A 144179-nucleotide genomic window follows, 5' to 3' on the forward strand; every position below is an offset into this window, starting at 1 on the left:
AGAAACATTCACCTGGGTGTGACCTGACATTAATCTGGATGTGAATTGAGTCAACCTGGCCAACAAGGCCTTCTGGGCTGAACTCACATACATATAGGTGATAGCCATTTTGGCTGGTTTCCCTATAAATATATATATTATATATAAAACCAAAAACATAGTAATCAACCTGAAGGTCGGTTTAGTAGGTGATGGTAGAGATCACCTAGTACTAAGCCCTATACAGCGTGTGAAAATTCACACATCAGGGTAGGGGGGCCAGTTCCTTTCCCTGTGCCGGTTATGGTTTCCCAGGAAGACCTGGTACCTGAAAAATCACTTTAGCTTGGGTGGAGCTGCAGGTGCCCAGAGTGCCTTGCCCAGGAATCGAACCCGGGACGTGAATCCGATCAGCAGTCCAACGCTCTACCCACTGGACTACCGCGACCCACTATATTATACATATTATTATATAATATATAAATACAAACACTCTCAAGGGAGTGAATACTAAGGATTCATTTCATTTTTTGACACTTAGGTTTGCTGTAAATTGGACAAAATTTGCAGGTGCAGCAAATTGAATAAAAACCGGCTGGTGTGTAGGCAGCTTGCTTGATTTTCTAGGTACAAAACTTTGTGAGGAATCATATGTGGCACAGAAAAGGAATAGCATGTGTTTCCTTGTTAAGTTCAGTCTCGCCACATTCCAGTCATATGTGTGGCTTGGGCACCCCACTGGCCTTAGTATGAGTGAGCTCCACCTCTACATTCCAAATTAATCTTTAGGTTGATTATACTGGCTCTGTTAATAAATTAAATTGCTGCAAAAACCATCCGATTTGTAGTAACTTCATATTTATGCTTTTAGATAAAACAATTTTGCTAATATATTCTACTGTTTCAGGCTTCACTTGTTGGAAGTATTTAATATCCATACAAAAAAGATTTTTACTTTTCCACTAATTTTTATAAAAGGTACAACGCGTTTCACCGATTTGCGACTTCATCAGGTACAAATTTACTTAAAAAACAGTGCGAAAATATATAAGCTCAGGACAGAGTGGGGGAGGGGAAGAAGGGCCTGAGAGGTGTGGGGGCAATCAGGTGCGCTGAAGGGTTGGTTTGACCAATTCCAGGTAGGTTCTTGGAAAGGAGTGGGAAGGGGGATGGGAAAAATTGCGGTATTATAAGGTACAACGCGTTGTACCTTATAATAAAAATCTATGGAAAAGTACAAAGTCTTTTTAGTTCGGAAAAACAATATTATCCTATCAGCCTTGTACTCTGGTTTCTTCTACCCTTTTTTACTTATTTTTGAAACGAAAGGTTTTTGTTTTTTAGATTAAGACCATTCTGAGAAGTCTTTAACTTCTTTTACGTGTTTTCATTGCTTCTAATGTCAATAATTGTTTTAATACTTATAAACTGTAGACGATTTGCAAAACAGTTGAAAAATATACTACATTTAAACATGTTAGAATATTATGGCATTTTTAGCATTTGCTAGCTTAAAATGTAGCATTGTAAGATAATATTAACAATTGTAAGGTTTCTATAAATTCTCGATTTGTACCTATTGTATTGGCATAATTCGTAGAATTTGATGTCGTATTTGTATTTCCCTCTAGGTCCATAGGATTCACCGAAAACGATGTATCGAAATAATCGATATCCAGAGGAATCACACCAAAGCGGGCAGAAGTTTGAAACATTATAGTTTTTGTCTATTTTCAGCATTTTGTCGCCCGAAATCTCAAAGTCTTTTATTTTGAGAAAAGAAAAGGACGGAATGATACTTCTTAATTCACTTCTATTTCGTGTTTTGGAAATACCCCGTGAAGTTCTGGTGATTAAATTTGCCGTATACAGGGTGGCCGACTTAAATATAGAATCCGAAGGACGAACGTCTGTGATACTCCATTTCTCCGCGGTGGTTTCACTGAAGATGTTAAAAACTACTGGGATTGACTGAGTAACTTCCGTGTGCATTTCTCAGTGGTGCGAAAAATGAATAAGACGTTATGGCATCTTATGCCGCGAGAATTTGTTTGCAGGCTTAATGTGTGTGAGAATTTGCTCATCTCTTTGCGTACAAAGTTGATAATTTGTTGAAAGTCGTATACGCTAAAAATAATTTCCCGTACAGAGAAGCATCTTAAATAAATCGTGCTTCATTTGTATTTGAGATATTTCGGCTTTCGGTAATTCCCAGTCAAGCGTGTTTAGTCCCAAATATATAATAATTGTTAATTGAGAGGCACTATTATGCAGTCGGCGTCGTGGAAAGTGGACGACAATAGCGAAGGTTCACCCTTATGGGAAATTAGCTGTCAAATATCATCAGAGCTAAGTTGCACATTGAAATGGCTAATTATCCGTTTATTCATTTTAGAGTCATTCATTGACGCAGATAGACCATTGGAAGATGATCGCGAGTACAGCTACTGGTCTTTTCTACCTGACCTCATTCTGGAGAAAATTTTCTCATATTTGACAATGAGGGAAAGATACTACGCGTCTATGGTCTGTCATCGATGGAACTCTGCTTTTTATTTGCCGTACGTGTGGTCCAGATTTGTTTTCGAAGAAAATACCCTTACTCGACGGAAATTTAACTATTATATGGGTTGGCAGGTATAGCTACATCATAATTTGTCACTTTCATTTCTACTAACAAAGTAATTTTTATGAAAAGTCCACATTTTTAGCTCATGTGATAATTACTCGCCTCAAGTCTGGAAGTTAAAACTTTTTAATTAATTAATGGAGAGATAAATTCCCTTTGGCATTTATTAACCTCAAAATAAAATCAGGTTACAGTACTAATATTCCTGGGATTTGTGCTTATTAATATATAACATAAGGGAAATAATTTTACACATTGGCATCGGTGAGATTTTATATCCGTTTGAAGTAGCTGATGTGAGAATTAGGGTTAATTATCAACCTGCCATAACGAGATAAATAATATTTGGAAAATACAATTTTGGAGAGCATTATGGGCTCATGGAAAAGGTAAATGTATATCAGTTTGAGGCTGAAAAACCTCATTAACCTCCATCGGAGATTCAGGCTTATTGCAGACCACATCATTTGGGACAATTGCTTATGATGCACCCCAATCCTGCATTGAAGACAAACCATGGTGCATATAGGCATGAATTGAGCCTGTAATCTCCCAATTAGTAGGCTTAGGCGTTACTTCACTTCCACCTATCCGAATATGAAATAAATTTTAAAAAATATTTTTTCGTATTCCTCAAGATTTGGTGTGGGATTTTTTCCTTTGCCTGTCATTAAATATCTCCATGTTGGGGTTATCTTTAAAATGGTGGAAAGCTCTAAAAAAAATGTGATGTGGTGACTGAGGAGTTGAAAAAATGAGAAAAAGAGAGGGATGCGTATATATTCTTTAATAAGGCCATGAAACACTGGAGAGAGATAAATCAATTGCATTAGGGTGCCCCTATGTGGTATGTGTTCAAGAATTGTTATTTCCCTTATGTGTACATTGATCTGTCATAATGAACTTTCTCTTTATGACTGTAGATGAGCCTTACTGATGCAATGAAATGCCTGATCAAGGCCATGCAGTATTTGATGGACTTATGAAAGCTAGAATGTGGTAGATGTGAAATTAACAGAAGGGCCTACAGATTGTGGGTTTTCATAGTGATTCAGTGACACAGAGGTGGTGGCTCTCATGATAGGCTGCACATGTAAAGCATTCTTGGGCTTAATGCTTCTTGTGCCACAGTGAGAATCTTCAGGAACAAAGTCTTGCCATGAGCATCTTTGCTCATGAAGAAAAATTGAGCCATAGAATACTCCGCACGGAGTCCATCCTGAGAGCCGCCTTAACTAGGTATTAATTCTAAATGACTAGTCAATGCAAATTAGAAGGATATGTTAGGCTTTTATACAAAGTTTATAAGGTATACACAATTTGAAAAAATTATAAATACTGTGATATCATTGTACAGGACATTTTGGTGAATATATCAATGTTGCTTGTGTCAAGAGGGATGTATTTTACATCCTATTGCTTCACATTTCTGCATGCCATTATGATAATGTCAAAGATACGAGATCTCTCACCTAATGTGAAGTTTCAGGCCCACCTACTGGTCAGAATGTCAAAGCCACATAACCAACCTTTGAGTTGTATGGTCTAGGGTTGAAACTTTACCATGGAAAATATTCTTCCTCTGTTCAAGCCAAGGCTTTTGTTTTTGTCTTTGTACTTCATGAAACCTGACATCTATACATTTAAGACAAAAAAGTGATTTCCCTTCTGGATTGTTTTTTAAGTCTGTGTTTAAAAAATCAGTTGGATCACTTCAAGGCCTGGGCTGCAAAGTGATTATTAATCTGTTCTGCCTTTAATTAGCCATATAACTCTCTTTAGACCAAGCCATCATCTTTCTCTAGTGAAAAAGCTAAAAAGTTGACTGTAGTATTAACTGAGCAAGTTGGAAAAAGAGCGTACTGAAAAATTTTAAGTAATTATTCTCTTTAAAACTTTTGGGCAGTAATACATACCCCATGTAAGTCTTTGCATCATGCTGTGTCACTGCACTGAATATGCCTTCTAGTGGTGATGTTGGGGTTTATGTAGACTGGCTATCAAAGTAACTCATGCAGAAGGGACACCAGCTGTTTCAAATTGCAAAAGTGAGCCAGAGTTATCACTAGGTTTTGGTTTAGCTAGCAGTGTGCGGGTATAAATATTACCAAACGGACTAATTGAGTGCCAATGAGTTGCAAGGAATGCTTACGTGCAGTGAGGACTGCAAAGGCTGGTAACCATGTGTTCTTTCAATACTCAAAATGACAAAAAGCCTCAGACAACTGAAGCCACTATGGGCGGCATAGGTAATATGAAATTGGCCAATCGAGAATTGGGCATGGCAGCATTGTAAGTTCTATTACTGTGGAACATGAGAGTTTTAGGTTATTCTTCATTGTGTATGCTAATAGTTACATTGGTAATCTTGTTTTCATTTCTGATTTTATTTAGACTTTGCTCTTAGGTCAAATGAATGCAGGCTTTATTGCTACTTCTGCTCTGTCTGCCAATTTCAACTATGATTCCCTCATGGGAAAATTACTGTAATTCAAATTCTTGACCATGGAACTATTTCTGGTTGTTGTCTTCTGAGTGAGGAATAAAACAGCCTGGAATATTTGACAAATGTTATGCATAAGGGTGATTTTGCATCGCGATGTGTATCATTTATGTAATTTATTTTTTTAATGAAATCAAAATAAGCAAGAATTAATGGAAGTTTTTGATATCCTTAATGACAAGGAATGAAGTGATTTGCCACATTTTTATTTCGTAGTGACATGACACACTTACTACACTCTAGGTCACTCCTGCCCTCTATCATTCTTCACACTTTTGGGTGCTAGAGCCAGTAAAATATGTCAATGAATTGTGTCAAATTGCCAAATTCTTTCTAATTATTGATGCCTTCCCTTAGTATCTCTCTCTTCCAATCCATCATCACTTGGGATTACTGTAGTAAGAAAGTTTTAAATATGGTTGGTTACCAGTTAATTGTTTAATTTCAAACTGCACACTTTCAGTGTAAATACTCAAAATGTCTCTTCCCTTCTGAATAGCATTTTTCTTTGCAGCATGTGCTTGATCATCTTCGAACACAGCTCTGTTTTGCAAGAGTTGGACGGCACATTCACTCGCTGGTGTTTGAGCCAATGTACAACTTCCACAACCTCTATGAATTCATGAACATGGCCTCGTACTTCATAGAGAACAGAGGGACATCACGTGGCATGGGATTTGGAGAGCGCATTCACTCACTGAGCTTCACCTTCTCATGTGACATGAGTGAGGGCACTGGGAGCCAGTGGGGCACGGGGCCCGGGGGGCATGAAGTGTCGGATGCAATCATGCATATGTCAGTTCCTGAGGAAGGTGCTGAGGTTGCACAATGTCCAATGAAAGAGGAGACAAAAGCTCTAACACCAAAGGAGAAAGCTGCGCAGAGGCGAGCATCAAGGTCTGGAAATGAAGAGAGTTGATGATAATCACAATTACCTTTCCTGTCTCCATCATTTTCCCCTTGCCTAATTGCTTTGAGCCTTTACTTCTATAAACCTTTTCACTAAATAGATAGCTTTCCTTTGTATTTTGTTAAGGGATGCATGGGAAAGACTCTTAAAGATTAGAGATGAAGCAAATAAAAAATTTTCTTGAAACTTTCTGGGCTGGGTTTGCTAAAGGAACAACTTCATCTCACTTTTTCATGGAATATATTTTACATACAAATAGTTTGATTTGCTGTTTCATTATATTATCAATAATAACCCAAGCATTAACTGAAGGGTAATTTGCACTAACGCAGTAAAAAAACCAAAATAGAAAGTTTTTATTTGAAATATTTCAAAGCATATGGCATATAGATAGATAGATAGAGGTCTTTATTTGGGTGAAATTGAGACCAAATGGTCCCTTCTTCCATTTAACCCATCGTCGTTTACATATTATATTAGGTATTAAACTTATAGTTACATTCATGTGTACACATAAATACATATAGACAGACATAAATTCATTTAGCACAGATTTGCACATCGAAAAGAAAAAAGTATATATATATATATATATACACACACACACATACATACAGGTACACACACATACATACAGGTACACACACATACATACAGGTACACACACATACATATATGCATACGTGACTCATATATATATGTAGTGACTCAGTGATGAAGTTTAAAATATTGAAAAACATATTCACATAAAATGGAAGAGAAATTGAATCATGAAATATGATATTATTTAAAATTTACTGACTCAAAATTGTTTCTAACTCTGAAAATAAGCTTCTAATTGTAATTAATTATTATTTTTAGGTAATAAACAAGTTCTTCTAAAGTTAGTGAGCTAGCTTCTCTCTTAAACTGGTATTAATATCACCAGCAGATGAGAAAACATGCATGCTCAGTGTCAACTATTCCCAGGTATGTACCGGCATACCATATGGTCCATTTCAGGGAAGTGTCATGCATGTTGTCCTACCACAAAGCACGACAATCCTCAGCCCAGGGTATTGTAGGCCAAGTACGGTACTTGTCAATTGTTGTTTCCAAATTACTATTTTGGGCCTGGTTTTAACTCCTAACAAATTTATCCAATTCGGTACTGAGGCTAGATTAAGAGAGCAAGAGGTTCAGTCTTTAACCTCCAAAAATATTTTCTGATGCTTACAAATGCAAGACCAGTCTAACTTTCTGTCAGGTTTCTTGTGCCATAAGACATAAATTGAAAAAAGTTCATCCAAATAGTAAGGGATATAAGGGAGGCATTTTATCGGGATTCATTAAATTAACTAATTATGATATTCCACCATATCACACCTGAAACGTCTCTTTTTATTATATCTGGAAGTCCACAGGTCTGAAGTAAATGCAATTGAAGTCATTTTGGGAATTCTTGGTGTGTCCAATGCCTTAGAACTTATCGTGGACTCGCAGAAAGAGATATTAGGAATGACTTTCAGTTGAAATGGTACCCTGCTAGAATACTGTTAAGAGGTTGGGCTGTTTTGAATACTTTCACTAATAATGGTTCCTCAAAAAATCTGAAAGCATGAAGCCCTCCTGCAATACTTGTACATTCCTCTACTGTAGGTTAATTCTTCACCCTTCTTTTATGTGCTACTCCACTTTTTGCCTAAGGTCAATTTCATTTGTTTCAAGGATTAACTCTGATGCTACCCTCACTTTAGTTGCTACCTTATCTTTGAACTCTGAGCTCAAATGTGAATATATGCCTTGTGAAGCCTGATGTAGACACTTGAATGATCAAGTTTTCAATGTTGCTATGCATTTAAAGCAATGACTACTCAAGTTGTCAGTAAATGTGAAGTATGTAATTCCAAATGAGGTAAGGCCATGATGATTCACCCAAAACACCTGGATTACCATGTCAGAGAATTCCACCATCACTCCTCTTCACCAGTGCCATATCACTTTCACAAATGTAAATGAACCACGAGTTATTTCTGGACTTTTAGCAAGTGGACCAAGTTGCCAATAAAAGAAGCAAATCAAGTAGTATGTACTTGAGAATCACTATGATAGCTATTCAGTACTTCTTGAAGAGTTGATCCATGTTTCACAGTGGCAGATCTGCTCTCCAGTTAGATGTAGTCTATTTAAAGGCTGAAATCGGTAAAAGAAAAACACAATATAATTTCTCAAAGCCATTTTCAGGGAATCTTTTTCTCATCCAGACTTTCAGGAAGGCCTATAGAGTAAGGAGTTTCTGAGTTCCTGAGATCCCACCTATCTCTAATTTTAATTTGGCCATTTATCTGTCCAAAGTCCTGCATGGCATAAGGATATTCAAGATCATGTCCCAAACAGTTCAAATGAATGCCTACTCTTAATTCTTTACTACTGATTTATTTTATTAACCTGATTTTTTTAGACTGCCCTACAAATATTTTAAATTCAAGAAATGTCATTGTACATTACGTTTTTTAAGTTTATTACCTCAGCCACATTAAGGTAAATTATGTTAATTACAATTCGTTATGCCTAGAAGTGTTTAGACATGAAGTAGTGAAGTCGTGAAGTAGTGAATTTTGTAGGACGATTTTAATTTCATCTTGGATGCCGCTGGCTTGCTATATTGGGTAAATACCTCAGATTGGATTTTGTGGGCTTTCAAAATATGATAAAATTTCAAATGTAGCAGTGAGTGTGCATACTAACAATTGGAAGTCAGTAAGTATGTCACAAACTTTCAAGATGGCTGAAAATAGGACTAAGTGGTTTATAAATGAAATGGAAGGACAGTGCAGCTTGATGATATTCAGACATGTAGAGGTGACAGTGATGCTTTGGACTGTAAATTGAAGTATAAATCTAGGCCTACTGAGTAAGGGAGATGGGAGCTCTATTGTGGTGATACCAAACTCAATGTAGTCAAATTAATCCAGGAAATAATTGATGTATTGTGGTAAAAACGTTTTCAGTCACCACCCTAAGAGAATCCCCATGAATCAGCCAAAAGCAACACTCACCTGGTAGGTCCACCAAAAACATTGAATATGAAGTGTAAATGTGGCTGAGAGAATAACCCTTGTTTATACTTTTGTACAGTTGATTTAGGGGTGCAGGTTAAGTGATGGGATAAATACTATCGGAGATTGCATTGCCTGGTACAATTGGAATTCAGGTAAATACTGAGTACCTTTTTTAACAGCCATCTGTGGTATTATTATCTTGATCTCATGCACCATACCCACCAAGCCTCCATGGGAATATTTGGCAGATCATGATTTTAACCTTAAATACTATAAAAATAAGGAATTCTATTAAAATATTTTAAGTTTTCAACTTTGGTTTTCATTTGATGGTCAATTTTGTTAGGGAAGGGCATGTTCAGTCATACCTTAATTGTACTTTCATCCCAGCTCTTACATTAGGAGGAAATGTCCATCCAATGGCTAATAGCTCATTGGAGTAATTTTTAGGGTTGCTAATTACAGTCAAAGTGGTTTAAATACCTATATTGAGCCATTAGTGTACTGATTAAATAATTACTTCTGTCATGTAGAGAGTTATGAGAGATTTTTTCTGACTAAAAATATCTATATATTTTTTGATGGGTATCAGAAAGACATTAGTTAAAAATGAGAAAGAGAGCAATTAATGTGTGCACTAGAATTCCAAGCAGACTTATATTAAATTCAGAACTCATTGAAATTTTGCCGACCGATCGATGTATTTAAAAAGTTTTAATTTAATCAAAACTTTTATTAGCTACATGGCACTGTTTCACTATTCTTTACTCTTGTTCTAATGATTTTGCTTACCAGACTAATTTAAAGTAGCGGAGGTGTTTCTTGATGTTAACCTCTTTTTAGGGTTGCAGCATTTGAAGCACGTCAGCGCAGTTCTTTAGCAAGAAGGCGGGCAGGTGGAGGACTTGAAGTCTTTGGCACTGGGGGGAAGCTCTTAGAGGCTCTTAAACGCCTATTAATGGATGTGGCTCATGAACTTCGTGTTTTAGAGCTACAGGACTTGATGCTTGAAGAGTCTGAGGCACAGAGGTTGCTCGATGACACCTGCGCCCTTGCTACAATCACATTACGCCGTCTTACCTTGATTAACATCACCAGACATCATAGTGAACTCCTGCACCCTGGAGTTTTTGTTAATCTACAGGTACAGTCTGCTTAGATCAAGCAATTAATTGTATTGCATCTGCTCCATGTGGCATTGTTTCATTCCTTTTGAATTTTCATTTTATCTATATTTTCTTTTCTGTCCATTCTGCCTCAATCGTTTGATAGAGTAGCTCTTTTCATTATTTTACTCACTCTTAACAGCCAATATTTCAAGCATTTCAGGAGTGGTTAGAAACTGTCACAGGATAAATAGAAAATCATGAATTGTAAGTTCTTAAATCAAAGTATTCAAAATCTGATGTTTTCACATGAAATAACTGGGCCTAGAATTAAAATACTAACTTTCATTTTTTTCCATTTCAATTTTCAAATTTAGATTTAATCTAATCCTGTGGAGAAGAATCAATGCTGCAGTACATGCCTGTTCCACTGAGATCTTTAATGTAACTAGCTAAAAAAATAACCAAATAAATTATAAATGTACTTTTAAAGCTTGCACATTTAATTAATCTCAAATGTGGTGCTGCTGCAAAACTTAATACACTTTGGGCTAGTCGTCCCTCTGCTAATGTACACGTATGTATATTGTATCTCTCCCTATAAACTCAGGGTCAGTAGGCATTCAATCTTTAATGGTATGACACTGTAATAAGGCATAGAAAATGGTTGCTTTTAAGGTGAATTGCAATAATATTAAAATAACAACAGAAAACAAGCATCATAGAATGTTTTAACCTTATGTGATCTTAAGAGAGAATATTGCCATATAGCATTGCATTTAAGTGTTAATTTGTGGAATACAATTCAGAACACAAAGACAAGGTAGCTATATGGCATTTTGGGCCAGTGATAACAAATTGCTGAGATCCTACAATGAAAAAACATTGATATGCATGTACCTCCTAATTTATAAATGTAGCAGTTCAGTTTCTTTGTATTAAGCGTTAAAATGAAAATACTTTGATCTTTTCTGTCTGTAAAACAAATTTTTTGTTAATTCTGACCTGAAAATATCATGGTGCGTCTAATGGTAGAGGAAATATGGTATGTGTTCTTATCATTAATGATCAATTTAATTGAGAGTGCGAATAGGATCTCATATTATGACCAAATGAGAATAAGACAAGGGAAGGGTTGTCGATAGCTCATTATTGTGATTTGAAAGGAGTGATGAGGAGGAGGGAGGGATTACAAAGGGGAAAGTGATAACATCATCAAGTTTGCTGCTGTAGCCAGAATCTCCAGTTGGTAATCAAGCCCTGTGGGCTGCCATTTCCCCTTTAAATTCTTACCTTTCCCTCATCCCTCTCCTCCCAATTCAAAATCATAGTCCATTTACTACCTGTTTACATAGTTTTATTGAGGCATAAAGTTTGTATATTACATTGAGAATCTTGCAGAATGTATCAATATTACTGGAAACTTGAAAAAAATACCCATGCATTAATTTGCTGTGTTGGTCTTGAAAGTCATGAAAAAGTCAAGAAATATTGTCAGATTCATCAGCCACTCTTTAATGCTAGTGCATATAGCTTCTACAGCTTGACTAGATTATGGTAGTACTAGTGTTACTCATCTCCCAATCACAGCTTTGGAGTACTAAATTTGGCAATGCATACAAGCAATTGACTGAAATGAAACACCTTAAGTGATTTTTATTCGTAAAATTTGAAGTTTTTGCATGGAACTTATGGGATTATTCATAAAATCAGAATTGTACTAAATGCGAAGTAGGCATTTAGTACTATTAGTACTGCTACTAATGAATAATTTATTGGTTTTTCATTACTTGATAACATTTTTTATCACATTAGTATTCCAGTGGTTAAAGAAATAAGGCAAGGATCAGACAGTCAGTTAAAAGTCAGAAATAAGACATTGACAAGCAGTTACATTATGAGGGCAAAAAGAAACTTAAAACTTCCAAAGTAAAGATTTTATATTTCACGACCATGGTTTCGATGATGTGCAGCATGGAAACCATGAGGGTGAAATATAAAATCTTTATTGTGGTAGTGTAAAGTTTCTTTTTCCCCTCATAATGAAGGCATTCCACAAAGTTAAACCTGAAATTGTTATGTTTAAACAGTTACATGCTTAATTCAAGGTAATGCCTCTGGACAGCTCAGCTTAACTCAGGCTGCAGAATTTTCTTAGTAGCCATAGTTGTCAGAGGGAAGTGAACTGGCCCCCTTAAGTGCTTTTCAAAATATGAATGTGAATCTTACATTCTCATGTGGTTTAAAAAGAGACCAGTTCCTTCCCTTCCCTGAGCGCAGTGAGTGAGGGATGTAATCTATTTGCGTTGTGCACAATGTTATTTATATTTCATTTTTGAACAGGTATTGGTGATCAGTCCACAGAATATAGGTCCAGATGTAGTGCTTCTTCTTGGGAAGACGAAACTGGTCCACTTGCACCTGGTGCAAAACCATTATTATGCTCCTGGCTCTGCCCACGCTGTCCCATATCGTGTGTGGCGCCTCTGTCGAAAGGACAACCCCATGCTGAAGGTGCACCTTCACCTAGAGGAGGGTGTTCATAAATGGCGGAGTCAGAGGGGGGCAAGGGCGGGCCTGGAGGCAGAGACAGATGCTGCCACCACAAGACGGGAGCTGCTGTGGCAGGAAGGGGCTCCTGTGCACAGCATTGTGTACGAGTCTCCGTATGCTCAAGTGAGTCTCCTGCAACTTAAGGCCAATAAAAGATCTGTGGCCCAGTCCCCAAAGTCACAAGTCCATTTATACATCAGTGTAATTTACGCCTCCAAAGTCCGCTGATGGTAATAAATGCTGCTGCACTTGTTACTTACCTAAATGCCAAAGTGTTCGAATTTCAAAGTGCTCCATCAGTGGCAGTCAGGTGCTCCTATTCACCTAGCATTACTAGAAGGGAACCATTTTTGGCATGATATAATTCCGACTATGCCTAATTGAATTCACTCAGAAATGTGGACCATACCTCAATGCCTCTCAAGTATTATACTGATATTCACAATATTGGCTTTCATTTCAGCTAACTATTACATATTAACTGATTATTGTTTTGTGGTGAGGGAAGGAGTGAGTGGGCTCTTGAATCTTCCCAGCCACAATACATGCAACCAAGAGTCACGGATGCTCTGTCCACAGTCTCTGTTGAGGTTTTTTACATACTTGTTTTTCTAATTTTAAATTCTCTCTCTAATCAGCATTGTATTGAAATGCTCTTCTCTTGTGATTACTCTAGTGCTGGCGAAGTCTACATTGTGGTCACTGCTGCATACTCCATGACCACTGACCTGGTGTCCTTAGCAAATGGCCCTCTCATGTTCCTTTTTTCTGTCCTTTATTGTACCACCCCTCTCCTTAAAGTGCGTTTTATCACTGTGTCATCATTTGGTGTCTCGCTCTCTCTCTCTCCTTTTAGTTTACCCCTGACCTTTGAACCAAATTTGATATACATGCTTGTCCTTAATTTGATTTTCTCTCTTGAATATTGTATATACAGGGTGTGGCGCTTAAATCCAGAAAAGCACGCAATCCCTTAAATGAGATTTCCTCGCCGGGTTAGCAAAACCTTCCACAGACTTTTCTGAAGCATTATACTTAGCCACAATATCGTAAACAGTTTATTTGGGGTACCAGAAGAATTGAACTATTTTGAAATATAATTCCAGGCATGAACACTTCGGCAATAGTGGCTCTTCGGTTGTGCTCTGCACTTGACATCTCAACCATTTTGAGGTTTACTAGATGTTTACTAGATGTCCATATATTTCAAGAACGCCAATCACGACCTCCTGTGGAACTATGATATGGCGGTAAATTCAAATTGAAATTTGTCCGGATTTAAGCACTGCACCCTGTGTATATAATATTTTTAATCATTCTGTTCTATCTGTCATCCCCTCAATTTATGGAAAAATGCTCTTTTTGCATTAGATATCCATTCTTCAAGAGAAGGCCAAGGTAAATTTTTGAGTTTATCTTTTTTGGTTTTGTTTATTTATATATTTGGTAGCCCATGTCCTTTAAGATGTTGTTTGCTTTCCTTAATTCTTCAACTCTTCTGGCTCGTAATCCTTCTCGTTTAGAGCCAAACAGCAGTGGATCATTGTCTTCATGGTACTGAGTATCTTTCCTGGGTGATAGTGTGATCTTGCATGCAGGTACCTGATTGTGTTCATTGGTGTCTGGTAAACCATGTGCCCCAATGTTACTTTGTTTTTCTAATAATTTGTGAAACTAATAAATTTTTCATAATATAGAATATTTTACAGGCAAATATATAGTGGGCAGTGGGAGGAAAAATTACTTATTTGAATTTAACGTAAATGACTAATGAGGTGTTTTTTTAAACTAGTGGCCTTTAACATTTCATTTATTCTGTGAGAAGGTAAAGTATAGTTAATCAAAAGAGCATCTGTGCCGTAAATCGAGCCAGCTAAATAAGAAGCAAAGAAATATCAACTGCCTACCTATCACTGCACTACAACTGTGTGGTAGTCATTTGGAATAACTGAATTATTTGAGTGAGAATAAAAGATAAATACTGCATAAAATAATTAATCAATAAATAATGGTTTTTTCACTATCACTGGGTGCTTACTAATAATCTCATCTCTTATCATTTGTATTTGTATTTCTTAATTTTAGAAGAAAAAAGCAAAAAGGTTTCATGGCATGATTCACATTCATCTGGGTACTTGAAAAAGTCAAAAACTCCAAAACTAGGGCCCCAAAATTACAAGTCTCTCTAGCAGGACTTTTTTCAAGGTGACTCATCAACTTTTTAAAACTATATTTATGCATTCCTTATCCATCCATGAATCCCTGTTCTACAGGGGAAATGTTGCAATATTTGTGTGCGTAATTTTAGCTGTGGTCATCGGATTAAATCAGAGATTTGAGATGGTAAAAACGGTAGCGCAAAACCTTTAAAATAAATTTTTATCATTTAAAACCAGGAATCAGAAACTATTTCATTACTGGCCATCCTGAATGAGTGGTCACCTGCATGTAGTAGATATTACAAATTGCTATCATTAACTTCCTTCTTATTTAGGGTTTGCTGTTAGAAATTTTGTGAAAGAAGTAAGAACTTCCATATGCTCTGCTTTTGTTGCAGCTTCATACTTTTAAAGTGCTCCTTTCCAGATGTACCTCATATCTCCTCAATTTCTGATGATGATCCTGTGATGTCAGACTTTTGGGTCTGTGATCTCTGGAAATAAAGGGACAACATCCTCTCATTTTCCATTTCCTGCTCCACTAGTGAAAATGTTAATTTTGGAATTGGTCCCAGGCATGTTATTGATTGCATGTTCATGTTCTGTACAAACATTCTGAATAATTTGCTAAATGCATTAATTATGTTGTAATGATGAAGTTTTGATGAAGGTATTTGAACAGTTATTTCTTTCATGATGTTTAATTTAATGGTTCTTCCAAAAAAATTTTTTATGTGTGCTTAAAGAAAATATTCTAGAAAACCCATTTAAAATTAGCATTTTTCCATGTTTTTTCCAAGGGTGCTTAGTCCAAATATAAAATGTTTGGACTAGGTCCACATGAGAAAGTACAGACCAACAGGCACATTTGAAGGAATCTATGCCTAATCTAATATTTTTTAGGTCCTGCTTGATAACTCAATATTGAAAAATTAATTTTAGTGTGCATGATGCAAAATTCATGTTATCTTTTTCAATTCAATGTGAATGCTTTTACCTATGCATACATGTTAGTTGGTAAATGATCCATATTCCTGTTGCAGGTGTCTATTTTGTCTGTTTTGACGCTGGTTGAACTCTACTGCTTGGATTTGGAAGTATTTGGTCATCGAGGTCTTCCCCACTTCTGGCAATCGAGGTCCTTCCATGAGAGAGCTGATTCGATGCTCCTCCACATCTGCAAACGTTGTCCCTCACTGCACACCCTGGTGCGTGACACTGACACTTCAGGGCAGAGACTCAAAATGAGGACCTTCTATAGAACCCTACCTCAAATTTCTGCTCTCTGCATGTTTCATGTCTCTCCATTCACCAGTTGACTTAATTCCTAATTATTAAAAGTTTTAAATAATCGGTAGTGTTCCTTAAAAATCTTTTTGTTTCAGCATATTTTTATTTTAACTATTCCATCTCTGAAATTTCCTAATTACATTTTAATGCTTTCATGCATGTCATTTCTTCATAAATTTGCTATATAATGCTTGGGAATAAACTCTAATTGTGCTGTTTTATTGTAATGAAAATTATACCAATATGAAATTAAATTGAACAGTAAAATTTCAAGTAAGTCTTAAAAGCTTTGATCATTGTCTAGATTGTGTCAATTTGGGTTAGTTTTTATGTTTTTTTCCCTCTTCATATGCTTGAGGCTAGAATAGTTAAGCACCTTACCCTGATATATGTGGTTGGGTGGAATGAAGAATAATTCTGAACTTCCCAAGTGTTTAAGTTATCCTTTTAGTAACGAATTGGTTGTTGGATTATTTATTCCATACTAGTGGCCCTAATTTCAGTCTCTTCTCTTTGAAATTTGTACAGCTTTTATATACTTAGATTAGGTATGATATTGCTGTTATACTTTTGTTATCTGCTATTATTCTAATGTTATCAGCGATGCAGGGCTGCCTTAACCCTTGAGGGGGGCTTCGAGCAAATATAATCAGGTCTCCAATCACGGCTACATCTCCATTGGGATTCAGGATCATTTAGGTCAGACGTAATACCCAAAGTGAGGACAAGATTCTTAGATTTTAAAGTGGGGACAGTTAGGTATATAGAGTTCAATGTATGGAGTGGAAATGGAAATAACAAAGGTGGTTGAAGAATTTTTTTGTGTGTGAAGTCAAATCTAGTTGTTATGAAATTTAAGGAATCTGTAATTATGCAACTCGTAATTATCAGGGATCAATCATAATTTTCAACAAGACATTTGGGAGTCCAAATTTGTGATTTTGATGGGCTTGAGCCCATACTTCCATGAGTAATGAAAATTAATGTCGGTGATAAAGAATCATCATAAAGTGGTGGCCTTTTGTTCACTGACTGCCGTTTATCAAGTAAGTCTTGTGGAGAAACTGTTGAGTCATTGCCTTTCCCACTGGTGGATCCATCATGTTGAGTCTTCTAATTTCAAGGATCTTACATTATCATGTTTCTTATTATCATTCATGAGAAAAATGACTGTTTTGGTTTTCCATTGTCATCATAAATGGTGTTTCATATGTTATGCCATCACAAAAATAGACGGGAGAATGTATTGCTATGGTTCAGTTGCCTTTGTAGTCACCTCACCTAGGAACTAATACTATTTGGTCCATGTTTTGTCTGACACCTTCCTTTGATCTATGTAATGTGACCCTATCATCAGGTTTTTTACTATTTAAAAACTGCCAGAACTCTATTCTAGAAACTTGGAACTTTTATTGGTAAATTTGCATGTCATGAAAAAATGTTTCTTCTCTCATAATATAGAATTATATTTGTGCTGCACTTCTTTAAATGCTAAAAGATAAAGGACTTTCTATAAGTAAGAGTTAATTATTAATTACCAAGTTTATACATAACTACGTTTTTTCATGCTTCAATGAGTTTCAAGACAAATTTCGAAACCTTCAAATTCTTATATATTATGCTTCAACTTTTTCTAATATGTTGGTATATTTTTCTTATCATATATTTTTATAGAATGAATGTTTTTTATGAGTTCTATTCAATCTATGTCAAACTGAAAAGTTCTATTTTATGCTTTTAACAAGCAAAGTAAAAATCATTTACATTATTTGTGCTTCTTTAGTAGGCAGTTCCTAAAAATTGGACTACTCTAATTATTGTATCATATGAATGATTTCATATGTTTGCATGGGGTTTTTACAATTTTCACTTCTAACCCTTGGCTGAAATGAAAAGTCTTACTCACCATTAGATGTGAATATTATAATTTTCAAAATGTAATCTGATTATGTGAGAACCATTCAACTTTCTTTAATTTAATTGTCTACTTAGGTTATTCGTGAGTGTATTTCTACAGCAACCGTGATGCTGTTGGCCCAGACTGCCTCCAACTTGCAAAATCTAGTGATTCGGCGTAATGCTGTCCTCTTACGGTGTGATTGGCCATCGGCCACCATGCATAATGAAGAGGAGTATGCCCTGCTGAAGAGTAGGGCCAGGTCTTACGAGGCCACAGAGCAGGCAGTGTCACAGTGTCTTGGGAAGCCATGGAGGCTTCTCACTGATCGGCAGTTTAAGCTCTTCTCTCTGGATTTGCATCATCTGCCAACGTCCAAATGAGTGCGCTTCCAACATTTGTTCACTTTTTGAACTATTGCCATGGAATGGATTTTTTTGAACTTAAGGTATTTCACTGTGAAATGATTCCTTGTGATAACTTTACAGAAATGTATGCATTTCTGTGTATATTTTTTCCTAGATATAAGTTATGGATGTTACTGGGTTGCTATAATTCACTTGGCACTAGAGTGCCATGCGTCTGATTTCTTAAATCAATTGCTTTAAATAAAAATGTATAAGTGAACATAGTACATTTATAAAAATGTTATCTGGCTCACCGTACTATGATTTTTCTACATGAAAAGTTTGCTGTTGGTGATCTTAGCTTATGAACTTGGGTATTTGCCTCATTATTTTCTTATGCTGAGTGGCAAGTTGCATAGATATTTCATAATAAGCACATAACTCCATGCTCTATCTGGAAAAATTTATTATCATCTATTGATTGGCATTAAAAATGACTCTGTACATTAGGTTGAAGAATTGATTTATTATATAATTTTAATCTACCTTTTTTTTTGAAATTTTAGTGCTGATCATTTATTTTTTGCATAATTAAATATACATGTCAGGTCCCATTTTCTTTTTATTGTGTTCTTATTAGGTAGATTTCATTCTATCTCAGTTATCCCATTTATCCACTTGTCGTCATTCATCTGCAGGACTGCATTTCAATAACTATCATAATTCTCATTTCCGTTGCTAATCCTGATTCCAGGCATCTCACACCTTAGGAAAAACTTGCTGCATATTCATGTTTTAATAAAGATGAATGTTGAGTGTAACTAACTGGTATGCCTAGGAGTACAGTGCCCTTTAAACAGTGGTGGTATATCACTGCCTACATCTTTTCCCACCTTTTTCTCCGATGCAAACTTGACATGGCATGCAGAAGGTCGTGATTTCTGTGGCCCAAATATTTGTGTGGGCTACCTTCACTCCCTCCCCACCCTCCATCTGGACATGGAGGAGTTGAAAAGGTTCTCAACGGCCATGCTGGGACATCTCATCAGACACAACAGTGAAAAATCTAAAAGTTTTCCCATTATGAGCATAATGAGTAAGTTGGTGTTCATTGCCATTTGAAGTGTCATTGTGAATTGAGAGAATGAAAAGAATTGCAATTGAGTAATATGGGCATTTGTACACTGGATAGGTATCAAACTCATTTTGTCTTCAGAAACCAGGTCTGGAGTGTGATTGGAGGGAAAAGTTATGGCCCTGGCAACAGTATTTGCTATGCCGCAAATGATCGCATGATTTGGGGAAGTTGCTTTTGAAGGGCAGTGTTGCATATATGTAACAGGATTTCTTCTCTTCCATATTTTATTATTATTCCTGAAATAATTTCATTAACTATTAACTCATTTTCATAATACTCATTGATTCCTGTATTGTTATGTTTTTCATTTTGGATACAGTAACCACAACCCATAAGCTATAATGCAGGAAACTTGGGTCACTCATTATGGTTGTCACCCTCACCGCTGCCTCACTCGCCATTTCCAGTCAGAGAATATGATATCGCAGCTGCCACTCCAAAAGTTTCACCCTTCAGACTATTATATTCCTTTGGCTTTCCAAAATATCAAATCCCAATTTTTACATTCTAACTTTATTTGGATTCATGGTGACTAAGTTTTTGGTAGTTTGTGTTGCTTAATATAAATTTATTTCCATGTATTTTGTTAAGGTGACCTAAATTTCCAGGCCCCAATCCTAAATTCTTCACCTTGTTTGAGTGATGTAATCCTTTAGGTAACCTCTGCCTGGAGCTCTCAATATTTCTACTACATAATATTTTATTCAGAAGCATTGCATTGCGCCTATTACAAAATTGATACAAGAAAGAAATGTTGTTTAGTTTCTGGGACAATAATTATGTAATAGTTTCTTCTGCTCTTGGCCTTTTCTTCAGGATAGGTAACAATATGTTTGAGGTCCACTTTGTCTACACATACAGTTATTGAAGTCAGTTGGTTTTTCTGTTTCTTCTCTCTGATGAGTCAGAGAGAAATAACGGCCATATTTGCTTTCACCTTTACTTATTCCATTTTTCGATCTTATTTCCATTACCTATTTCCATCTGAATTTTGTCCTCAATCAGTTACTATCCCATGTACTTCTCCTTTTTCCAGTGTCTTATTATTGTCATAATCTTTTATGCATTAATTTTAAATTTAAATTACTTCAAAGACTTTGATCATTGTGTAATTATGTGAAAGTTTTCACAGCTATCTGATATTTTCTATTTTTGCATTAGGTCAATTGAATTCTATTTTCAGTCCTGTAAATCTGCTGTTATTAATCCTCCCATATAAATATCATGTGCAGCATTTTAGTCCTGAATTGAAGTTGTAATTCCTAAATTTTTTATTAGTTCCAAAGGTAAAGTCTACATTAATCCCTGATACCTTTAAATCCTTCCCTGCAGCATGTAATTCTTAAGGGCTGGTAAAAGGCTGAAGTATCTCCCTCATCATCATCGAAGACATCTTCTTTTGTAAGTGTTCAGAATTTTCTTTTGATATTAATCCATTATTCTTTTGTTATTTTTTCATTATGTGTGTGCAAGTTTATTTTGTGATGAACGTGTTTTTTTTACAAAGCTATTGCAATCAAATTACTTGCACTATAGCCTTACTTGTGAGGAAAAATACGACAGAGATTTTTATTAAAAGATTAAATATTAATCTTGATTTGAACTAAAGTGGTAATGTTAAATGGAAATAATGAAATTTGGATGCTGACTCCACAGAAGGCTCCCTCCTGATGGTTATAATGAAAGGGAATTTCACCTCATCTCAAGAAGTAGAAGCAAGAGGATCAACTTGGGTCATTTCAATGGAAAGGAGAATTGCAGTAGAAAAACCTGGGTGAAAAAAGATCCCATTTCAGTATCTGCTTAAAAAAATACAATTATACTGCTCTCAAGGGCTTGCACCAGTTGATGGAAGTCCACAGTTTGCTGATCTACACCGGGATATTGTCATTCATTTCCATATTTTAAAACACTTGACTTCTTGCAGCAGCAAGTGGTACTTAACAAAAAAGCAAAAAAAAAAAAAATTTCAAAATACCCTGGTCAATTTGTGCAGTGTTTTATTGGAATGATGAAATGGCTCTGTGGTTTTACTGGCCAAATATATAAATGTGAGAATTTTAAGAAATTAATTAATTTTTATTCCAAATATGTATTTCAAACCTTGTTTCAATTTTGAAACAATTAGGTTTCACTGTAACTTCCACATCCACCAAAATTGCCAGATATTCCCAGTCCCAAATTGATCAACACGTTTGATATATTCCCATTAATATTCTCCACTCGGAAATGTGAATGGGGGACTATTTATTCTTTTGAATAAAATTCAAGTTTCAATTTGTGTCATGAATGTTGTGATGGACCCTGCGAATGAAAAACTGAACCTTTCAGTGATATAATATATTCAATTACACTATGCACAGTTTAGTGTGCACAATAATGTCTTTTTAGTAATTGCAATGTTAACATAATGAATTCACTCAATGAGTTTGGGCTAAAATATAAAAATATCTCATTCTTATTTAATCAATTTTATCTCCTAATCTTGCAATCTCAAACAGATTTAATTCGAGCATGAACATGCTGGACACTTTGTTATTAGTCCAGATGCATGGTTTGCTTAAAAAGTAATGGGAAAAGCCTAGGGAAAATAGATTTACATATATGCAAGAGGCTCATGGACTCCATTTGATATCGTGCCATGGTGATAATTCTTTGAGGATTAAAACAAATCTAATATATGCATGTACTGCTCCTCTTACTGTGTGTAGATTGCACAATGTTTCTCTCCAGTAGGTGGCTTTAAAACAAGCCTTAGTTTCTCTTGCCTAAAATAATAATATTCAATATTTAAGTAATAGGTGTGCCAATTTTGTAAGGGAATGAATTAATAATAATTGTCTAAAATATAAAAGATATCTCTTTCAATCATCACATTTTAATGCTATTGGTTAACTTAATGCAAACAAATAGAACTGAAAAATGAGTGAATTCTTCCTGTACTTGCATCCACAGGGAAGGAATCTCCAAATTGGCCAAGCACATGTCAGTCTATCAACTTGGGAGTTGTTTTCTTCTAATATATAATCCGGATGGTCTAATCTGTTGATACAGGCATTGGAGTCTTGAAATACTAATATTCAATATTAAAATAATGCATGTTTTCACAAGTAGTAAAGGCTGCTCACACATGAAGCTGTGCACCAAGGGATACAGCCGCAGGCTGAGCAAATTAGTTTGGAGATTCCTTTCCCGTGGATGCATATACTCGTACAGAAACAATTCACTCATTTTTTAGTTCAATTTATTTGTATTAAGTTAACAAATAGCATGAAAATACAATGATTCAAATGGACATCCTTTAAATTTTAGACAATTATAATGAATGAGTGTGGATGGTATCCCTAAGAGAAAGGGCATTCTGCCGCTGGTCAATCTTTCTATCATTTCAATTAAAATGCCAATATTTCAAAGTGAAATGTAAGGTGAAAATTTTAAACTGAAAACCAAATATTAATTTAAGATAATCTTGGATTTGAATTCAAATTTCAGATAATGCCTCACAAATCTAATGTGGTCATTGATGAAGAGGTTCCACAAAGAAAGAAGAATTTATTAAAATTCTTTAACATGTAAAGTGTCAAGGAACTTTTCATCATGCAGAATAGAGGTAAATAGAATTCCCCAATTCCTCTTGAAATATTTTTGTGGGGTGAAGCCATGCTCCCATTAGAATGCAAGCAAAATGCGGTAATCAAGGTGGAAATTCAGTGGTGACCAAAGACGGCATCCAAATGATAAGATCCCATTAATTTCCACATGGAAATTTCATTTCATAGCTGTGCTGGTGTCTGTGAAGAACTCTTTAGTCTCTTGAGATAGGCTGGAAGAAAAGTGCCCCAGCTACTCATAAAAAGTAGTTATTGCCAACAGAGGAGACTTTCTTGCATAAGAAAATTTCCACTTACTGTTTTGACTCAAATAATCGATGGGGATATCACAGAAATATCCACCAACACCAATAATTACCCATACCCTTTGAAGTGAATGTCACGTCACATTAGGAATATATACATGTCCATCCAGGTAGAGTGAAAGAATAGCCAACTGGAATAATCTCAATTTTTAAGACTATCGATTTATTCAAGTTGAAAACAAAGCAGGTCTAATAGTAACAATTATGGAATACGTTCACCATGTTTCACTACACTCCTTGTGGTAACTATTCATTTTCTATGAGAGGCTGTATCTACAACCGTACTGTGTATTAGAAGGAATATAGGTGGGTGATCTCAAGTATAAGGTCTCCAATTTGTTTGTAAATAGAAAGAAGCGTTTATTTTCAATCATTAATACGTGACTCATTTTAAAGCTAATACATTCCTCTACTTTTTTACGTAATCGCTATTTTGTAGTGAAGACTTATGCACAAAGTGTACATTATGCATGGAATAAATATCTCGAAAAACTTAATCACACAATGGAATCAGTAAAGAGGAAAACGGATGCGAAACTGTTGGTGCATGCTCGTAGTGCTCCCTGTCAATCGTCTAGATCCCAGGGCACTGAACTGCAGCAGAGACTGAAGGCCGCTTTCTTTACGGGCCCGGCGCCCCTTCAGCGGCGGATACCGTCATTCGATCGGCCGCCCGTATCATTTTATTCTTTCGCTTACGTGGGAGAGAGAGACTCATTTCGGGTGCTGTGCCTGACGCTGCGTCTCGTCGTAGAACGGAAACGCGATGACTTTTTTACGCTTACTTTTGTTTCTAGTCTTTCGGTGAGTAAACGAATTCGCGTGCGGAGCATGGGTGGGGCCATTAGCGGGGCGTGCGCGATCGGGAGCCTATTGAGGGGGAGCCTTTTCACCGTAAAACATCTAGTATTTGGAAGGGGTAGGTTGAGGGTCATCTCTTCACTCGCCTGCCTCGTGACCCACACTCGATCGCGCGGCAATACTTCCTGTTGTTTGATAATGGTAAAAAAGAAAATTGCTCTTAATATGTATTAATATGAGCATTAAAATAATGAGTAAGTAACAATATTCCTTACTTTGAGAGTTAATATTAATTAATCATCCAATAAGCAAGACAAATTTTATTTCCAATATAAAGGATGCGTCTTGGTGCGAAATATTTTTACCTTAACACTTGCTCATTTGCTATTACTTAAATATTTGTATATTAAAGTTTGGAAAATGTGAGAGTCATTTTTATTGAGACCCCCCATGTCCACCAGAGCAACGTTCGCCACACCGCTCCGAGGAATACATATGCCCACACGCTGAAGAGAAGAATCAGCAAAAACTCTCCAAAATTGTACAAATGGGAAAACACCCCCGATTTTCACGCTTCGACCAAATGAAAAAAAAATTAATACCTCGTGAACAGATTGACTTGCGCTGACGCACAAACATCTTTTGGCGGCGAAATCAATGAGTAACGTCACGAAAAAAGGAAGTTTGGAAAAATATGTGATTAAAAATATTTCATTAAGCTACATTCACTTCGTAATACCGCGATGCCGAGCCTGTCGCACAAATGCGAGAGAAGGAAGGAAAGCTGGAGAGGAGAAGGATTCACAGAGGCCAAGAAATACTCGTGGGTTAGTTCGAAGGGGCGCACTGGAATATCAGCGGGGAAGCCGAACGCTCGCTCAACTTGCCGCCTTATGACATTCCACGTCAAATTTGCGGCTTCGACACTGGGTGGTGGACCCCCGAATCGCATTTATTTTACATTACGCACCGATAGGGCGACGGCGAGACTAGGGATGTCCTCCCCTCACCCCCCCTCCCCTCCCTCCGACGGGAATAAGTGCATCGGAAATCAATTTTGAGTTGAACAAAAACACGCTCGTGTCGGATGATGAGGCTCCCTCCTTTCTACCCCTCCCTGTCCCCCTCCGCTCTGGGTGTTGAAAGCACACCACGTTCCCCGACACGTGACCCGCCCCACCTCCTCCGTCTCCGTTCACGCGTGGAATTCACGTGTCGGAGTCAAACGTCGAGCGGCCCCGGCGAGAGGCGCCCCTCTACGTCACCGAGACGCCCCCTCTCTCGTTCCCCTTCCCCTCACTTCCTGTGTTGCCTCTCATTTCTCCCCTCCGCTCGGTGTGCGTCTCCTTCCCCTCCCTGGCCCCTCTGCCCTCCCTCCCTCACCCCCCGGGACACCCACAACAACAGAGACAGCCCGGGACTCACGTGCCGCGAGGCGTGCTTCTTCCTCCGCCGCCGCATAGAAGCGCCCCCTCCTTCGCCCTCGCCTGCATACGTCCCCCTACTACGCCCGCCCCGCCAGGTATTCCCTCCTCTGGTTTTTTTATATAATCTGTTAGCATCCCCCACCTCCCCTGACGCGCACCTCGTCCACGGGAGACAATCTCTCTTCCGCCCTATACATTTACTCCTCGTCCCTTTTGTCATCGCGGGTACTTAAATAGTCTTTCCCAGAGGGATTCTAACATCCGAATCACGAATAATGCGGCTCGCTGAAAAAGAGGGGCTTCGCCTCTCTTTACTTCCTCCCATCCTCCTCTTCCCACGGGCGTTAATCTCACCCGCAGGCACCGCGACGCAATTGATATACTAACTAAGTCAGTTCGTCGGGGTCAATTTCCCGTCATAATACATAAGTGATGATGATGATGATAAAGGGGGGATTGACAACGTGACCGAGCTTAGTTTGTTAAAAAAATAAAGAAATAATCGTTTGAAAACTTTAATGACCTAGGGATCGGTAAGTTGCGTTGTCCTCAGATGTATCTCGATGTTGTCGAGGAGTTGCACGCTTATTTACTCATTACTGTAGTCCTGGAATTCGTAGCGTTTCTCCAGTTTTTTGTTTTTAATTCGTATGATGATTTACTCCTAAGTTATCCCAATCAACCTTGATATTAGCGTGATGTGATTGAGGTTATTTTGTAGAAGGTACCCAAATGGCTAAATCCTTTTCCCCGACTCCTCCCAGTTTTTACGATTTTTACTCTCTGAATATATCAGTTTTTAGAGTAAATACCTTAACTCAACACATAACCGAGGTATTTGTGATTTATTATTCCGTTTAAAATTAAATAAATACTTCATTTTCCTCAAAATATTTCTGGAAATGTCGGTATCCAACACGAGCAAAGCCCGAATAGCTTTTTCACTTTTCGAAACTCTTTGCTAAGTCGTAGGCATAGGGCGGGTATAGGATTTTTGCGAGGGGAAGGAACTACACAAAAGTATGTGTGGTCAATACATTTTTCGATCATATATTTAAACTAAATATTTTTCCTGTGTCAATATCATAAATGAAAGTCTCACTTAGAGATTAAAAAATTAAGTTGGGAGTAAAGAAAAGAGGAAATATCTCTTGAGCACAGTTACTTAAACATTAGCTAGAAAATTTATCATTTTTATCGATCGAAATTTTGCCCGCGGCATTTGAAATATTTTGTATCTCTTCAAATATTTAATCAAAATTTTCACCCTTCCTTACTTCAGGGGGGTACTCCCTCCCGCTCTCCCCGTCTGTATCCGCTCCTGATCTTGGGCTCTAAACTCACTAAAGACGATGAAATGAAAGATGGTGACTCCACAAATTTTTTAATATTATTTATCTTTTCAATCAAACGAGCGTGCGTGCAATCGGCTGCCTCGTCGTGCGTAGTACTGTCAGGAATTAGAGCGCTTCAAGTGCATCAGCGCTGGGATATCTATCGTCCATACATCTCCGATGGCCTCGGTCCGATCCCGCAGATGCCCGTGGCACACATTTTACCCCGGGAGCATATTAATGGGAGGGAGCACCGTTCTCACTTCTTCTGTCGATCATTGTTAGTTGCCGCGCGAGCATGCTGTGCGGTTGGGTTGACAATCGCCTCGTGCCTGAGACCCCGCCGCACGCGTGCCCAAGGTTGCTGACCCCCCCCCGTGGGGGTGGAACCCCCGCCGGCCGAGGGGCATGGGGGCCTGCAAGTTCCCCCGAACCAAACGGGTACGGGGCGAGCGTTAAAAGTCGAATTACGTGGGTATTTATATTATGACTTCCGTTTGAAAAAGGATATGTCACTTGAAATAGGCGTCCGTATGTTGGTTGCTTTTTTTCAACCTTGTTCTGAATTTGTCAACTTTTTATGCGACATCGATTCACCCGATTCATTCAACACCATTCATCCATTGCCATCAAAATTTGCGATTAACGACTGTATCTATAATATTGGTCGAAATGTTCCCGCTTAAGACTTTTTTTTAATACACCCTTTACGATTTTTTTACTTAATGTGAGCTGGTGGCTGGAGTCTTAAATGTGATCGTGATTTTTGCGAATCTCTTCATAGGATTTCCGTTTGAGTTTTGATGCTCTTCGCGCATATTTGTAAATCACAACTATGGTAAAATAATGTCAAACTAGAGCCACTTCACGGTATTTTTATCAATTCGTCCACAAAAATCCTATTAGGTCAATGTTTGAAAACCTATCTCAACCCGTAGATTACCGATAGTAATAATAATTTTGTACTATCATCGAGAAGTAGAAGTAAGAATTAGCAAATGGCTATTTTTCTACTTTCAGCTGTTGGAAATTTGACTTCAATACGAGAACAGTCACCTGGCATTGAAAGAGATGACTTTGTCGGATATATCCTAGTCACGTGAAAGGTGCAAGTATCGCTAACCACACTCCTCCTTGGAAAGCAAGTGTTTTATTTCTCAAACCCTCCATAGATTTCCTTCGGCTCCGCTTCGGAAAGGTGAGTGCCAATTGTCGAGTCGCATAGTGTGTGACCATATTGGAGATGGACTCCTCTCGCCCGCCACGCCCATTATTCGTTGGAGTCGCCCCTCCCCGAGGAGATCCCCGGAAACGGGAAGCCGAACGGGCGTGTCTCTCACCCCTTCCTCCTGCCGCTTCGAACCCTGCCTCCCTCAGGACCCCCGCCGCATGGCCGTGAGCATCATGATTTCATTTCGGTGTGCCCATCAGTCGTGACGAGCCTCCTTTCCCTCCCCCCCCCCACGGTGTGTCGTCACGAATGCCACACTTAAACGAGGGGGTCTGGTACGTAGAGGCGGCGGAGGTTACGAAATGACGGCCCGGGAGAAGCGCCGCCTCCGGTAAGACGATTCACCGTCTTGCGAAGGGTTTCGCTCGCAGCACGTGTCTTCCTTTGCCAAGATTAGGAAGAAGCTGATTATGCCTCGCGGAATGGGGAAGACACTCCGGTGTGTCACCCACGGTTATCGCACACGAGAGTCGCCTTTGGATGGAAATGTTGCGATCGGAATGAATTTTCTCCCTACCCACCTTTCTCCTCTGTTTGATAAAAACTATGACCATTTTGAAGAAATGACCGTTACCCTCGCCAGGATTAATTAAATGATATCTACCATATTTTATATTGCGTATTTTAAAGTGCCGTTTCGGGAAATTTCATAACCGAATCTTTTAAAGTCAATGCTTCATAGTCACACTTGAGCGTTAAAAAAATCTGCATGCGCCGGAGGATAATGTTTTATGAGTTTTAATTGTTCCGATGATAAAAAAGTACGGAGTGAAAAAGGTGTGATAGCAATACAAACTATGGCGATATCTGTCTGATAACGCCATAGCGTCTGATGCTCTGCGGAGAATTGGCTTTTATGAATAATTACTCGGATAATTGATTGAAACAATCTGGCGCGTTTCTTTAGTAGGGTGTGACATTTGTTTCGATGTAATTTTCGCAATCGGCAATGGTTATTATAGTTCCAAGCATGATAAAGTATAGGAGTTAATGCTAAACTTGGAAACATCGCCGGGCGCATGTCAAGGGAAGGGCGTGCGTGGAGTGAGTCGAATGATGAGGGGATCCGATGGAATAGGGGTCGCTGCGATAACAAGGGCTGGAATGTATGGAGGCAGGGGAGAGACCGATGCTTGGGATGTGCGAGGGGTGGCGGCCGCTTCTTATCACGTGGATGAGCGCAAGGGAATTTATGGCACACCGGGTAGGGAGGGTGAGAGAGTTAGGGAAAGGTTTCGCCTAGGGACGAGTGCCCCGGAGAAACAATGCAGCGATGGGCCAAGAGCCAGGCGAGGAAGCAGCCTCATTGAAATGAAATAAAATTATTAACTTTGTAATTCCACGTACTTTATTTAAAAACTCGACCCAGGTTTCGACGTTGAACGACATCATCAGGTGGTCCTCATAGAAGCAAACTTGGTATATATACCTTTTGATCGAGGGAGGGGGGTTAGTCAGAGCGAGAGGGTAAGGGAGGGTGGAGGGGTAAAAAGATTAAAATGTACGCATAGCTGGGAGGAAAAGAGAATTGCATATTTCGGTGCCAATCGTTGACTAGGAACAGTGATAGGAGTGGGGAGTGGGAGGGATACAAAATTTCATCCTTGCAACGGACGCATTTCAAAATTTTCAGCCGCTCCAAAGCATTGAGCCGTTGACCTTTATTTTCAAAATGAAGAATTTTAGTCAAAAAGTCACTTTTGTGGTTATTTTTGATGAGTTGCTTCGGAAAGAGAAATGTTATGTTCTCGTTCTTTACACATGCTTGATGTTCTTTTATCCTTCGGAATTGGATCGCGTGCAGCGCAGAGGGTCTAGATTTTTAAAACGTTGTTATAATAAACTTAGTAGCTTATCCATAATATTAGAGCAGCTAGGCTGAGAATCACTCAAGGAGCGAAGGTTAAATTACAGATTTGAAGCTTTTGTATAAATTGGAAGGAGGTCTGTTTAGCAGTGATGTTGAAATTATATTATCACCCCCATCGCACTACGGTAGGAGAAATCATGCTAGTAAAATTAGAGAGATTAAGTGTAGAACAGATAGATTTAAGACATCATTTTGTCCACGAACGATAGGGGATCATAATAACATTGTTCGACCGCGGTAGGGTCATGTTTGGTTAAAATTATTCTGGTGTGCATTCACCCCCTGCCACACACCCTGGCGGTGGCTTGCAGGGTATATATAAATAAATAAACAAGTACAGTTTCCTTTTAGGCTTCTTATTTCGGACCCCATGCAGCGAAAACTTAGCTTTCACTGCCCTGTGGTCACTAATTCCTTTTACAGTTTATATAGCTTAGACTTTTTCGGAAATATTCTTTGCTAAAAAATCCAGAATATTATCGCCCCTAGTTGGTGAAGTGGCAAGTTGAGTCGATGACTTACAGTACAAGAATTCAATAGCGATTAGAATATATCTTTGTCTTTACCGCCCGTTTTAAAACTACACTCGTATGTGCTCCAGAAAATAGATGGGGCATTGATATCTCCACCGATTATAACGTAACGATCATTATGTTGGGGATAAAAAACCTTTGATTTGCTGATCTAATTCTAGTGTTGAATTACCTTTGTCAACTGGCGGTCTGTAAAATGCGCATGCGTATATTCTTTTGGATTGAAGACTTTTAATTGATTATCAAACGCTTTCTAAACCATCACCCGGAATTACCTCAGCCCCGCTGACACAAGAATTTTTAACTGAAATGAAGAGACCGGCCCCGATTCTATATGTTCAGTCATTTCCGTAAATGGAAAAGGCTTTTGGGAAAATCTCACATTCGACAATATCAGGGGATAACCAGCTTTCTGTCCCAATAATTAATTCTGCGCCTGTGATTTAAAGAAGGTGATGGCATTCTACGACTTTGTTTTTTAAACTTCGACAATTTACTACCAATACAGATAATATTCCCTTGACATAACGGTTTTTTGAATTTTAAACGAGGATCGTCTTCATATTGCTATTGAATTCCTTACAAAATTTTACGTCCGATGCTATCTGATGGATGTTAAATGAACTACTGTTAGCACTGATCCTCACTTCCTTTAAAGCTACATAATTTGGCAAAGAAGACTTAAGAGACCCACTAATTGACCCACACTCTGACCTACACTTTAATCTAAAAAAAGTCTGCAATGCTCGAATATCCTACCCGCTACACACCTGGCGGCCTCAGACGTGTAGTGAACGCCAGAAAGGTTCAGGGGGTTCCAACACGATTGGATCGTCGGATGAAGGTCGACGAAGGACGCCCCGATATCCCTGCAGAAGGCACACAACCTCTGATTGATGCCTTCCACTCGGCTCCAAACCAGTGGTCCAGAATCAATCCTCGGGACAAGGCTGCAGATCGAGAGCGTATCATCAACCCTCTCGACACCACCCACCCGCTTCACTCCGAGTTCAATTCCCTGAGGGAATTCAGAATCTCCTCAAATCCACGGTCGACGGCATCGTTGACGCCAAAATGAGCCATGACCCGCAGCCTAGAACACTTCGTGCCCGCAGCCGCCGCCCCAATCGCCTTCGTCACGTGGTGAACGCCGCCAATAGGAATGCACCATGCAGTAAAGCGCTGCCTCACACCCTAATGGTCTGCCCTCTCCCGCAATGGGACCATCACACGCCTGACGTTACTGCTGCCTATCACTAGAATCCCACCCTTTCCACTCTGACGGTTCCTTCTGAGGGGTGATCTCACAGGGGCAGATATAGGGGTTGCAGATACCGCAGTACTATCCTCCGATAGCACATGATGCCGGTTGGGGACGGAGATGAGATTTTCCTTCGCATCTCCCATCCCTCGCCGCAGCGTTTACTTTCCTCGGCGCTATTGCGCGAGACAACCTTCCAATCCCCCGGCTTCCGGGACGGCACCTCTCCCCCATCAAACGATCGGACTCCGGGCGGCCTCTCGATCGCTCCGCCATATGTTGCATTCGGACGAATCCGTGCGGCCCTATTGGCGTGGCGAGTTTTCGCAACTCCACCCAGAGTCAGGCCCTTCTGCGGAAGAGCAACCTTCCCGTCAACCTTAGACCGAAGCTCAGCCACGATACCCTCCAACGCAGCGATACGGGCCCATAGAGCCACTCATCGGCTCAGGCATGCATCGCGACAGAAGACCCAGTGTAAGCCATCCTAATTCTATTGAAAATGCCAAATTCAAATGGGCTGGGTTAAAGCAATAAAAGTTCCAAATTTAATAAATAAAAAAACTCCTTAGGCTCAACGAAGGCTATTTTATTGTGCAAATTGATGTTACTGGCCTGCTTAACTAACAAAAAAAATCCACTAGCCATTTAAGATAATGGATGAAAACACAAAATTTGAGACCGATTACAATGCATGTAGACGGCGCGCGATTGAGAGCGATTACAGTTAAGCGCGGGCGACGCTCGGTGCAGCGAGACTCCCACAATCGACACACTTGAATACAAAGTTACACACAAAGTAAACTCTCCTCGCCGCAAACCAGCAAATATTTCGCACACACGAATAATAAACGTATTGTTATGCACTTTTCTCTGTAAAATAATGGTATATTAATACAATAAAATATAAAATATTTATCGCTACAGCTACAGAACAGCCATTAGTCGGTCTACTACACAATTGGATAAATGGCAAAGGGCAGGGGGAAGATTCAAGCCAGAGCTCGCTCAGGCACGTCTGTTACAAGGATGAACTGGCCAACGAAATGTTTTGGTCCCTCCCACTCCTAGACCGACCACTCATCCAAGTCAACGATTGGCACCGAAAGATGTAATTTTCTTTCCCTCCCTGCTACGTGTATATTTTAACCTTTTTACCCCTCCACCCTCCCTCTCTGACCAACCCCCTCCCTCGATCAGAATGTTACATGCCAAGTTTGCTTCTACGAGGATCACCTGATGATGACGACGTTCAACGTCGAAACCTGGGTCGTGCCTTTGAGTAAAGTGTGTGGAATTACAAAGTCAATAATTTCATTTCAATATGTTATGCAAATGCCATAAAGCTACGCCGGAGACAACACATTTTTGAGGAAGCAGCCGTTTCGAGTGGCGTTTCAGCGAAGCGATGGATCGTCATTTATTCGGTCGAAGAGAGTAGTGAGCATGGTTGAAAATATACTAGGAGTGACGATTAATCACCCTCTACTTTTCCTCTAATCGCAGTATTGGGGCAGGGTTACGTATTTTCCCTCGTCCAAGAAAAGAATGCTCTTACGAAGAAAAATATGTCTCACCATGTTGATGCTCTTTAAGGAGGAAGCTGTACGCCCAAGGAATAGGGACTCGGCGTCTTCAGACCCGGTGCTTTTACTTGAAAATGCATTGGGGACGGACTTTCTTCGAAGAAGCTGAAATGACAAGGCGGGAGTGTGGACAGATGGTTGGAGTGAAAGAAGGAAAGTGTTGGGAACGAAATTAGCAAATGAATAGCCAGTCATCGAAGGCTGCCAATACCAATGCGATGTTAGTATTCCTTTGGAACCGGGTTCCACTGGGCCCATGGAGTCATCTCGCCTCTATAAGGAATCGAAATTGGCGGACATGATATAGCGAAGGGAACCTGCGCGCTGTTTAGATTAAAGTCGACGACGCGCCATTCGAATTCATCGTTGATGATTTTGATGGGCCTTCGGTGATGGAGAAGGGAGAGGACTGTGTTGCAACTTACACACGCTGCCACCTTTCAGATCGGCTCACGATGGCCCTCCTCAGTGGGGCAGCCAGAAGGGATCTTTCGGGGTGAGGCCGCGGGGCGAAGGGGGGAAGGGAGCCCACGTGCCAGCTCTGTCCGGGAAAACCCCGCTGAGGGAGGCCCGCAGAGCTCTGTCCTGTCACCACTACTCTTCTCTGTCTACGTAAACGACGTGCCACGAAACCCCGGCACTGAACTCTACTTATACGCCAACGATACCACGATCACGGTACAAGCCGCTTACGCGCCATGGGCCGCTGATAGACTACAGTGTCACAGCTAGATACCCTGAATGAGTGGCTGATTGACTGAAACTTACAAGCAAACGGAAAGAAAAGCGTGCACATGACTTTTTTCAGGAGGCCATGTCATGAGTTGGGCCCTCCCTCTTTCTGGGTAACGAATGCATCCCAAGGAAAGAAAAGGTAAAATACCTAGGAGTCGTCATCGATAAAGACCTCAGGTGGAGCCACTACATCTAACACGCCATTGGGAAAGCAACAGCGGCAGTGCTACACCCCATCCTGCAACCAAGAGCTCAGCTCAACCTCAAAAGAAAAACAACCATCTACACGGCAATGATCCGCCCCCTGCTAAGCTATGCTGCCTCGGTCTGGCTTCAAGCCGCCAAAACCCAACTACAGAAAATACAAACAACGGAGAATAAAATTATAAGGAGATTCGCCGGAGCCCCATGGTACGTACGAAATAGAGAGCTAAGAAAGGACCTCATTCTAACAATAATTCTGACCATCGCAAAAGAAATGGCCTTGAACATGGAAGCATCACTACGAAGCACCAAAACACCCCTGCTGCGAAAGCGTCCGACCAATCAGACGTGACCTGACCTCCTGACCAAACTATATAAGGCGGCCAAATACCTGAGTAACGACATGCCCTGAAGACGATGGACGACTCGGCCATCGAAACGTCGGCAAACCTACGAACGTGGACCCGGTGGGAGACCCGAATAATCTTGGAAAACATTATTCGCCGGGAAAGTACCAGATCATTCAGACCAGTTCGTGTTTGGCGCAGGCCAAGCCTTGGCGCAACACGATAACAGCTATAGAATCGATCATGGTACGCTATGGTTTCAGGACCAGTGGTTAGTATATTAGCTTGCAGTTGAATCACTGATATGCGCGTGATGATGAGTGATTCACAATTTGAACCCGATCAGATGACGAACACTTGGAAGAGCCAGGGATCACCATTTGTGCGGGTCTGTGCTTCAAGCCAATAGAAATGATTCCAATTCAGTGGGTAAGGTGGCACACGATAACCCCTGTGTGAAGCGCTCGACCCATGAGACAGGATGCGATACAACATTGAGCGTTGCATGTTATAATAAGTAGTAGGTAGGTCAGTGGATAGCGCAAAGTGAGGTCTTCATTTATCCGTAATCTAACCTTTATTGTTTTAATCTATAAGTCTAAATTTAAGAGGAAGGTTTTTTTCTTGGAATAGAGGGACAGAAAAAATGGCAAAAAAGCCATTGTCACACATCAGTTTTAAAAAATGTTTTAATCATTTGGAATGACCGCATTGAAGGATAACTATCTGCTGATTATAAAATAAGTGGTTTTCGCGAAATCTACTGCCAAAATGCTATCTACTCACTTAAGGATTAAAATATAGTAAAAAGACGTAAGACTTGGAGTACATTTTTCCGAGAATATTTTGAAAATAATTTTTCTTCTTGCCTATTTTTTGACAAATATTTCCCTTCCTTTCTTCATGGGAGGAGGTGACCCCCCCCCCGTTCTGACCCTACCACAATACCCAGAACAAGAACGCTGGGGCCCGCGCTGAAATGATCGACTCAAGTGCACCAAAATTCGAACGGGTAGCAATCGTAACAAGTGACCCCTCAGCTACCCGGTTGATCCCGCTGGGGATTATTTCGATCATTCTTGACCTTCACCCTCGTTTCACCCGCTGGTTGAGGACAAGAGTTACATTTGAGTGTATTCCAGGAAGGAATGATTTCTCCCACAGTCGGATTGCAAATTATAGAAAAAAGTTGCTCATCTGGTCATTCCTCGCGGAGAAGAGTCTTACACAGCTTCTGAAAATTTCATATGTACTTGTACATTACATGTATGACATTCGTTGACGCAAATTTTGGGTTGAATATTTTAACTATACAAAGGGACCGTAATTTAATCAATTCTTCCACAAAAGATCAAATTGCTCGCAAAATCTGTATCGGAGCTCTCACTTTATCACGATAATTTTGTCACGAGGCTTCACATACTCGCATGAAAACATTTTTGGTAAATTACTGAACCAAACGTCGAATAAAAGGGTATTTCACCTTTTTTTCGGTCCCTTTGCCTTGTCCCGGTGTCAGCGGGGTAACACCCTCGCTTGCCAACTCAGAAGTCGTGGGCTCGATTCCCGCCTAGGTGGGCTTCCCTCCACCTACGGCTTGGGTGCTTTCAGTGGTCTAGACGCGTATGTATGTATAGGGGTTAGACGGAAGAAGGGACTATCTATCAATTTCTGTCTGCATCTATGTATATTCGATTATAGCAATATCTATTCGATAAAGTCTCAATATCTTCACAATAAAAAAGTCGTTAAATAAATCGATTAAAGGAGCCAATCTCGGTAGGAACCAGTAGAGGGCGAACGTAAAGTGCGTCTCTCGATTGTTCCGCTGCAATTGCCGAGTATTCTTGTTTATTCTATGTAGTGCCTGCGTGACGTCACTCGATGCCCCAAGATGCAGCCGGGCCACGTGCGCCCCGATCGCGCCCTCCTCCCCGTATCCCCCGCCCTTCCCCCCCCTCCCACACCCCCTACGTCGCTCTCTCCGGAGCCCGCGCGGTGTACTCGTTTAGAGATTCATTCTGAAATGCTCCCCTCCACTACTCCCACCCCTCCCCTCTTTCGCCCCTACCCCCCACGTTGTGCACTCGAGGAGGATACAACACCTCTCCCCCTCCCAGGGCTGCCCCACCCCGCCCTCCGACGACACCCCCCCCCCCCCCCGCTCTCCGCTCGTCTTGCCCGCGGTTCAACGTCGCCGTCAGTGAGAGTTCGCACCCAGCGCCGGTCGTATCGCTGTTTACCCTCGTCGTCTCACAGAGTCGCCGTCACACGAAGTCTACCGCGAGAGCGTACCCACCGCGGAGAGGGAGAGGCCGCACGAGCAGCCAGCCACCTGTTCCCGAGTGCACGTCCTTGGCGCCCCGAAGGTCGCTAGAGCTTCCCGCCGTTTCCCGTCCTCCTCTGCCGTCTCGGCGAGAGGCGCCCCCATGGAGAACGCCGCTTGGGGGGAAGAAGAAGACAGGAGCAGCAACCAGAGGTGAGAGTGCGGACAGGCGACCTTCCCGGGCACCGATGCCGGTTTGGGGCAGGGAAGGTGCGGAGACAAGTGTGTGTCTTTCGTGAAGGGGACGACCCACGTGCATTGCGGGAAGATCCCGTTTCGAACCTCCTCTCTCTCAGCACGGCCCCGGTGCCGAATCGAATCGTGGGGGGGGCGGATTGGGATCGGGTGTGTTTTGGTTTCTCGTATTGTGTGCCGACCGTTCTCACGTCCCGGGTCGACGAGAGAAGAGGGAGGGAGGGAGGGGTTCGTCCTCGAGTCACGAGGCGGGACGCCGAAGGACGTTTGCCGAGCGCGGCGGCAGGATGCCTTTCCGGACAACGGCGAGTGTGCCCCTCCTTCCCCGCGAGCTCTCTCTCCTCCCTCATCGGGCTCGAGCGGATCGAGGACGACGTCCGTCGTAGTAGTCTAACACTGTAGTCACCCATCCACGTGACCTCAAAGGGCGTCTCTTGCGGAGACCTCTTCTCATCTGCACAACCCCAGTGTGTGAAGACGCCTTCGTAGTCAAAATTTCGCGCCCTTTTGACTTTGGGGGCAGATGGAGGTGGGATGGTGTTCATTAATCCTATGCAAATCAATTCGAAGACATAAGGGAGGCACGATATTCATTTATGACAAGTTGTTCTACGCGCAGCCGCTAATTGTGTTTACATTAAATACGGTATTACTATCGTTAATGGCCACCCAAGTCAGTCGGCAGTGTTTCGTGTGTCTGGGTGTGTGTGAAATATAAGAGTGCTGTCGCGTAGTCAAACGCACGTGACTTGGTCGCTGTCTTGCTACGAATGCGTTTGATCGGCGGGAGAAATTCGATTTACTTACTGCGCCTTTATGGGTCGACTGCAGTGCATGCCGTCAAGTCAAACAAACAGATCGTAGCTTGCAATACCCGGCATAGAAGTTTTACCCCACTTCCCTATTTCTGGCCATGTGATCCGGATTAAAAGAGGGTGTGACTCAACGAATGAACTATCAAATGAATCAATCCGCTCGCTATAACGGCATCATCATTATTTCTCAAAACATCAGCTCGACGAATGATTGATGTCACCTTCGAAAGCAAGGCAGCCCTACCGTCCGAAATGTATTTGGATTTTATAGTTAATACCTTCAGTCGCAAACGTTTGTGAACTGGGAAACGTGCCTCGTCTCTATCGGGTCGAGGTTCGACGATTGGTTTTGTCGGGCAGGTGTGGTTCGCGGAGAACCCAGAATTTGGCTTCCTCCCAGTGTCCTCGGGTGTCGCGGGACACGATGGCTCTGCGCCCGTCACACCAAAGGACAAGCCGAGGAGGGTTAAGGGGCCAAAAACCCTCGAGAACGCATGCCTTTTTTCCGCGGTCGAGTCACGCGGTCAGGAACGCCTCAGTCGCTTCCCTTGCAACTACGTACGTGTATCGAAATCGTGAGCCGTTCCCCGTGTTCGCCCCACGTGATTCCTCACTTGGGAATGGAGATTATCAATTAGCTCTCGGGGGGGGGGGGGGCACTCGAGCCGAAACTCCCCCCCGCCCCCATTCCCCGGGTGCAGGTGATGTAAACCCGTGGCAGCGATCAGCGTCGGATCCTCTCCCTTTTGTCTTTTGGGGATGTCCTCGTGACTCCCCCTTCCCCGCGGTTCCTGCATCTGTCGTCGCGCAGGGCGGCGACGGAGGGAAACGTGCGCCCCCACGCAGCTCTCTCCGTCACCCCCCCCCCACCCTCCACATCCACCCCTACCCCCTCCACATCCACCCCCCACACCCCACCCCTCCTGGAATCTTTTTCTGTCTCCCTGGTAGCGAAGGAAAATCGGCGATTGGGATTTTTTTAATTTCTGCACTCCGTGTGTCCATACAATTTCCATCCCGCCTTCTCGAACCCCTACCTTGTCATCTTCATTAGTTTTCCAAATTCCAGAAATCCCTAATGCCGCATTGGTCGCCGCGTGGAGGGCTGTGAGCATTCGAAATATCCGGTCACCCCTCGCCATTTATCTCCAAATTTGACGGACCAATGATTCAAATTAATCAATTTTATAAAATGAAAACAAATAATAATTAATGTTAAAAAAGTAATTTTACTGAACGAAAACGTTTTATTTAAATTTATAAATTAATTTAAACATTCAATTATCTCAATCATTTTGTAATGATATTTTTCGGTATATATTTTACAAGATGGCGTATTCATTTGAAATATTGGCAAATTTGTTCATTTTTTCTTGTCTAATTGAAGATCAATGAATAATTTCAGCACTTATATCGTCGAAAAGGTTTGTGATCCTGAGAAACACGTACCAACTCAGTATTATTTTGATCAGTTGTCGTGAGACCCCAAGAAGTCGTGGGCCCATAGGCCTAATCTGCGTAATTGGATATCCGACAATGGACATCCCCCACCCCCCTTTCCTGCGCGACCACTGACCACTTTGACCCGTTTTTAATAGACGAATGTTGTATGCCCTTAGTTATTTTCCATTGCGCGACGGGGGTGTCACGTTTTTTTCAACTCAAGCTCTCGATGGGAGGAGGTTTTCGCAACCGTGTTTTCCACCGCCACTTCCCATAGGCCGTAGAATCTGAGCCCTCGCCTCTAGAATATTGAGGAGCGTAATAGGACGCGGAAATTCATGAATAATTGGTTCCGGGAAGGATTATAGAGAGGGCTCGACGGAATTCGCAGTTGGGAGGAGGAATGAAGGGGTGTGACTCGTGCCTTAATAAATCTCTTAACGAGTCATTCAACGTGACCGACATGAGCATAAAAGCTAGGCGAGATCATGTAAATAAAATTAGAGGGATTAAATGCACGAGCGTCTGTTCTGTCCGTACGAATCTATCTGTTCTCGTAGAACAGATAGATTGTAATATGTCATTTTTGCCACGAACGATGAGGGATCTGGATAACATCCGATCGCGCTGGTGGTGAGAGGTATTTTTATTTTTTTTTATTGGCCTATTTTATTGTTTTTATCTCGCCCTTATTGTTACCTACAGCTCCTCTCATATTCGTTGAGAGGTGTATCTCGCTTAGATACCGTCGTCCTTTAGTATTCATGATCTTCCTCATTCGAAGTATTTGGTAGAAATATATTGTCACTAAAATTTAAGAAAACTTAACTTTTGATGTTAAATAATGTCGGGTGTGTAATAGCCCCCCGCCACACACCCTTAACGGTGGCTTGCAAGGCTTGCTTACGTAGAACATAAAAAGTCATGATTTACTCGGATTTACTCTTTCGGATTAAGTCCGGTGCTTTTATTGTGTGTGATGATGATACCCATCGAGTAGGTAATTTTCGTCATAGCATCTTCCATGAGCCAAGTGTAATTCATTGGGACTATTCTTAATTTAAGTGAAGTGGAGCATAATAACTCTATTGAATACACACGGACGATCACTAATCTTTATGAAAATATTTTTTTGCGTATCGGTGTAACGAAACATACGCCCATTCCTTCGTGGGGGGAGGGAACGATCGCCTCTGTGCCGAACAGTGCACGTAACTCGTGGCTTTGAGCACCATAAAAAAACCGTGAACATTGATCGGCTAAGGGTTTCCCTGAGTGAATAATTTTGAAATTATGGCATTGTGTTTGTGCAATTTAAAGAACCACCCAGGATCCAAATGTACTTTCCCGGAAAAGGTATTACAGTGGGTTGCCCTTGGTTTCAGTTATTTGATAACCGGAATTTTTCCGGGGTTTTATTTGTTTGATTTATTCTGATTTCAGAGCGGGAAGGGATTTGCTTTCCATGTGCTTTATTTGCACCTTATACTTAATTTGCAATTTATTATTTATTTGAACCCCACTGGATAAATTGGAAGGATTTTTCTTTAGCAGTGATGTTGAAAATGTATTATTACCCCCACCTTACTTGTTAGGAGAGATCATGTCAATAAAATTGGAGAGATTAATTGTAGAACAGGTAGATTTAAGATGACTTGGTAGGGTCATATGCAGGTTTAAATTACGATAGTCGGGTGTGCATTCACCCCCTGCCCCCCCCCCAAGCGGCGGCTTGCTGGGTCCTGAAATATCTATATAAAATATCATACTTCGGTGGTGATTGTCGACATGGATTGCCTATAGTTTGAACTATGTAATAAGATACACAAATGGTCACTTAAAAAAAAATAACGGCGTATTTTATATAATCGTTTTGCAGAAAAATAGCATAGGATTGTGAAACAATGCGACTATTTCGAAAATCATGATGCTTTTATTGACTAGAGGTGGCATGACCGAATTGAATATATTTATATTCATTAATAATAAATAGTACATTATAAAATAGGAGGAACTAATGACTGGCTATATATTAACTTTCATTTTGAGGAAATGTCAAGGGTAGCATGGGATGTAAACAGTTAGGGGATGAATTAAGGAGTAAAGGAGGTAAAGGAACAAGTGGAGGAATTCACGTATTTGGGTCGTGTTTAGGATGGTAATGATCGTAGCAGTAGGGATGTTTGGATTAGAAATGCGTTGGCAAAAAAGTATTTTCCGAAATGGAATTGGTGATAAGAACTTTTGAGATGACTGAACCGTTCAGAGTTAAAAATAATGGTTATTGAAGACTTTAAAATGGAGCTTAGTTCTGTTGAGATCCAGACCATGGATTTTGAGGTAATGAGAGGATGGGCGTAGTTTGTAGACTTCCGTGACTTGGATGTAGAGAATAATTGAGAAAATAAGTCGGACGAAGAGAGGAAGTCGCTGGGGCCAATCCGAAAAAGTGAGTGCAAGGTTATGGTTGAGGGGAAGGTTATGATGAAGCGGAGAGTAAGCGGATAAGGAGTATAAAGAACTGAGGAAGGACATAGTTTGGGAGAAATATTTATTATAATTTGGGAGAAACGGGAAGAGTACCGCGTGATACGTTGGGTACGAGGGTGGGGAGAAAAGTGTGTGCGTCTTTCGTGAAGGGGTCAACCCACGTGCCAAACGCGAAGGAGGTGAAGCTCCGAGGATCGTCCAGGATCACCGCGAATCCTCTTTCTCATCCCAGATTGAAGATTCTCATTGCAGATCCCCGCGGGGATGCCAGTGCGTGCAAATAGGGAAGTCCCCGAGGACAACCACGGTCTTTGTGCTCACTCTTGGAAGAGCGGTGAAATATTCAAATATTATTGTCTATTATTCTGGGAGCACTTTGGGATCCGCATGCCAATATGAGTAGATTGACTGATGGTGGACGACACGGTGAAGAAATATGGCCGATTAGTGTAATCGTTCATGCGCCTGCGTGGAGGATGTCGGATTGGATGAAGGCGGAGGACGCTAAGTGAGAGGAGGGTGGTGAGAGGGAAGGCGGTCGGAACTAGGTTCGGGAAACTGAGAGGTCAATCGAGTGAGCGGCTCCTTTTTGGGAGGGGTGACACGTGAGGCCTGGAGTAATCCCCCCCCCTCTTCGACTCGCTCTTGCATTCCTCGTGCCCTCAAGAGTACACGAATGCGCCCAGCCGAGAGCATTATCGCGTTTGTCAATAAGAATTAAATTCATTCCCAGTCTACATGACCTGAAAATTATTTTTCAAGCGAAACGTTACAATCTATTTATTTTACAAAGCAGCCAAAAACGGCACAAAGGCTTTTACATTGGCTGACAGGCAATACATATAATATACATTAAGAAAAAGAAAGGGTGGGAGCAATAACCAATAGTGAAAAATTAATAAAATAAATGTCAAGAACAGCTAGAAGAGGGCAGGATAGCACATACTATGCAGGCAGAGAGGGCTACGTTACTATCTGGCGTTTAAGGAAGGAGGTGAAAGCGGTGAGTGAGGAAGGATACTGAATGGTTAGGGAGTTAAATGCAGCGGGGAGTCGATGGAATAGGGAACGTTGAGAGATCGAGAGATGGAAATTTGGAATCTGCATCAGACTCGAGTTACGTGTTGGTCGAGGGGGAACACGAATTGAGAAGAGGGGAAGAAGGTCGTTGGTACGGAGAGTTCCGTCGAAGATGCTATGTAGGAATTTAATATCTCATAGCAATCGACTGCGGTAGAGATGGGAAATACCAAGGGATGGGAGGGTAAGGGCCCGGGTTGTATTTTTTAGGGAAGGGATGCGATAACGGTAAATGGCAATAAAGAAATTAAGAGGTCTGTTGAGTAGCTATAAAGTAGTTGGGGAGGCGATCGACCAGATTGGTGAACAGTATTCTAGAATTGGGAGGATAAAACCAAAAAACACCATCCTAAGGGCAAGAGGATCACGGCCATAAGTGTGGCGATAAAGTAGGCCGACTATTGCCATCGCTTTCCCGATAATCCTTTGAACGATCACGTCATTAAAATGTATTCACAGATATATATATATATATATATATATATATATATATATATATATATATATATATATATATGTATGTATATATAGATATATAAATGGTTGGTGGAATTGTCCCCCATTATCAACCACCGCGATCGATGCTCGATGCTCCAGATGTAGTAAGCGGTGGTGCGTAGGATTGTTTAGCCGCACCGCACTGGTGTCTCCGCCCTTGAGGTTTTCTCTTTCATCAGCTGCGCGAGGCATATCCGCCCCAGACACGTGACAAACTCCTTCCAATATGACGTTTTTGACTGCATCCATACATTCTGGTGGTCTATCTTTTCTCACGGAGACCCGGGTTAGTTAGATATTGCGTGGGTTTGCAACAGGGGTATAAGAATCTGTTATTGATTACCTGAATAATGCCACTCCACTCTAGCGGCATCCTCAGGGCCGGCCGTGCTTTACTTAAGCTTCAAGTTAATATATGGTGGTGTACTGTATCTGGGTTGAGATAAGAGGGGTGGCCATGGCCGCAACCCCGGTGCCCCTCCCATGACCCGCTCATCCCAGTTCTCCATTATCCTCCGCTGACCCATCGGCCCTCCCTCCCACCCTGCCGCCCCCACTCTTCCGCCCGCGATAGTTGTACAACTCCCGAAGGAGAGACGAAGGAAGGAATCGTGGCGGTCTCGTCGCCTCTTTGCCGCCTGCGTCAATCTGACGTCGTATTTCCTCCGCATCCTGCCGCCTTCGATGGGGGGCGCGCAGCGGAGATGACAAACATTGTAATTCTGTGATGGACGTATTCACATAAATCGTTGTGTAAATGAATTGCGTCGCTTGAGGGAACGTTTATACAGCGGCACGTTCGTAGCGGTTTGTGGGCACCTTACTTCCATGCTACATATATACTTATAAGTATACACACTGCACATGTACATACTTTACATGGAATTACATACTATACATATCTACAACTATATTATATATATATGTACACACTATATAAATGGTAGCCTGAAAGCCACCGCTTGTGTGCGCAGACTACTTTGGACACAATAATTTCCCCCCCTAGTGTGGTCGGATAATGTTATTATGTTCCCCTTTCGTTCCTGGGAAAAATTACTCCTGCTATACACTCAATCTCTAAATTTATTAACATGATATCCCCTACTGTAGTACGTTCGATGAGAAAAACAATTTTGTTTTATTTAGTATCTTGCGAGTCACCACTAGGGCTAATGGCAGGGGGTCATTACTCACCCATCACCAATAACGCCATTCCGCCCTAGCGCGGTCGGACAAACGCTATTTTATTCTGATCCCTTATCGTTCGTGGGAAAATGGCATCTTAAATCTATTTACTCTGCACTTAATCTCTCGAATTTTGTTGGTATGATCTCTCCTACCGTAATATGTTGGGGCAAATAAAACATTTTCAACATCATTGCTAAATATTTTAGTAATTTTTAGTACCCTGTAAGCCACCGCTAGGGTGTGTGGCAGGGGGTGAATACACACCTGACTAATTTTGACCCGAATATTTTACCCCTACCGCGGTCGGACGACGCTATTCTGATCCCTTATCGTTTGTGGAAACAATGACAACTTAAATGTATCTGTTCTACGCATAATCTCTCTAATTTTATAGGTATGATCTCTCCTACCAAAATACGATGAGGCTAATAATACATTTTTAACATCGTCGCGAAAGAGAATTCTTCCAATTTATGCAAGAAATTTAATCTGTACTTTAACCTTCACTCCGTGAGTGATTCCCAGCCTAGCTGCTCGAATATTTTGGATACTTGTTTAAAAAAGGGAATACAATGGCCTGAAGTCCGTGCTACAGAATCAATTAGCTAGATTTAAGAAAGATAGTAATCACAGAAATACTGAGTATACGTGGCATCCCTACCTTGAGATCACGCGCTCAGCAGTTAGCAATTTCATTCCCAGTAAATTTATAAAAGATAACACGGGACCTAGATGGTACAACGAGGATGATAGAAAAGCATTACGGCGTCAAAGGCTATGTCTATATATTTCACTATTTTTTCTTTCGAATTTGATCGTTCCCATCCTGAAATTCTCGTGTTTTGAATAGTTGTCGAGATAGGAATCCTAATTAATTGTGAGCCCCACGCCAAAGACATCAGAACTACATATGTACAAGCCGTCTGAACTATATGCCATGGTTAAACACTTTCCATCTTGATATCATTTGAGTAACTAGTGTGCAAAAATATTTTTTTGCATCGGAAATCATTTCATCATCCAGGATGTGACTTGAGAATATTCTGAGGAAACTGGTAATTTTCAACGGTTACTCTTGTGTAGTTCTTTGTGAAAAATGAGGATTTATAACTAAGTGTTGATTGAGTATGGATAGATATTATGTATTTTTACCAAACGCGTACTTGAATGGCTTTAATTTTGTTTGTGCATTCCTTTATTGCAGCCTGGGCAGGTAGAGTAACGTAATCCCAGATCCTCTTAAACTCTGGCACGAAGTCGCGCTCTTCACCTTTGGTGGCCTTATCAACACATCCAGTCATTTGCGAAAACAATTTTTGTAATGTTTATAGTCATAGCAAACCTTTAATGCTCGTTACAATACTTTGAGATAAGATATCACTCTTATTTAGTTCATTCAAAACGGTACCCATTCGATGTTTGTTCCGTTCAGAAGAGTTATTGCATTTCTTTCATTTGACCTGGGGGTCTGGTCTCATCCTGTATATGAAGCTTGTTGATCTAATATTTCCCACGGCGTCGAAAGGTAAACTCGAATGTCCTGTATTTTTCTGCAGGTGATTAGGTGAATGGTGTTTGAAGGGCTGAACTTCAGTTTTCTAACATCATTAAAAATGAATCTGATGCAAACCAGTCCACGTAGGAATTTGATTTCAATGGCTATAATTATTGTTTTGAACGCTTTGACGGCGAAGGTCACTTCGCATCAACAACCCCCGAAGAAATAGCATTTGGAAAATTCATTGTGTCCTAAAATTTGATTTGAGCCATCACCTCTCGCACTTCTTCGTTCCAATTCCAGGCGTTCCCTTGCAGTCGCCATGAAACTCTTTCTATTGCTTACCCCTTTTCTCACGTGCGTGGATCTCGGGAGTAGTGTTTCGCTAGCGGGAAAATATCAGAAAACTTAACAAATCAGACGGCGTTAACGTATTCGCAACCTCTTCAACGCAATGTAAGAATTCACTTCTAAGTCGAAAAGCTGTCGGTTGTCCTGTTACTCCGATCCGTGCAGATCGCCATCATGACAGGTTGTCACCCCGAGGTTTGGTTGGCGGTGATCTCTCCAATGTTGACCCTCTTCCAATCTGCCCGTCTCTCCATTGCCTCAAAGCTCTTTGCTTTGATGTCTTCCATCGTCTGCTTCTCGCAATTTATATTTGCCCTTTCTCGTGATACTTTTCCTTTCCTCTTCATTTCTTCAGTTAACTGTCGTGCCCGAGGACGGTGTGCAATAGCTCTCCCCTTTTCCTTTTTGGTGCCCTCCAAAGACCTCTTGAAGGGGCCGGGGGTTGGTGCGGAAGGACGCGCCCCTGCTCCCAGGGCTTCATCTCTAATGTTGAAGGTATTTCGGTCCCTTAAGATATGCGAGTTGGTCGGGATGGTCCTCAGATGTCGCCTGGAGGGGTGGATCTTGGAGAAACTAATGGGCATGTACGCACTAAGGAATCATTTTTGCGAGTGTGTTTTTGAAATTCCCTCATTCATGTGGCTTATTTCATCCAAAAACATTTTTTCGTCACATGTACGGAGAGGCCGACACGCCATGCCTTATATTAACAGTCCCTAAACCTTGCATTCAGCTTTTATATTTGAGATAAAGAGTTGTTTGTATCCATTAAGCCGTTTAGTTTTAGGTTTATTTAGCACACTACGAGCCACCGCTAGGGTGTGTGGCAGGGGGTGATCATACACCAGACTAGCCTTGACTCAAAACACCTTTCCCTCCTAATGCGGTCGGACAAACGCTATGTTATTCTGATCCCTAATTGTACGTATACTTCCTAAAACATTTTTAAATAATTGAAAATCTCATACTAAAATCCTCTCACAAACCCCTAACTTATTAATAACTACTTTTAAAAATAAATTATATTTTTTTGAGCGGTCACACTATATTAAATAATACCGTAATTATCTAAAGTTCATATGGTTATAATTTTAATTTAAATGATTTACAACCGTTAAGTGGCAGTAAGCTGTAACTTTTGTGAGGGTTATTTCACCTCAAGGTGCTAAACTAATTATTGTCAATGAGGTTTATCATTACTAAAATTGTTTATTTATATAGATATATAAATAATTACCACATCCCAGACTACAACCTTGACGTAGTGGAAGAGCTTGTGCGTTCCGATGACCCCTAGAGCTGTGCTGGCGGGAGTAATAATAATTGCTCCTGGTAAGGTCACCCATGCCAGATAGGTCGAATAGGAACGTGGGAAGTTAGGACGATGATGAGGACAGGGAAATTGGAGAACATTAAGCGACAGATGAAAAGGGGAGAAAATTAGATATTTTAGGTCTATGCGAGGTGAGATGGAAGGATAGCAGGGATTACTGGAGTGATAATTATATAATATTATACAGCGGCGGGGACGAGAGCCAACTACGGGTCGCCATAGTATCTAATGAAGAGGTAGGAAGAGGGTAGTCACCATAGAGCAGGTAACGGATAGAATATTACTTGTATAGATAAAAGCAGAACCGACGAACCTGGTTATTATTCAGGTATGCATGCCACCGAGCAACCATACGGAGGCAGAGATCGATAGGATTTAAGATCAATTAGACGATATAATCGCATGTGTTCCTTCAGGGAAACATTTGATAGTGATGGGGGACTGGAATGCGACGGTAGGCGAAGGAAGAGATGGTGATGAGGTTGGGGACTACGGTTTAAGCTCGAGGAATGACCGCGGGGAGAAAGCAGCTGAGTTCTGCAGGAGACAGGGGCTAGTCATCACCAACACTTGGTTTAGACACCACAAAAGACGCAGGTATACATGGAAAATGCCAGGTGACTCAGAAAGGTATCAGCTAGATTATATCCTGGTTAGACACAGGTTTAGGAACAGTGTTCTAAATTCGCACAGCTTCCCGGGAGCGGAATAGTTGACGCAGGAAAGATCCAAGAGAGATGGAAAGAATATACAGAAGAACCGTATAGTAAAGAACTTAGACCAACAAAGTTAGACATAGAAAAGGAACATGACGTAGAGGACGATAGCTTAGGTCCAGGCATACTCGACAATGGGATGTGTTAGTTCCTATTCCGAAAAAGGTAAAGGCTAAGTCATGTGAGGACTACAAGACAATAAGTTTGATATCCCACGCAGCTAAAGTTGTTCTCAGGATCATCAACAAAAGGATTGAGAGTAGGGCAAATGATTACTTAGGGGATGATCAGTTTGGGTTTAGGAAGGGGAGAGGTGCGCGTGATGCCATTGCAGTAATGAGATTATTAATCGAGAGGAATATAGAATACAACCAGGAGGTATTTGCCTGCTTCATAGATTTCGAAAAAGCATTTGATAGAGTGAATTGGGAAAAACTAATGATTATATTGAAGAAAATAGGAATAGATTGGAGGGACAGGAGGCTAATCCGCAATCTATACATGTCTCAGACTGCTCAGGTGCGAGTCGGGAACGGGGAGTCCGGATGTGCAGTGTTAGGAAGAGGTGGTGTAAGGCAGGGTTGCCCATTATCGCAGTTGCTTTTCAACCTGTATGTAGGGGAAATGATTAAAGAGGCGTGGGAAGAACTGGAGGTAGGAATAAAAGTGGGCGGGGAATTCGTAAAATCAGTTAGGTTTGCTGATGACCAAGCTTTAGTTTGTCGGTCAGCCAAGGGGCTGCAAGCATTGCTGAGTGAATTGGAAATTCAGTGCGACAGGTATGGGATGAGAATCAATATTATTAAAACAAAGGTTATGGGCTTTTCAAGAAAGAAAAAGGCTAAGCTAAACATTAAAATAGGAGGGCAAAAACTAGAGCAGGTTGAACAGTTCACGTATCTCGGAAGTGTTTTGCACCAACACGGTCAAAGTAGTAGGGACGTAAGGAGAAGAATTGCGCTAGGCAATGAGGCTCTCACAAGGAGGAGGCAGTTGATGAGAGGGACTTTGAGTAAGTATATTAAGAAAAGACTCGTAAAAACTTTGATATAGAGCGTAGCTATGTACGGCGCGGAACCTTGGTCATTGAAGCAGGAGGATAGACGTAGACTGGAGGCTTTTGAAATGTGGGTGTGGAGAAGAATGGAGAAGGTGAAATGGACCGAGAGGAAAACAAATGAGGAAGAACTTGGTATTATGGGTGAAGAGAGGGGTTTGTTGGGAGAAATCCTATGGAGGCAGGAATAGTGGATGAAGGGGGTATTGACCGGCAGTGGGATGTTGAAGGCTGTAATTGAGGGGAGAATGTTAGGCAAACGAGGAAAGGGAAGGAACAGGATAGGCATGCTGGACGGGAGAAGGGAGGAAGAAAGTACTCAGAGATGAAGAGGGACCTGATTTAGAGTAGGATACTGGATTTTGTGTTTTGTTCGGAGTCACAAAATATTCATTTACTAGCTGTGTCCATCCAAAAACCTACCTTAAATGGTAGATTACCTAATAATAATAATAATTAATTAGTATTCCCTCCGCATTGCTGATAGCAGGGAGGACGTTGGGTAAGCGGGGTGGATGAAGGAAGAAAGTGGGCTGTTTAGACTACATGAAAGCAGGCAGAAATTCCGAAGTAATGAGGTGAGAAATAGGAAGTTCTTAAGATATTTAGAAATAAATATGCTAGAGACCATTCAAAGATTTCTTTTAAAATAGATTTCAACCTTGATTGATTGAATTCTATCGGGATAGGGGTCTATCATTTTATTTAAATCGACGAGAGTCAATAGAAATTGACCTTCAATGAAGTTGGAAAACTTCTTTCTGATTAGATATTTAACATGTTCACCGGCTTGTATTATCCAGGAGACAATTTTGTGTGTGGCTGTATGAGATACCCCAGCCGAAAGTCCCGTTTTAACTGTCATGACTCCAATTCGTTTGACCACTTATCTGGATTTTCGCTCCAAATGCAGCGCTTATCTGTCGCCCAAAATTCGTTTATCTTTTTGATCATTGTCAGATCTGTTTACCGCTCGAATGAAATGCCAAACACTCCAATGGACTTGTAACGCATCCGACACCTGCCTGGTGGGTGAAACTCGACTAATGTTTCCAGCAATCCTCGTGCCAAATTGGCATTCAAACGCGGGGCAATTAAGAAAGATCGCTTCTCTCCCAGCAATGGCTGTCATTGTCGCAAAAAATCAAACTTCAGAATAGCATTTAAATTATTTACGCATAACGCGATGTAATTGTTTCATCATAATCTGAATCGCCCAAATGTCCAATCGGTTCTCTCCCATGCGTTCGTTGCCAGGCGATGACGAGCTTTAATCTCTAATCTAAATGTCACAATTGTCGTAAACTGCTTTATTCATCACGTTTCGTTTTCGTATTACGAATGATTCCAAGGTTAGGCATTTCGCGTGATCATTTATTTCATTTGATATACTTTCTCTTTTTCTGTGGTTTAACGGAGCTCTACGTTGCTTGTGCTCCCTATTTTATGCAAAACCAATGACGAGGATTTCAGACAACTAAGTTGTAATGTTTCTGGTTTTTGGAATTGCACCTTCAGTCGAGAACTACACCTATTTTGTTGATTGTTACATTTCAATGGTTTCTCTTTTCTGCCGCACACTTTCTTGTTAGAATCTCGAAACATGTATTTTATTTGTGACAAGAGGCACGACGAAACTTCCCCATCTTTTCCTTTTACGCTCTGACGACATTTTTATGCATGAATGCTCAGAAATTCCCCAAAATACAAACGGAAGGATGGACAACGATTCGCGGTGCCCTCGCCTATTCGAAAAATTGGGAAATGCCGCTTCGAAAACTTATTTCTACCATTTCAGTTCATGCGAGACTCCTATCCGTTCCGTTGGCGGACGTTGTCAATGCCACATGGCGCCTCAATGATTTTTTCCCGCGCTCAGTTTGTCTTGCTCAAAAGACCAGGCGTGGAATGAATGCTCGACTGTGCCCGTAATGCCTCCAAACAAGTTGGAAAGTTTTCCGTGATGAGTGGTCCTCCATCCTATTACCCAGATATGCTCAGAAGCAGATTGCTTACGAGGCATGCGAGGGGCCCTTGGCCTCTGAAGCCCCAAAACTGAAAAAAAAAATAATTTTAACATTTGGATTGCATATCAGAATTTATAAACTATTCCATCGCTCAAATTGGGCGTTCGATGTTTTTACAAATTAATGAGAATAGTAAATGAATCCAAATAATCCAAAATTATCTCGAGGCCCCAAATCTTCTCATTACCTTGAGACCCGGGAGGTCTACCCCGATTGGCTTAGTCATCTCTTTATAAAAACTTGGGGTGTTCTATCTGCGCTGGGAGCAGTCGATTTCAGAGTCTAGCGATGGCTGAAAGGTGAGACTTTTTTTATCGAAGTCCGCAGCGCGGTTTAAGCGTCAGCGTTTGAAGCAGGACTCGCCGGCCTTAAAATGTTTACCGGTTGCTGAGCGACCGACCATCGCGAGAAAGGACGGCCACCGTCCGCGCCACGCCGTCACGTTTTCACGCACGTGGGTGACGCTCGATAGATAGCATGACGTTGGCGGAACCGCTCGCGTGCGCTTGGATCTAGGGCCGGCGCAGGGCTCCACCGCGACGGTCAGGGTCAAGAGAAAGGTTAACTCAAACCTCTTGTGGCAGCATCGACGCGTTTCCCCCTCCCACCCTCCGCTTGCTGCGTTCGCTCACTGCTGGTCGCGATTATGAGGCGTTTGAGGCGACCGGTGTCGCATGCACACTTATAAGATGCGAGTAATTGGAGCGCAGGTGCGTGGTGTCGCTTTTGTCGTCACGAGTGGGGAAGTATGGAAAACGCGAGTAAGTGAGAGAGATTACGTAAAAGGCCTGGAATATGCGTAAAAACGGGGGAAATTCGTTGCAACACACTGAGATTTTGGTGGTGCATTTAAAAAAATAACCACCGGCGTGAAGATTGAAAGGCGCCAATTGGCTGAATGATCTCTTAATCGCGAAACGTCATATGCTCACCTGTTGTAATCCAAATGTAGACTGTGGGTGTGGCCTCGTGGCCACGTTCCCTGCAGTTTGTATTGTTGTTGGTGGAAGAATTTAAAAAAAGGGACAATCTGATAATTTAATCTGTCACCTAGCTGTCAACTCGTTTCGCCGGAAAGGGCTCGATCAGTCCCCTTCACTCCGCCGCCACCCTTCGGGGTTGGAGCAGGACCCCTTTCACCGCTCTTTGCATCCCTCTGTCAAAGCGTGGTATTTCCCACTCAAAAGCAATTTTCTCCACACCCAATTCGATGTAGTATCAAGTTCAGTTCACTCTTTATTTGTTATCGCAGCGTGCAAGTATTCAATATGTCAACCAATGCTGTGACATGCATGGTGCTACCGTGATGAATTAAATAAATGAATTGAGCGTAGTGGCGATGCCATGATTTCGAAGGTTGCTTCGCGCGTTGGGTAAACTTATCGATCGATAAATCTGGTGGAATTACATTTTTTTAGTACCCTACAAGCCACCGATAGGGTGTATGGCAGAGAGTGAATACACCCCAGACTAATTTTCAACCGAATATTTTTACCCCTACCGCGGTCGGACAACGTTATTCTGATCCCTTATCGTTCGTGAAAAAAATGGCATCTTAAATCTATCCGTTCTACTCCTAATCTCTCTAACTTTATTAACATCACCTCGGCTACCGTAGTACAATGGGGCCAATAATACATTTTCAACATCATCGCTAAAGAGAAATCCTTCCAATTTATGTATTCATGGTTGAAGTCCCTGTCCTATTTTAAAATAAATTTAATCCTTCCTCTCCATATCATGCGTTCACGTTCCTCATAATCTCGTATTTGTACCGCAAGTTACCTAGATATCGCAATTTGTTTTTTAACTTAAGTGCCCGAAGTGGAGGTATTATGATGTGACAGCTTCCTAAGGACTAAGCTTCTGCGTGGGCGGGTGAAAAGAGCCCTTGCCCAGCCAGCAATCGCCCGCTCGGGGAAATCGGTGATGACCTCAGAGGTCATGTGTGCGAGTCTTGCCCATTCGGTATTTTCATTCTCACCTTATGAGCAAACGGCTGATTTTAAAGGAAACACGTGCTCTCCCGAAATTACTTTTTGTGTTTATCCACTGAGCCCAAATGTATGCAACGGGAAGAATGAACTGAGAATTGCGGAATGAACTAATGCGAGGAATCAATATGGTAATGGAAACTTGCAAGACAGAGTGATGTGCTGAGATTGAAAAATTATGGAAAGGACTCGCTAGACCTGAAAGTGAAGGACTTGTTACGAATTAAAACAAAAAGAAAAGGGGAAAAAGTTAAAAAGAGAAGATAAGAAAACTATCGATGGACAGGAAAGATATTGGGGAAGATTGAAAGAGTTGGTGGAAGAATTATACGGTAAATTTCAAGGGCATTTAGTTCAGAATACACGGGAGCTGGAACATATGCGAAGCTAGCTAAGGATCAAGAATACATAACGCAAGATATAAAAAGCAATGCATTAAATCACAACAACACAGAATATATAACATTTTCTGATAATTTGTGGCGGGTTTAGGATAAAAAGTAAGAAAGGTTTCATGTGGAAATTTCATGGCATTGATGAGGAAGGAGTAGTATGAACTGAAGACATCATTAGATCTATACTACCTCATTTCTAGTATAGTAGAGAAATAAGGCAATTATGAAGAATGGACAAGTATGAAATATAGGACCGTAAGTTAAACTTTACTTGCATTATAGGCAGTATTAAAAATCATCAAAAACGTTTTCAACAAACAAGACAAAAGTCTTGTTTGTTGAAAATCTGGCACTCATTATTAGCCGCATCAACTTTTCCTGCATTTATCGAATCTCTTCCAGCATCCCTCTCTCTTTTATACTCGCCCAACACTTCTCTCTCTCTCTCTCTCTCTCTCTGTATTTCTTTTCGTCGCCTTCACTTTTTCAGAATTTAATTTGCCACTCAGTCTAGGTATTACAACCATTATTCATTGCCTTGCAAAATAGTGCGTTATGGAGTCAATCATAATATAGCGAAGGTAATTAGATTTGGAACAAACACGAATGAAACTTAACCATGGAATTTTGGAAGATATACCTTGTTCATATGGAATATTTTACATGTATGAGGTGAATTTTGAACGAAAATGAAAAAGTGGTGTGGGAATTAGGAGAAACGGCATTAGCGAAAGATCAAGCAATTGATGGCTGGGATTTAAAAGACTTCGAGGAAATAAATAATGGAAGACTTTGATGTAGAGTATGGTGTTAAATTGATCCAAAATCTGGTCCACGAGGAAATAAAAGAGCATCGATAAGAGGCTTGAGAAACGTGGGTCTGGAAAAGGATAGAGATGGGCTGAGAGGGCGGCAAAATAAGAAATGTTTGGCACTTTTGGAAAAAAAGAGGGAGTATGTTGGGGGCTGTACGAAGAAGCTAAGAAATTGGATTAGAGGATGTTGAGGGGTAGAGTGAGATGTTCGGAGGCTGCTATAGAGGGAGGGAGGGAAGAGGGCGATGGATGGACTTGTGAGAACGGCAGGGAGAGAGAGAGAAGTGGAGAAGGGAGTGTTTGAGATGATTGCTCGAAGGGATGGCAAGTGCGAGGAAGTCTTGAAAAATGTTTGAATAAAAAAGCCATTCAGGTTTGGAGGAAGTGTTTTTAAATCCCGCGATGGTCTTATGTAATTCTTGCGCGGGGTTAGGCTACATTGCAGCTCCGCAGCACATGAGTGGATAAATCACGAAAATAATTGAAGGGAGGCTGACTATCGGACAGTCACCGCTGTAAAGGATGCTTTTTTCCGAGTAAAAATCGTGGCCACAAAAGGAAGATAAATGGTTTGTATAAAAAGCATCGGGAAAAGTTTCGGAAAAATAGATTTATTTCAAATATTGCTGCAATGCCTCAAAATTACACCCTTTGAGCGTCAACACACATTTGCCAACGGCTTTTCCACCACTCAAAGGCTCCCTGGGTGGGAGGATTCCGGAAGGTCTTCAAGGGTACGCGTGTAATCTGCTTTGGCGGCACTTAGGGTCCCATGGTGGCGTCCTTTGAGGGTAGGTTTCACTTTTGGGAATAGGAAATAGTCTGATGGTGCCAAGTTGGGACTGTAAGGGGGTTGGGGAATCGTCGTGATGTCGTTGCAGAAGGTCTTCGCAAGCAGACACTCCATTCTTCTTTTGGCTTTCCGCCCAAAGACCTTCGGGGTGAGTTTAGCCCAGGTCTTTCGCATCGCCAAATTTTCAGTAATATTGGTGTTTGCACTGTCTTCTTATTAATGCCAATACGATCTGCGATCATGGGGGCACTTAACCGACAGTCTGAATTCAACACTTCACGCATACGTCAGGAAACAATTGTTGCCGATGCTTTTTATACAAACCTTGTAAATCACTTAGAGCAATTGGAATCGCCAAAGTATCATCTATTACCCTCATAGCTGGTGACTCTCCCCTCTGCCACACGCCCTTACTGCAAGGTGGCTTGAAATACATGATGTGCCAGTGTGTAATCGTTTTCGGGAACCGTTCAAAATCTTCCTCTCATTCGAAGACTTTGTCATTTCCGAAGTCGTGAATTGAATATTCGTGTTAGAGCGAAGCACCTATTACCATTTGGAACTTGTGCTAGTGATCAGATGCGTGGATCTTTGGTATGGATCGCATATTCCCCTTGTTATGGCTCCTCAAAGTTTTAAATGGAGTTTTTGACATAGAAAATCGCATAGCAACCAATTAGGCGTCCAAATAAACACGCAGAATTAACGCTGAGCCTTGGCGTGAGCTTTCCAAAGAATCAAGGATTCAATTGCGACGTCTCATCGACGGGAGTTCGAATTTTCTCCCCGCGTCACGCGGAAGCCTTAATAAATTTTCACTCACCCTCATCGACCCGAGGACGGAGGGCTGGATGGCTGCCATTGGCCGTCCATTGAGGGATAATTCTAAATTGCATCTCTCTGGAAAAGGTTCATTTCAAGTCAGTGTTTAGCAGTGCAACACATTATTTTGCTAGAAACTTTCTGACAAATCGATAAGGACGCGTGAGGGGGGAGGGCAAAAATGGGGTAAGTACTCGGCAGAGTCCCAGTGCATCAGTCAAAAGGAAAGTAGATCGCCTACGTCGTCAAAGTTAGAGAAATTTCAGGAGCAAAATAAAAAGATTAGGTGAGGCAGAATGGAAAACTAACGTGAGAGTGCTAGGCATGGCGAGGGAGGGGATTGTTGTAAGAAATAATAAGGAGGTAAGAAAGATGGATAAAATGATGATATTGATTGGAAATGGAATGTTGAGGACTGTGATAGAGGGGAGAATGTTAGGCAAACGAGGAAAGAGCAGGAATACGACAGGGATGTTGGACTGAATGAAGGGAGGAAGGAAGTAAGCAGAATTGAAGAGGCGTTTATTGTAATGTCGGAAGTCAGGTTGTGTTTTATTAGGAGAGGCAAGGGAATTGTCGCCGTAACTTTCGGTAGCTTGTGTTCATTCAAAACCTACCTTAACCGATGGACTGCCGATGATGATAGTAATGACTGTTCATATTATTTTTTCATTGTACATTTCAATGAAATCTTTATTCAGTAGCCGAAAAATATTCATGCTTACATTTATGTTAAGAAATAATTGTAAATAAATCATTCCTAGTAAATTAAGAATACTGTGAGTTAATCCATTACGTATGAAAACGAGTGAAAAGCATCCACGGTTATATTTTTATCTACTGTCAGGATGAGAATTACTTATCTGCCGCAGTAAATATGTTTCTACTTTTTCGTTCTATTTGAAGTAAAGGCGTAGTCTTTTAAAAAAATCAAACACTATATTTTTCATTTTGCTTGTGGACAGATCTTTCCAACAATTGCGCGACATATTCCAAAGGAATGGAGAACGTACATAACGTTTTTCATGAGATTGCCTCATAGTGTGCTGAAGTCCTTCCTTATATTGGGGAATGGGGGACCTCAAGAGGGGAGTGCCCTGGCTTTTCGACATCTTCGGCGTTACAGCGTGGAATGGGGGATTCTGTGGAATGGACACACGCGAAAGTAAAACGCGGACGGTCACATCGTCACCGGATGCTCGGTCCCCTCCTCTCTCCTGCTGGAGGCGAGGTCACTTACGCCCGTCATTGCCACTGCTCGTGGCAATGACGGGCGCCCCGTGGCCACAGTGGCGAAAGGTTGGGGACAAATAGCGGACACCAAAACGCTCCCGTCAACCAAGGGGTCGGTCGGGACGGGTCGTCGGACTCAATCTACTCCGGCCAACTTCGGATTTGGCACAGGATTGGACACATATAATGGGCGTAGTCAATAACAATTGTGCATATACGAGTGCATTTTAGATGAATGTTTTCGGTTGATTCCTTTAGTTATTATTCAAAATGAAATAATTCTAAGCATAAAAAGATTGATGGTAGAGTGTGAGAGAAAGAGAATCAATCGTTAAGACTCAATGATTGCACGGAAGTTTTAAAAATGTATTATTTGTCTATGGATTTATATTTTCCGAGGAAATACACAAAATATTTTCCTCTTCAGCATTTTCAGTAACATTTTTCTCCTTCCTTTGGAGAGGGGGGGGGCGTGTCCTGTCCTATGTCCCCCACCTGTCGGTTGGTACATGACCCAAACTTGGCTCGGAGAGCAAAGTGCACTTTGCAATGTTTTTGTCGGCTTGTGGCCACTTTTCATAATTCACCCAGGGCCGTTTTATTTCATTTCGGAGCATTTCGCGTCGCGTGTATCCCCTCCATCACTTTTTTCCTTCTTCCAAATGTCCACCAAGTGTCATGTATTTCTTCATTAGTCTCAATACAATAGGAACACACTGCGATTTTTGCGTCATTGGCTGAGGAACAATAGAGTCTGTTATAAAAGTTTCTGTAAGTCCTGAGAAAGTTACGGAATACTTGAGTAGCTTCAGGCGTGATGCGGTGGAAGTCGAACATAATGAATAACTGATCGAAGCACTTTTCCCAAGTGGAAAAGTGCTTCGATCAGTTATTCACAACGGAATACTTATTTGTTTTTTCGCCCTGAAAGTGAATATTCTAAGGAATGTAATCTTCATTTGAAGATGTGGGAGAAGTATACTGAAATAGAACAAACCTAGTTGTTAAAGGGGTCTCCAGAGCTTAGCAAGACGGATGTTTCGTGGTACTTTGCGTGCAGTGCGTAATCAATCGATCACGTTCGAGGTTGAAGCGGATCCACAAGATCTTCTAAAGACTTAAAAAAAAGAGGATGATTTAGGGAAATTCACTGACTAGGCTCGGGAGCAAGTCAATGTCAGTCTTATTTTCCCAGATTTATTTGCTTCTTGTTTTTTTTAAGGGTATATCTCTCGGAAGTTCTTGGAATTGGGAAACTTCACTGGCTACATGATTGCCAATGTCGGCTGTACGCTTGCATATTAAACCAAACCATGCCACAGTAATCAGCCCGAAGATTGAATGCATGAGTGACCAAGAACTCACCCTGCACTAAACCTCGCAACATGTGAAATGAGGAGGTAGATAGGGTAATGATGAGGGCTAGTTCCCTCCCCTGTGCGGCTGCGGGTATCTCTGAAAGACCTGTTAGGTACTTGGCAAATCAACTGCTCGAGTGAATCTAATGGCGCCTCCCATATTTGAACACGGACCCTCTGTCCAGCAGGTTACCTGGCTTTAATTTCTTTTTTTGTGGTGTGCATGAATGGATGAAATTATTTTGCTAGAGGATGAGTCTTTAAGTACCTCTACGTCATGTAACGGAATTCCAATCGCAACTGTTTTCCAATTCTAATTGTTTTATATGTAATAGTTATCAATATTTAAGGTTTTTTAATTCATCCTTCTGTCTATGCGAACTATTCCTAGGCACATGTAGCCCCTTAGAGTTAGTTCTTTTAGGCTAGTTCGTCCACTATTAGTCTTTCTTTTGCCTTCTTCACGGACGCCGGAAAGGCATACTGGTCGCTATTCACTTCCCTGCGTTCCTTTTGACACAAACACTACAGGAAAGAGGTGGAGACATGCAGGACTGTGTGGGGTGAGATGGGAAAACAGAGGGGATTACTGGTGTGGTAGTTACAGATTAATGTACAGCAGTGGGAGAAAGTATATGTGGAATAGCTGTTGTACCTAATAGGAAGTTGGGGAGCAGGATAATGAGTATATTTATCAATTTAACGACTTCGTTTGGGCGAGATTGACTTCACGAATATATTCCCCTTTCCTTCCACCAGTGAAGTCCCTTCTTCCGCCTAATCCCTGAACGTTACATTGAAGACAATTACAAACACCCATTCCCTAGGAAGAGGAAAACCCGCTTAGGTGGGAATGGAATCCGCAACCTCTGGATTTACCGGCGAGGACGTTACCCCGCCGCCACCAATTTATGGACAGCGTCATCAAGTCGCATAACTTCTCAGGGACGCATTCGGAGCGCGATGCAGTCCTTATGAAATTCAAATTAAAAATTCGCAATCATTAGGAAGAGAAGGGAAGTGTCAAAGTGGAATTTTGAAGCTTTAATGGGTGCACTGCCAAGAAATACTAAATAAATATGTAATTGAGAATTGAGAGATGGGAATTGTTGAGGAAAGGTATGTATACCTTACAAACGGACTAGTGAGAGTATCAAAGGGGACAATTGGACGGATAAAAACTATTTTAGAAATTAGAAGTAATTAACCAAAGGAGAAATGACAAGTGGTATGAAATAATCGAGGGAGAAAGGAATGTACGTAGAATATGATAAGGATAGTTTTGTGTGAATCGTGGACTTTGAGAAGGCGACAAGTGGAGTGGTCAAAGCTGATGGAAATACTGCGGAATGTGTGAAGGGTTGGGCTGGAGGAATAGGTGACTTCATCGAAACCTGTGTATGAATCAGACGGCACATGCAAGGGCAGCAGTCGGGAACTAAAATAGGCGGAAAGGTGATTAAGTCAGTTTTGCGGATAATCAATCAATTTTAAGTCAGACAGAGAAGGGATTGCAGTTATTGTAGAGAATATATGTACAGGAGCAATGCGAGAATCATGGAATGAGGATTAGTCACTAGAAAACAAAAGTAATGAAATTATCGAGAAGAAATCAATTTAAAAATAATAAAGTGTAAGATAATAAAATAGAATGGGTGGAGCAGTTTACGGATTTGGGTATTACTTTGGAGGAAAATTGACGAAGGATGAGGGACTTAGGAAAAATAATTGCGTTGGCAAAAGAATTAGTTACCAGAAGGGAATTGATGACAACAAACGTAGTGACGAGTTCGAGAGAAGATTAGGATAACTTTCAATGTGGAAGTTCATATGGATTCAAAACCAGGCCTTTTCAGACAAGTAGAATGGGAGTGGATAAAGAGAGTTGAGATGTGGGCAAGGATAAAACACGTTGAGCAGAGAGAACGAAGGATCTTAAGATGTGGTGTGCGAAGAGGGGCGGTCGCTCGATAGGGAATCGGAAGAAGGCAGATAAAGTGGATGGAGGAAATATTGAGATGTTGTGGGACATTGATGAGGCCGCGACAGAAGGGAGACAGGAAAGAGGAAAGAAGAGAGTGGGCTTTTCAGACGGCATGTAGGCAGGTAGTAGGCACGTAGGACTGACCAGGGAAATAATCTAGGTCAATCAAGCGGAAGTCCACACGATAAGCGGTGCATGATTTGTGCTTAGGACCGCCCAAAGCCATATTTAATGGGTAGATGACGTAGACGAGAATGAAGCTTTGGTGGAATACCGCTGGTGGTACATGAATGTGTGCATTACTCAGTGAATGGGTGTGCATTTCCCGGAGAATGTATTTCACAAGCCGTAGGGTCAAGTATTAATTCAGTAGCTCTCCGACCACCTTCTAAATTCAGTCTCCAGCTTGATATTGCTGTGATTTTTAAGGGCAAGTGAGTAACGGTGGAAATAGCTCTTTTTAGCGGAAAAAGAAGTTTCCAGATGAACAGCACGCCCCCCCCCCTCCGATTCCAGTCACTCGCCCACCCCCCTCGCTAAGGGCGTTGAATTTCAATTGAAAATATGTTGTACTATTTGCGTGGCCGCGTTGGTACTTGAAAGGGGGGCGGGGTTGGAGATTTCAAATGGGCGCCAGATCGACAAATTCAGCGCTTGCTGACCGGCGAGCGTCGAACCCTCGTGCGTCAACGTGCACGTCTTGCCCGGAATCGCGCCTCCTCTCGTTCCCCGCGGCCCTGGGTCGCCCCAGCATCCCTGGAATCACGCCACTACCTGCTCCCTGGCTCCAAAATTCTCTTGGACGCACCAAAATGTGCGCTCAACTCATCAGAAGTGCACCAACCTTATATCATATTGTCCGTCATGCAGCTTTAGCATAACGCACAAGCATCGTGAATAATCGATGGCCTCGACTCCAATCCACCATCTTTTAGGTGAGTCAGACGTTGCCCGTAAATGTACTGCGATAAAAGGCACATAGCGTAACATAATGTGCCGTGTGGTTGTAATAATATTCCTATGGTTCTGTTTCTATCTTATAATCCTGTTTGCAAAGCTGATCATGAGAAAGTGGAAAGTGTTAAGATAGTTATGTAATGCGCAGATGTCATGAAGTGGGTACAGGTATTACCTATTGCCATAGTTATTTACTCGTACGTTGTCTTGGTGAATTATGGAAATTACCGGATCACTTTAAAAAAATTAGCCGTATATTTTCGGATTAGCCCGCCTAATTCTAACACCCCCTGCCACTCGCCCGTGTGGTAGCAGAGGGTAATATATAAGTGCTGATTAGGTGTTTGGATTTAATTTTTTCAGTGCTCAGTGATTTAGTCGAATGTTGGCGAAGGCGCTCCTAAAATTATTCGATCGAGAGAAGAGACAGAAGCGCTTATTATTACCAGTTTAGTTTTTTTATGTATTTAAATTAAATTTTAATGCATTTCTTCAATTCATATCAACTAATTTACATATTCAACAAAATAGGTATCATAAAAATACTTCATTATATCAGGATTTTGTTTTGCTAAATAACGGACGGACTTCAATTGCCTGAAAACTAAAAATTAAAAATGTTTTGGCTAGTGTTATCAAGAGTGAATATAACTTTTGACGAACGCAAAAGTTACTATCTCTTCTTCCAACGAATAATGAATGTGCTATTAGCCCTTGAGTTACTTCAACCACAGCTTTGATGAAATGACCTTTCACATTTTATAGGTTTAAACAAAATATCGGTAAAATCAAAGGCAGTCAGTTATCTGGTAATCCCGCGCCAGCATTGTGAATACGTTGATCAGCTGCCCAATATGAGGGAGGGAGGGGGGGGCAGATTCAAGATACTTGCGGTCACCCTTCTGCGTAATACCTACTCTGTTTTTTCAAGACATTTTTGCTCAAAATATTTTGCTAAATGTTTTCCTGTTTGGCTCGTATTATTAATTTTTTAATACTGCCAATTTTAAAATAAGAAAAGTAGGAAACGAAAAGGATCCTACCATTATAACAGGGTAGATAATGTTTTAATTATGAATCCATCTGGAATATGCGTATGAAAGGACATCTGATGGTAATAGTGTAGAAATTTTCGCGAAATTTACTCACAAGGAGATGCTTAATTAAATATCAGCAAGTAGCACAAACAATATTCGAAACCTGTCCTGGTACATTTGGGAAAAATGCTCTTCACTCCAAATTTTACATTAAAATGTTTCTTTCCCTTTCTCCAGTAAGGGGAGCGCTCCCCCTGCATAGTCCGCTCCTCCGTCCGCGTCCGCCCCTGGATGGGGAGACGGTGGCCTTAATGGTTTTACATCATCGTTGGGCAGGTCGACAGAATCGGGAGTGATCCCCGGGGCTGGCGTTCGAATGTGCGCGCCTCTGCACCCGTGCGTGTGTGTGCGGAGGAGTGGAGTGGAGGGAGAGGGGAGCCGGCCACGTGCGGCCCGGCATCTGCAGGGGGGGGGGGGGTAGCCTACGTGTGCACAGCCTCCCCTCGGAATAATTCGCTTGGACCCGGACGGTCAACTTTCGTCGAGATTACTTCCGTCGCTGCCCACAGATATATACGATAGTATGTATGCGGGGAGAGGGAGTCCCTCCGATTCCTCTTTTTTAGAGGCTCTTCCCATACGAGGCAGCCCGGGGAGAAAGAAGGGGAGGGGGGTAGGTTGTATCCCATCCCGCGCGGTGAGAATTTCCGCCCGCTTATTGAAGCGACGTCTCGGCATTGCCTTTGGTCGACATTTTTTTTCCCAGATACTGAGACGCATGTCCGGAGGCATCTGGGGAGCGCGACCGGACGCCGAGTTGTGTCCGTGTGGTGGCGATTTCTTGCAATATTTTATAGAGTGAACGGCGCCACGTGAGGTGTGACGGTGACTGGCGTTCGTCAAAGGCGACGATGGCTATCGCATCGCCGATGCCGCTGAGGGGGTCGCCGAACTGTGACGCTTTTAAGGGCCATCCGTGCATCTGCGGGCCACGTGATGCACGGTTTTGACGGGAATCCATCCGTGCGCGACTCCAAGGTGACTCTTGTCACCACTCTTTTAACGCCTCCCCCGCGGACTTCTTTCAAACATTTCACGCCGACCACTCTTGAGAAAAAAGCAACAATGCGTTCGCGGTAGCGGAAGCGTCCTCCCTTTCACATATCCTCATGTTCCATATCATCTAATCTTTGCATTCTTCTTCCTCCGCTTTCTTCACGTATTCATACGTAGATTCACGCAAACGCCCCCGACCCTGAGAATCCTTTAGTTCTCTCTTCGACCGCAGTCACCCGTGATTTTCTCGGTTCCCTCTCCTATCAAACCCGTCACTCCACTTTCAGATGAGAGAGTCGGTGTGTTATTTTATGTATATCCTGTAAATAAGCAGAACCCGTCGATAAGCCTGTAAATAAGCAACTTCGAGATCTCTCGATCATTGTATTTCCCTCAGCAATTCGTGTATATCGCATCCGTGTAGATCTGAGAAACGGCAGGCGGCAAAGGAAAAGGCCCCTTGATAATACCCGGCTAATATTTCACTCGTTGAATAAGGGGGGGGGGTGAACTTTGGACCAGGTGAGAACCTATTAAAACCGACTGACGGGCTGGATAAGTTAGTTCAATGATCCGTGGATGTGCAGTGCGTACGTGTTTGTTTGGCGGAAGGTGACACGTGACCCGTGCCCTGACCCCCCCCCCTCTCCACGCCGCGCCTTATTCGAAGGGTGACGCTCGCTCTGGGTGCGTCACGTGGTCCACGAGTGCTCCCTTCTCCTCCCTCCCCCGCCACAGACAGACATCTGTCATTCGGGAAGCTACGGCGGCGGCGATTTCGACGACCGCCTCTCCAGCGGCCGTGGGTCGGCGGGGGAGGGAGTGCGGGTGGGCGGGAGGGAGGCCGTGAAGATTGGGGAAGGAGGCACCGGGGTGGGGCTGCATGAGATCCATGGCAGACGGGGCTGTGAATTCAGAATATATTTCCCACCGGATACGTTGAGCCCAAGCCAATCCGAAATGGGTTCGAAATGCGAGGAAAGCATATTGACCGACAGGGAAGTCACGTTTAATTTTTGCCGCGGGAAGTTTTCAGTACTGATGACTCCGAACTCTCACCCCGAAAGCGGGTGCCATGGGGAGCAGAACTCTGCGATACCTATGTACGCTTTGCAGTTCCGATATTCGATGTAAACAAAAGATCGATATGGTGAAGAAAAAACATCGGCATGGAGATCATAAAAGTCATCCATTTCGATTTGTATTTATAAACTTGTCAGTTTAAAAAAGTATCGAAATGGTGTCATAATGCATGTGTCGTCATATCGCAATTCCTTTTGTGTGTTTTTTTACATTTGGACTTAATTTTAGAGATTCATTTCCCTGTCAGCCAAATTGAAAGAATACTATATATGTGTGTGTGTGTTTCCATTGGTGTGAGTGCATATTCATTTGTTGTGAACTTGGTTTCCTTGTGGGTTGGTCACTGGTATCTATCTGCCTTTGACTCCTTCTTCACCACTGCCTGGAATTTTCTCAACAGGGATCCTCAGCATGCTTTACTATTCTCATGAATCATCAAATTGAGTTGAGCGAGTGTCTGTTGGTATTGATTGGTAGTGAATCGTTGTATGGCCATAGGAGCTCAATTTCCCCAGTCGTCAGCTTTTCCTTGACTCCCAATTGCTTGCTCAGCCTTCATTTCTTTGCATTAATGGAATGTTTTTAGAATTATCATTAAAATATCCATGGTCTTTGATTTTTGGTCGTATGATCGTTTTGCTGATGGTCAGATTGACAGAATGGTAATGGCTTCCAGTTGGTGAAAGTGGTTCTCAGCAATTGGTAGGCAGGCCCTTGGCAGAGGTTTGTTTGTGGCACATTAGGCTCTGCAACCTGACATATACATATAAGAAATGGACAAATCACTATTGTAATATGAGTGTGAAGCAATGTTGGATAAAATTGCTCAGGATGAGCCCTTACTTGCTTAAAGGGTGTTATGTTCATTAAATTTATTTTGAGCAATTTTGGGCTAAAAATTACGTTTTTCTCTTGCAACAAAAATAAAGATGTACATACTAATCTTTGTGACACACAAAGATTTTAATTGTGTTAGTGGATATGTTTTGATCATCAGTTTCATGGGTAGTTTGTCTGATTGGATTGGTTTGCAGGTTCACTGCAAACCTCTTTCTACCGCCATGTATACTTACATTAAAGCCTTCATTCAGTTGATTCTCAAAATTATTCTGTTCATGTTTCACACATTTTCAAAATCTTTCTCTCCTCAGTATTCTGATATTAAAATATCAAATTCTATATCACAGTGTTGCATGTGTAAAGGTATTAGTGTACATTTTAGGCCAATGAACACAATCACATTTATGTGTAAGCTAAAAAAGCTTCAGGTTAATGTTAGCATGCTCATAACTCCTTATTTTTTAATTAGTTTGCCTGATAAATTTTATAAGCTTGCTCAATAGCACCACAAGAGACTCACCTATTGAGTCTTTATATTTCCTCAATCTGAGGAATTTTCAGAGGTGGGAAATGTGTCCCCTCTAGTTCTGCCCCTGCTATGAGGGGCAGACGTTTTTGAGAGTGTGAAGTGATTCTTATGCAGAAATCTTCTTTGCAGGGATCTCAACTTTGGAGGTACTGTTGCTGGCCATTGTGAGGAAGATGGGGACGATGGATATCGCAGGAGAGTTTCCAGGGTGAGTGAATTAGCTGATTGTAGTTTGGCTTTAGAGGTATTTTCACTCCATTTACACTTAATTGATCTTTGGAGGAAAACCTCCAGTTCTGGAAGGGGCGGGGTTGTCATTCACTATGGATGAGGAATATCTGTTACATTTATTATATTTAAAAGCATTCTAATGGGACCGTGGTCTGCCTACTCTAAAAACAATTCGTATTTTCAGTTTCTAGTTCTCTTTCTTATAAATTGAAGGGCATTTGAAGAGCATTTTCCTAAATTGTGCCCTAAAATACATTCTCTCTACTCATTTAGAAACAAGTAAAATGTGATATTCATTATCTGACATTCTAACATTGTTCATATGTGAAACTTGCTCAAATTTGGTTATGTGAGATTGCAGTTTAGTAATCATGAGAACTTAACTTGGCCATGTAGTAGACCTATAAAGATTGTTAGGAAGGGTAATACAGGTTGATAGTAGAGAAGAACACTTTAGCCCCTGAAGGGCTCAGCTGCCCCATGAATCAAAAGACCCAAAGGTACAATCAAGGGAATGGTCAACGTGTATTTCATAGTTTTTCCTGGCTACTCCAATTTTTTCAGTAATAAACCTTTGAGAATTGGATATTTGACCATGCCAATTTCGCCATGATTAAAGTGTATAGATGCGCTAGGCTAGATGTGTAAGTTAGAACTCATCTTTAGGGGAAGTGAACACTGTTGAGACTCAGCGTAGTTTTAATTATTGAATTAAAGAAAATAAAAAGCCACTCAATACAATAAAAATATTTGTGAGTGATCAGAAAGAATTACATTATTGGGAAAAAATAGGATGGAAGCCAATGGAAGCATGAAGATGACATGTATAACCTAAACTACTCCATGAATACATGCATCATATATGAGCTTTGTGCTGACATGAAATACTTCCAGCCCTGCATTTCATTGGCTCGATAGATTACACAATGAGAAGTTGATAAAATGGATTTATGTGCAAAATGTTGAAATAAAGCCTCTTTTCAACACAATTCATTGTCATAAAATTAACAAAAATATGCAGAATCATTCAAGTACCTCAAAAGTAACATGTTAACTGATTTTATTATACATTTAATAATAAAGTTATAACTTTGCTTAGTGCCTGTCTGTCTGTCTTCCTATCACATGACTTGGATGAATGTGGGTTTCTCATTTATCCCAACTCTTTAGCATCTGCAACATTACATATGGGAAAGAATGCCTTTCTACTTCTCCAAGTACATATTCTGAAACATCTGTGGGAAATGTAATTTATTTAGTATGAGCGGTTTGAGGTCATTATAAATAAATAATTAATAATAATCCTGCCAATACCTACACTTTATGATCATAATTTCATAATATGCTAGATGAGGGGAATATTATGCCATTTTTTATGTTTTACTCTACTGCAAATTAAACCCCAAAGCTTAGGTCATATACAGAGATTGTTAAACAGCTTAAACTTTTAGTATATGTGGTTCGTCATTCCAATGTTACTACCTAAAAGTATTCCCTTTAATATGTTTTGTGGCTTCATCATCCAAAAATCAGCATAAATGTATTTTTATATGCCAAAAATATTATCAAATTTTTCCCATGCTATCTACAAAGTTATCTGGCAGGCAAGGCAGTTAATAGTTAGAAAAGGAGACACATACATAAGATGCTGGCATTGTATTTCAAGAAATACTTTACCTACACAAATCACAACCACACTGCAGATGGGAGTAAATACTAAATGTATGAAAGCATACAATGCCTGGGTAAGATACATGGATAAATGCCTCTGCCTGGTGACTCCCAAGGGTCATGGGTTTGAGTTTTGGCTACTATAAACTACAACCACTGGTGGTGCTTTGGCCCCTTGGGCACCAGCCAGGACTGGCTCCTCAGGGTCCATGGAGGAGGGCAATCAGGGAGGGTACCATCAGGGAGGCTCCGAGAGCAAATAAAGAAAAGAGCATTCTCTCTCCCTTTCTTGCATTCCTTTTATTGTCTCTCGCATTATTCTTTGTGGCCTGTCAATAACATCAAAACCCTGTCACCTAACCTTGCAGTGAATGTGTGGTTTTGTGCAGTTAGTCAATTATTTCCCAGCATTGCAGTTCCCAACTCTAATCTGCCTTTGGTCCTCTCGTTTGCCCTTGTCAGCAGGACCCAATGTCCCACAGGATCATTGAGAAGCGGAGGAGGGACCGCATGAACAGCTGCCTGGCCGACCTCTCCCGCCTCATCCCTGCCGAGTACTTGAAGAGGGGCCGTGGCCGGATTGAGAAGACAGAGATCATCGAGATGGCCATCCGCCACATGAGGCACCTGCAGGAGTCGCAGCAGCCATTCCTGCCGCTGGGCCAGCCCACGCCTCCGCCAACGGCATCGTCCTCATCTTCATCCCCAGGCTCATGCTCATCCTCCCCAGCCATCACCTCAATGTCCAACCACCAAGGTTGCATAGCATTTAGATCCAGAGCCCTTTCAAGTCCCTCGTCCCTCCTGCTCAGATCTTGAATTGACTCCTCCGATTCCAAATAGCCTAGAGATAGATATAACCCATGGCAAATCTGCATGATTGATTTTGCATGAATGGAAATATATGGTAATTGATGAATTCTATAATGAATATCATCCTAAGAAGCATGTTGTAGTCAAAGTTTCAAGAGTAAGGATAAGCAAATCTCTTGAGTTCAGTGCGCTCTCTGATCTATGACATGTCAACCGGGGTGCATCTGCTCCAGGGTCCCAGGTTTGAGGGGCCCCTGACTCAGTTCACAAACTAGAGAATATTTCAACTTTAAAATGTATGTGCCAGGGTCTCTAATCTGACTCTGACTCCAATTAACGCCTAAGTGAATTCAAAATGTGAAATATTTTGTGCAGTATTAAATGTAGAAGAATTTGGCCTTCCATATATAGGTTGCTGTTTTGTGTGTGCACAAGTAGGAAAGGTTTTCATTTGTACACATTAATCATCTAATCCATTATTGAAGTTGTGATAACTGTTTTTTCTTTCAATTTATTTTAAATCAAAAATCATTCGTAGATTATATTGATTGTATTTCAGCCTATTTCCAACCTGAATATTAGTTACTTTACACAGAGAACATAATTTTTACAATCAATTCAGAGTCCACATTCAAAATGTTGTAATCCACAGCTGTAAAAATGAATTATCTGAAACATTTTAAGTGAGGCCTGTAAGTTCACTGAAGAGAGACTATGAGAAGGAATGGTATACCGATATTTACTGCTTTTGCTATCTTCGAACAAATAGGAGTCTGGGTTAGTGAGAGTCTACCAAGCTACATATATTTGATTTGAATTCCCAGGAAATGAGGTGAACATAGTAAAGCCTTGATACTGTTTAAGATTCATAAAGTGAAGGATATAATGGGATGAATACCCGATTTTTAAGCTTTGTGGGTAGTGTATTTAATGACTAGCCCATAGGTCATGGGCTCAAATCTTACCTGGGACATGGACTTATTGCAATTTGGTAATTGTCTGTGTTAATGGGTGGTATTAGTGACAATTAGAGGTAGCCTTTGGTGTTCCAAAAAAATGAATCCAGCAGCTGCATTAATAAACTATGGCTATATGCCAACACAAATTGCTATTTACAATGCAGGCGTAAAAGTCCATGGGAAATGTGCTGAAAACTACATGATATCTGGTTTAATTGTGTTGACTCACTTCTCTGATCTGTGCTGCAGTCAGCACCTAGTGTACTATTTGCAGTGGTAGCAAAGGCACTTTTGCCTGGGAGTGCTACATGCTGCTTGTTACTTCCATATATCATGGTGTGCAAGTCAAATCCTGATGCACCAAAATAATTTTTAAATCCATTTCAACCATTCCAATTCAAAAAGGGAAATCTTTGAAATTAATGAAGTTATGCCTTCAAACATTGAGTTTTCCATTGATATAGCTGAACATCATTGTTGTTGTATTCAGTTTCAAGGTGTTTAGCTTGATATTAGGTGGGTTGAAAGTACTTAGTCCCAGGGTCCACTAAAAACTTATTGTGAGTGGTAGATTGAAAAAAAAACAATTTACATATATTCTTGACTAAAAAGCTGCCATTGTTTCAGTACCAAGTTGACTCTTATGCCACAATATATGGAAGTTTAATGCAAAATCATATTTACATTTTTATATTCCATTCAGTATTTCATATGGGCATAAAAACACCATTGAGTACTGCAATAGGAATCATTTTCTGTTGAGTGATTGGTTTCACAAGTGATGTGTTGTAACAATTTCAACAATAGTGAGCTAGCATGAAGAACACAGTAAGTTGGTATTCATAGGCCAAAAGCACAATGGCTTGTTACTTGTGTTTGATGAAATTTTGTGTTAGGAGTGATATCTATTTGTGCTTCTGACTTGTTGGTATTGGAACCAATGCTCAATAATGTTGTTGTGGCCTGTAAATCTAAACTTTATTCATTTTCGATCAGTAATCTGCAATTGACTATTTACTGTCACATCTGAGTCTCAATCCATGCAGCCATCATCTCAGGGCCACTCATACATGAATCCCACACTGAATTTTAAAAAGGACCTCCAAGCTCCCAAGCTCAGTGCTTTCCTCTGCATATTTGTTATTTTCAGAATGCAATGCTGACATGATCTTGGGAGTGTCAGCATATTTTCCTTGAGGGATTAAATTAGAGAAACGGCCAGAAAAAGTGCAAATAACTGAGAGTGGAATGGTTTACAATAAATTGTACCCTCTAAAACTCCCTATGCAGGATGTTACCTGGGATTTAGTCTCTGCCTTGAACCCACCTGCCAGACATAAAACAGCTGAAACCTCTGTAGGTTTGAATATACCTATAGTACAGAAGAGTTATGTGTTTTGTGATACATTGTTGATCATTCAGTGTAAAGTTATATATTTGATGGTGAAACTTGTGTTTTAGACACAAAATAATGTTTGCCGCTAATTTTTTTCTACATGGCTTTTAAAAAAATGTTGGAGTAATATATAAAGTTCTGTTGATGAACATATGTGCTAACATGAGGCAATTGTTGGAAATGTGTCATTTATTCTTGGTGAGATCAATGGTCTTTTTGTGGATCATTACATTCTCTGAAAGGAAGTCCTTTTTAATTGGATATGTGTAATGGGACATGGAACAAGAAATTAAATGCTTTCTGCGAGACAGAAGGCTGTACATTTTTGAGTACTGGAGAAAGTATCTACCATGACAAAAGCAAGGTTTTGATTAATTGGTTATGGTATAATTTTCTTTTAAATATGAGTCAATGCAATGAAATTGGAAATCATTCAGTAAATCTGGTTTCTGTTTTATGTCTTCTTCATTTTTTTCAAGCTGCAAACAATTCTTTGGAGTAAATAGAAATATTTGAGTTGAAGTCTAGAGATTGTTATCTCACATGCCGCCAAATTATTATGGCTAAGAAGTAAATTCATTATCTTTATTTCATAACCTTTCTTTATTTTTGTCTGATTCATTTACTTAGAAAAATAGTCCTTGTTTTCATTTCTCTATTTATTTTCTTTATCAATTACCATTCTGGATCATACCCTCTCCCTGAGACTGAGACCACATCCAGAGTTAACATATTAAGCTCCACTGTTTGCAGCTATTCTTAACCCCCCCCCCTCCCCATGGAACACCTGTTTTAATTTGCACCATTCACTCAAGGAATTTTGATGCTAGCCTCTGAAGTTTCATCATCTAAATTACTTCAGAAACAGACTTATCACAGCAAAAACTAGCCTTAGGACATTAGATAACTGTAAAGCACGGAGTATTTATTTGTACCTATGTGAAAACTCTTTCTATTTCTTCACATATTTTCACAGGCCAGGAGGTATATCGTTGTACACCTTCCAGGTGAATCTTTGAATTTTTTACCTGACACAGCAATTTGGGCTGCAGATGTCTTATGGTAGGTTGTACATAACCCAGACAGCAATGTCCTCTACAGTCATGGTGAAGTCAAACATTTGCAATGAATGAAGCTTCAGTTTCCCTCCACAGAGAGTTATGTCATTTATCAGAAGCAATTAGGTAGACTGAAACTTGTGAGTAACCTTAATCCGCAGTGCTTGAGGTTGAGAGACTAGAATTTTTCCATCTCATAATACTTTGGCTTCTTGAACATCAGTCATAAAAGTTTTACGAAGGTTTTGCTTCAATTTTCGATTTGAAAATGAAACAAATATAACATTCACAATCATTGGACTTTTAAATCATGTTCATAAAATAGCACCAATCATTGATTGATTATAACTATGCATGCACCATGAAAAAAGTACCTACATTGGTAAGTACCTGTCACTATGTTTTATTGAATGAGTAATGGGATCATTAAAAGTGATCTGGAAAGATAATGACCAGAGAATTTCAAGAGAAATGTTGATGTGATGTTGAAATGTTTAAACAGATGATTCCAAAAGAAATAAAAAAAAATGAATGAATTCAAGTACTTGGGAAAGGCCAATTTTTGTCAGTGTTATCTACCGAAGGACGCTGACGCTATATGTAGAACATGCTGTCATGTATACTTGTTTGCAAGATTTTTGATATTTCAGTTATTTCCTAATAAAAAATTTCCTTATTATCTTTGAACATTTTTTCTTTCATTTGGAGTTAATAATATTTCACTAACTTGAAAAATAAAATTTTGCACCAGTAAAATGGTAATTCTTGATCAAAAAACTACCCTATTAATAATGTTATTGTGCTCAACTGTTTGTGTAATAATTGTACAAATGGTATTTGTCATAATGGATGCCAAATTAAATTTTTAAAATTTTGAGCATTTTCTTAAGTAAAATTTTAATTTTTAAGGAACACACTATGTTCTGATTATCTGAATATTGAATTGCTTATATCTGGAAAATATTCTACCTGATTTCCAGGGTTCAAACAATGTGTGTCCTGAAAACTATGCAGAGAAATTAAAAATTGTAAAATAACAGAAATTGATTGGTTTAATAATGTTTCACTGTTATTGGTAGCCCGTATTAAAACAGCACTTAATCTCCTGCTTGTTCAACACCACCTGATTGTGACTTAATGTTCTTTAAAGAGGTGTGTGAAATGGCTGACGAGGGTGGTGGTGCTGTTAACAGGATTGGTAGTTCAGCTTCCCTCGAGAAGGAGGGTGGTCCGTCGGATCAGTACCGCCTTGGCTTCTTGGAGTGCCTCTCTGAAGCACTGCACTTCCTCATTGAGATTGAAGGCTTCCCGGCTGGTGGAGCTCTTTGCCTTTCACTGGATGCACACTTGCGTAACCACTGCACGTCGCTGCTGCAAGGTAAGCTCCTCTCAGAAAACTCTTTGAAACAGTGAATGTTTTGAATAACAAAACCAAAACTTCTTGTCAATCAGATTTCCACACGCAAAGAGTGAGTACACTGAGCAAATGCTCCCCTATCATGAAATGGATCTTGGTAGTAGATTATCATCATTGGTTACTTAAAGTTATGAAGTATTCACTTTCAAATTCAAAGAGACTATGGGGATTACTGCAATGATAACTTCATTGGATTCACTGGCTGGTGTGCCCTCAATTGCAGGAATTTCACTGTGCAAAACTTATTCACCTGGACCATGACTTCATCCAGAATCCCTCTATATGTAGCTGAGTGCTTTGTCCATTTGGGCCATTAAGGCATCATCTTATGCAGTGCAATTCCAAGGCTGAGTGCGGCTGAATTCAGCCATTGATATGTTAAAGAAAATCTTTTTAAACTTTGCTAATATTTTGAGAAATAATATAGTTCTTAAGTACTTTCTTCGATTGGATCTTCACTGCATACTTCCCTCAGAAAATTTTTTTTCTAGGCAACACCAAATCCATTCTTGATTTATAGACTTTGTAACCCTTAAGATATCTGAATAAAATGTTATCTGCGAGTTAATCTGCTTTGTTACAACTACTCATATTTTTTGTACATTATCATTGATATTAATGAGGTGTCTATTTAAATATTTAGATATTTATTTATGAAAATGACCCTTTTACAAAAAGAAAGGCGAAAACATGTTAATATTTATTATTAACTCTTAATTTTACTTACCACACAATTGCTCTCTGGAATCATTTTAAATAGTTATAAAAATGCATCCATGACGAATGTCTTATACTCCTTTTGTTTGATTTAATAGCTAAGTATAAAAGTTTATGTTGAGGATGCTTCTGTACCTGAATATGAAGTCTTTTGGCTGATGTCATTATGAACTATTCTTCTGAAAGCAGCATATTTTTGGTAGATGATTGAATGATATGATGCATAATCAAAAAATACAGTATGAGTGTGACTGATTTCTTGATATTAATACCTTGATGATTATTTTAATGATGCTATGAAGTGGAATAGTTAACCTGTGGTTGCATGGAGACAATTTACACCAAGTGAAAAAAGAATAAAGTAAGCCATTATTCCTGGCATCATAATTTGATTCATTTTCAAGTATGTTCATGCATGTATGTTAATAGTGCTCTAGGAGCAGATTATGTACTGTATGATTTGTGAAAAGTTAGACTGATTCCCAAAGCCTTCCTTTTGTAGGAGGGCCATCATCATCGACCAAATCAGAGTGTACCGTGGATGAAGAGCATCACTATCAAATGGAATTGTCAAGAAAGAAATCTTTGGAGCACTCAAGTCTAGATATACCAGGTATGGAAAACCTTGGTTGTGTTCAAATTCTGTCTAGAAATTAAATGTGGATCTGTAAGAAAAATTTATTTCATTTGAAAGCAATAAAAAATTACTTCATCCCACAATTTTAGTTATATTTAAAAATAAACATGTATTGGCTCTGCAAGTTCAGGATTTCTGGTACATAAGTTGGTAGAGACATATATGCCAAAGGTATGCTTTTGATTTTCGTATTAGTTTGGATGTAGGAATAGGAATGCATGACACAGTAACATATATCAGAATATTAAAATAGCAGCCTTGAATTATCAGTTGGATACCCTTTCATAAAATTCTAAATTTATCAATATTACCATCTCAATTGGGCAAGATTACTTAAAGAATTACAGATTATAAGAGTACACTTAATCAGTAGGCATTTACACATAGCATGATACTGGCACAGGTTGCAAAATTAAGATAGGAAAGTCGAGAGGAGGAGTTTAAAATGAGAAGTAAGATAGGTTGCCTGTTATTACACTTGTTTTAAAATATGCATGCTGGGGAAATGGCACCAAAGGCAAGGGAAAAGCATGGAGAAGAAGTTGCTCTTGTGATGAAGCTCATTGAGTCAATTAGATAGATGCATTGATCATGGGCCTTTAGTGAGCCAGTCAGCAGAAGGATTTTAGTCATTTTATATATTTCTCCGGGATCAGTTTGAACGGTGTGGGATGCTGGTAAGTCATAGATGCATGTACACATCACTGTATTTCCCTTGAGGTTAAACCAAGTGAAAGAACCTGTTTTGGATTTAAACAGGAAACGTGCTTCCCATTGATGATTTATTCATCCTTATTATTGTCCCATTATGCCATGCTACTTGATTTGAGTTTGGCTTTTTCTTAAGCATGTGTTTATACTGCAATCTTTCATTTCTGTCTTGCAGCTTGATTTCATCTTCTGCTCTAAATTGCCTTTGAGCACAAATCTTCCCTGTAGCCAAGTACTGCTTTTGAGACCACCAAATGTTGCTCTCTGTCTGGGTGCTCTCTCCCATAATCACCACTTCTCATTGCCCTCATGCCCCATGAAAAATGCTCTCTCATCATATACAATAAAATCAGCATCATTCTTTGTTTTTGCCTCTTGCCTTGCATGTGCTGAATACATTTATGCTTAAACCATGTATTCAAGTCAATCCTTTTTCCATGACACAGCCAACTAGATTTTCCCATTATTAATTACTTGCTAAACTTCTCTCGTTTCTCAAAACTAAGTTTCCAGGCCATTAGAGTAACTGTAATAAACTATGATCAAAACTCTTCTATTATAAACTTTCTGATGAGGCCAAAGCAATCTAAAAGACATTCATGCATATTCCTTTATGTGCATCATAGTCATCCAATTACAGAATTGCTACCTACCATGTACCCTATTATCTACTTCTCGACACAATGCTGAACCATATCCATTTTTTATAATAATAAACTGACTTTGCTTTTGTCATAGAAATTTATTTTACATTACATAGGCTTTGCTGTCGTACAACATTGTATGGTGAGATGCATGGAGTTCATAGATTATGGAGTGTTGTTTGAATATGAAGTATGAATTGGATATCTTGTCTGGTAATGTTGTGAGACTGTGGAGCCTAGCCAATGTCTTAGAAATATGTGTGTCAAAAATCAAAGTTAGTTAATTATTACAATGAAGAAATGCCATTAATTTGCAGCTGAAACTATTAATTTCAAAGTCATCTCAATCTCTTGATGGGCCAGTCTATATGATAATGAACACTTATCATGGCTTTGAGTGTCCAAGGATATCATTTGATTTGTTGAAACATGAAAGATGTGATAGGCATGTTTATCAGAAACAGAATTTACCTACTTTAAATGAGACACTAACTGTCTAATACTTTCTGAGACAGTAACTGTCTAAATGAGACTGTAATTGTCTTAATAATATTTTATTGTTTCTTTCTTTTCATTCCATTGTTCTGGTTATTTTGAAATTCCTTTCAAATGCCATGCCTACATTTAAAAATCTCTGATAGTATTATTAATACTCATCTAAGGCCAACCTCGAGAGAATGTAGGCATTTGTGGGAGACTGCTGTCTAAAATACACAATAATTTTGGAATTGTTGAGTGGATTGATTTCCAGAATCTGTGCAAAAATTCACCTTTTTGATGGTCTAGTGAAGGGAAATTGCTGCTGAAACAATGTTTTTTTTGTGGTGAGAAGTGGTCTATGAGGAGGGATATGAAAGAGGAATGAGCATGGGGAAATTGTAATCACTTCCACTGAAAAAATGATCCTGGCAGCCCTGTTTTACGGCAGTAAGCACACAAATGAAATTCACGATATAAATTCTTACCAGAGTCACTTGAAGAGAAGTATTGTTTGCTGAATTCAGCTCTCACCCCATGTACATGACTATGTATGCTGATAAATCACAAGTAATACAATTTGCTCATAAGAACAGTCCATACCAAGGGTCAAAACTAAAATTAGAAGGTAAATATTTGCCTCAGGTTGACTCAGTGAAATTTCTTGGTACACATTTAAATTGTCATCTTTATTGATATGCCCCTAAAGACACTCAATCAACTGTGTTTCCTGATCTGGACAATCTGCTTTACAGTTTCTAATAATGTTCTTCTCTCACTCTATTATGGTCTGTATTATTCTCATATTGTTTCAAATGTTATTTTCTTGGGTTCATCCCCACAGGCCATATCCATTTTTTAATTACAAAAAAAAATTGTACGATTGATAGCTAATGATAGATATGATGCCCCTAGTCTTCCATTGTTTAGGCAGTTTAACCTTTTACCTCTTCCATGCATTAAAATTTTTTAACTACTCTAATATACACAAGAATAAACCTATAGGCTTTCCCTACTGATGCTGACGTTCACACAATCACAGTACCCACAATATAAACAATCTACACATCAATTTTGTGCGCACAAGACGCACCTATCAAGGGCCCAAGAACATGAGACTTATTTTGTACAATAAACTTCCTTCTTTTCTGAAATCTAATATGTGTTTAGTGACCTATATGAGTAAATTAAGATATTTTTTATTTGAAAGAATGTTTTATAATGTGGATGAATACCTGTCTTATAATCAATGAATGTGTCTGTATTCAACTTGAATTGTATCCTCATGTTTCTATTGTTTTACATAAATATATGTACATATGTTCTACTTTGACAAAACCTATACCATATGGTCTGTTGGTAAATAAATTATGATATGGTATGATATGATATATGCCTACTTCACTACTCTCCACAGCATCAGAGGGGGAGGAGATGGAATCCATGATGCAGGGGGGCGAGTGTCATGACTGTGATGCCTATCACCCCAGGGAGTACAGGGTGATGCTTTCGAGGAAGGAGGAACGAAACGGAAGGGGGCAAGTGCCCACCCTGCCCCTTGGGGTGGCTCCTGAGGATGGGGCAGGGGGCGGTGCCTCGTACAAGTTCAAGAGCAACATAAAGAGGAGGTTCACAGCTGGACTTGAGAAGCGCAGAAAGTTTGAGGAGAGTGAAGAGGGGAAGTGTTTGCTTGAGGGAGGAGATGAGTCACTGTGTGCACCCGGACCAACCCCCTCCAATTCCTTGGCCAGTGCCAACAACAATGACAACAATTTGGTCAACTCGTTGATGCCGCATGGTGCTCCCCCTCCTTACCTTTCCAGCAGTGTGGTGCAACCCTCCTCGACCAAGTGCATGAACAACAATCAGCTGCCCTACACGCCCACGCAGCTGGATGCGACCAACTTTGCTCCCCCCCGCATCCCTGTGTTTGCCCTGCATGCAGAGCATTCCTTCTATGTACCCCTCATGCTTGACCCCGACATGCTGGCCCCCCATGCGCCCTTGCTCTCCATGCACGCCTCATCTGCTCTCCACCCGGTGACAATCTCGGTGAACTTCTGCAGTGGGGAAGTGGATGCCTGCCATGGGAGGGGTGGGGGTGAACCGAGGCCCAGTGGCTGTGCGGCACCCCCGGCGAGGGACTTCCCACAACCTGCATCACCCTCTGCGTTGATGGAGTCGATGTGCAAGCAGAGTTATCGGCACTGGAGGCCAGCCGACGAGTACATCTCCCAGTGACTTCGATTGCCCACAAAACTCTCTTCTCGTTGACTTGGTTGGGAGTCGTTCCCAGGAGACTGCACCATGAATGAGGTGTGGATGTTATGTGGGCATCCATTTGAAATGTTCTTGTCATCCAGCATTTATTTACCAGCATTAGGTTTAGGACCCTTGACATTAAAACAAATTCAGTTTTCCAACTCTTAACCAACTTCCATGCATTCCAAATCCCTAAATGATGTGTTCCTTAGCAATCGTGCTATTATCACCAAATACTAAAAGAATGCTATATAAATGTGTACAGTGAAGAGATACACATGCAAAAAGGGTTGACATGCTCAAGAGAAACTTCATAATTTTCAGTTTACTTGAAAACTAACTTCATTTGAGATAAATTGATTTGTTATTGTGCACAAAATCTTTTCTGTTACAGGAAGAGTTCTTCAGATTGACTGGTGTAGGTAATTTATTATTAATATTTTTATCATTACTCTCATTATCATCACCATAATGAAGGGTTGTACTAAAAAAGTATTTCATAAAATTTAAATATAAAAATTTATTGAAGTGTTTACCTGTGTTACTCATTTATAGCATTTGTCGTGCTTTTGATTTCCTGCAATTCATAATATATTTATATTCAATATAAAAACAATGACCTAAAGTTCCAATTATTAATTCCTGCCTAAAATATTTTGCAAAATCATTAGGCTATACCTGTTGCATATTATTATTATTAGGTAATCTATCAGTTAAGGTAGGTTTCTGGATGGACACAGCTACTAGATAAATATTTTGTGATTCCTAAAAAAAATACAAATCCAGTATCCTACTCTACATCAGGTCCCTCTTCATCTCTGAGTACTTTCCTCCTCCCTTCATTCAGTCGAACATCCCTATCCTGCTCCTTCCCTTTCCTCATTTGCCTAACATTCTCTCCTCTATTGCAGGTTTCAATAACCCACTACCGATCAAAATGCCCTTCATCCACTTTTCCTGCCTACATAGGATTTCTCCCAACAAACCCCTCTCTTCACCCATAATACCAAGTACTTCCTCATTTGTTTTCTTCTCTGTCCATTTCACCTTCTCCATTCTTCTCCACACCCACATTTCAAAAGCCTCCAGTCTACGTCTATCCTCCTGCTTCAATGACCAAGGTTCCGCGCCGTACATAGCTACGCTCTATATCAAAGTTTTTACGAGTCTTTTCTTAATATACTTACTCAAAGTCCCTCTCATCAACTGCCTCCTCCTTGTGAGAGCCTCATTGCCTAGTGCAATTCTTCTCCTTACGTCCCTACTACTTTGACCGTGTTGGTGCAAAACACTTCTGAGATACGTGAACTGTTCAACCTGCTCTAGTTTTTGCCCTCCTATTTTAATGTTTAGCTTAGCCTTTTTCTTTCTTGAAAAGCCCATAACCTTTGTTTTAATAATATTGATTCTCATCCCATACCTGTCGCACTGAATTTCCAATTCACTCAGCAATGCTTGCAGCCCCTTGGCTGACCGACAAACTAAAGCTTGGTCATCAGCAAACCTAACTGATTTTACGAATTCCCCGCCCACTTTTATTCCTACCTCCAGTTCTTCCCACGCCTCTTTAATCATTTCCCCTACATACAGGTTGAAAAGCAACTGTGATAATGGGCAACCCTGCCTTACACCACCTCTTCCTAACACTGCACATCCGGACTCCCCGTTCCCGACTCGCACCTGAGCAGTCTGAGACATGTATAGATTGCGGATTAGCCTCCTGTCCCTCCAATCTATTCCTATTTTCTTCAATATAATCATTAGTTTTTCCCAATTCACTCTATCAAATGCTTTTTCGAAATCTATGAAGCAGGCAAATACCTCCTGGTTGTATTCTATATTCCTCTCGATTAATAATCTCATTACTGCAATGGCATCACGCGTACCCCTCCCCTTCCTAAACCCAAACTGATCATCCCCTAAGTAATCATTTGCCCTACTCTCAATCCTTTTGTTGATGATCCTGAGGACAACTTTAGCTGCGTGGGATATCAAACTTATTGTCTTGTAGTCCTCACATGACTTAGCCTTTACCTTTTTCGGAATAGGAACTAACACATCTCATTGTCGAGTATGCCTGGACCTAAGCTATCGTCCTCTACGTCATGTTCCTTTTCTATGTCTAACTTTGTTGGTCTAAGTTCTTTACTATACGGTTCTTCTGTATATTCTTTCCATCTCTCTTGGATCTTTCCTGCGTCAACTATTCCGCTCCCGAGAAGCTGTGCGAATTTATAACACTGTTCCTAAACCTGTGTCTAACCAGGATATAATCTAGCTGATACCTTTCTGAGTCACCTGGCATTTTCCATGTATACCTGCGTCTTTTGTGGTGTCTAAGCCAAGTGTTGGTGATGACTAGCCCCTGTCTCCTGCAGAACTCAACTGCTTTCTCCCCGCAGTCATTCCTTGTGCCTAAACCGTAGTCCCCAACCTCATCACCATCCTTTCCTTCGCCTACCGTCGCATTCCAATCCCCCATCACTCTCAAATGTTTCCCTGAAGGAACACATGCGATTATATCCTCTAATTGATCTTAAATCCTATTGACCTCTTCCTCCGAATGGTTGCTTGGTGGCATGTATACCTGAATAATAACCAAGTTCGTCGGTTCTGCTTTTATCTCTACAGGTAATATTCTATCTGCTACCTGTTTTATGTTGAATATGCTTCTTCCTACCTCTTCATTAGATACTATGGTGACCCGTAGTTGGCTCTCGTCCCCGCTGCTGTATAATATTATATAATTATCACTTCAGTAATCCCCACTATCCTTCCATCTCACCTCGCATTGACCTAAAATATCTATTTTTCCTATTTCCATCTCTTGCTTAACATTCTCCAATTTTCTCTGGCCTCATCATCGTCCTAACATTCCACGTTCCTATTCTAACTAATTTGGTCTTCTTCTCCGGCGTCTTCTGTCCTGCTGCTGTCAGTTTGCCCTGGCAGGGGTTTCGTGGTATGACGACCGCAGAAGCCTTGCCTCCCCCGCTGCCGGGCACGACACGCGGCCAATTGGGCCGCGCCCCGTAGTTGCCACGACTCAAAATATCTGTATAGTCCATCATATTTTTCTTGGGAATGATAATTGAGGTGGTTTCCTGTTGCCTTCCTCAATCGTGTTTTTAACCTGACACCATCACTTAATGGCCGCCCCACTGGTGTCAGACGCCATTGCCGCCGTCTCACTGAGGAACAGATGCTGCGTGGACTACCTTTCGTCTGGCTCCTAACCTTCGACCTATCTGGCATGGGTGATCCTACCAGGAGCAATTATTATTACTCCCGCCAGCACAGTTCTAGGGGTCATAGGAACGTACAAGCCCTTCCACCACGCCAAGGTTGTAGTCTGGGGAGGGACTGTATAAATGACAAACTCTTTTACATATTCTGAATGAGCAAAATATCTTCATAAAAAGTAACATTTCATGAAACAATTGGTAAAGAAGATCATTTCTGATGAATATAACAGCTCCGAATTGGGTGAATATGATGAAAAAAATATCTAGGATTAGGAATACATCTTGGATATAGTCTATAGTCTTTTTGTCAGAGATCTGCTATGGCATCACATGCAGACCTACTCTTTCAAAAACCAAACTAATATTCCCCTACATAAACCTTGCAATCAATAAGGAAAACAATGACTCTATGAGAAATTGAATTTTTGTACATTCATTTAATATTCATGTTTTTTCTAAATAATGTTAAAATACTGGATGAATTGAGATACTTAATTAAAAATTTGCTATTATAATCAAGAAAGAAATCAAATCTATAATAAGTCCATGTTGGGTAGAACAATAATTTTAAGTAATAATTTATTTTTACCCATTTGTCCAAGTTTCAAATCAGGGTTAGATATTGAGTATTTTATAGAAAAATGTTTCTTCCAGCACAAAAACCAAAACAGGAATACATAATTTGCATGAACTATACATGACAAAGGTAGCAAAACTTCAGCAATCAGCAATGCTTTAATAATTTCAATAACTAATTGCAGAGCCACACTACTCATGTAATAAGTCAGTGAACTTGGTGTCCTACGTATGTCACTTTATCTAACTGAGTGCAATCTGAAGGTCAATTTAATGTATTTGACCTCAATAAAACCAGAAAATAAACTAGTGGGCATGTGAAAAGGAATCAGCTAATCATTATACATAACTAAAAAATATAATGATAGGATGTCCTATTATTGCTCATATCCAGAGAATGGTGTTCATGGGTCTGCATAAACTATGGTTGTTTGTTTCTCTCTCAGCTTGATGCAGAAGTAATTAAGGGAGTTGTTCAACTGCTGGTCTGGGAGTTGACCACTTGCACCTTTAATGGTAAGTAGGAGTCATTTGTTTGAACGTTCAGGGAACAGTGGAGAGCAAGCCAGCACCTAAGGTCAGTCTTGTAAGTGGGGATTGGGATGCCTTTGAAAAATTCTGCCTGCAACACATAAAAATTGAGCCCATACACATGGGGTGGGAAACCAGTATACCAGCCACCACAGCAAGCTGATCCCTTATAAGCTTGGTTTTGTTTATATCCTTCCCTAGGGATAGGAATTTTCACTGCTGGCATAAATAGAACTTACCTGGCAATGAACTATCTTCACGGGCATTAAATAAAGAGCTTGGTTAGGTATAACAAAAACTAGGGGCAAATAATGGGACCCTGTTCAACTTTAAATGATGTTAACATTGTCATAAATGCTGTTTTCTCCTGTCTATTGGTTTAATTATGAATATATTACTGCCTGTTATTCATTATCTTGGGGAGGTTTATTTGCTAGCTAATTCCTTTCTAACAAGTTTCTACTTATAACATGATAAGTTCTACCATAAAGAAGACATTATTTTTACTACCCCAAGGCTTTGGTTCTATAATAAATACAAGCATGGCATTAATCACTTAATTTATTTAATGTACACAAAATACAGCAGCATTTTTTTCACATTAATGACACTTCTTCAATGTAAGAGAATATTTAAAAATATGTTGGCACGCACAAGGAGTTTACAGATCTTTAAGAAAAATTTTCATCTCACTAAAATTTAAGTTTGTAAATAGTACGGATGTATTACAAAAATATGTAATGGATGGAGACTCAGGTTAATACAAATGTGTATATTCATAAAAATCTCATTTAGCATTAATTGGTAAAACAACAAGGATTGATTAAAAAAATACGTAGCAAACTCACTACTCAAAGGAGTAATTCATTTATAAATATAGTAGCAAATATTTTGGCTCATCAAATTCTAATCCTATACAAGTATATACTTGTATGTAAACAGCAAGGATTGATAAAAATAAAGCTTTGCCATACATGGGTCCATACAAATGCAACTTTTAAGCTTATAAAATTATATTTACTCAGTTATCCTTTGAGCGAAAACAGTGGGACATGTTTTAGAAATCTCAATAATCCCATCATCACCACAACTACATACATTAATTTTTCTCTTTTAAGTGAGTGAAATGCAGGAAAAAACAGAGTATTTTCACAACCTAAAATTAAGTTCACATGGACATTATAAATACAATAGAGATTCTAATCACTGAAGCATCATCAACCTCTATGAACAGGAAATGATTATAATTAAGGAGAACAAACAATATTCATTGTACTCTAGATGAGTTAGTATCGAGCAAGTAAGAGCTTGTGGCATTTATTTGTTAGATCATGAAACTATAATAAGTAACTCAAAGATCATACTCTCTTCAGAACATATATGCAGTATATATTATGAGAACAAACAATATTCATTGTACTCTAGATGAGTTAGTATCGAGCAAGTAAGAGCTTGTGGCATTTATTTGTTAAATCATGAAACTATAATAAGTAACTCAAAGATCATACTCTCTTCAGAACATATATGCAGTATATATTATGTATAATATTAAAGGTTAATTAAAATTACAGTTTTTGAAGGCTATTGACAGAATGAGAGTCATGTGTAAGTTTAATACACATTGAAATTTCAATAAAGATGACGGCCAGTGACTGCCTTGTCAAAGTAAACAATTAAATACTTAAACTAAACTGAAATACCTACGAATGCTAGAAAATAACTTGAAATACATACTAATATTAGTAGAGAGAACTTTCAATCACAGCTCAACATTCATCTCAACTCCGTAAGGCAGTATTTGAATTTTTAAAGTAACTCCTACCAGTTTTGTAAATGAGTTTCCATTCTTGTAAACAAACGATTGATTTGGAATGTTAACTCCTTGAGTTGGGTATGGTTTCAGGCACACGTTCTGCCACATTTACCAAACCTGAATTTTGGGGTTGACTAGAATTAACTTTCTGCAATTCCAGCCTTTCCACATTTGATGATCCTCGAACAACTCGATTTCTTCTCCACTTTCGCAGTATTTTAATAATATCAGGATAAACACTGCGGACTATAATAACGATTCCAAAGACATTCTTCATTAAAAACATGGATATGTCTTGTTGGTATGCAATCCAAAAATACACTCGGACAACAAGGTATGGAATGTCCAGAAGGAACAGATGTAACAGATCTCTTATCAATAAAAGAATGAGGGGGATAGGCTTAGCACCAAACCCAGATATAGACAAGGCATATAATGGGAGGGTAGGAAGAAGAAAATTAATTGCAGTTAGGGCAACCACAAAATCTTCTAAGGTTGTCGTGTCCTTCACAAGAAGGATAGACAAAAATGATATTGTATCAACTAATTCCACAGCCGAGTGTGAGCAGGTTGATCGGACTAGTTTTGGTCCAGGGCTATATTCTGAATGTCCTTCAGCTAACAAGAGGTATATCACTGCAGAAAGTCCAATAGTCAACTTGAGCATTTGGGGACCAAAAAAGTCTGCCTTATTCAGTGTGTTGGGAATTTCTGACTTTAGTATTATTCCAACTTTGGCCGTTAATATGACTGAATAAAACATCCATGCAGCGTAGCTTAGAGGCAGTGGTCCAATTAGATCAGAGGGCAGTCCTAATCTTTTAAGGCTTGATGCATGAGAAACTTGACTGCCATTTATACTGTCAGCATTTGAGCCAGTTAAACCAGGAGAACTATTATCAGGTCTGGCATGTCGGATTTTCACTGCTTTGCTGCTCTTTAAGAACTTAAGGTGTCGGTATGCCTTCGTCAGGGTTCCAGCGAATACAAACAAGCACACAAAATCAGCAATAAACCAAAAGTAAGGATTCACAGAACTTTTATAGTGAGAAATTATATAAAAATTAAGAATGCTTCCTTGCAATACCAGAACAAACAACAAAGACGCACCATCTAATACTTGAAAGACGAATCTTTTTGTGCATTCACAAGCGTTTCCAGTAGCCATTCCGGTCAAATGGTGGAACTCCTGAAAATATAACGAGCTAATTGGAGAAGTCAGCTGAATAAGTAATTCCATCTAATTTAGTAAACATCACAAAAGAGGTAACAATGGAAGGTAGCAATAATTCTGGTGTACAAAACGAGTGAAATTGCAAATAGTTACGAAGTACTTAAAGACATTGTCCCAGCACTTCCTCGGATATACGCATCGTCAACACTTAGGTAATCTGGGATTAACACTTCAACAAGTAGCAACAAATATCACAGTATAGTTACCAAACATCGATGATACGAGGGCGAATATATCCGAAATGTCACTCCGTATTCAAGTATTATAGAGGCAGAAGACAAAAATATTGTTCAGATAAAAGACGAAAATAAAGTGAAACTACTCTACAAACTACCCGACCCTGCACCCTAAATAACTGCAACTTCATTCATATTTACGTCACGGGCTGACCCCCCCCCCATTTGTCAAGCTAAATATTATCCCATGAGTACCAACGTAATAACTTTTGATTTGTTGTGTTCACTAAGGCTTTTCAGCGAATGATATTTATTTCAAAACCTCAGGAAAGAAAATTGGAAGAGTTGCATCAACAAATATACACAATTAAATGTATAGCTTTTTTCCAATGACACTTGGGTTGTTCCAATATAGACATAATCTGTTCACTGATTTATTGGGAAATACCAAGGTGTCATATCAGAATTTGGAAAATTGTTGATAACTTAGCTTTATTATTTTGTTAAAATTTCACGAAAATAATAATAAACGAATGTAAAAGTTAGGAAACTACCTATTTAAGCCTAGAAGCGCGGTCCCCTCTTCAGCTCATTCAACAAAACAAAAATATCGTTCGATTGTTTTTGCGGGCACGAATGACACCATCGATCTGTCGGCGAAAGTATTTTGAATCTAAGTTTGAAACCTTTGAAACTATGTAATATTCATTTGCTCTCCCTAGCCTTGAGCTGTGGAATTCCAATTAATCTCTGTCATTAATTTAGTATGCCCATACATTGTTAAACTAACAAGTTCTTTCCGTGCGAACCAAAAAATGACTACAAAACATTCAAGGGCTGAAGTAGTGAAGTCCACAGTTTGCGCTTATCTGAAAAGACGACAGTACACCGTGAGTAAATATTTGACGTACTTAAATCGGTCATAAATACAAATCATAAAATCGCTAAATTTTACAGGATTCGGAGGTTTTATTGAAATCTGATCTTCAGTTATGTCAAACAAAACAACAGTTGGCTGTTTTGGGTGCAGTTAATAAAGAAGCGGCAAATCAGAATTCAATTACGTTCAACAGTTTTGTTTTGGATTTTAATGATGTTGATCAGCATTTCTCCAGGTTAGAATTCTGTGTTAGGTAAACCTACTTCAATGACCATAAGTTTCTGTAGTTCATTGTATATTATTCATTCCAGGTTGAAATCTTGGATATCCCGCCTAAAGGGTTCGGTTCATAGAGAACTCTATGCTTTTTTGCCTCCTCTCTTGTGCCATCTTACGATTGATCTTCTGCAGTGGAATGTGGTTCTGGAGTCGAATCCCCTCACTGTATCTTCTGCCATAGGTTTCCTCAAAAAGCACGCCTCATCCTTATTAATGGAAGAAAATTTAGGTAAAAATGATAGTGCGTTCGGATATGGTTGTGTTCAAGATAAAGACGTTGTATATGATGAGAACTGCCGAATGAAACATTGGAGACTGCTTGAAGAACTCTCTAATTTGGAAAATTGCTGGGATATATGCAAAAGCAAGCCGCTACTACTTTTCAGGTATTACAATTGAAGTTACTCATCTATCTTGCCTTGCCACATACTCTGCTGCTAGGTTATATATCTTATGTCGTATGATTATCTTTATGGTTCCAAGAACTGGTAGCGGTTAAGGTTGTCGAGGATACCCTTTCCTCTTGTTATTCCTAATAATTAAAGGCCCGTTCAAACTCGTTCCACTATTCATCCGATTCTATTACAAGACTATCACAACATTTGGTGGCACTGTATGTGTTTTAGGTCCCACAAATATCGTTTGAATCTAACGTCTGAGGCTGTTGCTGTTCTTCAGAAATATTTGGCTGATCATGCGCACATATGCCTAATACAGGTGAGCGTACTTATAACATTGAAATTCATTCAGAGTAACCATTGATATTTGCCATTGTATAGGGACATTGTTTTGGAAGTATTCCCTTTACTGGTGTGAATAAACAAGCTGTACATATTTGGCAGGCTATAGGCACTTGGTTTGACGTTGTCGAGGTCCCTAATAGTGATATTGTAAATGATGAAGATGGCGAGGAAGATGATGAAGATGAAGTAGTAGTCCAGTTGTGGGAAGAAGATGGGCTTGATGGAGGAGTGGTGGAGACAGGGCCTTGCAATCAAGAACTTTCTGGTGACACAAAGGTTAGATCTGTAGGTCATTCCTCTGCTGATGTAGCGATATAGCAAATGTGAAATGCAATCAGGAGCATTTCCATTGTGCATGCTCAATACCTATATACAGTCAATATTATTGGATGGTTTAATGGAGATCAATTTTTTAAAAGTTGGGGTAGACACCATTGACTGTGAATTGTGGTTTCTCAATTGCCTTGTTGTTTATACTTTACAAAATTTGATTTCCCATGTTGTATTAATTTAACTTGGCAAAATCATCTGATTTAAATTGATTGAATAATTTTTACGTAGTAAGTGGTGATTGAATTATCTTTGGAATCTAGAGGTCTGAGGAGTCTTACATTCTTTTGCTGTGGTATCAATTCTGTATATTGTCATTCTCTTCATGGTTTTTGCGGTGATCATTCAGTTGACACAGGACCTGTCAGTGGCTCTGAATGGTTGCAAGGAGGAGGCATCCTCAAGGGCAGTGGCAAGTGATGCTCAGAGTCTACCTGGCAGTAGTCAGGTGCCAGCCCAGCAGCCTGTGGGTGGCAGTGCTCGTGAGGTGGCTGAGGGTGAGGAGGAGGAGCAGATGAGGCTGCTGGAGGCTGCCATCCAGGCCGTGGATGATTGGCCCACTCCCCAGAACCCAATTCTTCTCTACTCCGTCCAGAATTCTGACGACAAGTGAGTTGTGAGAAAATTGGGAACAGAACAGTTTTCTTTGGAAGAAAATATACAGTAATGAAACCAAAGTTGGGTATGAAAGTTGATAACAGAGGTCATCAAGTCCTGTGTGGAAAACTGCCACCTATCTGGAAAACCTGTAAAAGCGAGGATTTTCAATTTGGGTGTAGAATATCGAATAAATTTGACAATTTCAGAAAAATCACTGGAAAAATTGTTAGAGGTTCCTTTTTCCATATCCTCGTTGACAAAATATGGTGCATTGTTATTTCATGAAACAAAACAGGGTCGGTAAGTTTTCATAAATCTGTTGAGTTTTCTAAATCTTGATAAATTCCTGCCATGTTGCCTAACAGTTATTTATATACTTGTAGTCACCCATAAAAAAATCACAGGATACTGAGAATTGCAGAATTTAAAGATCTTTAACAACTCCTGAACGTCTTATATTTAAAAAAGTCAAGTTAAAGTTAAGTTGTTTATGGTTACACTTTACATTGTGTGTATCATACATAACTTTCACATAACTATAGCCACCTTTTATCAATCATGACATAGATCTTTTGTCAACGGTTTGTTAGCAGTATCTAAATTCCCAGCTTCTTTCGTTTTACTCATTAATGCTATAGCAAAATAGTATTCTCATTGCCACTGAAGTATGGTTGATTAGCATTGAAAGTAAAATTGGTATGATTGATTTTTTCATTATTTAATATGGGGCTGGCTGTATTGAAAATGCTTCACACCTGATGTTGGTCATAATATTTCCAAATAAACCACTATTGCAGGTAGTTGTATCCGGTCTTTGATTTTTAGGCCCAGACGTTGGGTCTGGGAGGTTTTTTTTGAGGTCCGGAATAACTGGGCCAAATGGTGTTTCAATTGAACCAAGTATATTTGGCTACTGTGATGCCTGATTTACCCCAAGGTGAAATTCATAAACCTGGGATTACTCACGCTGAACATTGGAGCTTTATTTGAAAAAATGATCTTTTCTTGATTTTAGTAGGTTAAAGTTTGTAGTCACCAAAATAATTAATCATGACCCTGCAGTGCACAGCATACGTATATTGCATGGGGAAAATAGATGTAAGTGTAATTAATGCTTAATTAAGTTTTTTATTGGATAAAGGGTGCAGACATCCAGGTGACTATACCTTTAAAATTTAGGTAGCTCCTTGGTTTTGCTACTTGAAATTTACTTGATTTTCAGAAATATTTAGATTCTTCCTTGATTATTCGTCATTACGTTTATGGCACTGCAGCCAACTGGCTTTTGAATAATGGCACTGAGGCCTTGGCTGCGTTCAGTTTTCCCCTCTGGTCATTCCTGTCTGCCATGTATGCCTCCAAGGTCTTCACTCCTAGCATTTCCTTTGCATCTCTCTGCACCTTGCTTACCCTAACCTTTGCTTTTGTCCGCCAATTGGCACCTTTCCCTCCATTTTTCCCCATGGCACTTCCTTTTTTTTCCCTGAACTTCCTCATTTTCTATGTGTGCCCACCCCACTGTAACCTCTTCAGTGTTTGTAATAGCATTGAGTTTGCCATATTTTTCTTCCTGTGGCATTAACTTTCTCTGAGCCAAAGCTCCTCTTCATACTTTCCTTTGAAATGGATTTAGCAGGCTTTCTTATCTGTGCATCAATGCCATATGTGATGTGTGTGGATTAATATTTTGTGTATTTTGGTTTATATCTCTGAAATCCTCTTTATTTCATAATTCATCCAAGCGAATATAATATTATTTTTCTTCCAGTGGTTAGGGTGGGTTTTGGATGGATACAGCCTTAACAATTGCACAAAATACATTTACTTCCCTCGGTTAAGAAAAGCACAACCTTAATTCAGGCACTACAGTAATCCCCTCTTCAATTCCACATTCACGTTTCCTCCCTCAATGCCATCCACCATGCATATCCTATTCCATCCCTCCCTCATTAGCCCAACACTTTCCCCTCTATCACAGTCTTCAACATCCCATTGCCAATCAATATAATCTGTATCCAACTTTTCTGCCTCCTTATGATTTCTTCCAACTATCTACTCTCCCCCACCTGCCTCCTCCACTACTCTCCACACCTACATTTCCGAAGCCTCCAATCTACATCTATCATCATGCTTAAATGACCATGTATCTGCACCATTCAAAACCATGCTTCATATTAATTTTTTTGATGAGCCTTTTCTTAACCTCCTTACTCAACGTCCCTGTCATCAGTTCCCTCCCTAAATGTGAAAGCTCCTTTGCCTAATGCAATTCTTCACCTTATGTTCATACTACTTTGACCATTTTGATCCAAAATACTTCTGAGAGGAAAAGGTTAAAAAGATGCGGACAAAATTGGAGATAGGAATGAAAGTTGGTGGTGAATTCATATCATCAGCAAATATTGAAGGCGATCAATCTTTAGCTAGTCAGTCATCAAGGGGCTACAATCATTGCTGAGTGCATTAGAAAAAAAGAGTCATAGGTAAGGGAAGAGAATCAATGGTAGTAAAAAAAGTAAGGTTTCTGAGAAAGAGAGGAGCTAAGTTAGAAGTTAAAATAGGGAAGCAATAACTAGAGTAGGTAGTGCAGTTTACTCATCTCTGTCTGTTCTGGACCAGAATGATCAAAGTAGTCAGGGCATAAGAATTGCTTAGGCAGAGAAACTTATATGTGGAGGGAAGTGGTGACATGGACATTGGGTAAGGAGATTAAGAAATGACTCATTCAAATTTTGATATAAAGTGTGGTGTGTGGTTTGGAAAAATGGTTTTGAAGAAAGGTGATGGGAATAAATTGGAGAATTTTGAAATGTGAAGAAGAATGGAAATGTTAAAATGGACAGTGAAGAAATAAAACAAAGAAGCACTGCGTGTGTTGAAGTATAGTGGAAGAGGAGTGAGTGTTGTTGGGGGAAATCGAAGAAAGCAGGAAAGATGAATGCAGAGAATTTTGATTGGTAATGGAAATGTGGAAGAATGTGATATAGAGGGGGAAAAGGATGTTGATGCGTAATGGAATGTAGGGCTAACACACAAACTCTAGCTATGGCACTGCTTGCTCTCTAAGTCAATGTATCAGGATTTATCTTTCTGGGGTTTCATTTTTTATTTCTAGTGTTGTCTGCACGAGGGTGTCCCAAAATGCAGACATGCTCGCTGCTGGTTTTGGCACTTCTGAAATCAAAGTGTGGGGTCTCACCGAAGGTGGGCTTCCAGCTGACATAAGGGAAGTTGCCGGAGGAAGCAGCTTTGTCCTTGGAAAATCCAAAAAAAGGACTGCCCGTTTAGCCTGTGATATTGCTTCAGCATCTTTTGATGGAGATGCATATGGGTAGGTAATAACATGTCATTGATTATTTCGTCTATTATTTAGAAAATGTTTGGCACTCTGTTGGGCACATTTCATCTGACATGAGTGCCATTTTATGATATCATGAAGCCCTACCTGCCTACCTATCCACCTAATGTATTAGCAAAGTTGACCATTGTAGCAGATAAAATATCATGGCAATGATTTCGAGTTGAAAAATCTCATTTAAATGTTGTCATGCCAACTAGTGCATGATGCTCAAATACTTCAGGCATGAGTCTACTCCAATGGAAAATAACATAATGGAAAGCCAGTTCCTTTCCTTGTTCCACCTGATTTTTCCCATGAGGATCTGAAGCCTGAAAAATCATTGTGTTTGATTAAGGCTTGAATATGTTTTAAGCCATCTGGGTCTGAGCCCAGGCCCTTTGATTAGTGGTAGCTGATCAATCTACCCACTGGAGTTCCATGCCCTTCACAAAAATGGCAGCGCATAAAATGGTACACCTCATAATGTAATTGGATTGAAATAAAACTTCATGAAGGTAATCATAAATGTCCAATGAATTCATTGGTTAGTGTGGAGTATTTATGAGAAGGTTTTGTCATAAAAATCGACGAGGTACATAGATGAACAACTGGATTGCAAAGTAATGCAAATTGGATGTAGTGGCAAGTAGTATGAAAGTTGTGAGCATTGCTGGGTTAGTCACTTGGAGAGAGCGGGTGGTATGGGAAGGAGAAGAGGTTATTTCAAAGTGGGTCGAGAAGAGGGTAAGCCAGCACTGTAAGAATAAACTGGATGCGTTGGGCCAACCTTGTGAGGGAATAGATTAATGATGAACATGGCACAAGGGAAGCCCTCTAATGAATGACAAAAGATGATTGCATTAAAGGAATAACAAAGGAAGGAAAGAAGAATTGACATCAAGGGAAACATGATTTTAGAGGGAAGTTGGGAGGGCTGCCTTCAAACAATCTTTGAATTGAAGGTCTAATGATAAGTTGCAATCAGAGATTGTATCCTAAAAATATTTATGCAGTATTTAGTTTCAAATATTGTTCAATCTGCTTAATTTTTGTATTGCTATCAGTATGCTGCATGAGACCAGTTACTTTTGCACTTAATTTAAAAAATGCCAGTATGTATTTCAGAGTTTACCAATTTCACAAATTGATGTGTATATGGAAATGCGCATGATAATATTGCTTTAATTATTTCAGTAGTTTTGTGGAAGAAGAGGAGGAGAATTGGACAGCCTCTCCGATTCTGCTTCGAGGTCACAGTGGGTCTGTGCAGGATGTCGTCTTCTCCGGAAACATTCTCTTTTCTTGCTCAACCGACACCACTCTGCGTGCATGGAATCTAACTGACCACAGCTGTATGGCCATTTACAGGTATGCACATATTGGTAATTGTCTTTTGGAAAGTTGCCCTAGGTAACCTTTAAATGTGTGGCCATACTTACTTGCATAAAATCCCCAAATTGAAAATAAGAATATGCCAAGTTCAATGCCAGTTATGGTATGCTACTGTTATGATATTTTTCATGGTTTCCCAAAAAATTAGCATAAATTTTGCCCTAATACCATCGACCCTATGAGCCACAGTACTCAGTGAATCGTAGGGAGAGAATGTGTTGTCAGGGGAGGGGAGGAGGCATGATTAAGGAAGGGTTAATAAAGGATAACAAATATCACTGGAGATATGCTCTTTTAGTTGTGAATTGAAAATGTTTCTCAAGTAAATTTTAAGGTTTTTGTATAGCTTTAGATAAAAACCTTAAAATTTACACGAAGAACATTCTCAATTCACAATTTTTATAATAACTCTGACCCTCCCTATGGACTACAGCCTTGACGTGGTAGAAGGGCTTGTGAGTTCCGATGACTCCTAGAGTTGTGCTTGGCAGAAGCAATGATAATTCGCCTGGCAGGGTCACCCATGCCAGATAGGGTGGAAGATGGGAGGCAGACGAAAAGTAGCCCACATGGCATCTGTTCATCAGTGAGGTGGCTGCAAAGGCATCTGGTCCCAGTGGGGTGGTCACTGAGTAATGTGTCAAATTAAAAACACTATTCGGAAAGGTGGTGGGAAAACACCACAATTATTAATCTTAAGAATGTCATGATGGACAGTATAGAAACTCAGTCCAATAAGCGGTGCATCATGCCCAGCAGCAGGAGATGTGAGACTTTCACAGTCATCATGTCATGAAATCCTTGCAAAGTAAAAGTGATAGCAACAGCAGTAGTGCAGAAGACACAGAAAACTTTTAGTTAGAATAGGAACTTAGAATGTTAGGACAATGATGGAGGGAGAATTAGAGAATATAAAGCAAGAAATGGGAAGAGTAAATATAGATGTTTTAGGGCTGTGTGAGGTGAGATTGTAGAACAGTAGGGATTACTGGAGTGATAGTTATAGAGTAATATACAGTGGAGTGGAAAAGAGTCGGCAAGGGGTGGCTATCATACTTAGAAAAAAGGTAGGAAGAAGTATAGTTAGCATAGAGCAAGTGATCTATAAAATATTATTAGTAGAAGTAAAAGCAGAATCAACTAACTTGGTCATTGTTCAGGTATGAATACCCCCAGGCAATTATAAAGAGGAAGAAGTTGATTGGGTATGTGCTCAGTTAGAGGTTATAATTGCAGGTGTCCCTGGAGGGAAGCATTTGATAGTGATGGGGGATTGGAACATGACAGTAGGCAAAGGAAGAGATGGCAGTGAGATGGAGGACTACAATTAAGGAACAAGGAATGACCCTGGGGAAAAAGCAATTGACTTCTGTTGAAGACTGCGGTGAGCAACACTTAGTTTAGACTTTACAAAAGTTGTAGGTGTGCATGTAAAATGCTAAAGGACTCAGAAAGGTATCAGTTACACTATATTATGGTTAGGCACAGATTTAGGAATGGTGTGATCAATTCGTAGTTTCCTGGGAACGGATGATGACTTGGATCATAATTTAGTAATTATGAAGTGTAGCACCAGATTCAAAAAGATAAAGTAGGGAAGAAGGTGTAGGAAATGGAATGTAGAAGCATTAACTGGATTGGCAAGGAAGGGATATCATTGGGGTGTAGAGAAAATCATGAGTGAGGAAACAAAGCTGGGACTATCAAGGAAAAAGGAATCATTAATAGGAAAAGGGCAAGGAAATCAATGTTGACGGACGAGATGATTAGTAAGATTGATGAGAGAAGGAAATTGAAGAATGTAAACACAATGAGTTAAGTAGGAGGAGCTGGAGTATGAAGAGCTAAATAATTAGCTGAGGCAGGTAAGGATTAGATGAAAAGTAGCATGGACAGAAATGAAAAAATTGGGGAAGCACCTCCCTGCTCTCCATCCAGCATCCTCTTTCTCCTACTCTTGCCCCTTCCTTACTTGCCTAGCATTCTCTCATCGATATTAGTCTCCAGCATCCCAATTCCAATCAAAATGCTCTGCATCCATCTTTCCTGCCTCATTTGGAGTTCTCCCAACAATCCCCTCTCCTCTCACACCATACCTAAGCATTCCTCGTAAACCTTGTACTTTGTCTGGCAAAATATAGTGGTCAGGATGAAAGAGGGTTGTTGGATGGAAATTTCCATTGGCAGTGTTATATATTGATTTTAATAATCATCTTCATTTTAGAGGGTGGATAGCTTGATGCATATAGGTATCACATATGGGAGGTGGAATAGGTTTCCAAGAATAATTGTACTCCTTTGATTAATGTTACTCTTGTGTGAGCAACTGTACGAGGTCTGTCCAATAAATAGGCGAACTGAGGCCATAAAAACTTTATTTTGCAAAATTTAGCCTACATCAATTTTGTCCCCTTCAAAAGTACTCTCCATTCGTTGCTATGCACTTATTCCATCTTCTTTTCCACTGTTAAAGCACCCTTGGAAGTCCTCGGCAGTAAGGCTTTTTAGTTTTCTCATCGTTTCTTGCTTTATTGTGTCCTAATCTGCCCAGTGATGTCCCCGCATCACGTTTTTGCATTTTAGGAATGAGAAAAAGTCGGAGGGGGCGAGATCTGGCAAATGAGGATGATGATAGGGGATGGTGATTGAATTTTTTACCAGAAACTGGCGAACAATCAATGCTGAATGTGCAGGTGCATTGTCATGGTGAAGGGTCCGTCTATTGCCTTGAGTCAAATATCGTCACACATGACGCACACAATCTCTCAAACGCTTGAGAACTGTTAGGCAGAGCTCAGCATTTAATGTTTGTCCTTCAGGAAGAAATTCATGATGAACAACATCTTTGTCATCAAAGAAGACTAGGAGTATGACTTTGATTTTTGATTGGCTTTTTCTTGATTTTTTGGTCTGATTTAATCATCTTGAAAACGGATGTTTTCTTCAGAGCATTATCACCGTAAACAGCCGTCAACATTTCAGTAACTTCTTGATAACTTTTACTGCACTTCACCAAAAACTTAATGTTGATTCGTTACTCTGTGATTTTGTCAATTAATAATTTTGACAAACAGTAAAAACAAGGGCAATGGAAACTAACTTAGCTGGCACCATACGCACAGCTTGACGATTCGCCAAGCTCATTGGGTCTCAGGCAACTAGCGCTGCTAGTGGGTGGGGCTATAGTCCACGTCATGACCGCCAGATTATACCAGTTTGCATATTTATTGGATTGGATAGACCTCATACTTATAAACAAAAGAGGGATATCATGTTTACAGTGTTTCTTTGGCTAAGCTGTGTTTGTAAATCATTCTTACATAGGAGCCACTCCTATCCAGTGTGGTGCATGGACGTGTGCGCTTGGGGACTCTACATGGCAAGCGGCTCCCATGATCGTACAGCTCGCCTTTGGTGTCCTGAGAGGGTGTATTCCCTTCGCACATATGCCGGACATGGTTTGGATGTAGATGTATGTTTTTTGTATATATGTTACCAAATGCTCTTGGAAAACCAAACTGCAAAGAGGGTTATGTAATTATTGTATGCATTGCACGACATTTTTTTATTCATTCATAACAGAAGGTGTTGATTTCATGTTACTGAAATACAAATGCAATATTTTAGTTTTATAGCGCTTAAAGGGTTATGTTATAAATTTGTGTTAAATTTCTTAAGTGAGAGATAACTCTTAAATACGGAAGTTCCTATTCACTCATCCAATGCTTCATATTCATTGCATAAAAAGTGGGTGGGTGAAGTGCTTGAGAGGTAACTGGAGCAATGAGCTTCATTGGGAATGAGATTCATGACTTTTTTCCTTCAAAGAGAGTAGTCATGTCATCAGTACTCAACTTTAGAATTACTATACAAAAACTTTGGTTTTTTTTGTGATGTTACAGTTGATTTGCCATTTAGTATGCTATAAATACATAGACCTGTTCATTGGTACTTGCTTGAAAAGCACCAAGGCTTACTGTCCATGATGGGAGTTCCTATAGTGGTGGTTGCTATACTATTCATAGTAATGGCACAAGATCACAGTGTGTGATACTTGAGCGATTTCTTGTTTTATTTTCTAATTGAAGTTGAGATAGAATAAATTACACAACAATCCAATTATTTCCTAGAGTTAGGAAGCCATGGATTACAGAGCGTATAATTTGATGAGGCATGATGAAAGAAGGAAATGGAAGCTAATTTACGCAGAATTAGTGAGAAGAAATTTCAAAGAGCTTAACAATAAACTGAGGTGATGAGCTAGTATGGAAAAGAAATGGTGGTACATGCTGGAAAGATATTTGCGATAATATGGAGAGTTTAGTCAGGGGTTAGGTAAAATAAGAGGTGTGTACTGAAAGGTGAGGGATGCATTGTATGGGAAGACCTTCTGCAATGGCATTGTGACGATTCCTCAACTCGCTTACAATTCTGATAAGTTTGATTTCACTTGTGGCAAAGGTATTGGAGTCATTCAATATCTCCTTAGAAAATTCATGAGGTGATGCTTGTAGTATTGGAAAAGGTTTGCCTTTAGTAGGCCTCATCTCTAAACAGAATGTTGTTAAAGTTTCAGCTACATTTATCACATGGTTTCATTTTCATAGTCGATCAAAGGAGCAATCTTTTATACATTTGGAAAAATGGAAAAAATGAGTTTTATGAGGTGATTAAATACTTCTATGTAAAAGAATTAACATGGAAAGAAATCAAAGCCAAATTGGATGAAGTTCATGGCACATCTGCTCCTGTGTTTGCGACTGTTTGCATTTGGGTAAATGAGTTTAAACGTGGCCGTACATCCACAATGATGGATGACGTTAGAATTGTTCACTCATTTAAGAATTGTTCAAAATGGGGGAGGGCGGAGTAGTTGGGACATTTAAGAGAAGAATTGCATTGGGTAAAGAAATATTCATATAGAAGTGGGGAGTGATGTTTGGCACCATAACTACAGATCTAAAGTCGGAGGTGTGCAGTTCATGAATGAATCATTCGTAATAAACACTTCATTGGCATGAACCATAAGATTTAAATCATTAGCCCTTCACTCGCATTTCGAAAAGAACAGAAAGAATGAGTATTCATATGATGATGGAGAGTAGTTTCATCTTGACCTGACAACCCTTGGTATTTATTAAAGTCGTGATTTTTGAAGAATAATCGAGAACAGCAATAATATGAAGAATGTGTGAGAAAAAAGCATAATGAGAAATGTGAAATATTGTGATTTTAAGCATCTCTTATAGGATTTTTAAATTTAAAAACAATTTCGATCCTAGGAGATACCTTCATTTTTTTCTATTTTGAAATAGCAATTGGCGTACATTTATTAGCGCTGACAAGAGAATTTGACTAGAGGAAGCATGAGTGAGCTTAATGATGAGTTGTTACACTTAAGTCCTGATGGCATCATCCACTTCATATCAATACAAAAAAAACAACATTAAAAATAATTTAATATATTTTTGGCAAAGAATAATAGCTGTGGATAAAATGTTTCACATCTGTATTCATATAATATTCTTAATAGTATTCTGAAACTGTTCATTTTTACTAAATTGCTAAATAAATGCAAATTCAATTTTAATTCTATTTTATTTTAAATAAGTCAATGTTTTTATCATTTTGTCCAATTTTAACTTTTACGAATGCAATGACTTCATGTTTTACATTTCTTTTGAATTTTAGGACTTATCCATTTTGCTCTGTGGTAAATGTGACTGCAAATATTGAGACTTGGCCATGATATTGTATGCTTTCACTTTCAATACTTAAGTGGAATATTTTCACCATAAACCATGCACGGAGAGTACACTAGAAATTATGGAGACAAAAGAAAAATCAATGATGAAATGTTTTATATCAACAGATAGTTGCTGAAATTATGATGAACAATGATAATTGTATTTTATCAGGCCTCTTCAAAGATTTAAATGTACAAATAATATTTTGGATCGCCTATTAAGCTTCAGATTCCTCTTCCATTCTGAAAGGGTTGTTCCTTCTTTGGAAAATATACTTTCACAGGGTTCCTAAGTATGCACAACCTTCTTAAATTAATGAAAAAAGTCTTAGATTTAACCCTTAATATTTCCATTACCACTGTAATAGATCATCATGCCATAACAGGTGTATATGGATTGTATTTGTGCTAACTTTCCTTGTAAAATTTATTGTTAGTAAAAATTGTGATTATTTTATACAAAATACTCAATCTACTTGGATCAGGTGAACTGGCATGCCATGAAAAGATTTTTTGCCTACCTTTCAAACCAAAAAGTATTTTGGATTGAAAGAATTGGTGAAAAAATGATCAAATGTGAAAGAAAATGGGATATGCATTATTATTTTATCCTTTATTTGACAGATGTCATCATTAATTACATGTATGTGACTTCTCAAAGTCGTTTTGTAACTAATTTTCAACCCAACAGTGCAACCTAAGAAAGTCTACCCACAAAACCTAATTGTTTAAACAAAGTTTCATCTACAATTTTAGAAATACATATTGTGTTTACATGATATGCTCGGCATCGAAATCTTATATCTTGTTTTGAATTGTACTTGCATTAATAATTTAGATTGTGTACCTAATTAATTTTAGATTGGAGTTGACAGCTTCTGATGAATTAATTTCTCATTACTATCAAACTTTCTGTTGTAATTTTTGGCAGTGCATCCGCTTTCACCCCAACGGTATTTACCTTGCCACCGGCTCCTGTGATAATAGTGTCCGCCTTTGGTCAGTGACGGAGGGCAAACTGGTGCGAGTATTCCCTCATGCTTCAAAAAGTCGAGGCAGTTCAACACTAGCGTCAAGGTCAGGTGTGACTCCCATGCCAGTGGTTACTTCTCTTGCCTTTTCTCCTGACGGGAAGTACCTTGCGTCTGGAGGTATGTGGACCTTAATCTTTTTTTGTTAAGGATTTCTCTTAAAATTTATTCCAGTGAACAGTGGAAGTTTATTTATTTCATTATGCAACTGTGCAATCCTCTGGCAAAAATGCTCCACTGAGAACAAACTGGAAATAAATGAGTAACCTGCTCACCTGAGTGAAAGTATGTTAATCCATTATGTGGCAATGGGGCAAAACTAGGAATTTGTTGTATATGCATTTACCCTGCCTAATATTGGTGTGTTGGTAGGCATCAAAAATGTTTTGGGTTAAGTACTCTTTTGTGATAATAATTCTCTACGGTAAACTCTGAGGAACCGATTACAGTTGTCCCTAGTAGGACTAGACCAGAAATTATGATAGCAAAATTATTGTGAGAAAATATATCCTCTTATATGAGAGCATGTTGTGGTAGTCCAGGGGTAGAGAATTGGACTACTGACTGGAGGGCCTGGGCTCGACTCCCAGGCAAGTCTCTCTGGGCACCCTTGGCCCCACCCAAGCTATGTGATTTTTTGGGTGCCAGATCTTCCTGGGAAACCATAGCCGCACATGGAAAGGAACTGGCCCTTTTACCCTGATGTGCAAATTTCACATGCCGTTAAGGGCTTAGTACTGGGTGAACTCTACCATCACCTACCAAACCAACCTTCTAGTAATAATACTGTGTTTATGGTTTTTATTAGATAGCATGTTCTTGTTGGGTATATGATTTTGCTTGCTATGGAGGTATTTTCATGTTAATCGAGTTTTCCGCAGTGAAATTTTTTTCTAGATTGCAGAGTTTAACGTTTAGAGATGTCACTATTTTTCCCCAGAAAATAAAAAAACCTTTTATAAATGGGCAATCTGCTCAATTAAATTACCACCAAGCTCTCGACTAGCCGTGCTATTCTCTCTTCCAAGCACCAAAAAGTTTTGATAAAATTACAATCTTAAAGATAATGAAGTGCATTGAAACTTTGATATGCTTTAAAAAAATATACAAGTTTGCAATGCCTAAACTTTCTTAAAAGTTTTTAATTTCTCAAAATCAGAAGTTTTTGGGAGCATTTAATTTAAACTCGTAGTTATGGAGTAATATACAGCGGAAGGGGAGAGAGTCTGCAAGGGGTGGCTATCAAAATGAACAAAAAGTTAGGCAGAAGCTAATAAAATATTATCAATGGAAGTAAAAGCAGAGCCGACAAACTTGCTCATTGTTCAGGTACACATACCACCAAGGAATCATATGGAGGGAAAATTGGATGGAGTTAATGATCAGCTAACGAGGATATGATAGGGTGTATTCTTGCAGGGGAAACATTTGATAGTGATGGGGGCGTGGAATGTGGCGGTAGGCAAAGAGGGAAATGCTAGTGAGTTGAGGGACTAGGAGGGTTTATGAATAAGGAATGACCGCAGGAGAATGCAATTGAGTTGTGCGGGAGACATTGATTCATCATCACCAACACTTGGCTTAGTCACCACATCAGGTGTAGGTATAGATGGAAGATGGCAGGTGACTCAGGAAGGTATCAGTTAAACTAAATTATGGTTAGGCATTGATTTAAGAACAGTGTGGTCAATTGGGATAGTTTCCCAGGAGTGAAATGAATATGGAGGGGATCGAGATGGTGCGGCGGCTGTCGTACTGGCTTCCCACTCAGTGGGCCTGGGTTCGAATCCTGGTGGCATTGAATATTTTTCAGTGGTATCTTGATCCCTACTTGAAGTGCTTTGTGGAGGGCACTTAGAGTGAGTACGCCCTCCGTTGGATGGTGCGTTAAACTGCGTACCCCTTGGCACCTTTCGACAAGAGTAGGCTAATGCTGATGCCGGGTTGCTCTCCACCATTCATCCTTTCCTGTCCTTCCATAATGGTGCAAATGGCCTTAGCTGTCAGTCGCCTCCCTGAAATACTACTATGAATATGGAGTGTGGTTTTGTACGGCGTGGAAACAGGTCAATGCAGCAAGATGATTTCTTAGATTCGAGGCTTTCGACATATGTGTTTTGAGAAGGATGGAGAAGGTGAAATGGACAGAGAGGAAAACAAATGAGGAAGTGTTAGTTTTGGTTGGGGAGGAGAGATGATTGTTGGGAGAAATCCAAAGTAGGCAGAAAAGTTTGATGCAAATCATTTGGATATGGGAAGTTGAAGACTGTTATAGAGGGCAGAATGTTTGGCAAGTGAGGAAGGGGCAGGAGTAGAATAGGGATGTTGGTTGGAATGATGGTATGAAGGAAGTGCTTATATATTTGGAGTTGAAGAGAGACTTACATTAGTGCCTGGTTTCAGGTATTGTTTTCGGTAAAGAGAGTGAAGAAAGGTATTATTGTATAATTGTGTATGCCTTGTTCATCTAAAACACCTTAATCGGTAGAATACCTTTATTAATCATGATTATTCCCATGTTCAATGGCCATAACCAAATCATGCAGTTTACCAGAAAAAAGATTGACTCCTTACTTTTTAATTTTATTTGTTTGAAATTAGGGAAGAGCAGAGTTTTACTGTTTATTGCTCCCATATGTGCATTAACTCCTGCAAATCATTCGCAAAACATTATGGAATGCATAATAATTTTTCATTTTGATTATATGGACATGAAATTTTAGTGTTTTAACATTTATTTGTGTTGTAGGACAGTTGGGTGCTTGGATATGTTTCATAGAAACCTCTCAACCAAATCATCAGGGTTGGTGGATCTCGGTGTCATATTAGTTGAAAAAACGTTTTCCTTAATAAAACAGGGATATGTTGATTAAATCTGCATTTCATGATTAAAATTAAATATGTCCACCTTATGCACACAGCGGAAGATCAGAGAATTCGAATCTGGGATCTGGCTGCAGGCTCTATGCTGTCTGAATTAACTCTGCCCACGAGTGTTCCCACTGAAGCACCTGTTTCTGGCAGCAGTGATGAGGCAGCTGCCTTGGAAAGTAAGTCCTGCTGTTGCACATTTGCATGCACACCTTCATGGAAAGATGAGGGTTATACCACGACAGCAACTTCAGATGAGACACCCACAGGCATTGCCACTTGTCTGTGGATGTCACAAATGGGGTGACTCATACTTGACAACTCATACCCCTACAATTGTCACTTGTAATCGATGACTGACACAATAACTTCATATTTTGACTGATTCTGGGGGTAGAATCAGGGTGTATTTTCTAGAGTGGTCAGCTGTTTGCAGATTTGTGCGGGTTTGTCATCATTGACATGGAGCTTTAAAAAGACTAACATGAAAGTTAAATGTTAAGAATTGCAATTTATTCTCAGTGACAGTGAGGTCATAGTCAATAGGTATAGGAAGGAAATCATCAAGTGTTTCCATGAGGGGATTCATTGTGAAATTATTGCGGAATGATATATTCCCCACAGATTGACTTAAGTTCCCTGATGAAGAAGTATTGGGGAAAATTGATTTTTTGGTCCATGATTCACCTTTATTGGGACTCACTACATCCTGCTTGCAGTAATATTGAAGAAAGATTTGACTCCCCATAATTTTTTAATGTGTTCTTGGGGAATGAGAATATTGCATAAGAGATGAAATGCATTTTTCAGTATTATAAGTAAAGTAGAAGTAACAGGAAATTAATGTGAATTGTGTGGTGTTGACGATGCCAAGGTCAACGCTAGACAATTCATGTTCACTCACTGACCATCCCAGAGAAGCCTGAGAACAGTAAATTATTGCCAACCTTGATTTATCTCTGCAGTAAATTTACAATTTCCTTGAAGTCTTATATGGCAGTCATGATGTGCCTTTACCTGTGAAGAGAATGCATCGGTAGAGCTGAATACAAAAATATGTAACACTCTTAACATCTTTATCCTCTAATAATTGTAATAGCTTTGCTTCTCATGAAGATGCATTACCTTTATTACAAGGCAAAAATATCTTGAGAACAGATCTTTCATTTCATGGAATATGTGAATGAATTTAAGTTCTAATCCAGTACTCGTATACTGCCCTCGCTAATTATGGGGTCTCTCTCCTGATTTACTCCCAGATGCCCATGAGTCTTCTGCCAAGCCTCAAGAAAGATTCCTGCACCCACTGATCCATTCAATGTATTTCTTTTGCTCAGGTCTCAGTCTCTCTGCAAGTGCTGGACATCCCGTCTCTGGGCTTAGCTGGTCCCCAGGGGGTGATAGATTAGCATGTGGTTTCCGCGATGGCTCTGTGGCTGTTTGGGAAGCCAAAAAGGGGCACTGGGCGGAATTTCTTGCAGCTACCTCTTTGCATTTATCAGCGACCAATTCTTCAGTGCCAGATGACCAGAGGTGAGTAGAATGGATTCTTCACGCCGAGGTAAAATCTACTGATACACAGTTGAGGTCTAATTTACTTATGGTGAGCAGATGGAAATCCATTGAACAAAAATATTTATGGGAGTTGACAATTGCTGTTCTTTCCTTTCTTTTCCTATGTATTTATTATGAAGCATATTCGAGGAGTAAGAAGAGTTGGTCATTAAAAAAATACATTCGTTATAATAAGTTTCTATTGACATTTTAGTTTCCTAAAAACCAACTTCACTTTTCTAAATAATTGCCATTCACTTCTAAGCACTTTTTGTAATGCTGCACCAGCTTCTTAAGTCCCTCATCATGGAAGTTCACCACTTGGGAATCAAACCAAATGACAATGGAGGTCTAGAGTTCCTTATCGTCTTCAATCTGTTGTTCACCAAGCCACTGTGGTGGGTGGGTGATCAATCCTGTCAATATAGTGGGCCAAAACTGTTGTCCCCGTAACATTCTTTGCTCTTTGTGCTGGTCAGTAAGTATTTTTGGTACCCTTCTTGTATGCAATTTGTGATAGCTGAGCTTATCTGTAAAAGTCATGTAAATTTTTTTGCATCCAGCACCACTATTTACACGATTTTTGTGGATAATTTTCCATTTATCGTGAAAATTCATCATCCAGAGCACTAATCATCAATCATTGATCTAGATTACAGTTCTTGGTCTACTTGTTGAACAATGTCATTGGCCTTGATACTGGGTCTGCCACTCTACTCTTCATCCGGCACATTTGTGCGGCCATTTTTAAGTGTTAATTGCGGCCATTTTTTAAGTCGTAATTGCGGCCATTTTTTAAGTCTTTAATGCCATTATCTAACCTTTCCTTCACTCATTACTGTAGGTTCATAAGCTAGGCACAACTACCAATGAATTTAGGCAGCTGGCGATCCTTTTGCATGCAATAATTGAATCAGAGCATGTTCTTCACAACTGTCAAGAGCAATGAGTTTCACTAACTTGTTATTTGCATTCATTTACAGGCAAATAACTATTGAATAAAAACAATGATTTCAGTGTCTTTGGAAACAATCAATAGATGGTGCTACATGTATTTTTAACTTTGTTCTGACCTGATAATATTTAAATATAAGAAAACAGCCCTTACTTTTTGAATGTGCCTCTTATGTCAACCATATTTTAAGTTGTTTTTTGTTGCACTGAGAACTGAATGCCTTCTGGTCTTATTTATGCACTCAGACTTTGTCAAGTATTGACAGCATGAGGCACCTTCAGTTGTAGGTGATGTCCTTCTATCCTTCAGTTGTGTGGGCAATTTTGAGACTCTAGGCCTCAAGTTCCAATGCACAATCCATCTCAAATTGTAATAGGAAAGCACTCAAGTATTTTGTGACTTTTTATTTAAAATAAAAGATATTGAGCTGTACAGCCTCTTAAATTAATAAAATAAAATTCGTATAGCCATAATAAGTTAGCACCACTCATCCCGCAATGAAAATAAAATTTTGTTGTGATGGTTTGTGGGAGAAGAAATTCCACGACAGTGACCAACCACAACCTCTCAACCAGAGCACCCTTCTGCAGTAGTTTGCGGGAATATTTCTTCCTTGTCAGTGGCCAACTACAGACAAAAATACTCACACCCAATTGAGATCATTGAAAGGGTTCAAGGCACTCCGTTAAGGATACCTAAGTTTATGAACAGATGTACACTATCTGTGACTGTTTACGGGAATAAATTCTGCACAAGGGAAAAGAAACACATAGCTGACACACTCACAAGCACTCAGGAAAACAATAACTTACACATTCAGAAAGGGCCTTACTACTGTGGGAATATTACTCAAATTGAGCTAAGTTAGCAAAAACAGAGAAAGACAAGAGTTGGCATCAGATATGCATATTTATTATTAGAACTTTCATTTTCCCACTACATAAGCAAAGATTTTTAATATGAAAATTTGCAGGACAAATTTTGTCAAAGCAGACCTTCCAGTCACTTTGCCGATATATCCCCATTCTACATTTTTGTTTGAAAGTGTCTTTTGTAGGGCTATTTTCAGTTTCTTACTCTATCATAGTTCTGAAAACCAGCCTTGATTATGGAGTTCTTTGATGGTCTGAGTTGCTGTAACTTGTGGAATAAAAAACCAAGTCATTCTGGGAGCCTTTAGCATGCTGTTCTTTGATATTCTCAAACTTTTTGCCTCAGCCCGGGTAATTGCAGTACTAAAGGCATGCAGCATCCTGTTTGATGCTTGATCCAAGTGATTAGAAGGTTCTCCATGTCACCAATAGGTCCACCACATTTACTATTCACTGTTGATTTCATAAGACACACACTTATCACTCCATTGAAAATCCTTGTTTTATTTTTAATTATATTACCTACATTAGTATGATACAATTCAACCTTGTGTACTATTTGGTGCCCAAAATGCATTCATCACAAAGCTTTACTCTTTTGGATTTTACTTACAAATACACAGGCTTTCTAGAACACTCATTGGCTAAAAAAACTCTTAAATTCTTTTATTTAGCTGCTATTATTGAAGGGTTACATTCCAGGAAACATTAAGACACAAAAAATATTTATAGATGGCCCACGGCAGATAGAGATGTGAACTGACTAGCTCAAAACACGGACTTATGTATTCAGTCATTTGGTTAATTGTTTGATAGGCAAAACACGTGAAACAGAAATGCAAAAGGCATCATTGTGAGGAATAAACAGATCAAGACAACAGATTTAAGGGATTGCTGGTATCATATTTCACCTGACATGAGTGAGGCGACAAAGAATACAAGCACAAGGTTGAAAAGTGGAGCTGACTGGGCCAAATAAGACAAAGAATAAAAAAATATACACTCTGCAAATAAATATTGGGTAAAAGTGCAACATTTGCCTGAGCAAAATAATCTGTAAACAAGTGTAATAACTTCTATCTGGAAGTCTACTCCAATTTTATCTTCAAGGGTAATGGTTTATATACAAAAAAACTTCTTTTCAAGGATGTTCAATTAGGTTTTTGATTGCCCATAATACTGATCACAAAAATTATGCGTAGTTCACACAGAAAGTGGTTTGTTTCCACTTCCTATTTTTTAAACTTTCACTGGCTGTAAAAGTATGCATAAAAATGTCTAAATTTAATTGGTTAATGTTTGTATAAAGTAGAAAAGGTATGTGAGTGCTCATATTGATTTGTTTCGTGCAATTACTCATATTGTTCTTTTTGGAGAATTTTCACAGCCTTTATAGTACGGATGCATGTCATTCAATTTACAGTAAACCAGATCATCATGCAGGATTCTGCAGAAATGGAGTATTTTCAAGAGTTAGGTCATTCAGTATTGTCATTTCTAAAGTAAAGGAAATGATATGCAATAAATATTTTTCTGATTCCATTTTAGCCCAAAAAAAATTATCTGAAGTAAAGCCTTTTAGAGACAGCCTGCTAAAAATTTGGGGCCTAACAATGTGCTTTATTAATATATACACTAGTTTGATATAAGTTTTGATTTCCTTAACATAATTCATTGACTATAAGTATATGTTGGAGCTCTTTTCGGGATGGCCAGGGAACATACCCTTGCTGACCTTTTCTGATAAGTGGCATTTGTTCAAATTTTATGAATGCTTCTCATGTGCACATATTTGTCTCAATTGCAGGCCCAAATCATGTGGGGCAGCCACTCAATCAGTATCATCAGATTCGTTGACCACCTATTCGACTGGGATGAAGCCTCTAACCTCAATTTGCTATATTGACAAAAGTGTCCTTGTTGCCGTGGGATGCACTCCTCCAAAGCTCATTGAGTGATTTCTTCCATCTCTCTTAGTATTTATTTATTTTGTCGATTGTCATATTTCAGTGGAATTGGTGGTTTTTGAAGCATTTTACACAACAGGAATGGTCACATTTCTCTTTATGAACCTTTTTCGTTTTCATTAATTGTAAATTCTTTACTAAGTATACATATTTGTGTGTATATTTATTCAGTTGTAGTTTTTTCCTTAATTTAGTGTTTGAATAATTTGATAATAAATATGAAAATTTGATATTACAGTTTTAAAAATTACTTTATTTTCATTAAATCAGCCTAAGTTTTTCGAATGTAATAAAGCATTTAATTGCTATCCATGTATAATTTTACTTGCCAATCTCTCATTATGAGGTTCTTAAATAATACCCTAAAATTAATTAATATCCCATGATGAATTTCCTTGTTGCTCACCAAGGATTTCTACGTACCTTATTCCTGGTGATGGGGACTTGAGGTGGAGTGTATATGGCAAAAGATAAGTTAAAGAATCTTATGTAACACTCTGCAACCTAAAATATGGTTCATGGAAGTGTTACAATCAGTCATTTTTGTTTTTGTGAAAGGCACCAATAATGTATATTATTATTATTATTATTTTTTATTTACCCAGAGATTACAATACATAAATACCAGGTGGGTGGTGTATGTACATGATATAAGGCACGTCAAAGAGGAGCAAAGACACAGGCTCAGTTAAGATACACAAAAGAAATGATGCCCATAGTTACATAAATGTTTGGTATAAACCCATGAACATTGGCTGTAACATGCACATGCAATATCAAATTCAGAAAAATCATTGATCATTAACATGAATGAGACCATGACCATCGCTAGAAACTAAAAGTATGAACTTACTGGTCGGGAATATTGTTGAGACATTCGTCAACCAAGTAGAACATATTGCACTGTAGATATATTTTTAATTTATGCCTGAATTCAGCAGTTCCCTTTGTATCCTTGATACTTTTGGGTAGTTTGTTATATAATCTGATGCCCATTTCATTGGGTCCTAATTTCAATGCTTTAGTTCTTATATTCCCATAATGGATGTCATTCCTTCCTCTGGTATAATGATGATAATAGGCTGAGTTAAGAGAATAGTTGCCAATGTTATTTTTTATATATAGAATTAAAAAAATAATGTAGATGCATGGGAGTGGTAGCAAATTCAATTCCTGGAAAATAGGCCTTGATGGAGCATTGTGAGGTTTCCTGGTGATGATTCTAATAGCTTTATTTTGCATTTTAAAGATGGTTTGATAAATAGCAGCTGATCCCCATTATGTTTTACTGTAGGTTATATTTGAATAAATTTCCCTATAGTATAAATTGAATAGTACAGTTTTACTTGTAGTTTCATACAGGTGTCTTAATAATTAGCAAGTTGAACTGAGCTTGTGTTGAAGGGCTTTTACATGAGTATCCCAAGAAATATTTGCCCATAGAGAAATACCTAGAAATTTGCATTCTCAATTGATAGGTCATTGATTTTTACCAGCAGATCATCTGACACGTTCTTATTGCGTGTAGAGTATACAATTTTTACTTTTATTTACATTTAAGTCTAGAAGGTTGTCTGTACACCACTTGTTTATTGCAAGTGTGACAGACTTAGATTTTTCCACAAGGCTGGGATATTTTTGTGTTGATATTATTACATTAGTGACGTCATCATAGAACACTGGTATTATTCCATCATTATTTTGTAAGCAGTTAGGTAGGTCATTGATGTATATCAGAAAGAGGAGTAGCCCGAGGGTTGAGCCTTGTGGAACACGTTTGTTAACTTGATGTGTTTTAGATGAATATTTTGACCCATCAACTCATAACACTACTTTCTGAGTGTGATTATGAATATAGGACTTCATCCAGTTTAGAGGAATTCCTCTAATTCCTATTCTGTTGAGTTTAATTAGTAGTATATTTTGGTTTACATTATCAAAAGCCTTTGACAAGTCAAAAAACATTCCAAGAGTTTTGTGTTTAGCATCTAATGAATTAAGCATGCTGTCGATTGCCTGACCTATGGCAGTTGTGGTAGACCTTTCCGATCTAAATCCATGCTGAGAATTTTAAAGTAGGAGGTTTTTTTTGAGATAAGATGCTATTTGCATGTACATGGCTTTTTTGAATATTTTAGCAAATGTATTTTGGATGGCTATTGGTCTGTAGTTGTTCAAATCATTGACACAGCCATGGTTTTTATAGATGAGCAACACTTTTGATTCTTTTAATTGGGAAGGGAAAATCCCTTGTATCAAAGATTCATTAATTAAAAATAAAAGGGGCGCTTTCATGGCTTCAAAACAATGATGAACAACTTTACTAGGAATTTCATCTGGGCCAGCACTGGCTTTGTTTCTGAGTGAGGAGACAATAGTTTTTAGATTGGTTTCAGAACCGGGCTTTTTATAGTGAACACTCATTGGCAAAGAAGACTTTTCCAGGATTTATATTATCTATGGAGATATGACGTATGTTCCTTCCAACTTTAATAATATGGTGGTAAATATTAAATCTCTTGTTACAATTTTCAAATTCACATTTTAGAAAATTTGAAGAAAAGGAAAATATCTGGATATTCATTACAACTGATGAACGAGACATTATAAATAAACTTAGAAATGTAGTTAATGAAATTTTGACGAGATGGATACATTTCATCATTTGATGACAAAGATTTAAAATTGATTTAAAAGAACTCAAAAAATTTAATTAACCCAGCATTAAAATATTTATCACCCGACCCAGGTTTCATTCTTGAGCAACATCTTCAGGTGAGTTACGGAAAATTATCCACAAGTGTATTTACTCCATTTTGGAAGGGCCGTGAGCAGCGGGTTGGTTAAAATTTTATTGCTGAAAAAAGTGCGGCGAGGGATATGAGAGTGGACCGATTAGGGTACATTTGCAACATTCGATGGGGAGTGAGGAGTAGGGTTTGTGTTAGATAAGGGGGGGAAAAGAGATAGAAGAAGGTGGGATGGTGTACAGTTTGTAAGGTGGGTACTACGATATTAGGAGGTAGAGGTGGTGGGAATGGGAAATGTAAATGAATTCATTTACAATATTACATTCATTTGCGGCTATATATTAATATTACATTGCAAAGAATTTACAGTAATATAATTCTATTTAACAATATCCCAGGGCAAACTGAACATATTCTAGGAGAAAAAAGAAAATTTTCCGTTCAGTCCCAATGAAGCATATTCAATGGTGTACCTTATTCCTCCTTTCTTAACACCTTATGGGAGCCTTATATTTTTCATTTAATTTTTGCATAACTCTGAAGACCATCTGATATTGATACATTTAACTTGTTCGTGTAAGGTATGTAAAGCCTTGCGGCTGAAAGTAAATCATAGAGAGCAAATAATGTCATGAGCAGCGACTCGCCTAGTTAGGGTCAAATGACGAGTCATTTTAAGAATATTGCGAAAAGAATTTAGATAGGAGGCAAATCTCTATTTTAGAGTGACTGAAAACGCCACACAAGAACTGCAATTAAAGCTCTCGAGTGAAAGCGTAGCAAGTTGTGAAATGTGTCAGTCGCTGCCATGGCGATTTAAACCTTGCGGGTATCTATCTCATCGCAAAAAAAAAAACGGATAAGAAATGAACAAATCAGATTTGAAGTGCCAAAGCACTCGTTCACACTAAATAAATTCCATTTACAATAGCTTTATTAATGGTCTAATGAAACTTCCATTGAAGAGGAGTAACTAAAATGTGTAAGAACACATTCTAATAGGATGCGCATGCATACGTTCTTTGTAATCCAAAACGCTAAGCGTAGCGCGTAAATCAAGAGCCAAGGGAGTGTGAGGCGTTTACTTCCACCAGTGAGTTGTGCTATCAGAAAAAATCCTACCATTTGGGGTTTGCGGTGTGTTTTTTATTCTTGAAAATTTATTCTGAAGAGGCTTCTACGTTCAAAAATAGAATCGCCTTGAAATTACATATGTTCCGCAAGGGTGACATACTTCTACAGTTGGAGTGAAGCTATTTAAATAGTTTCTCCATTGATCGTGACAACCGCGCGTTGAATAATGCTACCGTTCGTCAGGGCTGAAATTAAGTGTCTTTGGGGAAGTTGGAAAAACAGTGAGTTCCTTCTTGGGCTCCATTATGTTCATAAATTGGTGGATCAAAATAGCTTGTTGAAGTATAACGGATTAACCTCAGAACACTTGGTGAAAAGGTTATGCAGTTTTTACCCTCGCCAACAAACATGCTTCAGACAAAGCGCTTTTGGAATTGAAAAGGATATGTTGCACGAGTCTCATCCACCTGATATTTTTGATGATAGTGACGCTAACCAAAAACTAGTTAAAGTGGCAGTAATTGGAACCCCAAATGCTGGAAAAAGTACTTTGATTAATTGTCTTGTTAAAAGAAGGGTACGTACGCATGTATCGACTCTTGAACTTATTGCTTTTTCTTATTTAATTTGCAATCTTATTTAGACAGTCGCCTTTATGCTACAGGTATGTTCAATTTCCAGTAAAGTTCACACCACAAGGAATAAAGCAAAAGCAATAGTAAACGAAGGAGCCACACAAATTATATTTCTAGATACCCCAGGTGTCGTGAATGCGAGCGAAACTAAAAAGTAAGTGTGTATATCTGCGCATATATTAGTACTAACCGGTGAATCTTATTCTCAGACTGTGCACTAATTTCAGGCATAACTTGGAGAAATCCTTTCTTGTGGACACTGAGTTGTGTATGGAAGAGTCGGATCTAGTCGTCGTGGTTCATGACATATCAAACATTTGGACCAGAGATCGTCTGGATTTTAAAGTCCTCCGACTTTTGCATCTGTACCATAAAAAACCGTCTGTATTAGTTATGAACAAGGTTTGTTGCCGTGAAAAATTATTTTTTACAATTATTTTAAATTTTGGGAATAATTTTTATCATTTTGATATATGTGCTTAATACAGGTGGATTCACTTAAGTCAAAACGGAAACTTCTTGATCTCACGCGTGTTTTAACATGCGGATCTTTGAAAGGAATAGAAGACCATGGCAATGCCAAAATCAATTGTGAAAATGATCATAATAATCAATTTGTCAAAGATAATCATCGTGTAATTCCTGCGATGGATATTGATAAAGTAGTGAAGAGTCAAATTGGCTGGCCATACTTTGAAAATGTTTTTATGATATCGGCCCTTAAAGGGGACGGTGTGGATTTTATTAAGGTAAGGAAATCCTTTGTAAATTTTCCGTATGCCTATGGTATTTTTTTCTTTTTTTGTTGATTTTTGTCTTCTGTTTACTTGAGTGTATGAACAATTCCTATTCTCAAACATGCTTTATAAGTGAACAGTATTATTATTAGATTTAGTGTACCGTTCAAGGAAGTTTTTTGAAGGTAGTCTTTTGTAGCTTAGCCCTGCTACATTTCTAAGCCCTACTTAACTTGGCACTTAAAGGGTACTCAAAGAACTGCATTCCAATAAGATACTCCTTAACTATGAATACATCCTGCTTCCTTTTTTCTGAAGATTTTGTGTATTTTGTTCCTACCCCCAACCCATTCACCCAATTCATTTTCCCCTCTGTATTTCAGTCATCTACGTTCCATCGCCACTTAATTTGCCCTTTATCCCTTTTTCATGCCTTTAAATTTTTTCCAACAACCTCTTCTCCTCCCTCAACATGCCTGTAACTCCTTGTTTGTGTCTCTTTCCGCCCTTCTCCACAAAGATATAACACAAGCCTCCAATCTACTTTTATCATCTTGCCTCAGTGAGTTAGCTTCCTAAGCAATAATAATTTAGTATGAATAAAGCCCATGCAAACAAGCCAAGAATAGTCAAATAGACGTGTAAGTTAAAGGATCGGTAAAGAATAAAATCAAAATAAATGCACGAGGATCTATTTATAAGCCGTAATATTAATGTTCAAATCAATGTATTCAAGATTTTTTGTTTAAATAGAGTGTATCAGAGAGTGTAGTAAAGTGAATGCCCACCGATGAATCCATATTGTCGTGAAAGGGCATAGCCCAAACTATGTGGAGTATTATGTGAAAAATGTGGGCTTAGTATTTTTGGTAGCCTTTTAGATACAATCCCATTGTAATATTTCCTATTGAGATGAACATATTAACATATTATTGTTATTAGGTAATCTACCGGTTAAGGTAGGTGTTTGGATGGAAACAGGTACTAAATAAATATTTTGTGACCCCTAACAAAACACAAAATCCATCATCCTACTCTATATCAGGTCCCTCTTCATCTCTGAGTACTTTCTTCCTCCCTTCATCCCGTCCAACATCCCTATCCTGCTCCTTCCCTTTCCTTGTTTGCCTAACATTCTCCCCTCAATTACAGTCTTCAAAATCCCACTGCCGGTCAATTTCCCATTCATCCACTTTTCCTGCCTACATAGGATTTCTCCCAGCAAACCCCTATCTTCGCCCACCATACCATGTACTTCCTCATTTGTTTTCTTCTCTCTTCATTTCACCTTCTCCATTCTTCTCCACACCCCTATTTCAAAAGCCTCCAGTCTATCCTACTGCTTTCAATGGCCACACTTCCGCGCAGTTTATTTTTATCCGCGCCGATTATCTGGGTTCTAACCCTCAATGACATCTAGAGTTTTCTTTCAAAGTAACTGATAAAGACCCAAAATCTATAATGAATGGATGCTCATGATCAGGTACTTAGACAAGAGTTAGGTTATACATAGAGAGAGAAAGTGTTTCGCGAAAAGATTAGTTTAAGAGATGGTTGAGCCTGATACTTTGTGGAAACCCATTTGTAAAGCATGGAGAAAGAATCAAAGGCTTTGTGTTTCCAAAGTAAATAATTTATTATTGTTGACTAGTTTTGCTACCCTGGAGCATTACCTGGACTGGACATGATCCAGATGATGATACAGTGTAGCAAAAGTAGTCAACCATAATAAATTCTTTCCTGTGGAAACGCAGTCTTTGATTCTTTCTTTGTGCTTTAAAAAGATTAGCTGTATTAAGAAGGGTGAAGTAATGGAATATATTTTTTGGCAATGAATTTGTGAACATGAAGAATAAACATTGTTCCAAAAGTGTACTACATGTATATTACCACCTAAGTTGGAAGCCAAATAGATGTTTCACGTATAATTCATAACAGGATTTGGGTAGGTGTTGTTGGGCCGCCCAGTTATCACAGAAACTCAGGATCAGTGTCGATAGTGACCAGCAGGTCCTGTGTTGGAGATGAATCATGAGTGTACGGGTTCACACCAACAAAACCAACTCGTTCAATCACCGTGAGAGAAATCAAAAGATGATGAGCACAACATATGACAGCAACTCACTCTGGGTGGCCATCAGGCAGTGACTAACTCAGTCAAAGGTGGAGAAAGAATTCAAGAATTAAGCTGCATTAAGCTGTCTGTCTCCTTCCACTGTGCACATGATGTAGTGCCCTAGCATGCATATAAATACACACACACAATTCTAATTCCCTCCATACTAAAAGGAAAGACTTGTACTTTTCCGCATATTTTATTATCACCAACGTTTCACCAACTTGCAGCATCATCAGGTACCGCATGCCACAGGTCGGTGAAACACGTTGTACCATATAATAAAATCTGTGGAAAAGTACAAGTCTTTCCTTTTAGAATGGATATTAAATACTTCCACAAAGTGAAGCCTGAAACAATAGAATATATTCTAATTCTCTCCATAAATTTCTCATTACATTCACCATTCCCTCCTCCTATGTGAATACCTGGCATCACTCTTCTTTAAAAAAATCCACAAACATTCCTGCACACCCAAACTTATCAAGGCTTGTCGGTCACATCCAGTAATATATGTTTTGTAAAATAGTCTAATTGCCTTGGGAAGGTATGCTTACCAAAGAACTTGGGAAAATGGAAGCTAGGAGACAAACTTGTGAAACTTGGAATGTAATAGTGAATCATTGATATACATTACTCTTTCACTTATTTTGTCAACTTTGTGATCATTATGTTTAAAAAGTGAACAGTATACAGAGTGAGAAAACTCATTATTTATCTGTGGTGTGAATAAAATTTAGTGTTATACAAGTTTTGGTTTGCAAGTCACACTGAGTACTGAGTGGAATAATTTTGAATCATGCTAGGGACATACATGTACATATCCAGCCATACAGCCCTCAGTTCAGTGTGCATACCAACTCAGAGAAATGGAGGACCAAGTATCAGCTGACCCACCCAAAGTGAACTTAATAATGATAACTGAGATTGATTGTTTTCAAGAACACAGTTGCATTGTTCAATTTATTCTCTTTTACACAGGAATGCATTTTACAAAAAGCAAGTCCAAAGGCCTGGCTGTACCCACCCTCCGTGTTTACTGACCAGAAAGTAGAAGATCTGATTATGTTGGCTGTAAGAGAGAAGCTTCTAGATAATTTGCCCCAGGAAATTCCGTACAATATAGTGACTGAACTTGAGCATGCTAATATTTCTCCTGCAGGTAAGCTTCCAAATGTTCAAGGCTTATTTCTGTCTCGGATCAACTTCTAATGTCTAGACATGTCTTGGCCTGCTCAAGTGTGGGACAGCACCGGCATATTGTGTAACCTTCCTACAGTTTACCATACATATATCATTTTTAACATTGTACTTTTAACAGTCTTTAGCATTTAAATATGTATCATGGTTGCCGCACCTGAAAAACCTAGAAATGTTTTGGAATATTTGTGTGATCACTCTGGTAGTGTGTATCTGCCAGCAAAATCACTGTGCTTTCAGGTCACAGTATGATTTCTCTCTGGGTGAATGTCCCATAGTATTGCCCTTATTCAATCTGTGCTTGAATAACCTGGTGAAGTGTTCTAAGCCTTTCAATTACCCTTCATTTGTCTTTTTTCGTCAGGCAAAATACATAATGTGAAGATATTGGTTCTCAGAAGAAGAGATTATGTATTATAAAATACAACATTTTAGACTTTGCTGTCATGAGCTTCTCTTTATTTTATATTTCGAAGACATGTTAAAATATTGCGCATTTTAGTCCGGGCAATGAGCTGGAAGCTGGCACATTAAGAGTATTGTGACCACCCTATGTGTCATAGAGACAGATGGTGAAGTATTGGCCTGAGCTGCCAATCCATTTAAGTCTATCCATCTTGAGAGTTAAGGAAGCCCTGAGAAGGTGTATTGCTGCACTGAAAACATTAAATCACAAGTAACCACGAGCATAACATTATGTTCTATGTGGCATGATTCAGCATAACTTGATACTTTTCTAAATATGGGTGAGAAAGTGCCAAGGGTAAGGAATGGTTGGAGTTGTGTGGGATTGGCCACCTCCGAAGGCCAGCAAATTCTTTCTAGAACCGTAGAAACCCAAGTTTTGCATAAAAAATGTGGATTTAATTTATTATTAAATGATCATATTCACCACACTAATGGTACAAACCTTTTTAGTGTACTCAGCACATAATCAGGCAGGCTTGCCTGTGTGATACCATGCATGGTTGTTACTGTGCCATAAAATATTCCATTGAAAGGCTAAAAAGTTTAATGAAAAAAATATCAAAACTCCCTTTAGTAAAGCTTAAAGTAATAGAGTTAAAATGATAAAAGATACCGGTGACATGTAGCTACTTTTTATTATATGTAAATACATTGAATATGCTTTATTAAGTTTGTGTGTGCCTGTAAATCACTGCACATAATTGAAACTAACCATGCCCACATGTTAGGTTAAGAAGTGAAAATTTTAGCAAGAGAATTTTCTAGGTTAAATTATTGTGTGTCTAATAATCTAATAATTTAATAGTATCTTTAGAAACAATGGCTGTTATTGCTAACTAAGCATAGTTCAAAATAATATTTGCCCAGTAATTGACGATGGTATAGTTATTGACCACAAATCTTCAATAATGCATTTAAATATAAAGGAATTTGGTCACGAACAGAATTTGTCAAATGTTGTGATAATTTAGTAATATTATAATAAAATTGAGACATCTTCGCAACTGAGCTTCAAGTGCGTTGGCAACTGTCCGAGCACCCTAGCTTGTTGTGGTGGGAGGGGAGACCCTAATGTGGAGGGGGCTTCAAGTAGAGGTTGCCAAATGTTCTGCCCAGGGAGAGAGAGAGAGGACGAGCAAGGAAAGCGCACACATTTCTTCAAGGTGCAAGTCGAGCATAAAGGTCTTCATTGAAACAACATATCCTCATGATGCATACTGCAACTCTTTTTAGCATAGGGAAGGAAAGGGAGAATGAGGGTTGGAGGAAGGCTAGGATATGTGATGGAAAACCTTTCAAAAATCTTGCTAAACCTATAATTAACTTAACCAGTCATTAATTGATGCCTCCCCAATGAATTTGGACTTTATCTACGAAAAGGAAATACCTTTATGAAGCGAAATATCCCTACAGTTATGTTTAATGTTGTAATAATAACAAATTTTAAATTTATTTAAAGTATAAAATTAATTAAACATTGCCACAGTGAGTATCATTGGATTGGGTAAGGAAAAGGTAAGCGGATGATGCAAGGCAGAAATAAGGTGAGGAAGTTAATGTCTTGGGAGAAGCACAGAAGTGGAAGGCAGAGAGTGTTTGACAACACAGCCCCAAGGAGGACAAAGGGGATATAACTGAGGCTTGAAGCCAACTGAAATTCTCCAAAGTGAAGCTCTCCTTCCACGCTCAACTCATTGGTCACTCTGGAGTCATGTGCCACAGAGCTTCTTCCACCTTTTTCCGCTGATTTGAAAAAATATTTGACTTTCAGTATTGTGTTCAAAAAACAAGTAATGACCGTGCAGAAACATGTGTTAAGCATTTTACAGAAAAAGCAACAAAGAAATTTCCTGCTAGAAAATGCAAGATATTTTGTGAGAAGAGCTGTATTTGAGTCTATGAGAGTGGTTGTATTTGTAGTTATTGGGGGAGCCAAAGGGCAGCTTGAGTCTTTCACAGCCTATGAAAGTCCAAGAAGTTCTTATGAAGAATGAAAGTTAAGGAATGCACTTTAATAATTGTGTAGCTTTCATCATTTTCCCTACCTCATGAATGCCTATTTGTCATGTTTTATTTATATATTTTTAATATTGTAACTGGCTTTAAAGTAAATTTTGATTCATGTTCACCTATGAACCAATAAAATAGAATTTCTACGCTGGGTGAGCTTAAATACCTTTGCATTCTTCTAAAATTTAAGTCTAACATTTAAGTCTTATAATGTTTTACGGTTAGCCTAAAAAATCCAACTCATATTATCTATTCAAGCTCCTATCTCTGTATTTTGCTATAGTGGTTGCAAATGAGAAATTCTATTTCAGCTTAGTGACATATCAAGGATGAGGAATGAAAAGGTATGCATATTTTAAATTGAAATTTCAAATAAAATATGCATTTGAACCTGATATTTCAAAAAATGTCAATAAGGTATTGCTTATATTTTTCACTGTAGCAATATTGCATGGAACTGCCTTCTGTTTGAGAGTGAATTAAAGCTGTCTTTGCCTGTAGCCATACATACCAGTGTTAACCACCCTGCCCCTCCCTGGCCAATTCACGTACTTAAATGTTAGAAAGATGAATAGATTTATTCGCCATAGAACAATACATAATTGTATGGGCTTCGTTAAGATTCAATTACATTTCTAGGTGCATTAACATGCATACAAATTCATAGGAATAATAATGTACGTGAAATATATGAGTATTAAAGTTTTAAAAGACAGAATTCCATACATTGGCTCTTTCTATGTATTCTTAGACGCTATGAAAAAACAATATTTAAAAAGAAATTTTCAACATTTTTTTGAATATATTTTCTTGGGGGAGTATTCGTTTTAACTCTTCAGGAAGTCAATTAAACACAAGTCTTCTTGAAACTTCTGGAGTTTTTTGTAGTACTGCTACTCTGCAATGGCCATTATGAAAATTATCCCTACCCTTGGTGTCGTACTTGTGAACATCCCTATTTCTGACCAATGAAGGGGTTTTGGTGCAGGCATACAAAATCACATTATACATATAGATACAGGGAATGGTCATGATTTTGTGACATTTGAAGTACTCCCTGCAGGATTTTCTTGTATTTAGTTTAAATATAACCCTTAATGCCCGTTTTTGAAGTGTGAGTATTCTATTGATGTTTCCATCTGCTGAGCTCCCCCAGCAGACAATTCCATATCGAGCTATGGACTTAAATAAACCATGGTATACTGGGATTAATATTTCTGTGTTACAACAGTTGGCAAGATTTTTTAAAAGGAATAGGGCTGAACATATTTTTTTACTTCATTTTTCCATTTGAAACCTCCAGCTTAACTTGTTGTCTATTTCTAAACCCAGTAAGGTGGTATGCTATAACTCGGATATCAATTGGTTTCCTATTTCTACGGAAATATTTGACTGAAGGTCTCTATTACTAAATATCAAGTAAACTGTTTTTCTTGCATTTAGTTGTAAGCTAGAGATGATCTACTTTCCTGATACCATTATGTCCTAGTTTAGTTAAAAGAATGCTAGATTTTACAGAATCAAAGGCTTTTGATAGATCCATATTTACCCCTATAACATGCTTTTTATCACTGAAAGCTTGGGCAATTTTAGTTACATAATCACTGCATGCAGTTTCTACCCTTTTATTTTCTGTGAAATCATGCTGTGACTGAGAAAGAGAGTTGGAGAATGTGGAGAAATAACTTGTGGTATTTAAATTCAATGTACATTCTAAGTGTATGGCAGACCACATGTGTCATGTACATGGGAGTGTGATCCCTATGGTGGACCACTCAGAGAAGGGTTAATTCATCTCATTCTTTTCTGTAGGTTTCCCCTTATTTGGTGTAGCAATTCTTCTTTTTAACTGTGTGCCTATGGATCAGAGGTTGATTCATCTGATATTCCATTTTTGTGATCCCAGTCACTTTATTATAATACCTAAAAATAATAAATTTAATTTTAATTCATGCAGTAGAAATAATAAATAATTGGATTAAGGGTTATGCCCTTGTTGCATCCTCTCTCACCATTAATTCATGGTTTTACTATTTCAACAGGTGATGTCACAGCTGTTGTGCTAGTTAAGTGTGAGTTTCAGAGGCATGCTAAGATGCTGCTTAGTGGCAGAGGACGGACGATAAAGGAAGTGGCCAGGTCAGCTGAGCAAGCATTGGAATCCACTCTAATGGAGAATGTGCGGTTAAATCTTGTTGTACAGACAAAAAAATAAATTTAAAATGTTGCCCAATAATATTTATTAAATTATTTTACACTTGGTGACTTCTGGATAGGTGAATATTTATACAGATACATGTATTTAAAATTTTCAGCCTTCAGTTAATGTCATGCGTGAAGAGAGGCTACATCAGTTTCTCTATAAAATCTCAATATTTTTTGATGAGGTGGCCATCAATGCTGTGGTCAGCCTTTGAAATGGCTGTAAAAAAACTTCTCCTAATGGTCCAATTTTACGCAGCTGTAAGTGGAATTCTTGATGACTGTCGACTGTCAACAGTGACTCTAGAATCTCATCCTTAAATCTCAATGAAATGAAATAATTGACTTTGTAATTCCTAACACTTTATTTTAAAAACGCAACCCAGGTTTCGACGGTGAACGTCATCATCAGGTGGTCCTCATAGAAGTATGCTGGCTATATATACCTTCTGATCAAAGGAGGGGGTTGGTCAGAAAGGGAGGTTGGAGGGGTAAAAAGCTTACAATGTAGTTGGGAAGAGCTGGCGGTTGACCTTGAAGTTGCCCTTCAGAAAGAAAATATCGTGATTAAACAAGTTGTTTCCTGGGAGCTCCTTAAATTCTCACAGCTAGAAGTAAAAAAGAAAAAGTATTCTACCGAGTGCAAGGCCTTAAAGTCCATCATACATTCAGTGACAGATAAAAATTTGATCATCCAGAAAGCAGATAAAGGCAGCGCAGTGGTTGTATTAGAACAAAATACCTACATCACGAAATGTGAAGACTTCATCAGGGACAATAATATTGAAATACTTCATTCAGAGCCAACCCCCAAGTTTCAACAAGATATTAAGAAAGTGATCAAATCTTGTGATATGTTATTCAAAAGTTGTGAAATGTTCAAACTAGTGCAAATGAATCCCTCAGCACCACGGTTTTTCGACTTACCTAAAGTTCACAAAAATGGGATTCTAATAAGACCTGTAGCATCAATTATGTCAGCTCCCAACCACATCCTAGCGGAAAGGCTGAATGTACTCTTTTGGGAGGTTTCCAAATTTTCCACGGAATATGGTGTGGTGAAATCCTTGGAACTTGTCAACAAACTTATGAAGAAGGTCATCCTGAAAAATTTCCTTTGATGTACGCAACCTTGTCACCCATGGAAGCAGTGAACCTTGCCGAAGACATCCTCATCCGGAAATCAGTGCCAGTTATAAGTGAACTCTGTGTATTACTTAAGACGTGTTTCCCAAAATTATTTAATTTTTAATGCTACATATTTCCAACAACCCAATGGTTTAGCCATGGGCTCGCCCTTGTCCCCACTCCTGGCCGATATTTATATGGATAATTTTGAAAAAGTTTTGTTCTCCTCTGCTCACCCTCTCATTAATAATGTATTTTGTTGGCTAAGATATGTAGACAATGTCTTCTGTGTGTGGACAGCTTCTGATAGGCAACTAGATCAGTTTCTAGCACATCTAACTTCTATCAATTCTAATGAACAATTCACATGTGAAAAAGAGGAAAAAGATCCCCTGAATTTCCTTGACCTATCAATTTCTAAAGACAAAGACGGGTTAAAGTATTCCATTTTTAGGAAAGAAAAGTATACAGACCAATTAATTAATTCCTCTTCAAGGCATTGCTTCACCCAAAAGCTTTCGGCACATCATGCAATGATCCACCGTTTAACCGCTATCCCTAAGTCAAAATTCAATGTAAATAAGGAACTTAATGTAATTAAAATGTTAGCAGTAAACAATGGTTATTCAGAAGATCTAATTAATAAACTTTACCGGAATAAACTTACAAAAATAGCCTTAAGCCACATTTACAACCCCGAACATTTAAAAGATCCCACTGCCAAATGGTGGAGAATACTCTATCTTTGGACTATTTCTCAAAAAGTAATTAAAAGTTTTCCTAAAGAAAAAATTAAATGTGCCTTTTCAGTGGTTCATGCCTTAAGAACCTGATCTCTCACACTAAAGGCAAAGTCCCCAAAAACGAGAGGAGTGTAGTGTATGAGTTGAAGTGCTCAGAATGTAGCACAAAGTATATTGGGCAAACAGGATGGAAATTTAAAGAAAGTATTAAAGAACACCAAACATGTGTTAAAAAATAAGAACATAACATCCCTCTTTGCAAAGCACCTCATCGAAAGTGACCACAACAGTGACTTTGTGACAAAAATTATTCATTTTGAAGATAAAGGTCAAAGGCTCGATGCTTTGGAGCAGTTGTAAATTTTGAAATGTGGCCGTTGGAAAGATGAACTTTCCAACGAAATTTTGTATCCCTCCCACTCCTAGACTCTTCTAAGTCAAAAATATAATTCTCTTTTCTTCCCAGCTACATTGTAACCTTTTTACCCCTCCAACCTCCCTCTCTGACCAACCCCCCTCCAGCCAGTGTGCTTCTGATTTCTTCAGAAAAGCAGCGGAGTCGGACTTTGCTGTTATCCGAAGAATCTTCGAGGCACAGGTCTGGCCGTGGGATCGTCACAAACGACCCATCGCTAGCCTGGATACCCCTGCATCACTTCCGCCAGGGAAGAAGAAGCCAAGGAAGTGCTAAGAAGACTTCCCTGAAGTAATAAAGCCGCCGAGAGACAACGCAGAAGAACACAAAACGTCTTCATAGTCCCAAGGACTGATAAGACGAATGGGACGCCTCCACAAAGAGGTAGTCACATAGGGCGAGGAGTATGAGGACCACCTGATGATGACGTTCAACGTCGAAACCTGGGTCGTGTTTTTAAAATAATGTGTGGAATTACAAAGTCAATTATTTCATTTCAATATGTTATGTAAATTCATTAAGTTACGCCCGAGACAACAAATTTTACTTAAATCTCATCGAAAGAATTTTAACGCCAGGAGATAATTAACTATTGGATCTACATATGTGCAAAAATGAAAATTCATACATGAATTTTTGATGGAATGTTAGATTATTTAATGAATTGATGGAATAATATTTTAATTAAAATATAAAGAACAAAATATTGAATTAAATAATTGCATGAATTTTGCCAATAAAAAGATGACACCAATTCATTCGCAAATAAAGTGTACGTCATTTAAAAAAAGAAGGAAATTGTGCATAGACACTCTGTCAGCATCTTTTAGTAAGCCTTTATTGCCAGGGCATAGGTTTGGAAATTTAAACTTTTATTTTGACGTATTCAGGTGGCAAGTACATTTCTTGATTTTCTGTGTGTGCCCAGTTACAGGTTACCTTTGACCCAACAGAGAGTTAACCACAGGAAAAAATGTGAGATGGTCCGCCTGCGTTTGAAGGGTAAGGGATGGTCAGTGGAATCCGTGACTGGAATTTATTAATTGGGATTATTTATTGGTATTTTTTTTGTTTAATTAGCATTGACTTCAAATTTATTTGTAAAGCGATACCATGGTAACATCTTGTTAATATTATCATATATACCATATAGTAACCCAAGCGATTTAGTTAATCATTCAAAATTATCAGAAATCGTAAGTATTGTTCTCATTTCAATATTTTTTCTTTTTCTGTTGGAAGTGTCTGAAAATGAAACTACTCAGTGAATTTTCCTTCCTTTGAGCTTTGTTTCCTCTCCAAAATCGTTATCCTTGCAATAATAGTGATGAACGGAAATTTTAAGGTGGTTTGACGGCTGAAATCGAATCATTCTGTATCAACTCCGGGAGCACCACTCCATGCAGTGTTCCCTCGGGGAATAAGGGTCGAAGGCCATGACATTTGCGCACACAAAACTGCCCATGTCAGTGCAACAATTTCAGAGTTTGAAATAACATTCGCCTTTACCGGGATACGAACCCGGATCCCTCGGATGTTCGACCGAGTGTTTTAGCCATTTAAGCTATCCAGGCGTCCTCTTAAACTAAATCTGAAATTTTGTGGCTATTACACTCTGAAATTGTTGCATTGCAAAGCCTATTAGCGGATGACTCCGTTAAAAAGTTACTGTTGCTGCAGTTTTTCGGAATTTGCCCATGTCAGCTCTAGAGTTGTGTGATAGGCAAGGGTAAGGGCACGTGATACTGAAATGTGAACATTTAGGTGGGAGTCAAAAGCCTTTTTTTAAGGAGTTTTCATTTGTGCGTCGGGCTCTAGATCTCTTTTCACGATGCAAGGAAGACATTTGATTCCGTCAATTTTCGAAGAAAGACCCCTCAGTCAAATCGCCAACAACTCTTTCATAAACAGTTGTCCTTTGATACTTTATTTATTTTATTTATATATACCCTGCAAACCACCGCCAGGGTGTGTGGCAGGGGGAGAATACACACCCGAAAAATTTTACCCAAACATGACCCTACCGCGGTCGAAACCCTGCGAGGGGGATCGAGATGGCGCGGTGGCTATCGTACTAGCTTCCCACCCAGAGGGCTCGAGTTTATATCCCGTCGGTATTGAATATCTTTCAGCGGTGTTTCGATCCCTACTAGAGGTGCTTTGTGGAGGGCACTTTGAGTGAGTACGCCGTCCGTCGGATGGGACGTAAAGACCCTTCATCATTTCCTGTCCATCCATAATGGCGCAAATGACCTCAGCTGTCGGTCGCTTCCCCTAAATACTACTACTGCTAATACGAATGCCATGCATTTAGTTGAACTTCTTTTTCTCAATTCCATAAAGACGGTGACCTTTTAGAATAATTAAGCGCGCGATTCATTTATCAAATGTGCAAGTCTACCCATGAGATGAACAAGTTTTAAGATAATATTTGAACGCAGTATGACGTAAGTGCTCATGCTGCTTGTATTTTTACCCACCTGGTAATTTTATCAAAAACAGATCTCGATTTTAAATGCCAGCAATAGGTATTAGGGGTGCGATCTACTGTTGACGCAGGTTTCTCCAGAAGATAGAGATAGTTAGATGGGTAGACTATGAGGGTGTGGTGAAGGGAATGAGGCCCTCGAACGGTACTCAGGGGTCACGGCACACGGCTCTGCATTCTCCCAATGGCGTGGTGTGCTGGGGTGTCCCCAAACTTATGGAGCGGTGAATCACTGAAATATTCGATGCCGTTGGTTGAGAACCAATTCATGGTCATCTTACATCGCTAGTAGACCTCTAGGTGGTGCAATAGGCTTGATATAATTTCTGACTTCAAAGATGAAATTGATTGGACATCATGCCAATATATCAGACAACCTGGCTAGTCTGAGAGATTTATACTCCTACTTCGATAGACTCGAGTTCGATCTTCCATCTTCCGCAGCGACTACAACAAAATCAGGGGAATCGTGGTAGCCTCGTGGGTCCGTAGAGGGAGGCTTCACAGCCCGGATCCATGGGAGTCATGCGAAGTGAGCCATATTCTCAAACCAACCTTCCGGTTGACTACTACGGTTGAGTTAGAAAAAATATGATATCTACATATTTTACTCATACCTTGTAAGTGAACGGAAGGTAAATTTGATCTTGATACCCTCTGTAATGAAGAGGGACGTGACATTCCTTACTTTTACAAATATTTATTACTGCAAATGTAATAATATGATGATCTCTAACGTGACATAATTTGTATGGAGTCCCACACAAACGCGAATGCGTGACGTTTTATGGGGCGAGAGAAGTATTCTCTCCTTTGTTCAATTGCTCGCTCTCCGATCGGCAGGACCCGTTCGGTGCCGCGAGTAATCGGCCGGGAGACATTGCCGCGAGCCCTGGCCATGGCGAAGGACGGCGGAGTCGCAGCGGCCGTCGAGTGGCCGGCGGCTGAGGACTTCTCAGCGCGCGTCGGCAATGCCAAGGTGCTCGAGGTGGCGCGACGCTGGACGCTGGATGAGGGTTGGCTGTGCGTCGTAGATTTCTTGGGGTCTGCGCCGGACTATTGGGCCACTCGCTTCTTCTACCGGGTGAGCAACCGCGCATTGAGTGACATACTTGTCACTCAGAGATATATGTATGCATGGGCGGTGTAGCAATGGTGCCAGAGCGGCAATGCCTGGAAATGGAATTAATTTTAATGCATAGAAAGTCTTTAGAGTTTGGAATTAAAGTCGGCAAAGTCCTTTTTCGCAATGGTCATCAGATGCCTCGTCGCATTCTCTGTTATCTCGTCAATTAGTCTGGGGTGTATTCACCCTCTGCCACACACCATAGCGGTGGCTTGCAGGGTACTAAAATAAATGCAAAACGTCAAGAAGTTCGTGCCGTAGTTTTAGGGGACTTAATCTAAGTCGCAAACGATGACCCGGGTTTTCTAAAAAAGGTTATAACTGGAGATGAGTCATGGGTCTACGGCTATGATCCTGAAAAAAAGCCGTCTTCCCAATAGTCGATTGACGAGATTTCAACATCACCGCCGAAGAGACGCCCCTCCAATTTATGCAAGAGCTTCAATATGTAATTTCACCTTCGCTCCGTGAGTGATTCCCGGCCTAGCTGCTCTAATACTATATTTTGGATACGCTACTAAATTTATGTTAGTCTTTTCTGGTCTACTTTTCCGAAGGTCCATTCTTCTGATCCATAGAGTGGCCAACTCCATACGAATGTTTTCACGTGTTGTTACCTTGTCTGTAGTTACAGGTATATCTTCTTTGAACACAGAAGTTGTCTTTTCATGGTGAATGCTCTATTAGCTAAAGGTATTCTTCGCTTAATATCTGTAGTACTTCTTCCGTCCCATGTGATGGTACTTCCGAGATAAGTGAAGGAATCCACTTGCTCTAATTTTTGTCCTTTCATTGTGACTACTGTATTCCGCTTCTCTCTTCCACATGCTAGGATGTTAGCCTTCGTCTCGTGTATGTTCATGTTATATCTTTGTAGCACTTGATCCAATACGTTTAGTGAACTTTCAAGATCCTTCTGGTTTTCTGTTATCATTGCAATATCGTCGGCGAAGTGTAACATGTTTACCTCTTCTCCATTGATCCTAATTCAGTTTAAATCTGATGCCTTGTGTTTCTCTTATTGCCTGAAATGGAAGAAGGGACCATTTGGTCTCAATTTCGCCCAAATAAAGACCTCTATCTATCTATCTATCCTCCAGTTGCATGTCTAACAATGCAGGCGAGAGATTGCATCCTTGTCTAACTCCTTTGTTATTTTTAGCCTCTATATGGCTTCCATCTTTCATTCGCATTGTGACTACTTGCTTCTTGTATAGCTGGTAGATAATTCTTCTGAAATTAGAGTCATCAAATGAAAAACAGATTAAAGATATCATTTTTCCAAGAAAATTAAGGGATCAGAATAACATTGTCCGACCGCAGTAAGGTCATATTCGGGTCAAAATTAGTCTGGTGTGTATTCACCCCCGGCCACACCTTAGCGGTGGCTTGCAGGGTACCAAAAATATTAAAATAACGTTTTACAAATCAAGCTTTTCTACGCTGCATGCGATCCAATTCCGCAATTAATCCAACTTCATGAGGATCCCATATACTTGCAGCATATTCTAAAAGTGACCTAACCAACGACAGATAACATTTCCCTTTGAGCTTTTCGTCACATTTACCTAGTACTGTTCTAATAAATCCTAATTTTTTGTTATCTTGTCCACATATTCCCTGAATAGTAGAATTTGTTGCATGTTCGGCAAACAGAAATTATGTATCGTAAGTTTCCGCAATGCGGATTATTGTCTTTGAAAAATATTATCAATATTTTTAATTATTTAATTGTGTTTGACTGATGTCCTTATGTTATGGTAATTATTTATGATTTCATAAGATATCCTCGGTTACGAAATATGACGTAAACTTGATTGGGTTTAGAAATGTGTACGCATTCTTTAATCGCCTCGATCTACTATGAAGGTGAGAGCGAGAACTATTAAAAAGAAACCGACGGTGACCTCGTTGAGTAAGACCACCTCAATCTCCCTCCCTCCCTCCGTGTGTACGTTGAGTCCAACAGTTGGTTGTATTGCCACCTGTTGGTGCACGAGTTTCTCCTGCATGAATACGAGAATAATCCAGAGATCGCATGTGAAGAATTCATGAAAAGGTTTCTTTTGTGCATTGTGTTATTGAGAAAAGCCCTCAGATATCGAGGAGTCACAAAAATTTGATGACATAATTTGTTAGTGTTTTGTTTATTGGCGCCCTGCTAGTCGCCGCCAGAGTGTGTGGCAGGGGGTGAGTATACGCGAGACTAATTTAGATCCGAGAACTTTTTCCCCCTAGCGTTGTCGGACAATGCCATTCTGATCCTTTATTGCTCGTTGGAGAAATGACATATTTAATCCATCTAAAATTGCATTCTACACTGAATCTCTTGATGCATATTGGCATGATCTCCCCTACCGTAGTACGGTTGGGCTAATAACGTATTTTCAACATCATTGCTAAAGAGACATCCTTCCAAGTTATGCAAGAGATTTAATCAGTAATTTAACCTTCGCTTATAAAGTGATTCCCAGCCTAGCTATTCTAATCTTTTGGATACGCCACGAAGTTTATCATGTCAATGCTTTGCAAATCTAGCTCTTCTACGCTTCACGCGATCCAATTCGGCAGTTAATCCAACTTCATGAGGATCCCTATACTTGCAGCATATTCTAAATGAGGCCTAACCATTAAGATATAACATTTCTCTTTGACCTTTTCATCACATTTACCAAATACTCTTCTAATAAATTCTAATTTTTTGTTAGCTTGTTCACATATTCCCCGAATGTGATTCACCCTGTAGGGGTCGTGAGTGAGGGAAACGGCTAAGAATTTAATTGTGTTTACGAATCTATTTCGTGTTCCCGATGCAGTAGGTGTTCGGGAGTGAATTACTTATCGAAAAATATAAGAGCACAACCATTCTACATCAACACAGTACCCCGCAAGCCGCCGTAAGGGCGTATGGCGGGGGGGTTAAGGTCACCAGCCATTGATACACAGTCAAATTTCGGAGGAGGTTACCTGAAAGTGAAACACTATATGCCAGTGTACTCATGCAGTTTATCCTAGCCATGCCAATGTTATTCTCTACTTTTCATTATTCCTGTGCTGAAAAATGTTGCAGATTATATGCCGGGCTTTTATATAAGAGTAATAAAAATATCACCCTCCTCCGTGTTGGTGCAACTAACGCTCGGCGTCCTTTCGGCCCTTCAGGTGTTGGTGAGCGCTCCCTTGCCCTGCGACCCCTTTCCCCTCTGCACGGCGAGTGTGTTCTGCATGGTGGCCGCGTCCAAGGCGGAGCCCAAGAGGAAAGTAGAGGTGAGTGGATGTGTGAACCACCTTTCGACTCGATGATACTCTGGGAGGGCAGGGCAGTGCCGTCGATTCCCAAAGGAGTTCGATCCCTTACTTTTTCTGCCGTAATCCATCCCACTATTCAGAGTTCAACGCACATATATACTCAGCCAAAATTATCTTAAATTTCATCTTGATGTCTTATTCTAGTTTCAGTCTAACAAGTTTTTCTTAAATGTTTTGAGTAAGGCAAATTTGCGGACTTCGTCGAGATCATCGTATTTTGGGGAGATCTAAACATGCTGTATGATAATATATTTTTTCCTACCTTTATTACTATAAGGTTGTTTACAGTTTTCAGGGTTTTTGGTGACCCTTACCCCTCTGAGTGTTGAGGTAATTTTTCATTCACTAATTTTAATTTATCCAAATACTCTATGGAAGTATGCTCTTCAGTTAGAATTCGTGAAAGTAATGTATGTCCGCGGTCCCGTGGCTCAAGAGATTGTCACCCCACCTTCTGATCATCTGACAACATACCATTTTGGCACACAACATTCTCATGACTAAATATTCAGTAAGAGTGCGATGCACTGTTGTTTTCAGAAGATCGCACTCTTCTACTTACATTTTGACACTCATGCGTCGATCGGAATTGAGAATTTCTCTCAATTTTTGCACATTTTCGTCGCACCGTGTCGTTGGACGTCCTCGTTCCTCGTCGTCAACCTTCTCTCTACCCTCCCGGAACATCTTTTGCCTGCGGAAAACTATTCCTCGGGACATAACTTCATCTTCTTCAGCATCCTTACCGTGGTCTTGGCCTCCGAACCCGATTTTTTTAGCTTAACACGAAATTTCATCCCGTATCGTTGCTCCATGGAACGTGGCATCGTGAATCCGTGACGCCACCCGCGAACAGGGGCCCAGTCTAGCAGCGATCCGCGCACGATAACGGCCCGCGGGTAATGGACGGGGTCGCGTTGCTTTCCCAAGACCACCCGCCACCTTATCCTTCACAAATCGTCTCAACTTAACCGTCAGCGTCGGAGTTAGGGTAAAATAATCTTTATACTTATTTTTGGGACAGATCCTGTGAATAAGTAGAATGCATATGAATTATGTCGTTCATAGAGAGAAGGAATAAATTATAAACCTCAGGAACATGTGTTAGTGGTGGCTCCTATTAAAATGTCGTGATTGGATGATTGTAAAACAAGGAAGATCATTGATGGATACCTTATTGTTCGTGATTTAATTCGGGTGTAAGTAACGTTTTAAAACACTTTTTCGTCCGCGTTCCGGTGAACTACTTCAAGTGAGTACATTTCCAGTATTGAAAAAAAATGCGCGAAAGAAATGTGTTCTTCGACGCCATTCCGCGGAAGCCTTCACAAAAATAGGGAAATCATATGAAAATTGCTGCTGCTCCATGCTATCTTTTCCTACTTCCTACCGTCATTCATATTATCGGTGGTTCTTGACGAGCGAGGATGGGCCCAATGAAGTATTTAACTGCAATCTAATGTAACGATAGGGCGATATTCACTCGTACAATTAAAATTAATTGAACTAAATTTAGATGATCAAACCATAACTGAATGTGTAAGAAGTGAAAAATATATAGTATATTTTTTATTATTTTTGGTACTGCAAGCCAACGCAAGGGTGTGTGGCAGAGGGAAATGTAGAAATTACGTGAATAAACCATTGTATCCACTTGAACTCCTATTGCCAGGCCTATCTGATGGATGATAGCACTAAGTATTTCACCTTCTTTGATTGGAACCCCCTGGATCTCAACTACATTTCTCTTGGTTTCTTGCTCTAATTGGTGGGTGTATTGTTCTAGCTCTGACACCCGTTTCTGCAACTGGCACAAATCACCAATTGTTTTCTAGGAAAATAGGAATAGATTAGAGAGATAGGAGGCTAATCCGTAAACTGTACGTGACTCAGACTGCTAAAGTGCAAGAGGGAGAAGGAGAGGTTGGATGAGCAGTGTTAGGAAGAGAAGTGCGACAAGAATGCCTATCATCAACCCGGCTGTTCAATTTATATACGGAGGTAATGGCAAGAGAGGCGTTTGGTGAACTGGAGTTAGGAATGAAAATCTGTCAAAAATCATCAAATCGGTTAGGTTTACGAATGATCAAGCTTGAGTTTGTCAGTTATCCAAGGGGTTGCAGGCATTGCTGATTTCATTGGAAAGTCCGTGCAATAGATATGGGGTGGGGATAAATGTAAAAAAATAAAGATTATACCTACCGTTGTAATGCATGGGTATATACAAAAAATAACTTAAAAGGCAGAATACCAATAATAATGTCATTTTACTATGCATCACATGACGTCACAATCGGACATCGATTACGTCTATCGTGTGAAAACTCGTAGTGACTCAGATCGGCCCCCCATCATTATGCTTCGATTTTTGAGGCAAGGAATGGTTAGCGAGTTCCTTAGCCGGCGGAGAGTTAAACGCGACCTTAGTACCCGCGACATTCGGTTTAATAACGTCCCCAATCAGACGATATACATAAACGAGGTCCTCACACAGTTCAATAGGAAACTTTACGCTCAAGCCAGGGAACTCAAAAGAGCAGGAAAATTCAAATATCTTTGGATACGAGGAGGAAGGATTTACACGAGAATAAGTGACGGGGGGGAACGAAGTGTGATTACCTGTTTCAAAGATCTCAGTAATTTCACATAAATGCCTAACTCCACAGAAATGTTAAAAATGTGCCATGTAAACGCACAGTCATTATTCAGACACCTTGATGAGTTCCGGGACTACTTTTATGCTCGAAATTATCATGTCATTGCTGTTTCTGAAAGTTGGCTTAACGAAAACATCTCCTCGGAATCCGTCCAACTAAGTAATTACAACATTCTGCGAAATGACATACCAGGAAGAGTTGGTGGCGGCGTTTGTGTGTACTTGCACGAGAGCTTATCATTTAAATTGTTGTTAAAGTCTGATGGCTCCCCCTTCAGGCAAGAATATATGTAGATTGAAATAGCTGGAAAGGAGGGTAAAATATCGTTTTGTGTCGTGTACAGACCCCCCAAAACAGGCTATATGTCTGAAGACTTTGAGCCCTCACTGATACGTCTTCTTCCTAGCTACAAAGGCGTGATTCTGTGTGGTGACTTTAACATTGACATCATGAAGAAAACGCACAATAGCACCTATCTCAGTGACCTACTATTTAGTTGTAACCTATTCCTCATTCCCTACCAGCCCACCCATAATCTTGTGAATAGCAGTACCCTCCTAGACCTCTTTATTGTCGACGACATGTCCAAGGTTGGAGAGTATGGACAGCTCCCTGTCTCTTTTTTGTCTGAACACGACCTAGTTTTCATTAAATATAGATTTAAACTTCCAACTTATAAACCTAATTATATGTGTTTTCGAGATTTCAAGAATTTTGATTTGTCCAAATTTGCAGCAGACTCACTTGAAACTAACCTAAGTGAACTTTTCAACACCCACCTGGTGGATAAAAAAATTAATATCTTCAATACAATACTCATGCAACTCTTTGATACACATGCGCCAAAAAAAGTTATTCAGCCAAAACGTCATCCAGCTCCATGGTTAACCTCCGAAATTAGGAACTTAATGGCGGTTAGGGAACGTCTTCGCCGTAATTTCTGAAGAACTCAACTCCCGAACCTTCATGAACAATACAAAGTGGCTCGAAATCTAGTGCAGCACCGAATCCGTACCGCTAAACAAAAATACTATGTTTCGTGCTTTTCCGATAAATGGGACATGAAGTCCACTTGGCAGGTGCTGAGGCGCCTCGGACTAGGAAAGCCTAGACGTCCCCCATTCAAAATGAACTTCCCCTTGGATGATTCAAATAGCTATTTTCTCACGTCTACTTTCAAGGATGAAAATTATGTCAAGGATGGTAACCATTCTACTCAAACCCAAAATAATCTCACTTCATTAGATCATGCATTATTCTCCGACTTTGACGATGGAAGGCTTTATTTCCCCCACTATACACCCGAAATGCTGTTAACACAAGTGAAAAGTTTAAAATCAAATTCTACAGGCATCGATGGAATCAGTGCAAGAATGCTAAATGTTATTCTCCCAGTAGTAATGCCTATGATACTAGAATATATTCTATTATTTCAGGCTCCTCTTCGTGGAAGTGTTTAATATCCATACTAAAAGGAAAGACTTGTACTTTTCCACAGATTTTTGACCTGATGCCGTACCTGATGATGCCGCAAGTCGGTGAAACGCATTGCACCGTATAATAAAATCTGTGGAAAAGTACAAGTCTTTCCTTTTAGTATGGGTATGATACTAGACATCTATGACCATTCACTCAATTACTCTATATTTCCTACCTTGGGGAAATCTACCCTAGTTCGACCGGTAGTGAAAATAACAACTCCGAAAGAAATGTCTGACTTCCGACCTATTACACTTCTTTGTTCTATTTCCAAACCTCTCGAGCGAATCTTTCATACGGTTACAGTGGAGCATCTTACGCGGCACAATTTCTTCAATGAGTATCAGTCGGGTGTTCGTAAGCTCTAAAGCACTCAGTCGGCTTTGATAAAGGTAACTGATGATATACGCAGATCCATAGACGCAAAAAAGGTAACAGTTATTGTCCAATTCGATTTGAGCAAGGCTTTTGATTCAGTAGACCACGGCATACGACTGGAACGTATGAGAAAACTCAAGTTCTCTTACTCTGTCCTTCGCTGGTTTCGCTCCTCTGTGTCTAATCGTCAGTAAGCTGTTAAAGATGAAGACGGGAATGTATCTGTTTTGCAACCTGTCCTATGTGGAGTTCCACAGGGGTCAATTCTCGGACCTTTATTATTTACTATTTTTATAAAAGAACTAGCTACCATAATAACTCATTGTAAACATAACTTTTATGCTGACGATCTACAGATATATCTTGAGTCCTACCCCTCTGAATTTAACCATGCCATTGACTTGGTCAACAAGGATCTCCAACTCATCTGTGAATGGCTGACTGAAAATCGGCTAAATCTAAATCCCAAAAAGACCAAGTCGATAATCTTTGGAAGCACCGCCAATGTACATATGCTGCTCGCAAGTGATCTCCCTAAAATAAGTGTTTTAAATATTCAAATTGACTACTCAAATACAGTGAAAAGCCTAGGAGTTTATCTAAGCAGCTCCTCAACCTGGCGCGAGCAAGTAAATACCATTTCTGATAAAATTCACAAAACTCTTTACACAATGAAGCATTTCAGACACCTAATCCCTATAACATTACGCCAGAAGCTTGTTCAAACGTTAGTATTACCACATCTCGACTATTGCTCAGTTGTCTACGCTGATGTGAACAAGGAGCTAAGTACAAAATTACAAAGGCTCCAAAATTCTTGTTTACGATTCATCTTTAACATACGTTTCAATGAACGTGTAACTCCTTACTATAAAATGTTGAATTTGCTAAAACTCGAGCAGAGGAGAATGCTTCAAAAGGTCTCCCAATTATTTAAAGTTCTGAATTCTAAAACCCCTTCATTTTTATATGAAAATTTTATATTCAATTCACTTACAACAAAGAGATCAACCCGCATTACAAAAACATTCCTTCTTCCCAGATACCGCACGGCTATATATGAAAAGTCATTAAGTATTTCATCCTGTAAGTTATGGAACTGTTTGCCTAATAAAGTAAAATTATCCAGGAACACATCCCAATTCAACAGGAACATGTTTGAATATCTGTCAACCACACTGCCAAAATGACCCTATTACTGTTCTATCAGGCTAAATATTTACGCTATGATAATTATAACTATTGTTATATATATATACTCGTATATATATGTATGTATGAATGTATGTATTGTGCTATATGTTCCGTTCAACTGATGTTAAATTGTGTTTTATGACTGGTTTAATTACCTTATTCTATGCATTATGTAAACCTGTTTCACTCCATTGGTAACTTCATGTAACATGTATTCTGCTCCAAGGGACTTTGCTCCCTGAGCAATAAAAAATTGTTTATTTATTATTATTTTCTACAAAGTATTCATTGGTTTTGCCAATTCAAACGCATTTTCTAAACCTACGAAACTGGCAAATACATTCTAATTGTAATCCATATTCCTCTCTGTTAGTGGCCTCATTACTTCAATGACATCACGCATGCCTCTCCCCTTCCTGAACTAAAACTGGTCATTCTTATCTATCCTCATCCTGTGTACGTCATATTCTCTTTGTATGCCTAACCATCCTAAAATAATGTCTCCATACAGTCCTTCTATATATTCCTTCCATAATCCAATTAATAGTTTTCCTGACTTATCTTTGATAATCATAGTGGATTTTCCCTTCATACTTCCTGCAGGTGCTTTCACCTTCCTGTGAAGCGTCAATTTATCCCTTCCTCTGTAAAATTTCCATGTCCTAGTACCGCGTGCTCCATGACGCTTCTTTCGCAGTTTGTTTCCCCGCCTCAGTTTATTATTTATCTCTTTATCGTTCCTTCTACCTTACTTTGTGTTTACACTCTACCACTCGTATACCGTAGTCTCCTACCTCACTTTCACCTCTTCCTTCACTTGCCGCCGCGTTCAATCACCGATCACTTTCAAATGTTTCCCTCCAGGTACATACGCGATTATGTCCTCTAACTGATCGTAAACTCTAACGACTTCTTCCCTTCCTATGACTGCTCTCCTTTATCTCTACCATCATTACGTCTCACCTCACACACCCATATAATATCTATTTTTATTCCTTCCTTCCTCTCTATTTAGATTCTGATTTCCCTGTATTCAACATAGTCTTAACATTTCAAGTCTCTATTTTTACTATTTTTGCCATCTTCTGTGTGTTTCGTGGTACTGCTGTCTCTTTCGCTCTGCAAGGAGTTCGTGAGAAGACGACCGCGGAAGCCTTGTCTCCCTCGCTGCCGGGCACGACGGCTGATAGGGCCGAGGCACGTAGTTGCCCGGACTCATTGTCACTATTTGTCCATCATAACAGCTTTATTGACTCAATATTATTTTTAATGCAACACAATTGCCTAAATCGGGCGATGCCTGAATCGGCCACTTTTGCTGCCGTCTCACTGAGGGACAGACGCTGGGGGGATTTCTTTCGTCTGGCTTTTACCCAGCGCCCAATCAAGCGTGGGCGACCCTAACGTGAGCACAGCTCAAGGAGTCATCAAAACGCACAAAGCCCCCCACAAGCTCCCACCACGTGAAGGCTGTAGTCCACGAGGATAGATTTTTGATATTGGTATTGAAATTTTTATGCAATAAATGCCTGATTCCCTTAACCAGGAGTATTTTGGAGGTTATTTACAGTCACCAAAAACTGAAACTGACCTTTTCAATGCTCATTAAAATTAACTGCGCCTTAGAAGTTCTAAAATGTCTATTAATTGAAAAAGAATCTTACTGCTTCAACTTAGGAACCATTTATGCATTCTCAGCCAAAATGAAATAAAAATTGTGTTAGATTTTAAAATAGCAGTAATTGTTGAATTTTAGTAGCAAATTTTGATTAACATTTAACAGTTATCCTGGCAGGAATAATAGAGCTTTCGTTAGCAGTAACTATTATCATTATTATAAGGTAATCTACCGTTTAAGGTAGGTTTTTGGATGGACACAACAACCAAATAAATATTTTTTGACCACTAACAAAACATAATCCAGCATCCTACTCTATATCAAGTCCCTCTTCATCTCTGTGAGCCTTCTTCATCCCGTACAATATCCCTATCCTGTTCCTTCCCTTCCTTCGTTTGCCTAACATTATCCCCTCTATTACAGACTTCAGCATCCCACTGCCGATCAATACGCCATTCATCCATTTTTCCTGCCTCCATAGGATTTCTCCCAGTAAAACCCTCTCTTCGCCCACCATACCAAGTACTTCCTCATTTGTTTTCCTTCCGGTCCATTTCACCTTTTCCATTCTTCTCCACACCCTCATTTCAAAAGCCTCCAATGTACGTCCATCCTCCTCCTTCCATTACTATGTTTCCGCGCCGTACATAGCTACGCTCCATATAACAGTTTATACGAGTCTTTTCTTAACATCCTTACTCAACGTTCCTGTCATCAACTCCCTCCTCCTTGTGAAAGCCTTCTTGCCTAGCGCAATTCTCCTGACGTCCCCACTGCTTTGGCTGTGCTGGTCCAAACACTTCCGTGATACGTAAACTGTTCTACCTGCTCTAATTTTTGCCCTGCTATTTTAATGCTTAGCTTAGCCTTTTTCTTTCTAGAGAATCGCATAACCATTGTTTTATTAATATTGATTCTCATCCCATATCTGTCGCACTGAATTTCCAATTCACTCAGCAATGCTTGCAACCCCTTGGCTGTCTAACAAACTAAAGCTTGGTCTTCCGCAAACCTGACTGATTTGACGAATTCCCCGCCCACTTTTAATCCTACCTACAGTTCTTCCCATGGGTATTTAATCATTTCCTCCACATATCGGTTGACCTGCAACTGTGATAATGGGCAACCCTGCCTTACACCTCTTCCCAACACTGCCCATCCGGACTCCCCGTTCAACACCCGTACCTGAGCAGTCTGAGTCATTTACAGGTTGCGGATTAGCCTCCTGTTCCTCAAATCTATTCCGATATTCTGCAATATACTCATTAGTTTTTCCCAATTCACTCTATCAAACGCTTTTTCGAAATCTACGAAACAGGCAAATACCTCCTGGTTGTATTCTATATTCCTCTCGATTAATAATCTCATTACTGCAATGGCATCACGCGTACCTCTCCCCTTCCTAAACTCAAACCCTAAGTAATCATTTACCCTACTCTGTATCCTTTTGTTAATGATCCTGAGAACAACTTTAGCTGCGTGGGAAATCAAACTTATTGTCCTGTAGTCCTCACATGACGTAGCCTTTACATTTTTCGGAATAGGGACTAACACTGATCTCACAAAGTCTTCCGGCCAGATTCCTTCCTCATAAATACTATGAATCAGCCCATATAGCCTCATCCTCCCATATTTTCCTAAACATTTCAATAGTTCCGCGGGAATTTTATCCACTCCCACGGCCTTATTTAGTTTCATCTCTCTTAATGCCCTTTCTATCTCATTTTCTAGTATGCCTGCACCTAAGTTATCTTCCTGCACGTCATATTCTTTTTCAACGTCTAACTTTGTTGGTCTAAACTCTTTACTATACAGTTCTTCTATATACTCCTTCCATCTCTCTTGGATCTTTCGTGCGTCAAGTATTACCTTACCCACCTTATCTCTAATTGTTGGTATAGATCTTCCTTTCTTACTTCCCGATAAAGCTTTAACTTTTCTGTACAGCGCAGCGATTTCACCCTTCCTCTGCAGACTTTCCATATCCTTGCACTGCGTCTTCAACCATGCTTCTTTTGCTTTATTTGTTGTCTGTCTCAATCAATTGTCTAACTCTTTGTACTTCATTTTGCCGAACTCTGTGTTTATACTATATTCTTCCATTTTCATATCTCATCCATTTTTGTAATCATCTCATCCGTGATCCATGGTTTCCTAGTCTTTTTCGCGTTAACGGTTCCATTAGTGTCTTTTGCGGGTTTCGATAACCCTTTCTCTTGATACATTTCCATTTTTCTTCGATATTACTCAGCTCTTTAATGTCCTCCATGATTTTCTCTACAGCCTGCAGGCACTACTTCCTTGTCAATCCATTTAATGCTTCTACATTCCATTTCCTAACCCGCCGCCCCTTCCCTATCTTTTTGAAACGGACGTGGTCAGAGTCGGAATCCGCTCCCGGGAATGTGTCAGAATTTATCACACTGTTGCTAAAACTATGCCTAACTAGAATATAATCTAACTGATACCTTCCTGAGTCACCTGGCATTTTCCATGGATACCTGCGTCTTTTGTGGTATCTAAATCAGGTATTGGTGATAACTAACCACTGTCTCCTGCAGAACTCAACTACTTTCTCCCCGCGGTCATTCCTCGTGCTTAAACCATAGTCCCCCACTTCATCACCATCTCTTCCTTCGCCTACCAATACCCCATTACTATCAAATGTCTCCCCCCGGGAACACACGCGATTATGTCATCTAATCGATCGTATATCCTATCGACCTCTTCCTGTGTATGGTTGCTCGGTGGCATGTATACCTGAATAATAACCAAGTTCGTCGGTTCTGCTTTAATCTCAACTAGTAATTTTCTATCCGTTGATTTTTCCTTGTTGACTACGCTTCTTCCACCTCTTTATTGAATACTATGGTAACCCCTCGTTGGCTCTCGTCCCCGCCGCTGTGTACGACGTCTGTTCAAGAAGTATCGCCACCTCTGTGTTCATTTTTCATGTGTTCATGTATATATATTGTATCCCCTTCAAACTAATCCCCATTAGATATAATATACTTGTGCCAACGTTTTTTACAATCCTCGAAGCACTTCAAAAAATCAATTTTTGTGATTTTGTTCAGCTCCTCCTTCGATGTAGTCTTTATCTCGCCAATCGTAGCATAGCGTCGTCCTTTAATGGGCTTCTTCAGTTTCGGGAACGAGAAAAAGTCACTGGGGGCCAGATATAGGGAATACGGTGGCTGCGGCATCATTATAGTGTTGTTTTCGGCCAAAATTTCGCGCACAAGTAAGGATGTTTGAGCAGGAGCGTTGTCAAGGAGCAAGAGCCAATTTTTGTTCTTCCACAAATCTCGGCCTTTGTGGTGGATCGCTTAATGCAAATTGCGCATAACTTGCTGGTAATATTCCTTATTTATCGTTCTCCCCTGTGGCAAGAACTCATAATGCACAACGTCCCTACAATCGAAGAAAACCCTAAGCAAATCTTTCACATTCGACCGAACTTGGCGGGCTTTTTTCGATCTTGACTCGTGCTACAGCTTCCATTGGGATGATTGAGCTTTAGTTTCCAAGTCATAACCATAAACCCATGATTTGTTACCAGTGATGACACTCTGGAGCAAATTTGGGTCGTCGTGGACAAAGTCATTAGCAATGTAAATGCGTTGTTGTTTTTGATCGAAATTGAGCAATTTTGGTGCGAATTTCTCGGCGACCCGTGTTGTGCCCAAATCATTAGTAAACATTGAATGGTACGCGCCAATCGATATGTTTAGGTCCTCTGCAACTTCTCTAATGGTGATTCGACGATTGACCAATACTATTTTCTTCACTTCATCAATGTTTTCATCTGTTGTTGACGTGCTCGGGCGTCCTGCACGCTCTTCGTCGTTCACATTTTCTCGGGCCTCTGAGAACATTTTGTACCGCCGATAAACGTTGCTTCGGTCCAAGATAGCTTCTCCATATACCACAGTCAACATTTGGAATGCGTCGGCGTACTTAATTTCGTTTTTCACCCAAAATTTGATACAGATTATTTGATCCATTTTTTGGAACAGGCAAAACTCGAAGACAAGCTAAAACACGTCCAAGCAAAATAGCTGTCAACAATTAACTGAACATGGCCGAACTTTTCGGCATAAGTGAGAGACATAAGTACGATACATAACGCCACAAAACAATCAAATATACTCAACCCACGGAAATTCAAAATTCGCGATACTTTTTCAACACACCTCGTATTATTCTCTAATTATCACTTCAGTAATCCCCACTATCCTTCCATCTCACCTTGCATAGACCTAAAATATCTATAATTCCCCTTTCCATCTCTCGCTTAACATTCTCCAATTTCCCTGTCCTCATCATTGTCCTAACATTCCACCTTCCTATTCTAACTAATTTTGTCTTCTTCTCCTGCATCTTCTGTCCTGCTGTTGCTGGTTTCCCCTTGCAAGGGTTTCGTGGCATGACGACCGCGGAAGCCTTGTCTCCCCCGCTGCCGGGTGCGACATACGGCCGATTGGGCCGCGCCCCGTAGTTGCCAGGACTCAAAATCTCTTTATTGTCCATCATGTTAATCTTTGGAATGATAATTGAGGTGGTTTCCCGTTGCCTTCCTCAATAGTGTTTTTAACGTGACACCATCACTTA

The 144179-nt window shown here is 39.6% G+C and overlaps 5 protein-coding genes across 6 annotated transcripts; 4 read left to right on the plus strand and 1 right to left on the minus strand.

Annotated features, from left to right (window-relative positions):
- Positions 1 to 1763: 1763 nt before the first annotated feature.
- LOC139690531 (uncharacterized) lies at positions 1764 to 18925 on the plus strand. Its single transcript, XM_071587995.1, has 7 exons — positions 1764 to 2287; positions 2375 to 2616; positions 5626 to 6008; positions 9906 to 10206; positions 12512 to 12844; positions 15924 to 16088; positions 18163 to 18925. Exons 1-7 carry the CDS (start codon positions 2248 to 2250, stop codon positions 18448 to 18450), a joined length of 1752 nt encoding a protein of 583 aa, XP_071444096.1. The 5' UTR covers positions 1764 to 2247; the 3' UTR covers positions 18451 to 18925.
- Positions 18926 to 37009: 18084 nt separating this feature from the next.
- cwo (transcription factor cwo) lies at positions 37010 to 80236 on the plus strand. Its single transcript, XM_071587407.1, has 6 exons — positions 37010 to 37276; positions 66840 to 66918; positions 69078 to 69369; positions 73989 to 74216; positions 75475 to 75585; positions 78859 to 80236. The coding sequence occupies exons 1-6, from the start codon at positions 37227 to 37229 to the stop codon at positions 79680 to 79682; spliced, it is 1584 nt and encodes a 527-aa protein (XP_071443508.1). The 5' UTR covers positions 37010 to 37226; the 3' UTR covers positions 79683 to 80236.
- A 4364-nt stretch (positions 80237 to 84600) lies between these two features.
- Positions 84601 to 87878, minus strand: LOC139690595 (transmembrane protein 121B-like). The gene is made up of 2 exons (XM_071588075.1): positions 87309 to 87878; positions 84601 to 87057 (listed from the first exon to the last, which is right to left on the minus strand). Exon 2 carries the CDS (start codon positions 87034 to 87036, stop codon positions 85930 to 85932), a length of 1107 nt encoding a protein of 368 aa, XP_071444176.1. The 5' UTR covers positions 87037 to 87057; positions 87309 to 87878; the 3' UTR covers positions 84601 to 85929.
- A 40-nt stretch (positions 87879 to 87918) lies between these two features.
- wda (will decrease acetylation) lies at positions 87919 to 110138 on the plus strand. Of its 2 annotated transcripts, none has more exons than XM_071588073.1 (13): positions 87919 to 88168; positions 88236 to 88393; positions 88470 to 88823; positions 89064 to 89154; positions 89280 to 89456; positions 89860 to 90119; positions 93226 to 93441; positions 94645 to 94818; positions 98167 to 98314; positions 101520 to 101739; positions 104541 to 104669; positions 105828 to 106023; positions 109679 to 110138. In XM_071588073.1, exons 1-13 carry the CDS (start codon positions 88094 to 88096, stop codon positions 109827 to 109829), a joined length of 2349 nt encoding a protein of 782 aa, XP_071444174.1. In that variant the 5' UTR covers positions 87919 to 88093; the 3' UTR covers positions 109830 to 110138. The 2 variants fall into 2 exon arrangements, with proteins under 2 accessions (XP_071444174.1, XP_071444175.1); XM_071588074.1 differs by having other exon boundaries at positions 94648 to 94818.
- Positions 110139 to 113635: 3497 nt separating this feature from the next.
- LOC139690386 (GTPase Era, mitochondrial) lies at positions 113636 to 123058 on the plus strand. The gene is made up of 6 exons (XM_071587816.1): positions 113636 to 114239; positions 114327 to 114451; positions 114525 to 114699; positions 114786 to 115046; positions 118132 to 118312; positions 122871 to 123058. The coding sequence occupies exons 1-6, from the start codon at positions 113889 to 113891 to the stop codon at positions 123041 to 123043; spliced, it is 1266 nt and encodes a 421-aa protein (XP_071443917.1). The 5' UTR covers positions 113636 to 113888; the 3' UTR covers positions 123044 to 123058.
- The last annotated feature ends 21121 nt before the right edge of the window (positions 123059 to 144179 follow it).

Source organism: Hetaerina americana, unplaced genomic scaffold (genome assembly GCF_022747635.1).
Source record: "Hetaerina americana unplaced genomic scaffold, ioHetAmer1.1.p SCAF_3, whole genome shotgun sequence".
NCBI classification, from domain to species: domain Eukaryota; kingdom Metazoa; phylum Arthropoda; class Insecta; order Odonata; family Calopterygidae; genus Hetaerina; species Hetaerina americana.

Bases quoted from the DNA above. Each gene is read 5' to 3' on its own strand.
- LOC139690595 (XM_071588075.1), bottom strand. From the start codon at position 87,036: ATGGCTACTGGAAACGCTTGTGAATGCACAAAAAGATTCGTCTTTCAA.
- LOC139690531 (XM_071587995.1), top strand. From the start codon at position 2,248: ATGCAGTCGGCGTCGTGGAAAGTGGACGACAATAGCGAAG. The intron at 2,617-5,625 runs GTATAGCTACAT...TTTTCTTTGCAG, and splicing joins ACTATTATATGGGTTGGCAG to CATGTGCTTGATCATCTTCG. The intron at 12,845-15,923 runs GTGAGTCTCCTG...TTCCTGTTGCAG, and splicing joins ACGAGTCTCCGTATGCTCAA to GTGTCTATTTTGTCTGTTTT.
- LOC139690386 (XM_071587816.1), top strand. From the start codon at position 113,889: ATGCTACCGTTCGTCAGGGCTGAAATTAAGTGTCTTTGGGGAAGTTGG. The intron at 114,452-114,524 runs GTAAGTGTGTAT...CACTAATTTCAG, and splicing joins AATGCGAGCGAAACTAAAAA to GCATAACTTGGAGAAATCCT. The intron at 114,700-114,785 runs GTTTGTTGCCGT...TGCTTAATACAG, and splicing joins CTGTATTAGTTATGAACAAG to GTGGATTCACTTAAGTCAAA.
- cwo (XM_071587407.1), top strand. From the start codon at position 37,227: ATGGAGAACGCCGCTTGGGGGGAAGAAGAAGACAGGAGCAGCAACCAG. The intron at 37,277-66,839 runs GTGAGAGTGCGG...TCTTCTTTGCAG, and splicing joins GACAGGAGCAGCAACCAGAG to GGATCTCAACTTTGGAGGTA. The intron at 75,586-78,858 runs GTATGGAAAACC...TACTCTCCACAG, and splicing joins CTCAAGTCTAGATATACCAG to CATCAGAGGGGGAGGAGATG.
- wda (XM_071588073.1), top strand. From the start codon at position 88,094: ATGACTACAAAACATTCAAGGGCTGAAGTAGTGAAGTCCACAGTTTGC. The intron at 89,457-89,859 runs GTTAGATCTGTA...GTGATCATTCAG, and splicing joins AACTTTCTGGTGACACAAAG to TTGACACAGGACCTGTCAGT. The intron at 98,315-101,519 runs GTATGTTTTTTG...AATTTTTGGCAG, and splicing joins GACATGGTTTGGATGTAGAT to TGCATCCGCTTTCACCCCAA.